Raw genomic sequence first — 121,240 nt, forward strand, 5'->3', positions numbered from 1 at the left:
GTTGCTTCTTTTCGGCCCACGGGAGCCTTCACCCAAATAGCGAGCGAGCGAGATAGAGAGCAAGAGATATGCGGCCAGGTAAGTTTTTTTTTTGGTGAGAGGGATCACAGGTCAGATTTTTTTTTTAATAATAAAAAGCACACGAACCCGCAGCTGGTCCTAACGCAAAGCCGACAACAGTTGCGCCCCTTCGCAGGTCTTACTGTTGGCACTGCTCCGCCCGTCCCTCACCCGCTGCAGATCAGCAACACGGTAACCGTGCCAAACAAGAGGGAAAGAGGAAGCAGAGAGAGGAAGGGTAAGAACCTGGTGCGCAGGAGACAGAGAGTGAGAGAGAGAGAGAGAGAGAGAGAGGAAGGACGGTCCAATTATTTAGGGTATCTATCAATGTTCCAATTAAAACTCAACACGACTGCCACCTACAGGCAAACAGGAACCTTTGGAAGTGTCGACTCCCCAGGTTAGTATTTGTGCTTAACTTGAAGTAGATGTTATTCATTCATATTCTGAAGAGGATGGGGAGAAAAGGGGGGTGGGGGGGAAGCATTAAATATAGACATCCAGCTTGTTGTCTGGCCTCCAGCACGAAGCCACCTTCAGTTCCAGCGTTGGGTCTGCACTGGCTGCGACACGAGGAGCAGGACACACAGATTGCGATCACTGTCCACTCAGCAGCAACCGCCAGTCACGGGCTCGGGTGCATGTCCTCCGCCCACAGTCTGCCTTGCTGCCCGGACCCCCCCCCCACCCGTGGCCTCTGGCCCAGCTCTCTGGAGAGTCAGCGATGAGTGGGTGGGGGGGTTTTCCCCCCCACGGGTGGGCAAACAAGGAGAACGCACGCACTCACGCCGCAATCCCCCCACCCCAACCTCCCTCTTGGCAGAAAGTCAGCATTCCCCACCAGCACGGATTCCCCGCTCCTGTCTGTAACGTACGATCGATCGCCCAGAGCGCTGTGCTCAGTTTGACCCGCTGTTATTAGAGGGGGTCGAGGTCGACGCGATCACCCCCGGGGCGGCTGACACGGACTTCCTGATGTGAGGCATCAAGTAAGGGTCGCTTGCCAACTGCTGCACATCGATCCGATCCTCTTTGCGATAGGCCAGACAGCGACGGATGAACGCCTGCGGGAGAATTATACACCCGTTAAATAATAATAATCCTCGCATTTGATACAGCACATCTTCGAGACGTCTCAAAGTGCTTCACAGGACAGACACACTGTAAAGTGAACTGACTGCATATTGTGGCTGACTGTCCAGCAGCTCAGTTGCACACAGGAACGAGTGTCCCACAAACAGTCATGGATTGAGGGACCAAATCACTAAATTCCTTATCCCATGAAATTGCACCGTCATTTAGGATCTCCGCAGCGGGTAGCGCTTTATGTTTAGACGTCTATAACACGCAAAAGTCTCTCTCTCTCGACACGTCACAGTTGCTGTAGCAGCAAGTTACCGGGTCAGGTTCCGGGGACGTTTGCTTTGGACACCTGGAGAGCGCTTCCGATTTAAGACTGAAATTGTACCTGGCCTTGAGCCTGAAGTCTTGGGAGCACGTAGACCGCTCCCTCCTCCAGCCTTCGCACACGATCCAGACAGGATCACACATGCTCCTCTCCTCCGCCCCCGGCCCAGCCAAGGCCGTGCTAACGGAGCGCTCCACCCTGAACAAGCCCCCTCGCACCACAGTGAGCGCGAGCTCTCATTATCCCAGAGCCGAGCTGGGCCGGTGTCAGAACGGCAGGAAAGCCGTGGCTGAATGGCCTTGCGAAGGGAGCGCAACACTGGGCAAAGGCCCAAGAAAGTGTGCAATTAGCTGATTCAAGCCATCAGCGCACACCAGGACCAGAGTAACAGGCTGCTCTCAGCACAGCTTCAGGCTCGGTCTCACGCGGACTTAGCTTTGAAGTCTCTCTCTCTCCCCCTCCTCGCTAAAACGTCTGAGAGAATTCGGAACAGCACTGAGAGATGCTCAAGCAGTTCGGTGAAGCGTTTTATGTTCTTCATTAGAGAAAGTAAAATCACATCTCAGTCCAAACTTTTGTGGGATTGAATTAAAAGGTGAAATGAAGCACATAGCAGGCAGCAGAAGGACATCACTGGCCTAACTAAACCCTGACTCACGGGGAGATCTCAGCATTCTGAAATACTTAACTACAAACACTTTACCTTTGCCTCCGCGCTATTCACTGGCTTCTGAGGGAACTGCACCTCCGTGGCTTTCAGAATGGTATTTTCCTGGAGGATGTCCTGCTGCGACTGGTTGTGACCAAACGGCTTTGGGGTGGAGACCAGGGGAAAGAGAGGGGAGAAGAGAGGGAGGGAAAAGCGAGTCAAACAAAACCAGTAACACACCCTCTGTGCCCTTTATCATCAGTGCATAAACTGATCACACGATCACATCACTTCAGCTCCACCTCATGTTTTAGACCCTCACCTCATCTCGACTCACCAGCCAACATGTCACAGGATAATAATAATAATCCTTTCATATAGCACCTTATCATTTCTTCAAGACATCTCAAACACTTCACAAGATATACTATAAAGTGAATTGACTGTATATTTTGTGGGTGAAACGCGGCAGCCAATTGCATATAGCAGTGTCCCACAAACAGTCATGGATTGAGCGACCAAATTATTATTTTCTTTCATTTACCTAATGCAGGGTTCACGACACAAAGGGCAGGATTTTACCTTGCGTCCATACAGACACTGGTAGAAAATAACACCCACAGACCACACGTCCACCTTGTTGGAGATCTTCGGAGGCTCTTTGCCAACAACAAAACATTCTGGTGGCAAATACCTGGTGAGGAAAAACATAGCGTTCGTCAGAGAAACAACAGCCCAACTCGCCACTCAAAACAATAGCATGTTATGATAGGTTTATCTTCAAAGACACATTGATTTATAATTATATTAATACTTCCATATGATATAGCACTTTATCATGTCGTCGAGACGTCTCAAAGCGCTTCTCAGAATACACTGTATAGTGTAGTGACTGTGTATTTTGTGGGCGAAACGGGGCAGCCAATTGTGCACAGCAGTGTCCCACAAACAGTCGTGGAATGAGTGACCGAATTATTAATATTAAGTTTTTGTGTAGGGATTATTAAACTTCATTTTTAAATTATTTTCGATAACTTCTAAACTTCCCCTCAACTCTTCCCCTTCACAATCCTGTACTCGTGTCCACTGATCACCGATTTAGCAGCCGGCGAGAGGAAAGCTTTCACTCTTTAAACTCCTTCAGAAGCTCATGGACCTTTACGAAGTAAAGGACACTCTCTCTCTCTCTGTACAGCTAGACCCTAGCTCTTCGATCGTTCTGATTGCTGGTTTAGCAGCCAGGAATCCCACCGCTCTGCCCGAGGACCTCACCAGTACGTGCCCGCTCCCTGTGAGGTCAGCTCCATCCCGTCCACCGAATTGTAACTGTCGTCATCCATGATCTTAGACAATCCGAAGTCCGTGATCTTGATCTCGCCGCAAGCCGTGCCATTCACTAGGAGGATGTTGCCTGAGAGAGAGAGAGAGAGAGGAAGAGAGAGGAGAGAACCAGAGTTGAGTCACGGGCAAGCAGGGCTGTGAAGATCCAATGCCTTACTCCCTGGCTCGGAGTCAAACTACCCCATTGTTCAGCGCTCCGAGATGCGAACCCACGCGAAGAGAGCTGTATAAACCCAAGCTGTTTGTTGTCCAAGAAGTCTGGGTTAAAAACCTCTCGCAGCAACAAAGCATTTAACAAAACCACGAGAGTTAACTTTGCCGTCACGAAACGCGCTCAGAATCCGGTGCCCTTTTATGAGTGCTGCGTCTTGTTAGAAAAGCCGCTGTCGTAGGCCCAAAGAGGTCAACTTGTTCCCCGTTCCGATTATTTAGATGAAACATTGCACAGATGGGAACAGAATACGTTCCGGCACCTCCGACGTCCATCGTTAGTTAAGATTACCGCTTCACCAAAGCACACACCTGGCTTGAGGTCATAGTGGATGATGGGAGGTTTAATCTCGTTCAAATACTTCAGAGCGTTGACGACCTGCATGATGATGGAGCGGCCTTCCTTCTCGGACATCAGCTTGTGCTGCTTCAGGTAGAAGTCCAGGTCGTTGCCCTCACAGTACTCGAGCACCGTGCAGAACCTGGAGATCAACATCAGTTTTTGTTGGCAACCGCTTAAAACACAGCGCCGGACGTCTAACACACATGGAAAACCCGTCACCATTGCTTAAGAGTCTCCAAACCAAACTGAAGAGTTCCACACATTCCACGTACACGTGGAAATCCCAGAGCTAACTTGTTGGAATGAAATTCGCTCTCTCTCTCTTCCTGGAGGGATGCCCCCTGCTTACCTAATTCCCGAAAGTATTAGCGCAGGTTGGCAAGAGCCAAGGTTTGGGGGGAAACCCAGAGTGTGCGTTGGGGTAACTGCTGGATCTAACCAGCTAAACCCACACAGTTTGTCAGTGATATTGCTGTCTGGCAACCCTTCCCACTGGTTGTCCAGCTAGGACCATCCTACCTGTTAGCGCTTTGGCTTGCAGGGTTAACAGGAGCTGAATGGGAGGATTCCCTGCCCCCAGTGACTGGTCTGCCCTTCCGGGTCCTACTAATAGCTCAGATTCCTACAAATACAACGTGTCAGTGTGTATTTACACCACAGACAGGGTAAATAACACACAAGGTTAAAACAATTCAACAGCTGTTTAAAGAACGGGCTTAATATTTTCCACGTGCTCGGGCTGATCAGAGTGATCCGCACAGAAACATGTAAAGTTTCTTTAATCTTCTGCAGCTCGTGCAATCTTCAGGCACAGCACGCAGACAAGAGAGCCATAACTGACAGCACGGCCTGCTGTAGAAACTACAGGATGACAAGTTACTAGTCGGTACTAGTACCTGTACTACCAGGTACAATGGAGCAGGTCGGGTGAGACAGGTTTCAGCAGTTACACGAATCAAATCAAACTGGTAAGTGGTTCAAGTGACAAACTCAATAAGCAAACGTAAGCAGTGAGAGCACCAGCAACTGCCAAGACCTTGTATTATTACGCAAATATTACAAATAAAAGTTCTTACGAATCTGTATCCAGCGAGAAATAGTCGTAGAGCCGGACGATCCTGGGGTGATCGAGCTCCTTGTGAATCCTGTACTCTCGGCAGGCGTGTCTGGGAACAGAACAGTTGTTAGCCAGTGCGGAGGCCAGAGTACAGCAGGCACTCGAGTCAATGTGAGGAACATCCTAACGTGGGAATAACGGGCTCACAGCCGGGAAGGTGATTTACAGAATCTAAATAAGTTAATAATAGTACTTGTATTTGATATAGCAACTTATCACATCTTTGAGACGTTTCAAAGTGCTTCGCGGGATCTACTGTAAAGCGCATTTTGTGGGCAAAACGCAACAGCCAATTGTGCGCAGCGGTGCCCCACAAACACTCGTAGATTGAGTGACCATATTATTATTATTTTTAAGAAAGAAGATCCTTTGTTTTGTCCAGCTCTCCGCTCTAAACCATCAAACCCTGGTTCATTCTTTAACCTTCATCACAAAGCCACCAGTAATGGACCACCAATTGTACATTGCCAGAACCAGATAGTTGAATCCAGTGGCGTTAGAACATAAGAATTTGTTTGGTGAAAGAAGACCAATCCATCTCGTTCCCCTTCCACCATCCTGGCTGTCGCTTGACATGTTGTGTCTCAAACTGTAAACTGCAGCCCCAGATATTATTTTCTAACAGAAATCTATCTCATTTGTTTTTGAAACAAACAAACAAACAACACTTTCTGTTTCCACTGTCCCCCGGTTCCATAAATTTACTAACACAAAAACAGAGAGAGCTGGGAAAACTCAGCAGGTCAGGCAGCATCAATAGAGAAAGGAAAGTGAGTCAACGTTTTGGATCCACGACCCTTCGTCCATAAATTTACAACTCGCTCACTGAAGCAGTGTTTCCATAGATTTGTTCAGAAGTTACCCCCCCCTTTCAAACGCAGGTCGTGTCCTCTGGTTCTACTGTTTAGTACAAGGTAAAAGAACTTATCACAGACCATGCCTCAGTATAGCACTGGGTCTGTTCAAAGAGCAGGGCTTGTGCGAGACAGACAGCACTTACTTGTGGTAATTCTCTTTCTTTTCTTCCCGCCAGGTTTTGTTTAACTGGTGAATCTTTACCGCTACGTACCTCTGTTCTTGTAAATCAAACGCCTATCAAAAACATTGGAAGCAAGAGACGGAAATAATGACTAAAAGCTGACAAACCTTCTCAGGAGGAAAAAAAAAAAGCAGCTCTCCAACAGCCCTCATTTACCAGAAGCGTGTGCGTGCTCCCTCCCAATCCCAGCTCTTCAACTTCTCCCGAAGAGAAAGAAAATGCAGGAATAGCCCAGAATTGTAGTATGGACACATCCCGCAATGGACAGGACACTCAGAAGCACAAGGAGCTGAGATGCCTTGTAGTCTGCAGTACAGAGCTAGACTGTTTGTGCTTGCGGAGACACGACCTCAGAACTACCTCTAGCCTTGGCTATGCTGATCCGGTCCGGGAGAGCTCCTCGGTTACTTGTCTAGCGCAGGAAAATCACGGAACAGAACGCTTTACGACAGGAGTTATCCGAGAGCAACAGTGATCAAAATCCGAAGCAACAGGCTGCAGTTAATAACAGCGTTAGCATCTGCTGAGCCTAGTGATCAGACGATAAAATGTATCACATTTCACTAGGTTTCATTCCTTTCCGATACTCGGGAGAAATTACCCCCCAAAAGGCCGGGTGGGGGTGTGTGAGAGACCCACATTTTAATCTCCGCTCGTGAAGACGTACCTTGTAAACCTCACTGAAGCCGCCTCTTCCCAGTAGGTGCAGCAACAAATACCGGTCGTTCAGCGTAGGGTGGTCTTTAAACCTGCAATAAGAAACTGGGTTTGGGGACATCTCCACATCTTCGTCGGCCTTAACCAACAACAACTCACATTTATATAGCGCCCTTCACGCCGGATGGCGTCTCGGAGCGCTTGATCTCATCCTTTCACCCTCGCGCCCAGTCTCACAGCTCATGTGATGTCCCTCGCATTGCACAGCAACTCCATCTGAACCCGGAGTATCCAGAAGCCGGATTACCCGAAGGCTGTCCCCAAACGTGGAGGTGACCCAACGAGGGGCAGCAAACAGCAGTCGTGGTTGAGGGGGTGGGGTGGCGGGGAGAGGGATTGTCTGAACGACATCAGAATGAACCGGAGCAGCAGCACTGACTCCGAGCTCCACGGAATCCTGTACACCAGGTAAACCCAGGGTACTGCGCTCAACAAAACCAGCCAGTCTCTCTCAGCGGATTCCACTCCTTCCCCGGGATAGTCACGACTATATTTCTTATCTGCTCCATCTTATCCGACTAATTCAGTCAGCGACCCACAGGCAAGCAGCGATTCTGTGACAAACCTAAGCTCACAGCGCTAACTGCTCAACGCGCTCGCTTCGGCCCCTCTCAAACGACTGCAAGAAGCTTCGTGAAAGCTGACTCCCAAATAAAATAACTTTTGAATGAAGGCTTTTTTAACTTCACACAGGCCTAACATTCAGCGGAGTCCTGGCGTGGTGCCAAGTAGCAGCAGAAGCTCCTCAGTTACTGGGCACAGAATGGACTGCGATACGTGCGATTTACCAACTCCCACACGTCAACAAACCAAGACTCCTGAACCTCTCAGGCGTCATTTACACTTGTGATAACACTGCTGGGAAAGCGACACCAGTACAAGTATGCTTGTCTCCTTTGTGAAAAAAAACCCACCGAACATAGTACTAGGAGCCTCCTCGGTTCCCCCGACCACACCCCCCACCCCCCACCACCACCCACCCCTTCACAGTTCTCCTGGATGGGCGTCTTGGTGGATTGTTGTTCTGGGAGGTAATCGAGCTTCTGTTACACTGTGCAGAGGGAAACTTCAGATTTACCCACACCAAATGAAGAGAGTTGGAAATAACAGACCTCTGAAAACGCCTGTGGATTTTAACTAGGCAAGCACTCCACCTACAGGATCTCAGGCATCCTAACACAGGAACATACGAACAGGAAGAGGCCATTCAGCCCCTCGAGCCTGTTCCGCTATTCTAAAACGTCACAGCTGATCTGTACCTCAACTCCAATCACCCGCCTTTGCTCCATATCCGATACCCTGACCTAACGTGTATCTATCCACCTCGGTCTTGAAAATTTTCAATCGATCCAGGAATCCACAGCCTTTTTCGGGGGAGGAGAGAGTTCCAGATTTGCAAACTAAATTAAGTACACTCCTGAAAACACAACCAGCGAGAGGCAGACAATTTTCTGTTCTCCTGCTCGTTGCCAGTTGCCTTTTGGTGCCCACAATATTACTTACTCAGGGGGAAAGAGAGCCCCAGACGCAGCAAGTTTAAAGGTTTCCAAAAGATTTTTTGTTGGAAACAAAAACAACAAGTTGACCCAAGCGAAAACAGGTAACGTCAGTGTTTAGAATTTTCGCATGCGAACTTTAACTCCTTGTCAATCTCATGAAGTGGTAAGAGGGAATGTGACCTTGGGTGCAATCAAAGTGGAGCCAAGGAGGTGGGAAGAGTTGAAATGAGAAAGGAGGTTTGTGTGTACTTGCTGTGTGTGCAGGAGGCAGATATAACAGTAACTACCCCTGCCTCATAGCTGGAAACAATCTGTGCTTTCCATCTTTTAGACAAGACACAGAGGCTAGTGAAAATCTGGAACTCTCTGCCTTCCCCAAACAGCTGTGGATGCCGGATCCAGTCACGTTAAAGAATGAGGTGGAAAGATGTTTGTTAGTTCAGGGTATCAAGGGATATGGGACAAAGGCGGGTAATTGGAGTTCAGTCATGATCCGACAGAATGTTTGAGGCCTGAATGGGATCCTCCCACATGTGATCGCCATAGCCTGGCCTGAGAACATTGACCCTGTTCCCCCGTGGACAAGCCCTCCCCAGTTCAGGGACTCGGGATTGCTGACTTACTGTGAGTTGTCTTCATTGTGGATCCTCTTGAGTTCTCGGATGTGTAAATTGCGAACTCGCTCCAACCTCTCGAGCTCTGCCTGTATCTCAGCCTCCTCCTGCCCCAGACAAGGAAAAGGTCAGTGGTCACGTCCGGAGATTCCAAGCAAAACACTACAGGACACTTTCCCAATGGACAACGATGAGTGACAATCTTTCAGTACAAAAGGCAAAAATAAAAGCAACTTAATGGACATTAGGCGCTTTTACATATTGCTTCTGTGACCTGGAAACAATCCACATTTTACAACTTTCAGACATGTGATGAACGTACGTACGCCTGGCCTGAGAACATTCGCTCAAAAAGCCAAACAGTAAAGAGATGGGAAGGACGTAGGTCGGATGATGAGAATAGTGACAGAATGGCAGAACAGCCTGTGTGCGACGTACAGTGCAACGACAACGGGCATTTATACAGCGCCCTTCACCCGCTGTGTCAGTCCCGCAAAACCTAGTGAATCCACAACATTGCCTATTGTATACACACAGCTCCCTATCCAGCACACGTTCACTGCCTCGCTTAAAGCTCTTAAATGTTTTCGCAAGATCAAGGGTCCCCGAGATGCAGTCAGTGCTTTCTTTGGTCCCGAGTATAACAGCCTAGAGAAGGAGAAAGCCAAGCCAGCCCACCTTTTTTAGATGTCCTAATCTTAGCTTGAAGATTTCCTCCTGTTCGTGGTACTCTGCTAGAGTCAACCTGGGAAGAAAACAAACGTGTCAAATCCCATTCAGAATAGAAGCTAAATCAACAACAGCGACCGGGAGAAAGCAATTTATATCATAACCACTCGTACAGATAATCACCGAGCGACGAACCCGAGCACTGGGAATAGTACGGAGGAACAAACCGCGTCAGCAACTTCCCGTTCACTCCGAAACGCCGGCTCTTTGCCACAGATTCACTCCCCCGCTGACTCACGTTTCATTTTCCGCTCCGTTCGCTTTGTTCTTCCTCTGTTTCTGCTCGTTGTTGGTTGGCAGCATCTGTCCCATGGCCGGGGGCTTGCGTTTTGCTAGCAGCTTTCTCTGTCTCTCGATCTCCTCGCGTTGTGCATTTATTCGCTCTTGCTGTCTGTATTGAAAAAAAACACACACACACACACAGGATGTCAAAGTTTCAGAAAATCTGCTGCTAAAGTGCCTGGTCAGGGACATCACAACACCAGCCACCACAGGAGGAACGGGTGGTGCGGGGGGGGGAAAACCGCACGGAGGAAATGACGTGTGATGGAAAACAGAAGGATGGTTTTTGGCCTCCAAGATACAGTTGGATGTTTGGGCTGTTTTAAGGGAGACGCAATAAGTTCGGAGATGTAAGTTCAAAGAAAACAAAGCTGATTTAACGCTAAAGAGGGAGACAAATCCCAGGACAATTCTCCCCGACTCCCAAAGGCAGTCAAGCCAGAGGGCGGACCCCCTGACCAACACAAAAGCCCACCTCAAACACTGCCCCCAGCCCCACGGCCTGCTCTTACTTGATAAGGTTTTGAAAGGCGTATCCGTCTGTCCACTGCTCTGTGAAGGAGGCTCCGTGCCTCACGGTGGTGAAGTGGCCCAGACGCAGGCGGTCCTGCATACTTTTATCCCGACAGGCGAGCTTCTCCTGTTTCGACTGCACAGAGAGGGAGCGAGGTGGGGTGGAGGGGGGAAACGAGAAAACAAAGCAAGTTGAAAACATCCAGCTCCTCACGGTTTAAACTCCAGCACAAACGATACTCTCACCACCGACGTCGCAAAATAACATAAAGCTCGGGCAACTACAACTTGTATTTATACAGCGCTCCTCACACAGGATCCCAGAGCACTTACCCAGCGTGGGTAGGGGGGGGAGTGGGTTTGGGGGAGAGCAGCGTGAAAGGAGAAAGCTAGTGCAGACCCCTGCCGTCCCTCATTGCTCTGCCATGGCTATGACGAGGCCTGGCCTCTCGAGATGACCGCAGGGAGGGAGGAAGGACCACAACCACACAAGTGGCCACTCCGTCCTGCCTCTCCTTGGTCCTGTCTACAATACAGTAGATTGTAGATACCAGAGCCAGCAGATAACATGGCTTGTGGGGAGCGAGGCAGGGCGTCTTGTCACGGATAATAAATTCAATCGCTTTCACCACACGTGGCCAAACCTGGGCACAGGCCAAGGACACGGGGAGAGAGACCAACTGAAAAGGGTTTAATACGGACCATTCCGTCGTCTCTCGTTTAAAAGCATTACAACCACATCCGCCTCTGGCGTCCTGGCTTACCTTCTCTATTAGCAGCTTTTTGCTCATGCTCACACATTTATTTAACCGTTCTTTGTATTTCTCAAGCATTTTCTGTTGCTCGTCTATTTGCCTTCGTAAATCGCAATTCGCCTGAAATAGAGAGTGAGCGAGCGTGCGAGAGAGAGATCAGTCAGTATCACGCTGTACTGGCAAGACCATGGTAGAGTACAATAGGCACCTGAGCTGCCTTTACAATATGGTTGCTGTGCACTGACTAATATTGATCAGAAGGAGGGGGTGGGGGGTGGGGGGGTGGAGAAAGGAACTGTGTGACACTGTTTTCTTTGTTAAACACAACAAAAACACAACGAGGCACCAATAACAAAGCCTGTTCCAAGAGGTCCCAACGTGGCCCAAAGGCTGGCACAAGGAGCTTATTAAAAGGGAAAATATCCCCAAGCAAAACAAGGTTCACATCCTCCCGACGGTGAGGAGCCTGCGATGATCGGGACCACGGGTGGAAAGGTGGAGTTGAGCAACCTAAAAGCATTCCGCTGTGAATAATTTCTCCTTAGAGAACCCGCTCACACAATGATGCACAGAGCAGACGTTTGTTAGGAAAGGGCTCCTGAAAGAAAATTCCAGTCTGGGTTGCAAAGTTCATTCAACCCACTCCTGTATGTGTGTGTGTGTGTGTGTGTGTGTGTGTGTGTGTGAGAGAGTGCACGTGTGTGGGGCTGGGGGTGTGGGTGTACAGTGGGGGGGGGGTGCGCAGGCTGTTCGCAAAACTGGGGTCGAGGTTTCTGACAATTCTGAGACTAACGACTGAACACGAACACGTCAAAAACAAATATCCCCTTAGGTCTTATTGAAGCAATAGGTCGATATAACAAAATAGTCCCTGCGTTTGACACAATCCCTAAAAACGTCTTCAAGTACTTCACCACATGTAATTGGCATTAAGGTCAGTGACTGTATGTTTCCAGGCAAACGCGGCAGCCAACTTGCAAAGCAAGATTCCAGAAACAGCCAGGAAGTGAATACCAATTTGGAGGACTGTAACTGAATGAACGATCACCGCACACACACACACACACAGTGTGCCCCCCACCCCACCCCACCACTCTCCTGTCAGGCACACCCCTCTGACTTTGGCAGCCACACCTCCTGGCCCAGCCCCAGCCCCAGCCAGGCTCACCGGAACCTGCCGGGTTCAGACAGCGCACAGGCTCCTCAAACAGTCGGGTCATTCACAATTCATGTGCAAATTCATACTCTCAGCTGCAGCTCTCTTCGCAATCCATCCCCCCCCCCCCCCCCCCGCCCCCCACCACACACACACATCCGGCCAAAAGCCAGACAGTATCACTTGCAAACCATTTGTTGGAGAGGGAGCGGACACATTTTGTCGGGCGCTATGGAGGGGCCAATTGGCAGAGGAATGTGCGAGATGGGGGGGGGGGGGGGAGTGGGTCGGATTGATGTGGGAGGGGGTGTAGATGTGGTTGAGGGAGGAGGTTTGCCCATGGGGTCTGGGGCCGGTAGGCCTATTCGCTAGCAGCACCTCCCGTACTACCAAGGGTTCACGAGCCCCCGCCTACATAAAAACACTCAAAGGTTCTGGCCTCCAAACACTTCTTCCTGATCGCCTCTCTTCACAAGAGAGAAAAACGATTCAGGTTTAGTTTTCAGCCAAACTACCAATGTTTCACAGTCTCTAGAGGGTCGCTCACTGCACAAGTGAAGCACAATGGTCACTTGTTCAACTCACTGCTGATTCACAGCAAAAGATACTGTTTAAAATAAGAGTCTAAACCCATAAATTAAAATATAAACGGCAGAACAGCTTAAAAGTTAAAAAAAAAGTGCTTGAATCATGAACTTGTCTCCACATAATTAAAGTGCAGGTTTGACTGACGTTTAAGCCAATCTACTTCGTACTCAACGCACGGACGGGGAAAGGAAAGGTTCTGCAAAGCAAAGTGTCAGTCAGTCTTGAGCAGTCAATAACACAACCACCATCAAAACAGCTCCCAAAGTGAATTGAAGATTGTTGCGAAAGGAACTTGATGAGAATTCACTGAGCAAAAACAAAAGGCTGGGGCATTTGCACGTCGTGGTGGGGACCTCTCACAGTAACGCCAAACCCCACCTCACAACAACTTACAGCATATAGTGCCCTTCATGTGGGGTAGCGTCCCGGAGAGCTTAACAGTGGTGGAGTCTGACTCCAAGTCAGGGGGAGAGGGAGGGGGTTGGTAACCATAAGCACAATCAAAAAAGGAGTGTGTTACACAGGGACACATTAAACGGGGCCCATACACTACGTAACGCGCAGCACAGCTCAGCACGGCATGTGCCAACAGGAACAGGCTGGACATGGAGGTTACTCCTCGGTTGCTAAACCCAGACCCGTGGGTTTGCTTGAAAGAAATGTGTGTTTTACCCGGAGTAAATCGTCTATCCTCCCCTCCTTCTTTTCCAGGTCTGAATTTTTGCTGTTTTCCAGGGCTGTGAGCTTCTCCAGTGTGAAGTCTGTCTGCAGGACAACAAATCCGGTTTGTTAGTGGGTTCCTCTGCTTCATTTTGGGGAGGTTGTTGGGGGAGGGGGGGGGGGGAGATTCTGCTCTCCTCTCTCTCTTACTCTCAGCACTGACTCTGCACATCATTGTAAGTGCGCTCCTTTGTAAGGTGTAAGAGGTAGCTTCCCCTAAAGCACAAGGTCCCAACACAACCATAGGCCATCCCTCTGGGTAACAGTGGCTTGAGGGCTTAAGCCCTCATGAGCTGTCAATGGTAAACTCCAGTGCAGACTATAATATACTGACATCATGTAACGTCCATCAGACTTTGTCATATCAACAACAACAAAATTACATTGGTATAGCGCCTTTCAAGTCGGAGGTTGTCCCAAGGAGCTGGACAGACAAGGACTTGGATACAAGCTGCGTGTGAAGTTCACGATCAGAATCGATAAACTCACACAGCCAGCGAGGTAGACTACAGGCCAGGGCTGACCCAGCCTCGACACTCAATCACAAACGGCGCAACATTCAGTGTACGCAAACGTGTGGTGATGATATACTGGCCTGTGGGACACATTAAACAGGGGCACACGCTGCAACACTGATCTTGAAATAGGAAAACTATTTTTCGAAGGGAAAAATCAGTGCGTGTACATGTGTTAAAGGAGTGAACTGTGTCAACACCCAGCTAGGGAAAGGACAGGAGGATTTAATGACATCAACAGACAGAACTCTCTCTCTCTCTCTCTCTCTGCCCCCAGTGGAGTGGACCCCCATCACCGCAATTCATACCTGGGACAGTTTGTGTTGTAGATTAATCTTTAGTGAAATGCAGGAATGCTCAGTGTTGGCCGAGCCCAGGGATGAAGGGCTGCCTTGTTGAACCTTAAATATAAAAAAAAAACAAAGTCAGCCAGTGCTTTGAATCCGCGAATCTAAATTCACAACATAAAGGATTATTACTATTATTAAATCAAATGGCAAATAGAAGTAAGAAAGGGAGCTTTGGTTTAAAAAATTATTTCACCCTGCCCGGGAATCAAACCCAGGTCCTCCTCACGTGTGAAGCAAGTGCTCTAACCACTAAGCTACAGGACCTGTGTAAAGGTCGCATGCTGTTGAGGGTTTAACCCCAGTACAATCATCGAGTGACAATTCTTTTAAAAAGTGATCAAACCAAAACAAGAGACAGAAACACACAGGGCAGGCGCTTGCATACGACCCCAAAACACAACCCGAGTTTATTTGAACACGTCCGAACTCCAAACGACGGCAGGTCACAGCTGAGCTCCGGATACTCACAGAAGGTGAGGGGTAGGATAAGGAATGTTGTGGGGACGAACGCACTACTGGAGGCACACTCCGCCCGGGACTTGTTCCTGTGCCACTGCCACCAGCAAACTGGGAACAAACAGACGCAGGTTAGAAGGCAAGACAAACTTTTATTTACGCGGAGTAGCCTCCCGGAGCGATTTACAGCGGCGGAGCACCACTCCGAGCCGGGGGTGGGAGGTGTTCGTAGGCACCGTCGAAGAGGAGGGTTTTCAAGTGCGACCTGAGGATGGGGTAGGAAGTGAGGACAGGCGGAGGTATAGAGGAAGAGTGTTCCAGAGTTTCGTGGCGCAGTGGCTGAAAGTGCGGCCGCCGAATGATGGAACGGAGAGCACGAGGGACATGTAGGAGGCCGGAGCCAGTCGAGGAGAGGCAGCGGGTACTGCTCCACCCGCGGAAGATTTGATGCATTTTCATGATTCACGGGAATTCAATTTACAAAAGCGCACGTTGTGTTGTCCTAGTATGCAAACATCAACCTCTTCCCCCACCATTGTGTCGAACTTGACCCTCTACTATTATATGCAATAAATTGAGTAAGTGTGTAAGCGCTCTGGGACGCTACCCTATACGAGAAGCGCTATATGAATGCAATTGTTGTTGTTGTTGTTATGGTAAAATATTGGGTTACAAAGAAAAAGTGCTTTATTTCCCCTCTCTCTATAAAGTGCACCTCCGTGCAACTCATTCAGTTTTCTTCACTTACTATTAATGACTACTTGCCAAGGTACTAAGCAGATGGAATTCATTTAGTGCATTTTTTCTCTTCCACTAAGAGGCCTCCTACAGAGAGAATCCTGACGGGATGTCAATGGCCAAAACTTCCAGAACCTGTGCATTCCTTATGCCACCGCCAGCATTCCCTCCCCACGCCACCAGCCCCCACCCGACCAAAAGCAACCACGCCTGTGATTTCCCCTGTATCAGGAGCTCTGCTATAATAATAATACTTGCATTTGATACAGCGCCGTATCCCGTCTTCGAGACGTCTCAAAGCGCTTCACATAATATAATATGAAGTGAATTGACTGTGTATTGCGTGGGCGAAACATGGCAGCCAATTGCTCACAGCAGCGTCCCACAAAGCGTCACGGATTGAGTAACCCAATTATTATTATTTTTTTTGCAAGGGATTATTACCGCTGGAAAAGTGATCCGCCAATCAACTAACAATCGGTTTCCCACTTACTGTTGGGAGTTAAAATATAGCGGCTTAAGCCCCTTCACTCACCTCAAAGTAATCACTAATTTTATGCCCCCTGGGGGTGCCTTTTCCTACAAGGAAAACACAATTAGCAACAGGGCAAAAAGAAAAAGCAGCTTGTGTGTTATACGAACAAAGGCAGTCATTTCTTTCAATCATCGTGAACTCAAACTGAGAAACCCCTTTGTAAGCACATGTGTAAAGATTCGTTACACTTAGTGAACGATGAGGATAACCTCTAAAGCTCTGAGCGTCGGGCGTACCATAACCCCTTCCATCACCCCCCCCCCCCCCAAATATCCCCAGAGCAGCCTGAACAATCAATCAGTCAATCAGTCAATAGAACCGCAGGACAGAAGGAATAACAGGAAAGCAACCAAACGAGAAAACTTGCCATTACGCGGGAGAGTATCATCGAGGTTTAGCTGAACCTTTTGACTAAAGTTATTTATAAAACAAAACATTATCGTAGACGGACGGCATCAAAGCTCAGGGTTCAGCTAAAGCTGCTCTGGGTGGCCCCTTCCGGTCATTCCCGGAACTGCAGCAGGAGCCCATCCCAAAGCGTCGACGCTATTTATTGGGAGTTGGGCCGCGAACGGCCAGCGCCGACGGGACAGCCTGGACGCGGCCACGAGCTGCGAGCCCAGAGCTCGCTTTCTTTCCTCTGCTGGACGCGAGACTTAACGTTACGAAGGAAGAATTAAATGCTCGTCGCGGGGAGAAGGCATCTCCGGGGCGCGGCTATGAGGGATACCGACATTACGGCAGGACGAGCGAGGTACCTTGATTAGCCTCATTGTACAGGTCCGCCTTCCGCTTCCTCCCCCGCTGCTCTCCCTGCTTCTTCTCCGGTGTCTGAGAACCAAATGGACAATAATGTTACATCAACAACCCGACCCGACACGACCACCAATCTGGAGGGAAGGGGCACGAACGACAACAACAACTTGCATTTACATAGCGCCCTTCTGCGAGGGGTGGCGTCCCGAAGCACTTAACGAGCTGGACGGCAGATGCCTCAGCCTTCCGATAGAGGGAAAACACAGTTACTGACCTCCGACTCCTTGTCACTCAGAGATCCCAAGCTGCATAAACTCTGGTTGGAAGATTCGTTCAATGGCGTCTAAAACAAGAGCAAAATATTGTGGTTGAGTACGTGATGAGAGACTGGATACTTTGCAAGGCTTCCTACAATTACAGTGAGGAGGCCCACACAGTTGTAAGATGATCTCTCGGGTTAACTGTGTGGCCCAGGGATAGAATCGTTCGCTTCAAGGAAAGGGAATTGATCCACCGCAGTGAAGTCTTACATCGATCCATGAGGTTGTCAGGAAAGCACATTTCCTTTGAGGTTTGGCACAAAAGTATACTAGAACTTATTGTTTCGTCCATAAAATATACAGTCAATTCACTATACAGAATATTCTATGAAGCACCCTGAGACGTCTCAAAGATGTAATAAGGCGCTATATAAAATTCAAGGATTATTGTTATAGAACCATTCTTGCTAATTTCTATTCTGAAAACACCATAATAATAATAATCCTTGCATTTGATATAGCGCTTTTCACGTCGGGAGGATGTCCCAAAGCGCTGAACAGAACACACTGTAAGTGAATTGACTGTATATTTGTGGGCGAACGCGGCAGCCAATTGCGCACAGCACTGTCCCACAAACAGTCGTAGATTGAAAATGACCAATTTATTATTGTTTTTGGTTTTTGAAGGGATTATTATTAGGTGTGTGGAGTAAGGAAACTTGCCCAAGGTTTTGCCCTGACCTGCCTGGGATTGAACTCAGGTCTCTCGCTTGCAAAGCGAGTGCTCTAATGCTCTAACCACTGAGCTACAGGACTCATACCATTCTGTGTATTTAAAATTAGCTGAAAAGATATATCGCTGTGATCATAAAGAACAAATGTTACAGGAGTAACAAACACCACTTTTCTTTTACCACTCGATTAGAGACTCTTTTCCTGGGAAACTGTTCCCGAGGCCCCAAGTGGCTTCCCGAGCCCTGCCAAAATGCGTCCCAAGCAACAACAACTTGCGTTACATATCGCTCCCCTCATGGAAAGTAGCCTCCCCGAGCGCTTGAGAGGCACCGAGTGTTGATACTCGCGGTGATGACCTGGCTCACTCTCAGCACAGATCGGAGATCGATCCACAGTGCGACTCAGAAACCCCTCTCACTGAGCCATCCTATTGTTTCACTGTTTGCTATTGTTCTAAAACCAGTGCACGACACACGTGCTGACAAGAGATACAACAGCACTGCCCACAATCGCTAATTTCATGCAGGAAGTCATGGCTAGACATTACGCGGTTGCTAACTGCTGACTGGATAACAAGCTCCTGACCCGGAGTTTCCATTGGCAGGCTGCATCCTGCTTTACTGGTAACATGGAAGGGAAAAAAAAGGTCACAGCAGTAAACCCAACTCCTTCACGAGACGATTTGCCAACAATGCAGCTTCTGCTAATGCAATACCTAAACACTGTTGTTAGTCGATTGGCGGATCGCTTTTCCGGGGATAATAATCCTTTCAAAAATAAAATAAATGTTGTCACTCAATCCACTGCAGTGTACAATTGGCTGCCGCATTTTGCCCAATATACAGTCACTACACTTTACAGTTTATTCCATGCCTAGCGTTGAGAAGCCTCAACGACTTGATAAGGCGCTATATCAAATGCAAGAATTATTATTATTATTATTATGTCTGGAAGTCAGACCAGCTTCCAGTGAAGAGGGCTCTTCCTGGTAAGTTTTGTCATCAAGGTGCTGCGATAGCTTAGCCACCGAAAACTAATCAGTTGGGGTTTATTTTTGTTTAAATCTTCCTTTCCCCTCACACCCCCCCCCACCCACCCCCCCTTCATTCCCAAGGGGTCAGAGAGCGCGAGCGAGCAAGCAACCTGCTGCGAATCCCCCTCCTCACAGTCCCGAGTCAGGAACTGGGAGATACACAAAGTCAGCCCTGGGGAAACCGCACTTCCAGTCTATGTCTCCCCAGGTACAGAGCATCTGGCTGTCACCATCTCCCCCATTAAACACCCCTCGGGTTCCCAATGAGAGAGAGAGAGAGCAAGAGACAAACAGAAAAACAGGAATGCTGCAAATCGGAAACAAAGGACCGAAAAATGATAAACAATTCACAGATTCTTGTTCACAGTTCACTCCCTATTTCTCTTACAGTTGCAACTGACTTGACCGGGTGATTGTCGGACTAAGAACCCGCCTACACAATAAACCTGGCTCCATCAAAGCTCACTCACCATTTTCCCCCAACAGGACAAAGGATCAGCAACAAACAGCGCACTGGGTTATGACAAACAGCAAAACTAGAAACTTCACCTGTTGTCAGTCAGTGACACCATTGTGTGAATTAGACTCTCGTCTGTAACCTCCACTGAGGCAATGGATCCAAACTGTCACGTTGGCTAAAGGCTCTGCACGTCCTGTGAATCCTGCAGGTACACAGACCTGACCCTCGGGAACGCCGCTCAGACCCCAATCTCCGGCTAACCGAGGCTCATGCATCAATCGAGCCGATTGTGGAGTCCTGTAGCATATTGGTTAGAGCACTCGCCTCGCAAGCGAGGAGACACCGCTGTGCGCAGTAGGCCGCTGCGTTTCGCCCACAAAATATACAGTCAATGCACTCTACAGTATATTCTGTGAAGCGCTTTGAGACGTCTCAAAGACGTAAGAAGGCGCTGTATCAGATGCAAGCATTATTACAACAATCACAGTTCTATTCACAGCAGCAATATCAGGACAGTAATGTCGAATGAGAGAAGACTCGAGGTGAGAGAACCACCTTGAGCAGATGATGTTCTGTTTTGTAAAAGTCATTATTGCTCGAAACTCACTGACAATCACCTCTGCACTACATGAAACAGTGCAGGAGAGTGATCGGCAAACAGTTATGCAGCCGGTGACTTGTACAGGAGTGTGAGCTGCAAAGACTCTGTTACCCGTGGTGAATTAGTTACCATTTACTAACAAGATACCACCTACGGTCTAAAGTTCTGTCCTTGACCTTTGAAACCAATCGGTGAACTGGGACCACAGCTCGGCTTATTTTTAGTTACAAAACCAGCGAGAGTGGTGAAAGGCTAACGATTCCAGGGGAGTGCGCAGTGGGGCGGGGAACTGCACATCAGAGTGCTGAGCAGCTCATCTAAACAGTAGATTAAAACATTTCAACACTGCAGTGGGGACTAGCCTGTTTCAGCACGAGGTCCCTACACTGACACAACCTGGGCCCTCAGCAACGCCAATGAGAGACGATTAATGCGAGAGATCAGAGAAGACCAGGTATTTATTGTGGGACAAACGACAGCTCCGAAACCCCACCCAGCACGTGTCCAGCCTGAGCCCTCGGTGGGTTTGTTTGGCTAGTCTGGTGTTTGATACACACAGTACTGTGCTTTACGGTACCCAAACCAGACAGAGCTCCACATGCCAGAGCTTTGCCTTCTCTCCCTCTGTAGTCACCCACAGACGAGCAATGTGTCGGCAGAGGCTGAACGACCGAAGGTTGTGAAGTCTCACCTTGACGACTCCCATGCCAGTGAAGCGTGCCTCCAGCAGCTCCTGCCTCCTGGGGTCCAGGCTGTGCAACTCTTCCATCATTTCCACTGGGAATAGAAAGGACAAGGGTCAGATCTCACACAGCAGCAAACAACTCGCTCGCCCGCCCGACGGCCAGCCCGCAGGCAATCTTCTATGACTGTACCAAATACACAGGCTCCCGTCAACTGAAAGAACACAATCCTCGAGCAGAGATTTACCCCACAGCCCACAGGTATCTCGCGTTATGCTTCACGTAGCACCAGAGAAAACTATTGCAGTACCCAAAGTAAGAAAATAAATGTATCAGACATGTTGCTCTCTCTCATACCCCTTAATCCATCTCTTCCTGAAAATGCTACCCAATTCCCTCTTCCAATTAGTTGAACACAATCTGCCTGCACCTCTTCCATGGGTTATCCTTTTACACACACAAGCACACACCACACACAGAAATGTTCTCTGCTAACAGTAATTAAATCAGTAGTGCCTGTTCACCTTCCCTGTCTAGAACTCGAGTCCACAGTTACCTGACGATAATTCAGAAAGGCCTTGAGTTTTTTTTTAAAAATATACAAAGAACACAAACAGCACAGTGGATAGACAGTGAAACTCACGCGAGTGTGCATGTGATATTACTCCAGCTTTCACACCCCACCCTGGCTTTCTGCAGTTCATGTGGCTCAAATGAATACTGGTTTAATCGTCTACTGGGCTCCCGTCTTGAACTGCAAACCCAGATCATTGGATTCCAGTTTGCTCTCTCTCCACCAGCCCACCCCGCATCACCAGCCTTAGCGTTCAGATCATTTACAAGGGTGGGTGAAGAGTTTAATGAAGCATTAACGATCATCACCATTTTACCCAGAGCTCTTGAGCTCGCGTTTCTAACCCAGGGGAAGTAAATAGTGTAATTAGCGTCCATGAAAAGTGGCACATCCAACCCCCAGAGGAAAGGCAATAGTAAACTAAAGGGCCTGTGTACCTTCAGGAATACCGGCTAATTTAGTTACTGAGTGCAGCCCGAGAGAAGTCTTTTTGGGGGGAGTGATTTTGCACCAATAGATGGTAGGTTTCCCCAACCAACAGGTCAGAGATGGGGAGAAGGGGGAGGACATGAGCCTGAAGTTAGCAACTGAGCAAAAAGAATATTTAAAAAAAAATCATAAAAACAAAACTGACATCAGTTGAGCTCTGGTCAGAATTCCGGGCTGGCAGCGCAATTAAACAAGTCTGTGTCTGGATTAAACAATTACGCAAACGCCCTTAAATAGACGGATTAATGTACAAATTAAAACCATGGTGTGCTCTGGTCAAACTTCAGCGTCCGTGCAATGCCGTTAGAACCCACTGTAAACGATGAATTTGGGATACAACAGTACGAATTTTCAACGTTCACGAGTCCCACCAAAACAGACCTCAAAATTTAGTCAAATACATTAGGACTGAATTCCACGGTTGACATTAACCAATGTATTATATTTGAGACGTGCAGCTCATTAAGTCAGCGCTGTCAGCCACAAGAGTTGCGCACTCTCTCTTCAATTCACAAATCAGGTTTAACGCGTCCTAAATCAGATCAGTTGGGGGGCAGTTCTCCTTCAAACCCCCCCCACCCCACTCTCTCCCTGCTTTGACAAGGACATAGACACAGGTCTCAGGATAGAACGCAAGTTCACGTGGAGGGAGGGGAGAAAGAGAAGGAAAATTAACTGATGGGACAATAAATAAGGCCTGGCGAGATCAAATTTCTATCCCTTATAGTGTCACCGGCCACTGTACATAAAAACTATTTCAGGCGGATGATCTCAACTCTGTACAAGTTTTGGGGCGTGCGAATTTTCCTTTGGAGCGCCCGTCTGCACGTTGCTGGTTGGCGATAGGGATCCCGCGACACTTTTAAAAAGAAAAGGGTGTCCTTGCCAACGTCCCTCCAGATAAACTGATCATTCAACAACCGTCCGCTGATCACAGACCAACTTAACAAACTCATTCACGTCGGTAACAGTGCCTCCGAGCGCCCAACTCTGCATTTGAACAGTACGGCAACGTCAATTCCCACCTCCCCGTAAATCCCAACAGGAACCTTCTACTAATTTGTCGTGGTCACTCACTCCTTACTGTAAAAGGGGACCAACACGACAGCGCCGATTTAGCACATAGATAGTCAACGCAGCCTGAACGCACTAAGTTGCTGGAAACAAGTGAAATTACCTGAAATTGGAGACTGGAGAGAGAGCGAGAGAGAGAGAGAGAGAGAGAGGCAACCAGAGAGAGGATAACTAGTTACTCGGAGCAAACCTTACAACGGCACGACTTCTGCAAACGCAAGGTGATACACAAATCTACTGCGCGTGATTTGCCTGCCGCGTTTTGCCCGCAAAACATGCAGTCGCTACACTTTACGGTATAATAATAATAATAATCCTTGCATTTGATATAGCGCTTTTCACGTCGGGAGGACGTCCCAAAGCGCTTCACAGAACACACTGTAAAGTGAATTGACTGTATATTTGTGGGCGAACGCGGCAGCCAATTGCGCACAGCAATGTCCACAAACAGTCGTTGATTGAAAATGACCAATTTATTATTGTTTTTGTGTTTTTGGAGGGATTATTATTAGGCTCTGTGTGGAGTAAGGAAACTTGCCCGAGATTTCGCCCTCTGCCTGGAATTGAACTCAGGTCTCTCACTTGCAAAGCGAGTGCTCTAACCACTGAGCTACAGGACTCCACAGTATACTCTGTGAGGGGCGCTTTGAGACGTCTCGACAACGCGGTAAGACGTTAGATCAAAGGCAGGGGATTATTATTATTATTATTATTATTATTATTATTACACCCTGAATGCCCCCCGGGCTTACCTCGCAGAAGCGCCGTTACACTGGTCTGCAAAAGAAGTTATATATTTTTTAAAAAGGCCGCACCGCCCACTGGCGCGCGGCTCACGTGGAAGCAATTTGTGGGATCGCAGCTCAAAACGTAAAGAAACCTGTAAAGGGTGTAATTAAAGAGAGCGATTGGGTGGGGGGTGGGGAGTGGGTGGGGGGGTGTGGGGTGTGGGGGGGGTGTGAACAGTCACGTCAATTGCACCCACGACGCCAGGGGACCGGGACAACGCCGCTCGTGCCACGCAGGCGCTGCACCTGTGACCGTGACACCGGGGAGACAGACTGAAGATCACCCGCACCAGTGCTCAGGTTCCTCCCTTACGTTTCCCAACACCCCCCCCCCCCACACCCCCCCCACACCAACCCCCAACCACCCACCCCCACACCAACCCCCCCACACCCAACACCCCCCACAACCCAACACACCCCCCACACCACACCCCCACCCCCCCACACCAACCCCCCCACCCCCACACCCAACACCCCCCCCACCAACCCCCCCCCACACCCACCCCAACACCCCCCCCACACCCAACCCCACAACCAACACCCCACACCCAACACACCCCCCCACACCCAACGCCCACCCCCCACACTCACACCCAACACCCACCCCCAACACCACACCCAACACCCCCCCAACCCCCCCAACACCCCCCCCCCCCCACCCCCCGCCCTCGCCCACCTCCGCTAGTCAGCAGAAGCGGCGGCGGAGTGGTGGTGGTGGTGGTGGGGGGGTTCGCGCCCGCCGACGAAACGCACGAGTCACCGCGGGGGGGGGGGGTGTCACTCGACGGTCGCGCGGAGCGCTCTGCGAGACGTCTCGGGGGGTGGGGATGGGGGGGGGACGGGGACGGGACGAGGATTCCGTTATTATAACCCGAGGATCATTATCATTATTATTATTATTATTACTACTACTACTAATTACCGACTGACCGGCGGGGGGTGTCGTGTCCCAGTGCTGCTGCCCCCCCCCAACCCCCCCAATCCAATCCAAACCAGACACCCACTCCCTCCCCCTCCCACCCCCCCCACTCCTCTCACTGCACTTTTTTGAGGGGTAGAGAGAGAGAGAGAGTGAGAAGAACAGATTGAGGGGGGGGGGGGGGGGAGAAGAAAAAAGTTTTTTTTTGGGGGGGGGGGGGGGGGAGAGAGAGAGAGAGAGAGAGAAAGAGAGTCCTGGGGAGCACTTTAGGCCCCGAGTCAGCGACAGCAGTGATGGGGGGGGGGGGGGGGGGGCGAGGCCGAGGCCCAGTGCTGAACCCTCAGGGCCCGGAGCCTGAGAGGGCTTTACCTCCAGAGGCTGACACCCCCCACACCCTCACACTCCCCCCCCCCCACTCCCCCCCTTTAACACGGCTCACTATCTGGCAGCTCCTCCGGCCGCTCAGTGCGCCTGCGCGGCGCCGCCGGTGGACGGGGGACGGGACGGACGTGCGCCTCGGACACTATTTGGCAACGCGGCGGCGGCGGCGCTTCTCCCCCTTCCCTTCCCCCTCGGGGGGGGGGGGGGGCACACACACCCCACCCCCCCCCCCCTCCCGGAGGGGACGGGGTTCACCCCCTCCGGCCCCTCGGCCTCAGCCGCTCACCCCTCTCCCGCCGACTGTAGGCCTCGAGCCTCGGGCCTCGGGTTCGGGTGACCGCCGCCGCCGCCGCCGGGGGGGGGGGGGGGGGGGGTCCCGGGGGAGGAGCCTTCGCTTCGAGAGTCGTCGCCCGATCCCGACCGCCCGAGGCCTCAAATCGCGCGCGAACCGCGTCACCCGCTCACCTGCTCGCGGGGGAGCGACCCCCACCCACCCCGACCCCCCCCCGAGGCCTCTGACTGGAGCCCGGGGCTCGGGTCAGTGACACGCGCCGACCCTCCTCCCTCCCTCTCTCTCTCTCTCCGCCCACCGCCCCCGACCCTTCACACGGTGTCAGGCGGCTGCAGGGCCGCCCCTCACTCCCCCCTCCTCACTCCCTCACTCCTCACTCCCTCACTCCCTCCCTCACTCACTCACTCACTCGCGCCCGCGTTCGGCGGCTCTTAAAGCGAGGACGTCCCTCCCGTCTTCCCTCCGGGCGCCGCTCCGCTTTAAGAGTCCGGCAACACCCCCCCCCCCCCCCCCTCGCCCCCCCCCCCACAAAAAAAAGAGCCCCATCGCCTCTCGCGAGAGAATGACCGCCCCGGGGGGGGGGGGCGGGGGGGGCTCCTCTCCCCCCCCCCCACCCCCCGCCCTCTCCAGCCCATGGACACTCAGGGCTGTGGCTCTCTCACCAGCGCACTCCTCCATCTGCTCCTCTCTGTCTCTCTCTCTGTCTGTCTCTCTGTGTCCCCCCCACAACCCCCACCCACACACCTTCACACTCTCCTCCTGTAATCATCCTCCACCACCACCAGGGGAGCCAGTGTCCCCCCCCCCCACCACCACCAGGGGAGCCAGTGTCCCCCCCCACCTCCACCCACCACCAGGGGAGCCAGTGTCCCCCCCCCACCACCAGGGGAGCCAGTGTCCCCCCCCCCACCCACCACCAGGGGAGCCAGTGTCCCCCCCCACCTCCACCCACCACCAGGGGAGCCAGTGTCCCCCCAACTCCACCCACCACCAGGGGAGCCAGTGTCCCCCCCCCCCCCCCCCACCACCAGGGGAGCCAGTGTCCCCCCCCCCCCACCACCAGGGGAGCCAGTGTCCCCCCCCCACCACCACCAGGGGAGCCAGTGTCCCCCCCCCACCACCACCAGGGGAGCCAGTGTCCCCCCCCACCCCACCCACCACCAGGGGAGCCAGTGTCCCCCCCCCCACCACCAGGGGAGCCAGTGTCCCCCCCCCCCCCCCCCACCACCAGGGGAGCCAGTGTCCCCCCCCACCTCCACCCACCACCAAGGGAGCCAGTGTCCCCCCCCCCACCACCACCAGGGGAGCCATTGTCCCCCCCCCACCACCAGGGGAGCCAGTGTCCCCCCCCCCCACCACCAGGGGAGCCAGTGTCCCCCCCCCACCATAACCTCCTATTGAATATTATTATTATTATTGTTGATGTTGTTAGGTATCTCCATCACCTCTCCCAACGAGAGGCCACAGCGGAGTGTTGGCGGACATCAATGCCCCACCTTGGAACTGTTGCCCCTGAAGGACCTTACTCTTTAGCCGTTCCCACCCGCCGCCGCCCACCCGCCCACCCCCTACGGGGTCGTGTGCTGCTCCTACACTGTCGAGCTATCTGGGACGCTATCCTGCGTGAGGGGCAGCTGCGTAAGTGCAAGTTGTTGTTCCAGCTCCTCGCTCTGGTCCAGGGGCGCGAAGGCTCACCGATGCGTTTCTGCGCCAAATCACAACCTCCCCGTCTCCCGCTGGCATTCAGGCCCTCCTGCCACCCACCGTCACTCACCGTCACTCACCACCACCCCCAAGGGGATCAAACGCCTCTTTTGCTGGGAGCTGCATGTTCGTCTATCTGACAACATGCGGTATAGGGAGAGAGAGAGATTTGCGCTAAACGGGACCGATCGCATCGCGGCCATCAAAACAATGTGGACATTAGTTCTCCGCGACTGTCTGCATGTTTGTATGTGCAGCTGCCGCTCTCTAATCCTGTCGTTACCTGGATCAGATCTCAGCGCCTTCACGTTGCCCGTTCACAATCCTGGGCGTGTAAATCACAACCCAAGGGACCGGACCGCGTGTGCGCGGGTTTACGGGGTATCTGCGGGTCAGCAGTTATGTGCTGTGCAATCCCCATTAGCAACCTAATGACTATTAATGAATTCCGTCCCAACCTTGCTGTCTCTGTTCGGGGTGGGGGGGTGGGGGGAAATCCCCATGAGTGGTCTCTAGAAACAGATTTTAGTTTTGTCCGATGTTGTAATGACACGTCCGCACTTCAGCGTTTACCTAAAAGTAAAACCGAGTCTTCGAAACCATTTTTTTTTCAAAAAACGTTTCGAAATACTTTATTAGAACGCACGTTTCGCCCACAAAAGCACGCAGTCACTACACTACACTTCCGTGCAGCGCTTTGAGGCGTCTCAGCGACGTGATACGGCCCTATGTCAAATGTAAGGATTATTATTATTATTAGAACAAACCAATGAGGCTGAACAAATGGCATCCAGAGGTACGGAAGAGCCTTGTAGATCATTCTTCCAAACGCTGTAACAAGGTATATTATTATTGCATCCTCTGGGGGTAAGTGGTAGCGTCTGCACCTGCTGCAGCAAAGTCAACGGAGAGCACATACGACAAAGAGGGAGATAATTAAACAAATAACCCATCTCTCGAGGCTTAATTCTGAAGTGTGCAAAAGAATCGCTCCCCCTGTTACGTGCACGTGAGGAGACAAATTAGGGTTTCAAAATAAACAACTGGGGGATGCACATGCTCTGGTAACCTGCAGCTCGTGCTGTTGAGTTCCACCCAATGCACGTTAGGGGTTTCCCAAGGCCCGGGCGGCTGTGTTCTTCAGAGGTACAGACAGTATGGCGGTTGCGGAGGTTCCGGTAACAGCGACTCATTCAGTCACGGGGAAAACTTGCGGTAACCGGCAACGCTGCAGCCGTAATATTGCTTCTGGTGTTTTGGAGCGAGCGATGGCCGTGATGCATTGCAAGACCATGAGACTTTTCTAGGCGAAAGAGGACCAAGGTCCACCCAGTGCTGGCACGGTCCCCTCATAGTGGCTGTTCACTGAATCCCGTTAAAAAACACTTTCTCGACTCGATGAGTCTTCGGTCGAGATGGCACACTCGAGAACTGTCAAACAGAAACTCTGCACCATGAATATGCACAAGCAGATGACTGCGTAACACTGTTGGACTCAGTGATTCATCTCAGGCAGCGCCCCATGTTAATGACTACCTACTGCTGTTAATTCATCTGAACTCAAACTATTTATCTCCTTAACGTGTCCCAGCCAACATCCTGTATTAATGGTGATTGTGTAACACTGGTAAAAATTAAAGAAAAACAACAACTTGCGTTTATACAGCTCTCCTTACGCAGGATAGCATCCGATTCACAGTAGTTATCTCGCTAACACTGCCCTAACTACCAACTGGGTCTTTGACTCTGTTGAAAACATGTTCATCAGCTAAAAAAATATGGTCAACCACGGATTATTCCTGAGCTAATATAATATCACGTTAATAATGACCGTAAATAGCTTTTACAAATAAAACCTAGGATCATCTTTATCAAGGTGTAAAGGACTGAGTGGATCTGTCGGGACTTGAACCCTGAGCCACGTCAAGTCTAGCGTTTAACTGACTGAAGGGGAAATGCTCACTCCACACTCACCTCCAAGACCAAGGATACTACCTGTGTTAATGACTACGTGTCTGCTGCTATTACTCCCTCTCGCTGACACTGTCTGGGTCAGTGATTCAGTTCAGCCACTGCCCTGCCCTAATGACTATCTCCCCCGACATTAATCCAACTGCCTCACGTTGTTTCACTCATTATCTCTCCTCAGCCACACCCTGTGCTAATGATCCATCACCACTGTGTTGGTAAAGTTGCTTTGCACTCTCGGTCTGATTATTGTAATTTCCCAACCAGTGCCCCTGACAACGTGATCATCACCGATCATTTGAATAAAATACATCTGAAAGGAAAACAAAGGACAGAAACTAAAGGAAGTTGAAACTAACTTAAAACTTTTAACTCTTTTTTTGCAACAGCGATAATTACACTAACTAATGATAGTTGAACAAAAAGCAACAAAGGTTTGAGAGGTGAACAGGAATACAGGTTTTTTGGGGGTCAGGCGGGTTCTAACACGTGTGAAATTCCATCACTGTGATTAAGAGTATCAAAACCAAACTGAGTTCCATGCATCCCACCTACACATGGAAATTCCAGAGCTGTTTATTGGAAGTTGGGCTCCAAGGAGACCCCAGTAACCTCCTCTCCAAGGAGCATAGTCATTGCAGGAGTAAACAGCCATGTCTGTTCATCATACACTCTTACTTGTCACCACTACACACGCGCTAATTCAATCCACATGCACCTCACACAGGGCCAAAACCAGAATTCAGTTTCCTCACCACTTGGATTGTATTATAACTATATACGTTACACAAGTTTTACAAATAGGATACCATATGCCAAGCTCTGCTTGTAATGTGTTCTGTTCTTAACACAAGTTTATATTATAAAAAGCACTGACTGCTTCCCGTCAGTACAGCCTAAGACCAAGTGAAAAGTGCTGAACAAGTCAAACACACACACACCAATCACCGCAAACCCCCAAAGAAAAATATTTGGAATTTATTAAATGCATTGTCACTGAAAAATCTATTTAAAATTCAATGAAACCAATAATCATTTGGAAAATAACTCGTCTGTGAGCTGCGAGGGCTGGATCCACACTCACACTGAGACAGTGAAGCCTCACTCCGCACTCAACTCTCTGCCTCGAGGGGTTTGCGATATTTGCACTGGATCCACACGCGGTACATGGTCAGCTGTTTCCCGCGGTTGACTTGCAGCCGACGGTCGACGAGGTTCTGGACTTTCTCCATCCCAGCCGAGGTGAACAGCTCCTCCAAGCCCTCTGTGTGGTGAGTGGTGGGGGGGGGGGGGGGGGAGAGAGAGATAGAGAGAGAGAGTGAAGGGGGGGAGAGAAAGGAAGCCAACAGCAGAGGTTAGTACAGGAGAGGTAGCAGGAAGAGGATCGTTATGGCACAGGAGGCCAGACAATTACTCATTTTGGAGTTTGATAGATGCTTGAAGCAATATTAAAGGGTAATGGAAGTAGGCAACAGGACTCGCCCCAAAAAACACCAGAGCAGATATGTGTCGCACATCACCCCCTTCTGTGCCTGTGACATTCTGTGGCACTCGGCAGCCCAGAGACCAACGTTGTACAATCATTGGTAAATTATGGGAGCGATGGGGGGTAAATTGGAGATTAATAATTGATTCACTTTCGGCTTTGGATTCACAAGTGATTTTAACATGAGGAAATATCACCACTAAACTCCCCACTTCTTTTGATTAAGAAATCAACTGTTATTGTAATATAGCCTGGTGGAAGGCAAGTACCTTGTGTGAAAAAATAGACTCTGGTCCCATCTCCTCGAACGTAGAAATTCTCAGACAAACAGCGACCTGCAAAGAGGAATGAATTACACGGCAGTAATCACTGTGAGTGAAGCTTTACAACGATCACCTATACATTCTATCTTTGTTGCTTTGAAGGGATTAACACCCCCGGAAAGCCATCTGCCAATTGACTAACAACCCAGTTCCTACTTAGTCGCACCTTTTTTAAATCGTAGCTGCGCCAGATCATAACGTCCGTAGTCCCTGAACAGAATCATCCCTCCTGGCTTTAGAAGTCGATTCAATCCACTAATAACAGCTTGCATTCTGCAGAGGAGAGAGAAAAAGGTAAGGGAAAGTTAACAAAGGCACCAGCAAACCTCGGGATTCCTTCGTCAACAATCAGCAAACTGTGCAGGAATCGGTTCAAAATGCTTTCAAACTGTTAATCAGTGAAATTACATTGCAAGACTTTTTTGAACTAAACTCTTTCCTCTTTCCATGATGTTCATTCCACTTTCCGCACTTTCAGCCGCTAAACCCCAAAACTCTGGAACACTCTTCCTCTATTCCTCCGCCTCGCCCCTCCTTCCCCATCTTCGGGTCGTGCCTGAAGACTTTCCTCTTCGACCACTGCCTACGGTTACCCCCCCAACCCCCTGGGTTTGACATCGTGCTCCACCTCTGTCTAGCGTTCTGGGACGCTACCCTGTGTGAGGGGGTGCTGTGTAAATGCAAGTTGTTGCTGTTGAGCTTAACAATAACTGATTAAAACTTGACATTTGCTGCGAAGTCTGTTGGAACACTGTGAATTACAAGTTGCTGTAAAAATAAGTTATCTCTCTCTTACTTGTCTGGATGTATGGCTGACAGCACAAATATAAGGATGATGATGTCCAGGCTGTTGTCTGGCACCGGATACCTGTCTGACTCGTCACACAGATCGTGGACGAAAGCAAAGCAGCGAGAGGGGTTGTAATCAGGGTGCATCTACAGACAGAGGAGAGACAGACCTGAGCACTGATAGAAAGAAGACTCCCACAGTGACGATAAACACAAACACGCGGGCATCTCGGCTGCTGAGTTTCATTTCGCCCAGAGACAGAGCAGTATCACTATCACAGCACTAGACTCACCTTCACGATTTCCACTGCAGTGCTGGAGAAATCGCAGCAGTAAACAAACATGGCAGGGTCACTGCAACGGGCAAACACAAGTCAGTTTTCAGCCGCAAAACAGGTCCCGAATAATACAAAGCGCGTTACAAGACTGTCAGGATCAATCGTGTTAATGTCATCTCAACCCCACATACCGAAACCAGGAATGGAACATCGCCCCTCTCACTGCTCATCCAAATTCCCAAAGCTTTCTTTGATCGATTTATTGAGGTGAACCTCAGCCTGGCTGTTGCCCCAACACTAACCGCATGCTGTTTCTCTGTAATGAACTGTAATATGGCCAACAATAACCAATTGCATTTATATTAGCTTCTCTCATGCCGGGTGTCCGTCCCAAGGTGCTGGACAGTGAACCACAGGTCAAGCTGAATGATAAGCGACTAAACATGCGAACCCTCAGAGCTCCCACACAAACAGCTTCTTACTTGTTAGTTTTCAAAATGGGAAACACGGTATTTCCAGCTCCACAGCCGACCTCATGAGGAGAGAAAACAAAAAATCACAATTAAGGCAAACTACGGAGTTATGAGTACTATTACAGTCAAACCTGTTCAAGCAACCACCTTAATTGAGCAACCATCCCCTGTGAACAAGTTCCTTTAGTGTGCGATTGCACGCCAACGAACCCTTACTCAGAGGCTACCCTTATATAAAGTCCACTTTGTTCCTGTCGCCGAGAGGTTGTTGAAGACAGGTTAGAGTTAGGGTCGACTCTATTTTAAGAATGCTATTGGGAGGACTGGTAGCTTGTTTGTTCAGGCTGTTCCAGTTAATCCCACTTAAGATCAGCAAACATTCATTTCATTTCAATGCAAATCACATTCCACAAATTCTGTCCCCGTTGCTCCGTGTTTTCAGAACCCCAGCTGTGATCCTCCCTTCAACTCACCAAGAGTCGATTCACCAGAAAACGTCACATATAAACACACAAGCAACACGATTTCTGCAGCTCGCTGGCTAGACTCAGCAAACCACTGGGGAGTGCACGGTTTAGCAGGAAACTCTTTGAATGCCGATTTCCTCCAAGTTACCTCAAGTATACGGAACGTTGCAGAGAATCCTGGATAGTTTATGTTTGTCTCACTCGGCTCTGTTTCTTCCAGAGAACTCCTGCTCAAAAAAGCATCTGTGAGTCTGTCTGCTGTACAACCATCTCCCTCACTGTCTGCCTCTGTCTGTAGGTCCTGTTTCTGGAGGGACAAACGGGCTTTTCCCAGGCATGTCTGTGATGGGCAGCGATCATCCTTACAACCCTTGGATTCGGTGTCCTCGCACGAATCTGGAGCCGTTGCTTGAGGTTGGGATTTATCCACCAGCGACTGTTTACAGTTGGGAACGAGCTCAGGAAACTCCGTGAACAGCCAGTGACGGTCCTTGAAAAAGCGGTTGTCGTGGATTTTATAAAAGTCGTTCCAGTAGCTATTCGCTTTGTTCTCGTAGTCCTCTGTGTTCCAAAATGGAAGTCAGATTTTCAAAATTATTTAACTCACCAGTCACTGTGGTTTAACTGTTTTACCACTTTTCATATTAAAGCCAAAAGCAGTAAATTTAACACACTGGATCTGGCAACAGCAACTTGCATTTATAAAGTGCCCTTCACGTGGGGTAGTGTCTCAGAGTGACAACATCCAGGTACGGACAGTACTTAGCCTACGTTTCACAGACAAGTCTACAGTCCCAAGTCTCATGGATGAGCAAAGTGGGCTTGTCGAAACGATCATAATAAAATAACAATGATCCTTGTACGTCTTCGAGACGTCTGAAAGCGCTTCACAGAATTTACTGTAAAGTGAATTGCCTATATATTTTGTGGGCGAAATGCGGCAGCCAATTGCACACAGCAGCGTTCCCACAAAAACAGTCGCGGATTGAGTGACCAATTTATTATTATTATTTTTTTGAAGGAATTATTACCCTGGAAAAGCGATCTGCCAATTGGCTAACAATCGGGTCCTACTTACTGCTGGGTAAACAGAGGCGTGTGGAGTAAGAAAACTTGTCAAAACAATACCCCTTTTCTTACCACCCCCACCCCACCACTCTACACACAGAAAAAAAAATGAAGCTGACCTCGCTTCTCTGACGGTACAAGCTGGCTGCAACTTTCCTCCACCTTCTTCCTTGCGGCAGCTTCCTGTTCCTCAGACCACTCCACGTTATCCCTTCAGTGAGGAGAAATAAAATGCAGATTACTGACCAGGACCAGGCTGAAGGTCAGTCAGCGTCACCCGGCCTGGAGCAGTCAGGCGGCCGCTGGCCTGAGATCAGGATCCTGTGTTTAAGATCCTGGCCCTCACTTTTAAAGCCCTCCACGTTCGTGCCGCTCCCCACCTCCGCGACCCACTCAAACTTCATCAACGCAGCCGCCCCCTCCGCTCGGTGGGCTCCGGCCTGATCCACGCCCCCACCCTGACCGTTCCACCATCGGCGGTCGGACCTTCAGCCTCTCTGCCCCCACCCTCTGGAACTCCATCCCGGGGCCCCTTCGCCTCACACTCCCCCCCACCCCCCCACCTCCTTCGAGGCCCGTCTCAAGAACCTCCTCTTCGACCACTCCTTCGGTCACCCTCCTACCCCCGCGCCGCCCCCCCCCCCCCACCCCACCGCTGCCCTCCACCCCCTGCTGATCCCAACCCCCCCCCCCCACCTCCCCACCTCCCCAGCTCAGGTCCGAATCCCTGAGTTGTCCAACCTCCAATAGAGTTGAGGTACAGGCTCAAGGGGCTGAATGGCCTCCTCCTGTTCCTATGTTCCAGCGCCCTGGACCCTGTGTAAATGTCAGTTGTTGTTGTTGGTGGTGGTGCCGGGGGGGGGGGGGGGGGTGTCGGGGTGGGAGGGGGGAGGGGGATGCCAGTGGGGGGTGGGTGAGGGTGAGGTGGGGGGAGGGGTAGCGGAGCCGGTGCACTGTTGGGAGGGGTTAAAAAAAACAGGCGCTGATCTCGGTTAAAGCGGCGCCTCCGGCTGTCGGGACGATCCCGGTCCCCTCACCAGGCGTTGTGCTGAAAGACTTGTCCCGGTTCGGTCAGGAAGCGGGAGCCGAAGCGCGGTCTGAGCGCGGGCGGCGGCGGCGGCGGCGGCGGCTCCTCCGCCTGACTGGGCGCCGCCATGTTGGAGCGCAGTGAGGGACGCCGGGACGGCGGAGGACCCGACCGGGAGGACCGCACCGCCAGGCGGCGGCTGTCACCAGGGAGACAGTTACCAGGGCAACCGAGCCCCTGACTCTCCATCATCATCCTCCATCCATCCCATCCCATCCCATCCATCCTCTCCTTAGCCCAGTGACACACAGTACAATTAATTGTTATTAATTATTATGATAATAATAATACGACAACCACAAGGTTTCATTCCCGGAGCGCCTTTCACGTCGGGGAGGACGTCCCGAGGCGCCGGAGGGCGGTCGGGTCGGGATGTCGCTCAAGTCTTCCAGACGGCCTCAAAGCGCCCGCTTCCCGGGGATTTTATACCCCGCGAGGCGTAGTGACTGCGCGTTCGGGGCGTCTGACATCTTTCCTCAATCCAACCCTCCCCACCCCCAATCCCTGAGACCTCATCCGAGCGGCCGTCACTCACCGTGCGAGCTGCGACAGTGATGATAATGATAATGATAATGATAATGATAATGATAATGATAATGATAATAATAATAATAATAATAATAATAATAATAATAATCCTTGCATTTGGCACAGCGCCTTTGCCTCATCACGTCTTCGAGACGTCTCAAAGCGCTTCACAGAATTCGCTGTAAAGTGAATTGACCGTATATTTGCGGGCGAGACGCGGCGGCGGCCAAATTGCGCGCAGCAGCGTCCCACACGTGACCAATTTATTATCGTTATTTTTTTGAAGGAGGGACTATTATGAGGCTGTGTGTGTGTGTGTGTGTGTGGAGTAAGGAAACCTGCCCAATGTTTCGCCCTTCCAGGAATCGAACCCGGGAGAGGAGAATAGAAACTCTAACCTCGCCGGGTATCCAGAACCTGTCACCGTTCACGCACAGGTTTTAACTGGAAACGACACCCGTTAACTAACCCGTTATAACTCTAACGGAAACGATCAAATAAGGTTAAGTTATGAACTTGGGGGGGGACAAGTTTGCATTTTTGCACGCACCTTTGTGTCGATGCATTTCCAAGCGAATGCCCGTGGTGACATGTTATCGAGCCGTGCAAAATTGTGCGCTCACGCCTCAGCGGGTACGCGCACACGGTCCACGCCCGAGGTTTTGTCTTGGGACTCACAAGAGGGGAAGGGGAACAGTATCAGTGAGTCAGCGATTTAACCGTTACAATGCCATTTTAGTCCGGTCCAGCGAATTTCAGGCTTCCCAGGCTGGCGGCTTTTTCCTCCCCCGTTTCAGTGTTTGGGAGTAAAATAACGACGCACTTGGCGGCTGAATAACAAAATGAGCATCTTTATTGCGAGCGGAATCGCGGTGTGCATCGGCGGAGGTACATAAAGCGCGAAGCAGTGAGTTAACAGGATCGATCTCTCCCGCTGGAAGCTGACACGGTGTGGGCTCCGGGGATCAGCAAATCGGGTGCAAAATCGACAGCGCGATTGAACCACCGCAGATGACGTTTATCAATATTTTTAAAGAATATAACGAGTTGATGTCAAAAAAAAAAAGCTTTCGCGACCTGATATAGTCAATTTCCAGTCCTGGGTTAACTAACTCAGGTGATGGGAGTTTGCAGCCAGGGGTGGAATCTCAGTGGATTCAGGCGCTCCGAGACGCTACCCTGTGGGAAGGGCGCGATATAAATGCAAGTTGTTGCCGTTAGATACGCTCGCACCTTCATCAAAGTCTGTGTCAGAATACCTGCCCCGTTGTGGGCTACCGTCCTTCAAACCCACCGTTCCTAGCACCGCCAACACTGGCTGGTACCGTGCAACTCAACGCAGACCACGGAAAGATCCCATCGTTCATAAAGCGCCCAATGAAACATTTCAGCCGAGCAAAACCAGGGCGTGATTATCCTGTTGCGGTAACGCGCTGCTCCCAACGGGGGACGCTGTGCACCACAGAAAAAGAATAAACTTGCCACAGTTTGGACCGGTTCCAGATTTTTTGCTCGGTGTTGGTTTCCTGCAAACTTCCTCTTCGGTTTGGGTTTCGCTGCTCCGACAAACTGCTCCACAAGCCTGGCCTGGGGCTGGTAGAGGTGTGCAAAGTGGGGTGGGGAGGCCTGAGGAGGCACAATTCTAATAATAATCATAACAATCATCATAATTATTTGATCCTGCATTCGATACCGCGCCTTGTCATGTCTTCGAGACATTTCAAAGCCCTTCACAGGAATACACTGTATATTTGGTGGGCCAATCGCAGTGGCCAATTGCACAGAACAGAGTTCCACAAACAGTTGTGGATTGAGTAACGACACTTTTTTGGGGGCGGAGGGTTTATTACTGCCTGGAAAAAAACATCCACCGATCGACTGACAACTGGGTTCCTACTTACTGCTCGGTAAACAGAGGCGTCTTGAGTGAGGAAACTTGCCTAAGGTTTCGCCCTGCCCAGTGCCTTGGGACATGAGATGTGAAAGGCGCTTTACAAAGGTAAATTTGTTGTTGTTGTTGCCCGGGAATTGGACCCGGGTCCTCTAACCACTAAACTACAGGATGCTACAGTTTCTCTCCTCAGGGGTAAAGCTAAAAACAACCCCCAGGTTTTAATGCTGATCTTCCCGAGAATAAAAGCTAACCAATGATGCAATAACCATAATGTACATAATCACCTTGTGATGTGCTCTGTACGTGTCAACTCAAGTCCGAGGAATGTTAAAATCCCTGATTAAAAAGTGTGGAATAAATTAACGTAGCAAGCTGTCGCACCAAATCGTCTGGTCATGTAGAGAGGTGTGAGGGTGGATATGCTCCAGTGATTTGTTAAACAAGGAAAGCAAACATTTCATCACACACATAGCTGATGCGGGTGGTTAGTGTGAGGCGCACGGCCTCACAGGGGGAGAATAAACAGGGGAGAAGGCTGGACAGGTAAATAACAATCGGAGGTGAACAAAACCCAGGTCAGAATTTTAAACTTTAAAATGGCCTCTTCGTTCCTGAAGAACAGCTATAATAATAATAATAATCCTTGCATTTGATATAGCGCTTTTCACGTCGGGAGGACGTCCCAAAGCGCTTCACAGAACTCACTGTAAAGTGAATTGACTGTATATTTGTGGGCGAACGCGGCAGCCAATTGCGCACAGCAATGTCCCACAAAGTGTCGTAGATTGAAAATGACCGATTTATTATTGTTTTGGTTTTGGAGGGATTATTATTAGGCTCTGTGTGGAGTAAGGAAACTTGCCCAAGGTTTCGCCCTCTGCCTGGAATTGAACTCAGGTCTCTCACTTGACAAAGCGAGTGCTCTAACCACTGAGCTACAGGACTCCACAAGCTGTCAAGAATGTGCAAAACTGAAACCTTCACATGTACACAGACACACACACACAGACACAAACACAAGTGACACACACACACAGACACTCACACACACACACGGACACAAACACAAGACACACACACAGACACTCACACACACACAGACACAAACACAAGAGACACACACACACACACACAGACACTCACACACACACACAGACACTCACACACACACACACACACAAACACAAGACACACACACACAGACACTCTCACACACACACACAGACACAAACACAAGACACACACACAGACATACATGCAGACACACACGCAAGACACACACAGACACACACACCCACCCACAGACACTCACACACAGACAGACACACAAGACACACACCCACACAGACACTTACACACAGACACTCACACACACAGACACACACACAAGACACACACCCACACAGACACTTACACACACACACTCACACACACACAAGACACATACACAGTTTCACTTTCTAACCCTAATTTCTAATTCCCTGGAGACCTGGTGCTGACGCTGTACAAATGTCAGTCTCTCGGGGAGAAGAACTCATGTGTATTTGCTTCAGAGCTTAGACAACAAATATCGCTGAGCAGGGAGAGCGTGAGCACGATGATGCCGTGCGGTGAGAGAGGGACTACGGCTCAGTCAGACCCTCCCTCACCCCCCCCGCCCACCCCCCCAATAAACCACCAGAGCCATTCCCCGCACAGCAAAGCTCCCCCTCTCTCCCCCCGAGCCACGAGCTTCTCGTTCTCGTTCACTCCGCGTTCCCCTGGTACATGACGTTGGTGAATGTGGACACGGCTCCCTGGTACAGCGGGTTGTTAGCCTGAAACACAATGGAATTTAAAGGGTTAAACTTTATTTCCCACCCCCCCTCCCCTCTCGCTCCCCCGTCTCGCTCCCCCCTCGCGCCCCCTCCCCAAATCCCACCCTCTCTCTCCACTCCTCGCGCCCCCTCCCCAAACCCCAGCCCCTCTCTTCTCCCCCCTCATCCCCCAAACCCCAACCCCTCGTTCTCCCGCCCCTCTCCCCCCCCACTCCCCGTTCACTCACCGTCTCCCACTTGGCCTTGGCTCTCTCGGCCTCGAACTTGGTAAACTCCTTGCGGTCGTGCACGGTGATGAGCAGTTTCCAGATCAGGAGAGCAACAAGGCCTATCAACAAGATGGCTCCCATCCCAGACAGCAATGCCACCAGGATATCAGGCCCCGGGACACACTCTGTCACCACAGGAGGGTGGGGGGGAAAGGGGGAGGTTAGCGTCTCTCGAGGGGAAACGGGAACCTCCCGTCTCAGTCAGCGTTGACACAAGGCTTTGCCACACCCTCAACACCTCCAGTGATCAGATCACGACAGAGAGAGTTTCAGGGGCGGAAAGTTCTTCCGAACCTTCGCATTGCATTAAAAACGCATTAAACACTGCACGTGGGGTGGGCCATTAAACACTGCACGTGGGGTGGGCCATTAAACACTGCACGTGGGGTGGGCCATTAAACACTGCACGTGGGGTGGGCCATTAAACACTGCACGGTTACTTAAACAAGTCCCCAGAGTCCGGACCTCGGTTGAACACGATGCATATAACTATACCAATGATACTCAAATACAATAACAATCCTGGCGTTTGATACCGCGCCCGATCACACCTTCGAGCCGTCTCAAAGCGCTTCACGGGGACACTCTGCCGAAGGAACTGACTGTGTGTTTTTTGGTTGGTGGGAGAAACACGGAAGCCAATCGCCGCCGTTCAAACTGTGCCGACTGCGAGAGACGATTCGGACTCGAGAGAAAACACGAACCTGGCTCATTGACGACAGAGAGAACGGATTTGCCGTTGACCTCCTCGTGGTAACGGAAGCGCACGATGCAGTCGTTCTCGTCCTTGTAGCTGCAGACCACCCCGTCCGTCACCTCAGGGTCTAGAGAGAGCGAGCGAGAGAGAGACAGGGTAACAACACACGACATTTACACAGAGCCGTGCACGTCGGGAGGACGTCACAAGGCGCTTGACAGTTAGGGATTTGGACCCGAGCTGGGGGTTGGGATCGGGAGGGTGGGGGTTGGAGGGCAGGGAGGGTGGGGGCGTGGGGGGGAGGTTGACCGAAGGCGCGGCCGAAGAGGAGGGTCTTGAGACGGGCCTCGAAGGAGGCGAGAGAGGGAGCGAGGCAGAGGGTCTGTGGGATGGAGTTCCAAAGGGTGGGGTCAGAGAGGGTGAAGGACGTCTCAAGCCTCGTTAGCCTCTGCCCACTGTGCGCTGCATTAAAAGGCGCAGGGCCACGGAACTGGCCATTAACGTCAGGGGTGGGGAGGGGACCGGGGGGAGTTGGCGGGTAAACCCGGGGTTACAGACACGGCGACCATTTAGCTCCACGATGACCCCCCCCCCACTCACCGATGCTCTCCACCTTTCTGATCTCGTCTCTGCACACTCGGTCGCACGTGCCGTTGCTGTGAAGCTCCCCCATCTTGTACACTTTACACTCGATACAGCTCCTGCCACAGGGAGAGACCGTCTCACACACACGCGCACACACACGCACGCACGCGCACACACACGCGCGCACACACACACTCGCGCGCGCACACACACACACACGCGCGCACACACATGCACGCGCACACACACATCAGCCTTTGGCCAAGTTTTGTTTGGTTTAACATCTTCCCTTTCCCTCCTCTCCCCGAGAGAGAGAAGAGAGAGAAGAACGAGAGAGACAAACTCACTTCTTAAAGGTGCAGACGTCAGGGCAGGTGGGGCACTTTTCGCAGTGTTGTCCGTAGGCCCCCGGCTGGGTGCACACGCACTGCCCGCACTCGCAGTCACCGCGCCCGGTGCACACTAAGCCCCCGGGAGGGGAGCAGGCCTCTGTGAGGGAGCTGCAGTTACACAGGTCCCCGGTCCAGCCTTGGGCACAGCTACACTCACCGCACTGACACGCTCCGTTCCCTGCAAACACACGGCACAGACACGTCACAGCGCAATGAGGCTCCCTAACAGCCTCTCGCTCGCACGCGCACTCGCGCACGCACACACTCACACACGCACGCACTCACTCACACACGCACTCACGCACGCACTCACACACGCACTCACGCACGCACACACTCACACATGCACTCACACACGCACGCACTCACACACCCACTCACGCACACACACACTCACACATGCACGCACACACGCATGCACTCACACACCCATTCACGCACGCACACACTCACACACGCACTCACGCACGCACTCACTCCCCCCCACCCCCGTTTCTCCCCGTCTCTTCGCAAACCTGGTCTTAATAACAATAATAATAATCCTTGCATTTAATACAGCACTTTATCACGTCGCTTCCCAGCACATACTGTAAAGTGTAGTGACTGTGTATTTCGTGGGCGAAACGGGACAGCCGTGTCGTGGATTGAGTGACCCCCAAATTAGTATTAACGTGACAATGTGACACTACCCTCCCCAGCCCCTGCCACCCACCCCCCACCCCCCCACCCACCACCACACACACACACACACTCACACACTCACTGACTCAGTACATTGTGAAAGGAACAATTTCATAATTAGAGTCAGAGTAAGAGTCAGTTTCCAACAATCCTAACCCTGTGAGTCAGGGTTGGGGTCTCGATGCCCTGATTGTGGTCCCTCCCCACTGTCCTGGTCAGTGTCGTGAGTAAAGGCAGCGTCACACTGGGGTGATCCTTGTGCAATGCCTGTGATGAGCTGTGTGTCTGCCCCGGGCTGATAGTGAGGGTTTGGGTGTGAAGGAATGCGTGGGAGCAAAGCAGCAGCTTCCTCCCCCCCCCCACCCACCCCCACACCACTCATCAGCCTCACTGAGCATCCACAGGTGTCTGCGAACAGCTCGCACATCTAGCGCGTGTGCGTGTGTGTGTGTGTGAGTGTATCAGAGCGTGAGAGAGTGATGGTGTGTGAGTATCGGTGTGCGAGTGAGGGTGAGTTGTGTGTGACTTTGAATGTGTGTATGAGTGTATGTATGAGTGTATGTGTGTGTAGGTGTGAGAGTGTGTCTGCGAGTGTGTGTGAGTCTGAGTGAGTATGTATGAGACTTTGAGTGAGTGTGCGTGTGTATGAGTGTGTAAATGTGAGAGTATGTGTGTGAGGGTATGAGTGTGTAAGTGTGAGTGTGTGTGTGTTTGAGTGTATGAGTGTGTAAGTATGAGTGGGTGTGTTTGAGTGTCTGAGTGTGTGTGTTTGAGTGTATGAGTGTGTAAGTGTGAGTGTGTGTTGAGTGTATGAGTGTGTAAGTGTGAGTGTGTTGAGTGTATGAGTGTGTAAGTGTGAGTGTGTTGAGTGTATGAGGGTGTAAGTGCGTGAGTGAGAGTGTGAGTGAGCGTGAGAGTGAGTTAACCTCCGCAGCGCTGGACCTACCTGAGCACAGTTGGCCCTTGAAGTGGCCGCAGGAGAAGTCGTCGCACTCGCAGAAGGTTCCGGAAATGCGGCCCAAGTCGCTCCTGTGACACACGCACTGGCCGCAGATGCACTCTCCTCGGTCGCTGCAGAAGGGCTCGCCGCGGCTGGGGGCGCAGGTGTCCTCGGGGGTCAGGGAGATGTCGCTCTCGTCACACTCGCAGCGAGGCCCGAGTCTGCCCGGCAAACACCGACACACTCCGCACTCGTACGTGCCGGAGCCCTGGCTGCACCGAGAGCTGTTGGCCTCCGCCGCCCGCTCGCACTCGCACCCGCAGTCCAGGGTCACCGTCACGTGGAGAGTGTCCTTGAACCCCACCGGCTTCAGCGTGAAGCTCCTTTCCCCCCCGCCCGGCGGGCACTCCCTCGCCTCCACCCTCACCGTGAAGTTCACCTGATGATAACAACAACAGCAACAACAATAATAATATGGAACAAGACATAACATAGAATAATGATACACAGAATATTCATAACAACAATAATAATAATCGCAATGGATAATATTTATAATGATCATAAGAATAACGAGCCTTGCATTTGATATGACCTGATCGCTGGTCGCTGAGTGAGTGAGGAGCAGGAATCATAACAGACAAAACAAACAAACAAACAAAAGAACATAAGAATTAGGAGCAGGAGTCGGCCATTCGGCCCCTCGAGCCTGTGCCCCGCCATTCGGTAAGATCATGGCTGATCTCCTGCCCTAACTCTAATTACCTGCCCTATCCCCATATCTCCCAATCCCTCTATATTTTAAACATCTATCAGTCTCAGCCTTGAAGATGTTCGAGGACTGACATCGACAGCCTTCTGGGGGAGTGAATTCCATAAATTCACTGCCCTCTGAGTGAAGAAATGTTCCCTCAACTCTGTTCTAAAAGGCTGACCCTTAATTTTCAGACTGTGACCCCTGGTTATAGATTCTCCCACCGGGGAAACAGACGGTCAGTGTCTACTTTATCAGCCCTTTAAGAATCTTATATGTTTCAATACGATCCCCCTAATTCTTCTGTAAGAAAATTTGAAACATGATGGAGAATGGAATAATAATAATAATCATGAAGCATCCTCTGCGTGAAGATGTTCCTCCCAAACTCCCCACTAGATCTGCCACCAGCCATCCCATTCTAGTAACGGACTGACCAACGATTGGAAACCCATTTGATACCGCGCCTGATCACGCCTTTCAGACGTCTCAAAGCGCTTCACAAAATATACTGTAAAGTGAATTGACTGTATAGTTTGTGAGGTGAAGGGACTGTTGGATGGAGCTCCAGAGGATGGGGGCAGAGAGTCTTAAGGCACCGATGGTAGAGAGGGCGGGGCGGGGGACGTGGAGCAGGCCGGAGCCCGCTGAGCGGAGGGAGCGGGCGGATTAATCACCAAACAACCTCTACGACCCACACCACGGGGGAGAGGGGGGGGGAACGGTGGGATTAACGCTGAGATCACCGGACACGATGGCCAGGAAGCCGGAAGCACCGACAACAAGGCACATGGAGCAACCGTCGGGCTCCGGGGTAAGGCATTACGGTTGGGAAAGGTTAGGATCGGAATGCCTGGGCGTGCGAGGAGATAATGTCAGACGCGCCTCCACTTGTCTCCATCCTGTACCACCGCACTACATGGGTGTTTTTATACCTGTACAGACGCACACACCACTGACCCAGACAGGCACTCACACACACACACACACTTGCGCGCACATCACATACACTCACAACATGCTCATATACACACACACACACAAACACTCACATCAACACATACTCACACGTACACACACGCGCACACACAGCTGGGAAATTCCTGATTAAACCTTGGCTCAAAGACAAGCTGCTGTGTCACACACGTCAGGAAGAGCGACATTGTACAAAAGGGACTGCGTACACGAACTCCGCGGACACCGACCTGCCCCCCCCCCCCTTCCCCCGTGCCCCCCCCACACCGTGTACACCGCACAGCGCCGAGTCTCCCACGCTCTCACCGTGTCCCCGATGTGGAGGCCGGAGCAGAATTTCTGTCCGGGGATGGGGTCCTGGTTCAGACAGGAGGCGCTGAAGCTCAGAGCCAGCTCCGGGGGGAGCTCCCGTGTCTCCAGCTCTATCCTCGAGCGGATTTTCTACCGAAAGGTGCCCCCCACCCCAAAAAAAAGAAACAAGCAATGAGAAGCCAGCAAATGGGTGGATTCCATTCCATCCCTTACCTCACCTCACGCTCACGGCTGTTTATAATAATATAATAATAATAATAATAATGCTTGCATTTGATACAGCGCCTTATCGCATCATCGAGACGTCTCAAAGCCCTTCACAGAACAGACTGTAAAACACACGTTGATTGACTGCGTATTTTGTGGGTGAAATGCGGCCGCAAAGTGTCCCCCCAAACACTCGTCGATTGAGTGACCGCATTGTTAATCTCATTTTTTTTTTTGGAGGGATCGTTACCCCTGGAAAGCCATCCACCGATCGACCAACAACCGGGTTCCTGGGTAAACAGTGGCGCGCGCGTGTGCGTGCGCGCGTGTGTGTGCATGTGCGCGCATATGTGCGTGTGCGCGTGTGTGTGTGCACGTGCGTGTGTGTGGAGTAAGGAAACTTGGTTAAGGTTTCTCCCCGACCCGGGAATCGAACCCGTGTCCTCTGGCTTGCGAAGCGAGCGCGCTAACTGCCTCGTACGTAGCACGCAGGGACAGTCACTACTTCCGGGCAGCGGTCTGCCTGCGAGGAGCCGGGGTGGGGGGGGGGCATGTGGGTGGGACGCTCTGCCAGACTCGGCTCACCCGGTAGGCCTCCACGATCAGCTCCAGGACATTGCTGGAATCCTTGGACAGAACTCCCACTGTGGTGCCTGGTATCAGACTGCTGTAACTCTGTGAGACACACACAAGACCTCCAACGTCAACTAAACACTGAGCCTTCAGCCCTCTCTACCCCCCCACCCCACACCCCCCCACCCTCTGGGAATCCATCCACCTCACCCCTCCACCTTCCCTTGCCTCCTTCAAGGCCCAGCTCAAGACCGTCCTCTTCGACCGCACCTTCGGTCATCTTCCACCCTCCACCACCACCCACCCCCACTCCCAGCCACCCGCCCACCCCTCCCCCTCCCGCCATCCATCCCTCGCGATGCACCGTAATCGAGTCACTCTTCACCTCGTACAGTTTAGACACCCCGTGCGTCACAGCGAAGATCAGGTTAATGTTGTTTTCTGACAGCTTCTCGGACACTTGGGCCAGAGTGGGGTAATCCTGCCCCGGGAACGAGGGAGTGTGTGAGAGGGAGAGAGACAGAGAGAGAGACAGAGATAGAGATTAGGCTCTGCTTCTGAGAAGCACCGAATCCCCTTGAATAGCCTCCCTCCCCCCCCACAACCCACCCCACACAGCAACTCCCCAACCCACCCCGCGCATCGGCCCCCACCCCGTGGCCACGGTACCCACCAGGCGGCCGGTGGCGTTGTACAGGTTGTCGGGCCCCACGTGGCACTGCCCATCGTGAGGCTCTGTCAAGCCGCCCATCTTCCCGTCCATCGCAAAGTGAGAGGTGGCGTCTGTGGTGAACACCAGCAGGTGTGAGGCATCTTTACGCCAACCGATCACCTCCTGGGGACGATAGAGGTTTATTACAATCCTTTATATGTCTTCCTCCCACCCCCTCCTTCCTCCCTCGCTCTTCCCTTCCTCCCACCCTCTCCTTCCTCCCTCGCTCTTCCCTTCCTCCCACCCTCTCCTTCCTTCCTCGCTCTTCCTTTCCTCCCACCCTCTCCTTCCTCCCTCGCTCTTCCCTTCCTCCTACGCCTCAGCACCAACACCACGGTCTCCGGCTGGGACATTCGCACCTCACTCACCTGACACACAGAGGCCTGCAGGATGGCGTCCATCCCTCCCTCAGGAGAGTCGACATTCCTGGAGACGATCTGCTTCTTCACCTCCTCATTGAACCTCTGCACTTCCTTCGTCAGCGTCAACACGTGCTTAAACCCGAACACAGGCAAGCAGGTGCTTTGTAACCTTCAGCAACGACAATCACAAGCACAGCTTGTCTCAAGGGTCTCTCACTCTCTCTCTCGTTCGAGACGTCTCAAAAACGCTTCTCGGGATATACCGTAAAGTGTAGTGACTGTGTATTTTGTGGGCGAAATGCGGCAGACGATTGCGCACAGTAGCGACCCTGCAAACAGTCGAGGATTGTGGCTTTGTTCACACCCAAACTCGGGGGCCCCTGAGTCCTGCAATACTGGGGAACCCCCCCCTCCCCTCCCCCCGCCTCTCCCCGTTACACCCGGGGCTCGCATCACTTACAAGGAGCACGGGTTGCGGATAGCCTCCTCTGACGCCATGTAGATGTAGGGAGAGATGGGCTTGTCCACAAAGGCCCCGAAGCCCAGCTTCAGGTTGCTGGTGATCTTGGCCAACTCGCTGGCCAGGAGGGAGCCCAGGTGTTGGATGTTACTCAAGTCGTCATCCATGGAGAGCGAGAGATCCATCAGGTAATAGATATCCATCGGGTAATCCTCCACCTGCCTGATCTGCACCGTGAAGGACTTGGAATCCCCTGCCAGACATCAACAACAACACAGTTACACAGCACCTTTTGCGTCAGCTGGGGGGGGGGATTAGGGAGAGTAGGGGTAGGAGGGCGAGGTTGAAGAGGAGGGTCTTGAACGAGGTCAGGAGGGGGGGTTGGGGGACGAGGCGGAGGGACTGTGGGACACACTCGCATGGCAAGTGATAGCTTCATTGTGTGAGCGTGTCAGCCTGTGCATATCTCACTTCACCAGACAGTGTTCCCCGCTATCTACTATCTACTTCACTACCAGAAATGTGTATGTGGTTTTCCCGTTTCCTGGACGGCGATATTTATAAAATAAATTTCTGCTTATAGGCGGTTTCTACCCAAACCCACCGAGCGAGGACTGATCAGGGCAGACAGATCGGGAAACTATATTTGAGGGTATACACACAGTGCAGGACACAGAGCTTGGGATAGTGTGTGTTGTCCCTCTGCCTGAGCGGGGGACGTTGTTCTGTATCTTGTACACATTTTCTTGGTGTTTCCTGCTGAAGACAATCTCACTGTGCACGGGTTTACGCAATCAGACACTTTTAGCCCATCGGGCCTGTAATTCTTCAATTCTTGATGCAGCGCCTCATCGCGTCATTAAGACGTCTCAAAGCGCTTCGCAGGATATGCTGTAAAGTGGAGTGACTGTATATTTTGTGGGTGAAATGCCAATAGCACAAATCAGCGTCCCACAAACAGCTGTGGATTGAGTGACCCAAAGTTTTTGTTTGAAGGGATTATTACCCCCGGAAAGCGATCCACCAATCAACTAACAACCGGGTTCCTACTTACTGCTGGTAAACAGAGGCCTGTGTGTGTGTGTGTGGAGTAAGGAAACTTGCCCAATGTTTTGCCCTGACCTGCCCGGGAATCGAACCCGGGTCCTCTCACTTGCAAGGCGAGGGCTCTAACCACTGAGCACATGAGTACATGAGCGGTCACTGAGCTGGCTGGCAGCTGGACGAGGGCTGGGCTGGGGGCTGGGCTGGGGGAGGGCTGGGCTGGGAGCTGGGTGAGACCTGGGTTGGGCTGGGAGCTGGGCAAGGGCTGGGCTGGGGGCTGGGAGCTGGGCTGGGGGCTGGGCAAGGGCTGGGCTGGGGGCTGGGGGCTGGGCGAGGGCTGGGGGCTGGGCGAGGGCTGGGGGCTGGGCGAGGGCTGGGGGCTGTGCGAGGGCTGGGCTGGGGGCTGGGCTGGTTATCCATACCTCTCCGCAGTTTCAGGGCTATCTCCTGGGGCGCGAGCTGCACAAACTGTTGGCCGTCTTGACTCGAGGTCTCTTCGCTGAGAGGGTCGTTGCGCTGAATGGTGATGGAGCTTTGGGGGAATTCAATGAATTCCTTCCCGCAATTCTTTTCCACTAAGTTCTGCTCCAGGTCACAGCGAATGGCCGCAGCTCCGAAATCCTGAAATCCAATCCCAAAACCCCTTCATTCTCCTGAGGGAGGGCGAGTGGGTGTAGTATAATCCTGGCATTCGGCGCAGCGCTCCATCCCGTCATCGAGACGTCTCAAAGCGCCTCACGGGACGCACTGTAAAGTGTAGTGACTGCGGGTTTTGTCGGGCCGAACGTGGCAGCCAATTGCGCACGGCAGCCGTCAATTTTTTTTTCTCGAAGAGGAAAGGCGCAGGATAGCAGCCCGGGGTGAGCGTTCACCATTATCCCACACCCCCGGCTCCCACCCCCCCCCCACCCCACCCCACCCCACCCACACACCCACACACAATCTCTGCTGCCCACGTCCGCTCTTACCTCCTGGGAGCACCAAGCACAGCTCGGCTCGATCTGCAGACACTCGAAGCACGAGCTCGCACCTCGCGCAGCACACATGTTGTCACTTCCTGAGTCAAACAGCGAGAGCTGGTGTTAGAGACTAAATCCCCGGTCAGCAACGCCCCCCCCCCACCCTCCCTCACCCCCCACCCTCCCTCACCGGTGCCGGCCGACGACAGCGACAACAACAACGCTGGCTTTTAATCCAACCCCCCGAGAGCGACTAAGCATCTCAAAGAGCTTGCTTCGCTTCGCATTGGATTTTGCTGTCAAGCGTAGTGACCGTGTAATTGCAGGCAAACCCGCACAGCCTGAAGAGAATGAGCCATTTACGAAGTCCCGCAGGGCAGTGGTTAACACCGCTCGCCTCACAAGCGAGAGGACCCCGGTTCGATTCCCGGGTGGGACGAAACCTTAGGCAAGTTTCCTTACTCCACACACACACACACACACACACACACACACACCCTCCACCGTTTACGTAACAGTCAGTAGGAACCCGGTTACCTGGTTGTTAGTCGATTAGCGGATCGCTTTACGTGAATAATGTTTTTAAAAAATTGATCACTCGATCTACGACTGAGCGGGGACGCTGCTGTGCGCAATTGGCTGCTGCGTTTCACCCACAAATACAGTCACTCCACTCCACTCCACGACGTGATAAGGCACTATATCAAATGCAAGGATAATTACTGGTATTATTGTTATTAGCACCAGACAGGGCTGGTCAATCTTTCGCGATTGTGGATCTGTGGCCAACTGAGTGTAAGCCTGGCTGGATGGAGCTCAGATCAAGCAGACTTTTGTGGAACAAAAGCAGGGGACGAGAGGCTGAGGTTTCGCCTCGTGTTTGACGGCATTTTTTCTGTCCCAACTTCCCTGCAGGGTACTGATTCCTGTTTCCAGACAAGCCACAGCCTGCCTTCGCTCTGAGCCAGCCTCACGCACACGGCTTCTGGCTTCAGAGCTCGGTCACCACTTAGTGTAAACAGAGTAAGTCGTAGCTCCGGAACCACAGCGGGATTAGCACTGACATGAACGTAAGAACATAACATATAAGAACATAAGAAATACAAGACAAAAAAAAGAGACCAAAGTCCATCTTGTTCGCCTTCCACCTTCCTGGCGGTCGGTCGCAGGCACATGTGTCCTGAACTACCTATGTATTGTACAAGGGTCGTTCTGACGAAGGGTCGTGGACCCGAAACGTCGACTGACTTTCCTTTCTCCATAGAGATGCTGCCTGACCCGCTGAGCGCTCACAGCCACGTCTGTTTTTGTTACCTATGTACTACTGTATCCCATCGTGACACGACCTGAAACAAAACCGATCTGATCTGCGTTTGAAGGAATTTCCTGCTTGAACCTATCCGCTCCCCTGTGCACACTCTGCCTCGTCTCCGAATGTAGTGTCACTGAACCCCAGCCCAGCCCTGGAGAGTCAGCCTGGACTGGGAGCTCAAAGCCCTGACGTGGGACTATGAAACCGCAACCTTCTGTCTCAGAAGCGAGACCGGCTACCAAGTGAGCCAGGCTGCCCGCTCGCTTCTCTCGCTCCGTTACTCTACACGCTGCACAGCAACAACAACTTGTATTTGCGCAGTGTGCCTCACCCACGGTTGCGCCCCAGAGGGCTCAACAGTCACGGAGGCACGATGCCGGGCTGGGCGGAGGTGAACGTAGGCACGGGTCAAAGAGGAAGGGCTTCGGGCGCGACCCCCGAAGAAGGAGGCAAGGCGGAGGAGGGAGAGCGGGAGTGTTCCAGGGTTTGGAAGAGTGTCCAGTCCTGGGATAAAGTGAAACTCAGCCCCCAACGCAGACACTGACACTTAACTTACCCCGCACTGCGGCAGCCGACAAGGCAACGAGCAGCACAAGCCGCCCGAGGTCGGGCAGCCTGACAGCTTCCATCACAGAGCAGAGGGCGAGAGAGGGCGAGAGGAGCCAGGAGTCGGACACACACACAGCAACACACCCGAGGAGTCACTGAGACACTGACAGCGTCTGACGCACACACACACCCACACAGTCACTCACAGTGAGAGAGTCCCGACTCCCCAACGCCGCCTGCTGTCCGCAACCGGCAGCACAATCGCTTCCACCCGGTCACTCACAGCCACTTACACACTCACAGATGCTTGCACACTCCCTCACAGCTACTCACACACACTCACTCACACACTCACTCACAGCTACTCACACACACACACACTCATTCACAGCTACACATTTTGCACACCGATTCACAGCTCCTGACACACTCGCACAGCCCACTTGCACAGGAATATGTTGGTGACAGTGAAAGAGTCCTGTAGCTCAGTGGTCAGAGCACTCGCTTTGTAAGTGAGAGACCTGAGTTCAATTCCAGGCAGAGGGCCAAACCTCGGACAAGTTTCCTTACTCCACACAGAGCCTAATAATAATCCCTCCAAAACCCAAAACAATAATAAATTGGTCATTTTTAATCTACGACTGTTTGTGGGACATTGCTGTGCGCAATTGGCCGCCGCGTTCGCCCACAAATATACAGTCAATTCACTTTACAGTGTGTTCTGTGAAGCGCTTTGGGACGTCCTCCCCACGTGAAAAGCGCTATATCAAATGCGAGGATTATTATTATAAAGAGAAAATAGGAACTTGAGGTCAGGAGTGCTTTCAGTGTGTGATAGCAGAGCTCAGGCGGTGCCGGGGGAGCTGACATGAGCAGCAGCTGTGCTTTCAATTGGCCGCGGGGTGGGGCTTGGGTTTGGGCCAGAGAACAGGGCAGAGAGATTCAGACCCTCACCCCGACCCAAGTGGTCCTCTGCCATTACCCGTGAAGTCCACTGGAGGGCGCTGCGGTCCACGAATCTGAGCTGCGGTCCCCAGGTGAACGCTGCAGAGCCCCATCGGGGCGATTACCCTAACCCTGAGCATCCCTTCCCGGTCACACACACACACACACACACACACACACACACACCTGGTGACATTCCGCACCCTCCGCGTGGCCTTCAGGGACTGCTGCTGAGGTCTCAGTAAGCGGTTGAGGCGTTTTAGCATCAGCGTCGAGAAGGTCCGGCTATCGAGGGATACTGGGCAAGGGCGGGTTATTTGGACTGGAGGTACAGATCAGCCATGGCGAATGCATGGCGGAACAGGCTCGAGGGGCTGAATGGCCTCTACATCTCTAATGGCGGCTGAGTGAGACTCTCAAACAGACATCAGGGCTGCCCTACCAACCCTTTCCCTCCACCCACGCGCCCCCAAAACTTCCCCACGTTTAAACGCTCAGCCCAAGCTGATGCTCCATTGCGTTTTCAGATGAGACATTAAACAGAGGTCCTGTCCTGCCTGTTCCCCGAACACTTTAATATCCTGCAACACAAAATATACAGTCAATTCACTTTACAGTATCTTCTGTGAAGCGCTTTGAGACGTCTTGAAGATGTGATCCGGCGCTGTATCAAATGCAAGGATTATTTATTATTAACAACAACAAATTGACATTGATATATATATATATATATATATATAGCGCCTTTCACGTCAAAAGATCTCCCTAAACAGTACAGAAATCTGCTCCAGGGACAATTGAGAAACACCATAACTTGTCTCTGTTTCTGGGCGTCGCCTCTCAGATTTTAATATAATTTTAAGGAGTTTTTTTTGTGTGTATGTTTTTAAAAAATTGCTTTGGAGCATTAATGTATTTTTAATTTGGTGTCCATTCACCCAACAGATGTGAGGTTCTCACTAGTTTACCCCCACCACTAATTTTTTTTTATTGGAAGCATGTTTTGATATGGGAAGAGAAGGGTGAGGACTGAATTTATAACTATTATAATGTCGTGTTATTATGTTACATAAAAGAAAGCATCTATTTGCATTGCTGTGACTGAGTGAAAGTGAGATGAGGAGAGATTAGCTGTTTACACTCCCTGCTCTGTGAGTGTTTCCATGTGATGAGATTGAGGAGAGGAGAGACAGAGAGAGAGAAAGACCAGGGGATGGATATTGGTGATGTGGAAGAATGTATTGTGTGTGTGTGTGAGGGGGTGAGGGGTTGGGGGTGGGGTGGGGGTTGTAAATAAGGTAAATGAATGATATTTTAAAATTAAAACAAATTGAGGGTGTTTTTTTTCCGAGATATTTTAAAAAGAAATTAAAAGATTTAATGATGAAAGTGGTCCATTTTTCTGGTGTGTGATCTTCCTCTCTGTTCTATTGCTGTGTGTGTGTGTGTGTGTGTGTTTCTCTCTCTCTCTCTCTCTTCCTCCTGTTGGTTGGCTCCAGGGGTTTGGTTTATAAGCCACGCAGTGAGTCTCGGCAATGGACAAAAGTCTCGAGGAAGAGAGAGAGAGAAGATTTTCTTTGAGTAGGAGGAGAGAGAGAGGAGAGAGAGAGAGAGGGGGGGGGGGAGGAAGGAGGAGAGAGTGAGTGAGAGAGCAATAAAATAAATCAAGGGAAAAAGAAGGAGACAGAGAAAGAGACAGAGGAAGAAAGAAAAAAAGAAAGAAAGAAAGAAAGAAAGAAAGAAAGAAAGAAAGAAAGAAAGAAAGAAAGAAAGAAAGAAAGAAAGAAAGAAAGAAAGAAAGAAAGAAAGAAAGAAAGAAAGAAAGAAAGAAAGAAAGAAAGACAGAGAGAGAGAGCATCACCTGTTGGGATGTGAGTGCAGATCTCGACTGAATCATGAAATCTTCACCTCTGTGAAGAATGTGACTCCACCAACACTCGAACTGAGAGAAACATCATCCATCGCCTTTTGTTGAATTCTTCCAATTTATCTGAAGGGGTAAAATTCCTTAATACTTCACAGGGGATTTCTGTTCTGTTGGGATTTTTTGTTTGGTTTGTTTGTTTGTTTGTTTGTTGGGGTTGGGACTTTGGGAAGAAGATGAATTCTACTTTCTTCAACCAGACTATGATGGACGAAGGTCTTTACGCCAGCAGGAGCCCCGACCTGGGGATGGTGTTGGGTTGCTGTAACCAAACTGCCTCTGTGGTGTCTGATGGCTCTCTGAACACGAGCCAAGACGAACAGAAACTCTTCATCATGCGGGTGGTGCAGATCGCGGTGCTCTGCGTCCTCTCCCTGACTGTCATCTTTGGCATCTTCTTCTTGGGCTGCAACCTCATGATCAAGTCTGAGAGCATGATCAACTTCCTGGTCAAGGACAGGAGACCCTCTAAGGACGTGGAGGCTGTGATTGTGGGCTTGTATTAGGCGGGGAACACGCTCTCTTCTCCCGACCCACCATTGCCCGTCCACAAGACGCTTTGTACCTTCTCTTGGCGGCATCAGGGGACCCCCCCCACCACCCCCACCTCCCAGCTGCCCAGCCCCTCATCCCCAAGTTGGGAGCCACTCATCTCCAGGGGGCTTTGGGGGCTGTTATTACCGCTTGTCCAACCGCCGAGGAGGAGGAGGAGGAGGAGAAGGAAGAGAGAAACGACTGGAAGAGGGAAGAGAGACAGAGAGAGAGAGAGAGAGGAAGTGTGTGAGAAAAAGTTCCTAGAATTGGGAATGGAATGGGATGGGATGGGAGGCTGTTGGGACGGAGTCTATATTGGCGGGTTGACTTGAACTGAACTTGTTGCCCTTTGCATGCGAGTGAGAGTGAGTGAATGAGTGAGTGAGTGAGTGAGTGAGTGAGTGTGAGTGAGTGAGTGAGTGAGTGAGAGAGAGAGAGAGAGAGAGAGAGAGAGAATGAGGGTAAGGCTGACAATAAAGGCTTTTTTTTTGTTGTCGTTTGCATGAAAACACAAAACACACCCCCAAAAAATGTGTGTGTGTGTGTGTAAAATATATATATATACTGTTGACGACTGGGAACTGGGAGAAGCGTTTGGATTCCTTTTCGGAAGAACCCTAGGAAAGGGAGAGGGGAGGAGTGGGGTGGGGGGAGACACAGGGAAAGAGAGGGGGAGAGATTGGAGAGGTTGGGATGGCGGGTGATAATATAATGCATGTGCAGAAATAACCTGCAAACTAACCAGCTGTGATGTCCATCAAAGCGAGTGTAATGTATAAAGACAGAGAGAGACTTGTTTTTGTAACTTATCTGCTGTAAAGTGTGGTTTCTATGGCATGTGAACCACTCTTGAGCTCCAATACCAGCGTTGGGTTTGTGGTTTGTGTTGTGTTGTTGATAACTGAGCCCCCACCTCGGTGGGAGCTTTCCCTCCATCCCCTCTCCCCACCCACCCACCCACCCCAACCCCAAGTAATGTCATGTCCTGCGTCCCGTCCCTGTACCGACCAACCAACCAACCAACAAACCAACCTACGTGGGTCTTGATTTGAAAGTAAAAATAATGCAAATCTGTCTGCGAGTTTTCGTTATTTTTTTTGTTAAAAATGATGAGTTGTATTTTGGAAGGAAAAAATCAATCAATCAATCAATGAATCAATCAATTAATCAATCGTTTTTACTTGAAATACACCAATGCTCCTTATCCCGGCTATTCCTGTCAGTCACACAGCCCGATTTATTTCTGTTTATTGCATCGTATAAGATTGAATTTGTTTTGTTTTAAAGGAGAAACGCACGCGGCTTTGACAGGAGCGCGGGGAATATTATTATCCTAAAGAGTAATTTAGTTTCTCACTGAAACTCGATTATTCAGCAGTCAGCGTCTCTCTGTCTCTCCCGCAGCCACACAGCACATCAAATGCTCTGTTATATGATTATACACCCCCTTCCTTCCCCCCCAGCCCATTACTGCCTCAGGCATTGATGTGGAACCTGTAATAATAACAACAATAATAATCCTTGCTTTTGATACAGCGCCTTATCACGTCATTGAGACGTCTCAAAGCGCTTCACGGACTTTACTTTAAAGTCGAGTGACTGCGTATTTTGTGGTTTAAATCACTCAAAACTCAAGCCACGACTGTCTGTGGTGGACGCTGCTGTGCGCAATTGGCTGCCGTGTTTTGCCCTACAAAATATACAGTCACTACGCTTCACGGCGTATTCTGTGAAGCGCTTTGAGCCTCCAGTGTCACAGCTTTGACTTCCCTCAGGGCTGTCCCTTCAGCACTCCCAGGGCAAGTCCAGCCGCTGGTCACTGCAAGAGCGTCCCCTACTGCACACACGCCGCGCGCGCGCACACGCGCACACACACGGACACACACACGCACACACACATGCTACATTCCCATTTCCCGCCCCAGCAATTTGCCAGCCCTGGGATTGTGGGGCTGAAGGGTGAACGTGCTGAGCTGCAGTGAGGAGGAGCTATCAGAGAGCACCTGCCCCGGCTGGCCATCAATAGTAATAATCCTTGCCTTTGATACAGCGTCTTATCGCTTTGTTGAGACGTCTCAAAGCGCCTCACAGGATACACTGTAAAGTGAAGTGACTCTATGCTTTGTGGCCGAAACACAAGAGAATAAAAGGCATCAATAAGCGGAGAAGAAGCCAATACCGCTTGTTATCCTGCTTCACCAGGGACTCAGTGTCTCGGGTCTGCACTGCTGTCGACTACAGGTAACGCTTTAATTAGTCCCCACCCCACCCCCACCATACGCTAACCTGTGTGTGTCTCCTCTGAAGCCACCAGTGCCGGTTTGCTTGCAGGACAATGTCCTTTAATAACACGCTCCCTGCTGCTCGCCAAACTTTAATTACATCTCAGACCATGCCACTGTGTTCGGAGATTAGCACGGCTGACGGTGGCATTTTAATTAAAGCGCTAAAAGATATTTCAGGACACGGTAGAGGCTCACAGAGTACGCACCTTGCCTGTTTGCGGGCAGGAAAAAAAACAGACAAACTAGACAATTATTTTATAATTAATAATAATAATAATTGTGTTATTTGAAGGGAGGCGAGGAAGGAACAAAGCACTCGCACACTTTCTATTTGCCCAGCCGGGTGTCTATCACGTGCGGAAACCCGTCACCATTGCTTAAGAGGCTCCAAACCCCCAAAAAAGCTGAAAATTCCATGTATCTCACCTACATGTGGCAATCCCAGAGATAGATTGTTGGAATACAAGGCGCGCTCTCTCTCTCTCTCCCCCTCCCCCCACCCCCCCTCTCTCTTTCGCTCGCTGGAGGGAATCCTCCTGCTCACCTAATTCCGGAGAACACTGCATTAGGCGGGAGTACAAATCCCCAAGGAGGGCTGGAACCTACAGACTTCTGAACCAAACTGTGAGTGTTACCAACTGAGCCAATGCCCGATGGATGGAAGTGTGTTTCCCTCTTTTCCCCAGACTCGGGAACGCTGTCCCGCTGGGGTCCAAGCGCCCTGTTACAGGGCTGCAGTGACACTGGTAGCCAGTAGAGAAAGCTAAATCCAACCAGAAGACAGCAGAGAGCAGAAGGCAGGGATGGAGAAAAGGCCATTTGTCTTATTAAGCTTGTCCAGCCCGGTCACACCCTGTCCTGTCCTGGATCTCACCACTCCATCTCCTGGTGGGGAAAGTTCCATGTAGACTAAAAGGGGTGGGGGGGGGGGGGTGGAAGCAGATATGATAATAGCTTTCAAAAGGGAATTGGATAGGTACCTGAAAAGGAAAAACGTGCAGGGCTATTAGGGTGGGGTAAGAGAGGGGGAGTGGGGACTAGTTGGGGTAAGTGGGGGAGTGGACTAGTTGGGGTAAGAGTGGGGGAGTGGGACTAGTTGGGGTAAGGGGGGAGTGGGCTAGTTGGGGTAAGAGGGGGGGAGTGGGGCTAGTTGGAGTAAGAGAGGGAGAGTGGGACTAGTTGGGATAAGAGTGGGGGAGTGGCATTAGTTGGGGTAAGAGGGGGGGGGGCTAGTTGGGGTAAGAGGGGGGAGTGGGGCTAGCTGGGGTAAGAGTGGGGAAGTGAGGCTAGTTGGGGTAAGAGTGGGGGAGTGGGATTAGTTGGGTAAGAGTGGGGGGAGCGGGGAGAGTGGGACTAGTTGGTAGCTCTTTCAAAGAGCCGGCGCAGACACAATGGGCCGAATGGTCTCCTTCTGTGCTGTGGGAGTCTATGGTTCCATGACTAGATTCGTAGGCTGTTATATTTTAACAAGTGGCTGGACCTGTGCTGAGAGCAGAGATATGATGAATGGGGGAAATTCTCCGCCCGACTTTCTCCGATATTAGAATCCTTTCTGTTAGGCACAGACTCGGGCTTTAATCAGTCAAGTTTCAGGGTGAAAACGGGGTCTCATTAGAGAGATGGAGAGCGAGTGGGTCAGGCAGCAACAGGTCATTAGCCGGTGTTATGACGAATTTTCTTTTGTGAAAAATCCTATCATTAGACATTGACGTATGAAATTGCTAACATCATATGCAAGTGGCAAAGTCCTTCCTTATCTTAATAATATTCCTCGCATTTTAATAGAGCGCCTTCTCATGCCGTTGAGACGTCTCAAAGCGCTTCACGGAATATACTGCGAAGCGAACTGACTGTATATTTTGTGGCTGAAATATATAAGAGTGTTAGCGATCAAAAGGCTTTGAGAAGAACTACTGAATGCCTGTCGTTGCCACAACTAATTTCATAATTCAATTAGCACTTCACAAGTGATGAGAAGCTAATTAATGATCTCCCAGGCTGGTTTACTCTTGTCAGGCTCTGAACAAACTGAACTTGATCCTCGAGTGTTTGTGAGGACCGAGAAGCATAAAACCTGCCGTTTCTGAGACAAGATGCTTAGCTGTTGTTATGCGGTAGGACAGGGATTGGTGCCGGATGTTGAGAGAAGAGAAAGATCGTTTGCAGTCTTATCACATTTCAAATCTGTTCATGTGTAAATGACTGTCAAGTGTAGTGACTGTTTTGTGTAGGCAAACCCAGCAGCCATTTGCTTGTTGTAAAGACCCCCCCGAAAAACAGCCGTGAGGCAACTGATCAATAAGTCCTGAGGATTGTCGGCCAGGACCCCGGGAGAAGCTCCCTTCTCTTTTCTAATAGTGTGACAGCATCTTTAAAGTTCACCTGAAAACAGTCAACAACAACTTTACACGGCGCCCCCTTCACGCAGTGGTGGAGCACGGAGCCAAGCCGAGGGGAGGTGACCCTAAGCACAGTCGAAGGGGAAGGTCTTCAGGTGCGATCTGAAGATGGGGAAGGAGGGGCGAGGCAGAGGGGATAGAGGGAGAGAGTTCCATTCAGTATGATCCGAAATTTAACGTCTCATCCAAAGGACAGGGGCTTCCACAAGGCAATCAATACTGAGCCCGTCTGCACCGTGAGCTCAAACCCCAGAGCTCTCTGACCCAGCCGTGAGTCTGTGACCGACTGACCGACCGGAAGAGAAGTCTCCGAGTTACGGGGAGCGAGGCTGAGCAGAATTGGGCTTCACAGACAGCTCATCTTTAGACCATCTGTCTCTGAGTGTGACACATCCAAGACTCAGTCTGCACAAATTAATTGCAAGCTGTTGTCAAACCTACCGAGAGATTTCCATTTGCTCTTTGAATTTCACTCGAATCTCATTTGAATGGACAGCGTTGAGGGAAACAATCATAAAGTCAGCTTACTGTCGAACACTGGGTCAGTTAATGAAAGCACACACCCGGTCTGCATGTTCAATGGAGGTTAAAGATCCTGTGACACTATTGGGGAAAGAAAAGAGAATTTCTGGACAACAATCCTCCAAATAAATCAACCAGTTGCGTTCTGGCTATTTGTGGGACCAGGTTATCCACGTTTGTCTATAGAAACAGCCACTTCAATTGAAGTATTTTTAGATGTTTCTATGCTTTAAACACTATAAAAATCGACACTGTTTAAGGGGTAGTGATGTAATACTCCTTTCTCTGTCTTTGTCTCTCTCCTTCCCAAATTCTCTCCCTGCTTTTTATTACTGGGAATCCATCAGTAATGCACAGGGATATTCAGCCAGTGAAATATTATTAATAATAATAATCCTTACAAATTAAGCTCTCCAGTGAATTGTGAAAGCTCCTGTGATCCAACGCCTTATCATGTCTTCGAGATGTCTCAAAAGGCTTCACAGAATAGATTGTAAAGCGAATTGACTATACATTTTGTCGGTGGAACGCGGCAGCCAATTGCGCACAGCAGTGTCCCCACAAACAGTGGTGGATTGAAATGACCAAATTATTGTTAATATTATTTATTGATCAAAAACGGTACAGATATAATCAGAATTATTGCAATGAAGATTCCATCAAAGTATCTATCGCACCCCCTCTGTCTCTGTCCTACGTTTTGTGCCTTTTATTCCTCCTTTGCTCCTCTGTCCATCACTAATTATCTGGTTCCAATGGCGCACAGGATAAAGCAGCTCATGACTTTGTACAGAGACTGGCTCTTGCACAAAACAATGTGACATTGAGACTAAGAACAGTCGTTGCACCCACACAGAAATTACCGAAATGATGAAGGTACAAGACAATGGGCAAAGACGTCAAAAAAAAAAACTTGTAATGAATAAAGTTTAACACATTCTTTTGTATAGATTCATACCTGCCTGAATTTGCTGACTATTGTATCATTACAGTGTGCATCTGAGACAGTGACAGGAGCTTTGACAATTTACTGGAGAACTTCATTTGTAAGGTTTAATAACAATCCTTGCATTTGATGTCGCGCCTTATCACATCTTCGAGACATCTCAAAGCGCTTCACACAATACACTACCAAGTGAATTGGCCATATATTTTTTTTGCGGGCGAAACATGGCAGTCAATTACGCGCAGCAGTGTCCCACAAACAGACACGGATTGAGTGACCAAATTACAAGGCACTCGAAGCACTTGAAGACAGAGAGGGAGACAATAAAAAAAAGGGATCCCTCAGCCACCTTGGGCACTGAGTCTCTCTCTAGGACCAAAATGATCGGTGCATTTGATACAGCAAAATTGAGGGAGCTTCACTGGATTTTACTGTGAAGTCTAACCTCTGTGTATTTGTAGGTGATAACATAATCAACGGCAGACTGTGACGGTACGTACCAACACAGTTCCCTTTTAGGAAGTCACCTGAGGCTGATGTTTTGACAGTATCTATAGCAGTTAGTGTTGGCATTTGCACTTCTCCTTTAAGAAGCCATCACACCTAAGGATGGACCAGACAAGGTAACAGCTTGTAAGCTCTGAGCATCCTGATCCTCGCACAGACTCTAATTGGACATGACCCGAGGGGCTGTGAGGAGAGTAATTAGAGGCAGAAATATCAAATTATTCAGCATTAAATGGAGAGAAATCTCGGGAAGACGACAAGTATTTTTACATCTCAATAATCATGTAATGGGATTACACAATTAATGCTTAAGTTATTCAATATTCGAGCAAGTCAATCTCCCTCGCTAACGCAGCAAAGCCGTCCAATCAGCGGGCAGGGAGCTGGCCAGGAATGCACATTGCTTTGTCTCTATGGCAACCCTGAATTCCACCAACGAACTTGTAAAAATGCCCATTTTGTTTTCTCTCTCGGCTGAATTTCTCGGGCAAAAGGTCATTGGGATATGAAGGCGACCGTTCGATGTGGCGGAAGTGGTGAAAGTGGGGCAGAGAGGAGAGGAGGGAGTCGGTCTCCTCTGGGAAAAGATCAGGCTCTTCCTCCTGATCTTAATTGGGACATTCCGACACGTGAAAGTTCAGCCAACACAACTATGGAAAGAATAAGAGGAGCACAGTAGCGTAGTGGTTAGAGCGCTCACCGAGCAAGCGAGAGGACATGGGTTTGATTCCTGAGGTGGGATACAACCTTAGGCAAGTTTCCTCACTCCACATACACATCTCTGTTTACTTAGCAGTAAGTAGGAACCCGTTTGTTAGTTGATTGGTGGATCACTCTTCCAGAGGTAATAAAATAAATAACCTGGTCACGACTATTTGTGGGACGCTGCCGTGCGCAATTGGCTTCCACGTTTCACCCACAAAATATACAGTCAATTCACTTTGCAGTATATTCTGTGAAGCGCTTTGAGACGTCGCCAAGATGTGATCAGGCCCTGTATCAAATGCCAGGATTATTACTATAATAGTATGATAGACGGTTACAGGAACGTGTGCCAAATGCCGCTCACTTCTCGGTCTCGTCGTTAAACACGCCGTCCTTGCAGTTGACGTCGCAAAGAGCAAATGGGCAGGAGAAGCAGAGAAGTTGAGTGAGGGATTTATTGCTGAACTGATGGTTTGCAGTCAATGTACGAATCTATCGTCAACCGCACCAGTCTAACAACAGCTTTCATCTTGAGCAACTTGTGTCACCACATCCGAAAGCATGAAAGTAACACACTGTCAGACTTTTGCGAGGCATCGAGAGTGAGCTCTCCATCTCCGCCTCAGGGCTCCCTGATTCCCGTTCCACAGCCCCTGAAGTCTCATCCCCAAAGCACACTATTCATTCCTCTGTCTAACAATCACCTGCTGTACGTGAGGTTCACGGGGCTGCGCAGCTTTTAATCATTCTCTGCCTCTCTCCGAAGACCCTGAGGAATTGGATGGCTTTAAGTCTTCCCAGCGCTGAATATTAGTGGGATAAATAATTCAATTGAAGGTTACACAAACCAAGGCAAAGCAATAAAGCAGTGGTGATGGGTGAGGTCTTACACTGACCGCGCAGCCTTGTCTCTCGGGCTTTCGGTCGCTCTGGGTTTCTCACCCACTCTTTGTGAAATACATTGCTGAAGCGCGTGACCTGCGATTACTTTCGTTCTTCTCGGCGAGCCGAGTTTGGGAAGTGACGGTGCCTGACACCGAGAAAGGCTGGGATCTAAGACGAGATGATTTCAAACAAGGACCACGGAAACGCTTTGCGTTCAGTGATGTAAGGCGCTGTATCAAATGCAATGATTATTATAATATACAATCTCTGAACCACCGCACTTGTTTGCACTAACTTCAGGGGAAATGAACTGTGGCTGACTGACAATGGACACATTAGTCTCAGGACAGAGGAGATCAAATCAAAAGTACATTGGGATTTCAAGTCATTTAATTATAACTGACAGATACAGCGCCTCCCTGGGCTGTCCGTCCCACACACTCACTACTCTCTGTTCAAAGTAATTAAATGTGAACTGTCTGTTCACCTTCCCTCCCCTGAGCTCGAGTCTGTGTTCACGTGATGAACAGGTTTTGAGCTGTCAGGGGCTTTGACGAGTCTTTGACGCAACTAAGGTTCTCTTTGAAAGAAATGTGAGACTGAAGGTTGCTTGCCCTCATTGCCAAAGGCACAAATCTCAAACTCATCGTCCTCTTACTTTATGTCAGTGGCTTTCCCTGTCAGGAGCCCTTGGCCTCTTATCCTCCCAACCCTACAGTATCCAATGTCTGGTTGAGCAGCAAAGGTGAAAGAAAGGAGGGTTGGATCAGTTTAATAATAATAATAATAATAATAATAATAATCCGTGCATTTGATATCATACCAAAGTTTCATGTCTCAAAGCGCTTCACAGAATATACTGTAAAATGAATTGACTGTATATTTTGTGGGCAAAACATGGCAGCCGATTGCGCACAGCAGCGTCCCCACAAACAGTCATGGATGAAGTGACCAAAATTAATCTTTTGGAGGGATTATTTTCCCCCGGAAAGTGATCCACCAATCAACTAACAACCGGGTTCGTACTTACTGCTTGGTAAACAGAGGCGAGTGGAGTAAGGAAACTTGCCCAACGTTTCGTCCTTCCAGGGAATCTAACCCAGTCCCTCTCGTTTGTGAGACGAGTGCTCTAACCACTGAGCTACAGGACTCCACAGTTTAGCTGATTCCCACTCCAAGTCCAGCAGCAGTTGCTTACACAGTGTATTGTGGTTTCCTCTTTTGGAGATTACCGACGCCTTATTGTACACAGGGTCATGGGCTCAGCTCTACCTCCAGACTACTTTAGCTGAGTGATAGCCTAAATCACCAGGAAGTAGCTTTCTGAGCTGGCTGTTTATGGGAACGGACTTAACATCTTAAAGAAACCATTAAAAGTTTATTATCTTGTCAAAAAGGTTTGGCGATAGGTTTTCTGTTCTGAAGATTAGTCGGGTGGGCAGGACTGTAAACTAAAGCAACGTGAGTTAATGAGCAATGACGAGAATATGCTGGAGCTTTTCAGCCTTCAATAGAAATAAAAGAGATGCTAAATGGGGCTGAGGAAAAAAAAAGCAGAAAGATACTTGCCGATAAGGGAGCAGAACAAGAGGGAGAGCGGATGTGAAGGGCAATTTTAGGATAAGCACCAGGAAGTATTTCTTTACATCGACGGGAAGTAACAGCAGCCACTTGTTATTGTGGAACAAGCTAGAAGTCCGGATAATGGACTTGTTAAAAAAAGATGCACAAAATTCTCATTGGATTAGAGCAGAAAATGCTACCATGTTGATTTGCTATTGTGCACTAAATAATAAATAAACCGTGTGGTAAAAATGCCGCAGGAATTTTGCAGGAATTTCTTATCCATCAGAAACGAAGAAAGGAATTTTGCCTTTGCACTTTGCAGACTTTTTCAGTGGATAAGTATTAATGCAAATCTGACATAAATGCAAGTTGCTGTCGTCCTCGTTGTGGTCGCAGAGCAGCTAAGTGGGAATTCCAATGGACGACAAAGTGACAACCAAAGGCAGAGAAGAGACGTTGGCCAGATCCAGTTAGCCAATGTCACGGTGACTTTATATGAGGCCAGACGGACACGGACAGAGTTCCTCATGCCCGGGATGGCGCCCCGAGTGGAAAAAGGGAGCGGGAGAAATTGCCTTTCAGGCATTCGTGCAGCTGACCCTTTGGGAACTGAGCAGAAACGTTCATCACTAATGTAGGAGAAGGAAAAACATCAGGGATGAGCGGCAGCGATGTCTGCCTCGCGTCTAATTTTAGAAACATTCCATTGAATATTTAAAGGGATTTATCTTCTTGCTGCAGAGCTTTTCAGAGGAACTAAGATTTCAAGAAGCACTATGAGAGAGCTCGCTCCGAAAACTCTGCCTTGAATGCCAGGATAAAATTGGCTTGTTCGTCTTATCGTACTGACAATTTGTGACAGGACATGGTCCAGTATTTACGGCTCACACAACCACAAGGCATCCTGCAGAAGCCAATAGCAAAGTCGGTCTCAGTCGGTCACGCTCTCGCCTCTGGGTTATAAGGTTTAGCGATTGGCTGCCGCGTTTCACCCACAAAATGCGCAGTCAATTCCCTTTACGGTGTATCCTGTGAAGCGCTTTGTGACGTCTCAACGATGCGATATCAAATGCAAGGATTATTATTATTATTATTAAGATTGCGGGTTCAAGCCCCACATCTGGACTCTGAGTTCGTTGACAGTCCGGTGCAGTTCTGGGGCGGGGGGGGAGGGGGGTGTTATTGTCTGAGTTGCCAGTTTTCCAATGACATTTCTCTCTCTTGCGACGCGTGGGCTAACCACTATACTTCAGGACTCCGCTGGAAGCAGCCGTGAGATACATGGGCCGAGGATGCTTGATGCTGCCTCTGGGCTTCTCAAACCAGAGTAGTGTTTCACTCTCCGTTATCCTAAAGTCTCGAATGCTAAAAGCAGCCGCTGAACCATTCTGTAATTTCAATGTCGTCTGTTGAAGAACACGTGAATTCATTTGGTGACTAGTGGTCTGGATATTCCTTGTACTTATTAATATTAAGTCCGTAGAAACCCTAATCAAAGCGTATTATCTCCAGCCCCAACAGCCGCCATTCATAGGAGTTCAACCACACACAGAGGCTAAGAATAGCTTTATCCGGGAGGTTGCGGATTATGCTGATTGCCTTTTATCTGCATTGACGTGATAGCGTTTCAATGGGCTTCAAACACAGCACCAAAACATTGCTCGTTCATACAAATAGGCAGGTAATAATCGGGAGCCGAGGCCTGGGAGCACGTGTCTGCAGGAACGCGGTGCACACAGGGGAAATTTCCGCATGAAAGGCGCTCTGAGGGTTTCTGTCGAAATAGAATGTAATTAGAAGGAAGCGAGCTGCGCTCGGACACAGGAGAGCAGCGTCTCAGCTGTTCAAACACGCCGCTGCCGGCAGCCAGCTCGCTCACGTCGAACTAAAAATTTGGGTTTGTTTGGGAGGAGATTTGCTCGGGTAAAGCTTGTTCCGCGGCTAATTTCGCCGGCTGGTTTGTCGGTGCCTCTGCTGCCCGCTGCAGATTAACATCAACAAGTTACGTTGATACAGCGTCGGGAGGACGTCCCAAGGCCCTGGGGTGGCACTTCAGTCAGGACTTCAGGTTAACATCTCATCCGAAGGACGGTGTCTCCGACCACCCACACACAGTACGCACCCCCCACCTCCCCCCAGTCCGGCGCTGGAGTGTCAGCCCTTGACTGTGAGCTCAAATCCTGGCTGCTACTGGAACGTCCTCTGACCTGGCCGGGCTGGGTCTCAGGCACCTCACACAGTGCATTGTGTGCTGGTCTGGCGTGAGCTCAGGTTGGTTGAAGGCAAGAAACATTTCATCTGCCCATCTGCTACTTGCTTTCTCGGTGTTAATAGAAACATTACTGTCTGCGGGGAGACGGCAGGGAAGTGCCATGAGGAAAGCCGTCTGTGGTGGAGCGGTTCTCAATGGCCCCTCTGTGGTAAAGTCCTTTATAGGGCTCTGTACTCTGGTGGCTCTAACTGTAATAGATCAACAGGGATGTTAGTCAGACACAACAAGGTGAGGTGTTGGGAGATAACACTGACCCCGCGCCACAGTGACTTCGCAGAATTCAATTAAATCATCTTTAATGCGGAACCAAGTAATTGACCACAGCGCTTGTCCTTTTGTGAGCTTTATAAATGGGCTTTGAAACACCTATAAGCGTTTATCTGAGATTAACTGATTACCAGTTTACATCTCTGGGAGCGTAACCTTTGTGAAAGCCCACAGAAGGATTAGCTCGCAAGCAAAGCACAGTATCCTCATCTCAGCTGCAATCAGTAAGATTCTTCCAGCTCCACATTTAACATTAGCTTGTCTCATCCTCATTATATCTACATCGTGGGATGACAAAGCTCAGATCAAGCTGTGCCTTTAGCACAGTACAAATTAACTTGTTTATTCGATGGTTCAATGCAGGCTGCCAGTCTAAGGGAGAGGTGTGGGGGGTGGGGAAGGGGGGGGTGAGGGTGGGGGGGAAGAGAGGACAACCCTTCATGGCTGTGAATTCACAACACTCCAGGATCACACCACCAACACATAATTACTGTTCGCTAAAGAGCAATAATGTGGCAGAGCTTCACAGATCTGAGTCCTGCAATTAACGCTCACATTCAGTAATTGATTGGAGGGAGGAAGAGAAGGAGAAGTGAGACAGGGCTGGGAGTCGTGGGTGTTGGAAGAAGGTAACATCTGAGTCAACAACAACAACAACAGATTACATTTACACAGCGCCTTTCATGTCTGAGAGGCGACCCAAGGCGCTGGACAGTCAAAAGGTTTGCGCCCGAGCTGGGGCTTGGAACCAAGAAGGGGGTGGAGGGCAGGGGGAAGAGGGGATTTGGAGTGAGGCCAACGGCTTGGTCAAAGAGGAGGGCCTAGAAACAGGCCTTGAGACGGAGGCGAGGGAATCAGTGCCAGCCCAGCTTCACACCACACCTTTAGCCAAGCTGGTTATGGTAGAAATGAACGCAAACTAGAGGTTACGCTTGGTTCCGCTCACACGGAGATTTCACCTCGATAGATAGTGTGAAGTCGAGAGATTTTTGGCGTCAGTGTGAAATGCTGTTAGCAGCATTGCCGGCTGTAGGGTGTTACTAACCTTCTAAGAGATTGATAAGACTGCGCCCACTTTCTATCCATAATTTTCTTCAAGCTTAGAAATTGGATTTAAATTCTTATTTTTCTATTAAAAATAGAATTCTGTGGCTCGTGCCTTCAAAATAACTGCAATTTCCACGTATATAAATAGGGAAGCAATTCAGCATGTTCGTAAAACCTCACTGCAGGGCATGTCCTTAACCTTTCGGCAACTTTCTTCTAATCCTTCACACACCGTTCGACCATTTACAGTGGAGCCAGTTCAATGGAAGAGCTTTACTCACACACAAGCTTGAGGTGCACTGTGTGACCCTCTCTCTCTCTCTCCTGGAGTAAGGAAGCCTTCTGCTGTCTATCTGTGACATTTATTCAAAGTCAGATGAAGCTGTGAATGATTTTTAACGTTAGTTTCACCTACGCTTTTGCCCACAAATCACAATATCTGCATTTTATAGTAGTAATAATAATAATAATAATAGCCCTTGCATTTGATCCTGCGCCTTATCACTTTGCTGAGATGCCTCAAAGCGCTTTACAGGATACACTGTGAAGTGAATTGACTGTATATTTTTGCGGGCGAAAGGGCAGCAGCCAATTGGGCACAGCAATGGGTATATAATTGCGTGCAGCAGTAGTATATCCTGTGAAGTGTCTTGAAAGGCACCGTATCAAATGCATGGATATTCTTCTTTTCGACCATTATAAAGTGGGAGAGACTGATCACCGGCACAGATTAGCGGAGCTGCAGGGGTGAGGAGCCTGGAAGAGGGAGAATGCTGGAGATTGGCTGGAAGAAAATAAACGAGATTTGCTTAGGCGGAAAGGGTTAAGGAAGGAATACATAAAGGAAGGAAGCAGTAGGTTTAGAGATCAGTAAACAAGCAGCTCAAACAGATGGAGTTTCCAATAAAAACAGCCTGTACACATTAACCCGTGTGTTCACTATCTCTCTGTAATAGTACAGGCGAGAGAGAGATTCTGAAGCTCCTGAGTGTTATCTGGCCTGACACTCAGTAAGTAGAAATGATATAAATTTGTTGAATGCTTCAGTGTTGTCATCCTCGCATGCCACCGAGAAGTGAGAGTCCGCTATTCACATTATGGGAAATAGAAAAATTGCTCCTTTACAATAACAGCCCTTTTCTGGCTTGCGATGGAACTCACAGGATGAAAAAAAATCTCACAAAGGAATTCGCTAAAAATATCAGGGAGGAGCTCGATCAAAAAACTTCCAGAGAGAGAGAGAGAAAAAAGAAACGTGAAAATAAATACAAACTAAAATACTGACAAAAGACTTGACAGAATAAAGAGAAGCCTCACTGAATGCTTCACTTGAATAATTACTGACTTGTGGGAGACTTTGAAAGTAATTATTGTGAAAGTGCTGTAAAGTTCTGAAAATTCCCCACATTGGCTGAGAAATCTCTGCAAATAGAGTAAATGTAGAACAATAACATATTGCTGATGACAGGATACAAGTGGGGCCAGGAACAGTGAATCTGCCTCCAACCTGCACGCAGTGCCAGCGTCTATTTAGGTTTGAATATGTTAGCAGGGTGTCAGGAGCTAATAATAATAATAATAATCCTGGCATTTGATATCGTGCCTTATCACGTCTTCGAGACGTCTCAAAGCACTTCACAGAATATACAGTAAAGTGAATTGACTGTGTATTTTGTGGGCGAGCAGTGTCCCATATCACATGCAAGGATTATTTTTATTATTATTATTATTACTATTCAGATACAGAAGGTCCAGATGGTGCAAATTCAGAGAGAAAGGGTAGTTTAGGGCAGAGACCAGGAAGTATTTCCTTACACTCATGGAAATTAGCAGTTGGTAATTGGGCGGCTGTCAGATCGCTGCACTATAAATAGAGGATTAAAGACAACACACAGAGAAAGCAAATGTACAGAGAAATGATAGGTCTTAAAAGATTTTCCTCTCCGCAGAGCATCGAGGAGAAAACTCAGAGCTTGTGGAATGATTCATCTGCATTGGTTAAGGACCAGAGATCTCCAGGTTAGCATTTGAAACCTCTCTACCACTGACAGCCCTGGTGTAAAACAATCATCGCACATACACACAGAGGTTTCATTAGATTAAATAACAACTTCTCCAAAAAAATGAGTCATGCAAACAACTTACAGTTTGCTCCCAGACCATCGTACAATTTTCTCTCTCTGTTATTAACTATAAATCATCTAATAAAATACAACGGGGTGAAAATCCGGGGTCATTTCATAACGGATTCCTTCTGATAATGATTAAATTCCACCCCCAGTTTAGAGCGCTGGTTCCTTCCTTTGTGAGTTTGTTTCCTTTTGATTCTCCTCTCTCATCTCCTCTCCTGAAGGTGGAGACTCTATTGCTTAGACAGGGATGACCTAAATTACCTCATCCATATCTGACACTGTCCAGGGCATGAGATGTGGACAATGGAGAAAGGAGGATTATTATTATTTATTATTATTATTCATATTATTATTATTATAACAGCTCAGCCTGTTCTGGCATTCATTATTGCACCTGATCACGTCTTCAAGAGATCTCAAAGCGCTTCACAAAATGTAAAGTGTATTTTTTGGACAGAACGTGGCAGCCAATGGCGAGCGGCAGTGTCCCACAAACTGCCGTGGATTGAGTGACCAAATTTTTATATTTTTTTTTAAGTGGGATTATTAGCCCCGGAGAAGCAATCCGCCAATCTACTAACAACCAAGTTCCTACTTACTGCTGGGTAAACAGAGGCGTGTGGAGTAGGGAAACTTGCCCAACGTTTCGTCCTGACCGGGAATCAAATCCAGGTCCTTTCACTTGTGAGCCTCGTGCCCTAATCACTAAGCAACTGGACTCCATTAACAGCTTCAGCAACTAAAGCATTGGGAGTTAATGCTAGGGTTTGTAATGGGATCCTGCTTGGTTGATGCCATCTGAATATTAACGCAGAGAATTATGCAGAGAAATTAAATTAAGGAGGTGAATTCTACCGAGTGTTTGAAAAACATTAGATCTGAGCATGTTTTTCTCAGCATGAAGTTTGCTGTGTTCCAGGAGGCTAACACATCACAAAAGCAAATCAAAATAGAAAGACTAATTCAAGAGAGATTAAGATAATAATCTTCAAAGGACTGAGCAATTACAACTTCTTTGAGTTTTAATTTAAATGCAATTTAGTAAAGCAATGTAATTAAAGTTTCCCTACATTGAACTGGGTGTCAGTTTTTATGAGAAGATTGTTGAGTCCTACAAAGCCACATTTGAGAAGTCTCAATGACATGATAAGGTGTTGTATCAAATGCAAGGATTATTTATATTGTTATTATTATTATTATTATTATTATTTGGGAGCACTCACATCCCTGTGTCAGAAGACTGTGAGTTTTATGATTGTATAAGGTATAGGTCAGGACTTCAGCCTCTCAGCCCCCAATCTTTGGAACTCCATCCCACAGTCCCTTCGCCGCTCTCCCTCCCTTGCCTCCTTCGAGGCACATCTCAAGACCCTCCTCTTCGACCTCGCCTTTGGTGACCCTCCTATTCCTGCCCTCCACCCCCTCCTGATCTCAACTCCACCGCTCAGGTCCAAATCCCAGTTGGGACATCCTCCGATGTGAACAACAACAACTTGGATTTATATAGCGCCCTCCACACAGGACGGCATCTCAGAGTGTTTCACAGTAATGGATCCCGGGGCCAAGCCAGGGGGAGTGGGGGGGTGGGGTGGAGGGTGACCAAAGACACGGTCGAAAAGAAAGGTCTTCAGCAGAGACCTGATAATGGGAAGGCAGGAAGCGAGACGAAGGGAGTGAGGAAGGCAGTTCCAGAGCCTCGGAGCATAGTGGCTGAAGGCACGGCCGCCGAGGGTGGAGCGGAGGACTCAGGGGACGAGGAGGAGGACAGACCCGGAGGAACGGAAAGGCGCAATACAAACGTATTTTGTTGTTGTTTTTGTTGTTGTGTCAGGAAGATCCAAGATTTGATCCCTGGTGGGTGCTGAGTAAATTATCTCAGTTGCGGCGACATTTGGAAGCACTACAAGTGGTCCCAGCTGGCCAGGCACCGAGCTGCACAGTCACCGGTTTACTTGTTATTTCACTCCTTCCGGTCTCTCACTTTCTGCTTCTCATGAATTTGAACCTCAAAGTGAACTGAAGCTGCGTTTTAAGCCTTTGCGAAATAAACTCCTTGGCTTAGCCTCGTAATCTTTCATTATTCTGCATCGCTGTGACTTCCGTTAGGTTGCTAGGATCAGCACTTTCGAGGGAAAATATTAAAAAATATTTAATAAAAATCTCATAGACCCATAATCTAAAGTCAATATTTAATTTGAGGCGTCCTTCTCGTGTTTCTGCGCGTTCATTTATTTTTCCCTGCTTGCTTTTGCCTCCCGACAGACGTGTGGAGAGAGGGAGGGGGCCGTGCTTTGTTCCCTGACCCTGCAGTTTGGCATTTAGTCCATTCCCTAAACAGCAAAGCTTCAGAATATGGAACCAGTGTGGAAAACGTACAGTCACTCCACTTTATAATGCACTCTTTGGGACGCCCCCCTGACATGAAAAGCAGGAGCTGTTAACAAATGTGAAAATTATTATGATTATTATCTCAGGACCCTCCTCTTTGACCACGCCTTCAGCCACCCCCCACCCCCCCAACCCTCCCTGCCCTCCACCCCTCCTGATCCCAACCCCCTGCTTGGGTCCAAATCCCTGACTGACTATCCATCCATCCATCCATCCATCCATCCAGTGCCTTGGGACATCCTCCCGATGTGAAAGGTTCTGTGTAAGCGTAACTTTAAGCGCTCCGGGGGCACTACCCCACAAGAAGGGCGCGATATAAATGCAAGTTGTTGTTGTTATTGTTGTAAATGTCACTCGTTGTTGCTGCTCTTTTTATTATTGCATTATATCCCAAGAAGCGCTTTGAGATGTCCGCCCGACATGAAATGCGCTTCTATATCAAACGCAAGGATTTTATCACGATTATTTATCGAGCCTCGATACTGATACTGATGACTCTAACCCCAATTCCCTGCTCTTCGCCCACGAACCATTTCTATTTTCCATCTCGCTTGTGGTGTGAGACGGGGAGCCTGGCTCTCCCAGAAACCAGCGGCTGCCATTCGCGGGCGAAGCGGAACTAATAGGCACATTGATACGCAGTGGCTGCTGAGCTTGAGTGACAGTAATGGTCTGGCTGTGTGATGGCTGGGATCTCCCCAGGCGTATCAATCCAGGCACTTAAGTACAGTATTAATGAGCTGCTCACTGGATGGCAGTACGTTTTTCTCTGTGTGGCTCTGAGGAACACCAGCGCCTGACAACATCTGCTTAATTTGAGCCGACTGCAAGACAAAGTTAGCAACCGCCACACCCCCACCAAACCCCCACCCTCCCCAACACCCCCCGAAACGGTGACAAGCAGATCTGAATGTGAAACTGGCCAAAGGCGGGTTGGACACAGGTCCTGGAGGCAAACACTCAAACACTCAATACTAATTGGAAATAAATTGTCAAGTCTTCCTTGAGAGAAGCCATAAAGTGGATAATGTGGGAAGTGGACAGGCCACATCCTTAACTGACAAAGAGAGGCTTTCCATTGTTTACAGTACCTGCAATGTTAAACCATTGCAAAGTGTAGTCAAGTGTAGTGACTGTTGTTTTTATGTGGTCATAGACGGCGGGGATGGGGGGGGTGTGGGGATCAAGGTACACTGAAAGGGATGGTGCAGGGGGAAGAGAGGGGAAAATGCAACGTGTGATGTTTTAATTTCATCACGTCACACAGCCCATTTTCTCTCACTATTTAGGTTGACCGCACGACAAATTCAACCACTTGGTGTTTCGACCGTCTCAGGAGCAGGTCTGTCTCTGCCCGACTCAACCCAGAGGTTGGCAAAACTTGACAAGAATTAATAATAATAATTCTTGCATATGATATAGCGCCTTATCACGTCTTCGAGACGTCTCAAAGCGCTTCACAGGATATACAGTGAAGTGCAGAGACTGCATGTTTTGTGGGCGAAACCAAAAGCATCGGACGTGTACTCGAAAGGAGGATGGTGAGGGACAAAATTACCGCTGACATTTGAGATGCTTTGATGTGAAAGATGGAAGTAATCTCCTGGGAAGATTTTAAGAGAAAGAACTGACATGAAGAATGACAGGGTATGTCCAGGGCACTATCCTCTCCTCTCTCCTCAGCAGATACAATGCATCCCTTACTCAGTCTTATTATATGTGAGAGAAATGTGCTGAATGGCCTTTCGTGTCACTCATCATTTGTGATGACTCCTTTCCCTTGCACATAAGACATAACCCTTCAATAAACCTAATTTGTTATTGCAGAGCTGTCCCCGTCCTTTATGTAAGACAGCAATAACGGGCTTTTGGGATAATGTCTAATGCAGGAATCTTACAAAAACACTCAACTCTACCCAGTCTGAATCCGCTGTTCCTGCTTTCATGCCTCGGCTACATAAATGTTGTTTGTTCTTGTCCTTGTTGTTGTTGTTTCAAAACATAGCTCTTGGTGTTTGGTTGGTGGTGGGCTGGGGGTGGTGTATGGGATAGGTGGGGTGGCGGATATGCCCAGTGAGCATCTGGTTCTCTGAAGAGGTCCTGGTCTGGTGAAAATCAGCCCTAATAACAAAGCTCCTTACCTTCCTGGAGAGGCCAAACAGCAAGACCCTGTAACTTGCTTTCCTGCTCAGGTGTACCATTGAGTTGTCCCCATCGGCCACCAGTGAGTGAGGTGCCCACCATGTGCTGGTGGATTCGGGGCTGGCTTTTGCTTGTTCTTGTGCTTGTGATGTGCCCACGCGGAGCTGAACACAGGGGGTGTGTTTGCTTACACCCATCCGAGTGAGAGAGAGAACTTTCATCTCCTCCTCGAGCACTGACATCGAGCTAATATCCCCGGGGTAAAGAGATGGCTGTCATCATCAACGGCTTTCTAGCAAAACAGAATCGGCTGTTTTCTACACTTTCTCTGAAATGAACCAACCCACGTTTTCGGTTTTTGAAGTTTCCATGGCAACGTAACTGCGGAGTTCTGCTAAAGAGGTCGGGAGAAGCTAACTTAGTGGCATTCGTTATCTGTGTTCTCCATCACAATCACAAATAAGAAAGCTGAGGTCAGCGCAGAGAGCTTCGTCTCGTCCTGGAATACTCTCTGTCCACTTGTGTTTCCACACGTTCAGCCCAAGCCTCAAACTACACCCCAACGGTGACTTCCAACAAGGAGCAGCTTCCGGGGTCTCAGTGAGACTGGACAGCACACAATCATTCAGATAGAGAAGGTCCTGAGTAAAAAAACGGACCACTATCTCCAGCCCCTAGTAAATCGCCCACAAAATACACAGTCACGACACTTTACACTTTACTGTGAAGCGCTTTGAGAGGTCTCGAAGACATGATAAGGTGCTACATCAAACGCAAGGATTATTATTATTGTTGTTATTATGATCAGAGGTAGAGGGAAGTGGTGGGGTGGGGTGTGGGGAGGAGGTGAGGGAGAAAATTATCTCAATATCAATGATTTAACAATAAAAGAAACAAAAATAAAAGGACACAGAGCGATGTCTGACACTGTCACTGAGTGAGGATTGTTCAGACAGCGTCCCAGTCGGATGAGATTGCCAGTGTCAGGATCGAGTCGCTGGCTTTCTATGTATAGTTAGCTCTGTGTAATGATAGGCTTTTGGTGGAACAGTGAGCGCCCACTCACTGCTGAATTATTCATGCAGCCCCCACACTCCGCAGTTTGAAGCGTTCAGAGACCTGACAGGCGTGGGTGGGCCAGGGCTCCTCAGCTGTTCGCTCGGAATCAAATCACGGCTTACCGAGGAGGTGAACTGGCGTTTGGCCGATCAGAAACCAGTGCGTTCTCTTCGCTCCTGCCTGGCTTCGGAGGTCGGCCAATCGAGGGAGCGGATCATGAAGAGCAGAGGCCAAATTCGACCAATTTGAGTGTGTCTCTGCCCAGAGAAGGTCGGGGTCAGGGTTTGAGCTCAGAAGCCAGGCTGATGTTTCAGCGCAGCCCTGGGAGAGACCCCTATTAACAGATGTTAATCTGACGTCTCGTCTATCTGCTCAGGCGGACGTTAAAGATCTTGTGCTGTTGTTCAGATAGAGCAGGCAGTCTCTATACCGATGGCCTGCACAACAGAACCTCAAATCAATTCTTTGTCCATTTCACAGCTTTCTTTCTGGGTCTTTGCTGAGTGGGTTGCATTAGCCTACAAGTACGCAGTCACTACACTTGACAGCAGTTACCTGTGAACGCTGCGTGATGGTTATCGACATGATGGGTCCTGGTATCAAATGCGAGGAATATTATCATTGGGAATTGAGCTCCCAGAGAGTAGACCTCAGCAACAGAAAGTTATCCCCCCACACCCGCATTCCCCCCACCCCACAAACCACCACAACACTCGTGCCGTGTACAAGCTGTTCACTTACTTTACTTAATTTTAATCGCCCACATTAGTTCACAAAATAATTTAATCTGTTTTTCTTCATTTAAAATAGAAAAGACCGTGGGTTTTGTTCCCCATTTGGTGGTTGGTGAGTGGGAGTCTTGTGAGATATTGTCCTTATCATGACGTAAGGAACTGTAAGCTTCACAAACATAGCCAATAAAGGAACAGGCTTTATTATAAACCACAGAGGGCTGTGAATGTGAGAATGTCAGGCCTCAAGTTGGTTGTTGACAGCAGTTTTGTTGCAGCATTTGAAAGGGATTTGGATAAATACACGAGGAGAAATAACATTAAAGGCGGCGGGGAAAAAAGGCAAGGGAATGGGTTCGAAATGGGGACATTAAACCTCGTTTAAACCCGTTGAGACGTCTCAAAGCTGTTCACAGAATAACAATAACAACAACAAATTTGTATAGCTCCTCTCCCATCAGGAGGACGGATATACTGTAAAGTGGATTGACTCTATTTGTATTTGTGGATCGAGTGACTTTTTTTTTTCCTACTCACTGCTAGGTAAACAGAGGTGTGTGGAGTAAGGAAACTTGCCTAAGGTTTCGCCCGCTCGAGAATGAAACCCAGGTCCTCCCACTTGCGAGGCGAGTGTTTCTTTTCTACCAAAATAATTTGAAGTCATCAAATGTCAAGAGCACAGTACAAGCTTGATCTTTTTTTTTGTGGTTAGCCGGAAGTCTGACCCACGTGAAAACCCATCAACCTGCTTAAGAGCATCCAAACCAAAGTGAGACCAACCATGATACTAAATCAATATTTCATTTAAGAGTTTTCAGCGTGATACATAATTAATGCAATGAAATGCATCAGAGCTTTTACATACACTTGTTCGCTTAATTGGTTAAGACAGCCCTGGTACCATTCCTACCCTGTTATATCTAATTAATGGAACTACACGAGACATTAATTATTATAGCTTGTTTCTGCAATTTATTGGCATGTAATTGTCTTTATGCGCCGGGTGTGGAGATACTGTGAGTGAGATCAATCAGTTTCAACACACGCCACTGTGTGCTATAGTCCTCACTGAAGGAAGAAGGGAGTCCTGCAGTGTAGTGGTCAGCACACACGCCTCACAAGCGAGAGGACCCGGGTTCGATTCCCGGGAAGGGCGAAACATTAGGCAAGTTTCCTTACTCCACACACACGCCTCTGTTTGCCCAGCAGTAAGTAGGAACCCGGTTGTTAGTCGATTGACAGCTCGCTTTTCAGGGGTAATAACCCCTTCAAATTTTTTTCTTTAAATTTGTTCACTCAATCCACGACTGTTTGTGGGGACGCTCCTGTGCGCAATTGGCTGCCGGGTTTCGCCCACAAAATACACCGTCAATTCACTTTACAGTGTATTCTGTGAAGCGCTTTGAGACGTAACAAGGCGCTACAACGAATACAAAGATTATTTGTTATTATTATTCTCACCACACCCTTGCTGAAGCAAAATGTCCGACACACAGTCACCACAGGAATTGCTGTAAAAAGCTCCGACAGAATCATTTTGAGATGCTTTTAAAATTCAGGTTCGTTCCTTCCAATTAAACCCCAGTGTTCAGTAGCCCTAATTTGCTCTCTCTCTCTCTCTGCCCCGCTCTAGGGAGCTTGTTAACGCCATTCCCAAGGTGAAAGGTGAGTTGTACAAATGACTAATTGTGAAAGTCTCGGGGTTATAACAGTGAGCGATCTCAGCGATATCTCCAACAGATGGAACAAAAAGTGCTTAATTAATGCGGTATTTGGGATCTCAGTTGAATCATTAATTTCTGCTAATAAGGCTTGATATGAAGGTTACACATTGGCACAAACTTCACAGTGTAATTAACAGGCGAGTTTGAACTGTTGTGAATTAGCCTGCCAACCTGGGAAGCCTGCACTGTCTTTAGGATTCGTTTCTGAGAGCCATCGTAATCCCTCCATTTGATCCACGCTTACAATTTCAGCACATCTCCCAAGAGCTTCATTGTAAATACCGTCAAGTGCAGTGATCGTAGCAAAACATAGTAGACATTTTGCACCAGCAAGAATACACAGAGAAAGCAGCGAGTTCACCCGGATGAACTTCTCTTTTCTAACAGCTTTGTGAGGGGAATCATCAACCTCCATCTGAAGAACAGACTGACGGGACCTCGGTTTAGCGTCTCATTCTCCTTACCAACTCCAGTGTTTGGAGTCACAGACCTTAACATTGCAGTCGATTTGACAGGTTGATTGTGGGGTCTCCTGGGTGATTCCAGATCCAACTGCTCCGAACAGTCAACGCTTCCTCTTCCTCTATCCCGCCACCTTGCCCCCTTCCTATCCAATCTTCAAGTCGCGCCTAAGGTCACCTGTTTCTGTTGGAAAAAGCTGAACTGAGGCAGAGCGGCTAATATCCCGTTTGTTATCTCTCCATGACTATCTCTGTGCGTCTTGTGTGAGTAGTTAATGATCACAGGAGGCCGGTGGGCCCAGCTCCCCTCCTGTTGTTAAAATTAAGCAGCTTTGTTCAGCTTTGTTCTCTCCCAGCGTTGGGGATATTGACAGGTGGATTTCTCTGTGTGCTTTTTGTCGAGACCAAATTAGTATGAATGTAGCGACGTCTCATTACTGCTATGATTCAGGCCCCATGGGGGAGCTCAATGGGATGAGGAAGAGATCTTAACTCAGTAAAATATGCCCGAGACATTGATTTTGAAGTAAATACCAACATGCATGTAGGATGAAGGGAGGGAGCCATCAAGGCAGACTTTATTGACTGCATTTGGAGAGATTTGTTCTGGGCGACGAAACTGTGCTTCACTGCGGTGTAACAGCCATAAACTTAATGTTCCAACATTTCCTTTACGTTGACAGGCTTAGGGGAGGTAAAATAATATAAAACGATATCACTGGAATCCTCCTCAAATACATTCACAGGATAACCAGAGGTTCATCGGCTCATTTATAATCATATATTAATAATAATCCTTGCATTTGATACAGCCTTGCCTTATCACATCATTGAGACATCTCAAAGCGCTTCACAGGATATATTGTAAAGGGAATTGACGTAATTCACTTTAGTAAAGGGCCTAACGCCAAGTGAAGGGAGCAAAAAGGATAGGATTTCACTTTGTAAAAGGGAACTCGATTCCACGATCGGGGTGGGGGCTGGGGGTGGATTATTAAAAGGCAGACTTTGGGCAGGATTGACCATTTTTAATGACTCATCCATCTATAGTGATGTTAATTCAGCTGCCTCGTATCGACAGCTTCAGTAACTGACTGACTGATTGACCTGGACTGGCCTGTCACGTACATATTATTTACTGATCAAACACTGACCGAATAAAAAAGAGACAAAACTAAATGGACGGATTTTCAAATCGGTTGTTGTCCTGCAGCTGATTTTGTTACAAGTGTCTCGCTGGTTGGCGAGAGCTCCTCACGCTCTCCTGTCAGGGGAAAGGCTCTGAGCTGCAGTCACGCAGCTCGTATGTACCACCATTTTAATGCCCAAATGTCCCTTTGTGTCAATTACCCTCCGTGCCAGCTCGCTCGACCCCAAAGTGATCAAGACAAAGAAAACGTGTTGCTCTCCAAATGCTCAATTAAATCATTTTGGGAACTACTGAAGACAATTAGAATAAACCTTCTGAAGCATTGCTAACAGGCGGCAGCAAAGTCTGTGCTGCTCCCAGGCACAGAGGGAGGGAGCGGAGTTGTATCTGTAAGCGAGGGAGATTGATTTTTGTTGCCTGCCCCATATTGTGTGGGGGTTGGCTGTGTGTGTTTGGGGCGAAGGGGGTAACAGAGATCAGCCGTGATCTTAGAGAATGGCAGAACAGACTCGAAGGGCTGAATGGCTTCCTCCTGTTCCTACGCTACGATGTCTTGCCTGTCGCTGTCCCTAATCCGCTTCCACCTCTCCTCGGCTCCAGAACTGCGGACAGCGGCAGCAACAGGGCCCTTCCCCCACAAACTCCATTAACTGACTTTCCCTCAGCCTTAATCAAGCTTTTGTTTGTTCCGTTCTGGAGCTCTGTAACTCTCAGCAGCTGTCAAGCTGTGTGCTTTAACTTCATGTTACTGACGGGTGACATTTAGAAGCTTAAAATATCTCTCTCTCTCTGTTTCTCTTTCTCTCTCTCTCTCTGGAGCGCACAGTGCAGCAGGAACCACATCAAAAGCTAGTCGCTTTTGCAGAGAGAAAATTACTGCCAGTCCTGATTGTCTCTGCGCCTTGATGGCGAGCTTGTTACCAAGATCCAGCCGAGTCCCTAAAATGAAAGGCGGAGTGGGGGAAATAGAGGGGAAAAGGGGGCAGGAGCGAGGCAGGAATGAAAATGCCGAGCTCAGTCGCAGATGCAGTGCTGCACGTGCCCCTTGGCTCACGATTTGGGCTGTTATTGTGTCGGGCTTCCCGCTGCAGCTGGAAACGCTGCTCGTAAAGATCAGTCACAGACATGTCCCGCGCAGCGCCCAGGTTAAAGCAATTAACGTTGAGCCGATTTGACATTTTTAATAACAACTGAGCCCCGCAGACTGCGAAGCCGCCGGTTCGAATCCCGGTCTGCGCTGAGATACTTACACAAGATACACAAGATCATAATAATAATAATAATCCTTGCATTTGATACAGCGCTTTATCATATCGTTGAGACCTCTCAAAGGGTTTCACGGGATACACTGTAATGTGAATTCGCTGCATATTTTGTGGGCGAAACGGGGGAAGCCAATGGCACACACCAGTGTCCCACAAACAGTTGTAGATTGAGTGACCGCATTTTTTTTGAAGGGAAAAACAATTATTACCCAAGAAAGCAATCCTCCAATCGACTAACAACCGGGTTCCTACTCACTGCAAGGTAAACAGAGGCACATTGTGTGTGGAGTAAGGAAACCTGCCTTCGGTTTCGCCCTATAAAAAAGGAGTCAACTACAGGGGTGCGGGAAATGGGCAGGTAAATGAAACTGACAGGATTGCTCTGGAGGGAGTCAAGTGGCACAGACACGATGGGCCGAATGGCCTTTTTTGTAAACGTTTTTGGTTCTAACACGCTGGTTTACGGCCTGTTTCTCGCCCGTCTCTTTCATTCAAAACCCTCAGTTTCGCTTCCGATTTGCTCCCAGTACTGAAAGCCAAAGGAGGCTAAGTGTATATATATTTTTAAAAACAATCAGTTGTGACCCAGTGTGATCATGAAATGCTTTGATGTTCACCAGCCACGATGGTTATGTTGGGGCACAAGCAACATCTTGATAGCAATTACCACAGTGTCGCATCGGAGATTCGTGCTGTGCTGTTGAGGTCGCCGTCAGCGCAGTTCGATGCTGGTGCTCGATATTCCAATACACCGCGCTCTCTACTCGCGCAGGAATACACACGCCCGGCCACGCAGAAAAGTTATCTCTCACAGTCACGAAGCTTACTGATTCCGAGTCTGGTGGGCTGACATTCACAGCTTAAAGGAAGAGTACAATTCATTGGGAGCATAAATAAGAGGTGACGAGTAGGCAGCAATGCGCGCGCACACACACACACATGCACTCACACAACGAGCAAGTCTGCATTCTCTCACTTACTTTCTTTTTCTCTCTCTCCCTCCCACACTCTCCCTTCCCGCCCCCCCTTTCTCTCTCCCTCCCCGCCTCCCCTCTCTCTCCCTCCTCTTTTTCTCCCTCTCCCATAAGAGACTGGGCAACTCTTACACATGCTGCCAGCCCATCAAACCCATTTGCTTACCACGTTGTCAGCAAGATGAGTCCATTTGAAATAAACCTCCCAATAAAAACCACATTAAGTGGCTCAGCCAGGATCCTGCTAATTATCACCAGGCTGCAGTCCTCACACACTGAATGTAATTACTGTGGTCCTTTGCTTGACATAATAGTATAATCTGCTCCGCTCTGAAATGCCACAGATTTAAGTTCTGGCAAGTGTTGCATTATTACAAAAGTAGCTATTAACAAATTTCCTAAATGATTAATTATTGTAGTGGATGTTCTCTCTTTCTGCTTTGCCCTCATCTTTACAAAGGGAATTTCCTTTACTGTACTGTTTCGTCTACAGAATATACAGTCAATTCACTTCACAATATCTTCTGTGAAGCGCTTTGAGGCTACATATCAAATGCTATATCAAATTAAAGCACTGTATCAAATGCAAGGATTATTATTGATATTATAATAAAGTTATTAAAGTGATTTCAGTTACCCTGAGGTGTGGACTTCAGCTCCAGAGATGAGAGAGCTATTGTACCAACCGAGCCAATCTCACACAAAGAAGGAAAGTGAATAAGGAAAAGAGGTTGTGTCAGTCTGAATGATGCAACGAGATAAATGTTTGTTACGATGGAAATCTAACCTGGGACCCCTGTGCGTGATACAAACATTCATTCATCTAAAGTCGCCCGGCTGCCTGCTCCCTGATGTGTCAGACCATGTTATGTCCTTTATTTGATGATCAGCACAAATTGATGCCACTTTTCATTTCGTGGCTAATCTGACTGTCTTCTCTGGAGAGGGACAGAACTTTCCATTAGTCATTGCGTAAAATCAATGCGGTGTTTGGAATAATGCCTGCAGGGGATCTGTGGCTCTCTCCTCCCTAATTCTGTGCTGTTACAAACGGATGGAGTTCCATGATTAACGGTTACCGAATGACTGGTTGCCTTTGGGAGGGAGGAAGTGAGGGAGGGAGGGAGAGAGCGAGCGAGAGAGGGAGAGAGGTACTGTCAGCAGATGTGCCCATGTGTTCAAGCCTCCGGTGTTGTCCATCACTGAGTGAACTTTCCAATCAGAAAGAACAAATAATAATAATAATCCTTGCATTTGATATAACGCCTTATCGTGTTGTTGAGATGTCTCAAAGCGCTTCACCAAGTATTCTGTCAAGTGAATTATGTATTATATTATCTGGACGAAAAGTGACTGCCAATTGCACACAGCAGTGTCCCACAAACAGTCGTGGAGTGACGTGATAATCTGAAATGATCTTTGTGAGCTGTGGTCAAAACACTATTTACTTTTTTGTCTGTGTGTTTATTGATGTGCGAGATGCCAGTCCTGAGGAATGTGTTTTATATATATATATATGTGTGTGTGTGTGTGCCAGTGTTCTTCAAGGGCACTAAGGCATGAGTTAAAAACAGTGCCAGCACCTCCTTATCTACAGGGCAACACTGAGCCAAAGCTTTGAAGAGTACGCAGTGCTGCACACAAGTGCAATACAATATTAAAAACACACAAGGGCATGAGCTGAGCACAGGCTGATCAAGCCCAAACATTACACACAGCAGCAAGAATGCCCTGCCATGGTCCCTTGCCTTATCTATTTAATTTCCTGAGGGAGAGCTGTGTAGAAACACTCCCCAGTGTTGGTCACACAAACCTGCCCTGTAGTTTGTCCAAAGTTAAAGCTCCACTAGTCCATCCTTCGCAGATGCTAACCTCGTGGCCTCAATAAGTACAGAAAGGAATGCGTCCCACAGAAGGTGACACTCACTGCGTCTCTGGTCAACTCTAGTTTGTAAAGCTTTTGAGACATTTGGTTTTACGGTAAAGGTGCTATAAAATTGCAATTGATCACCATTTATTATTTGTTTTGCCCACAAAATCAATCCACTTTACAGTATATCCAATGAAGCGCTTTGAGACATCTCGGAGACGTGATAAGGCTCTGTATCAAAGGCAAGGATTATCATTATTATATTATGCTGGAGACTTAGAGACACAGCCGACCACAAATAGTCTCCAAGCCTCCAGCGTTGCTTTGCACCAAGTGCATTTATCAGCTTGATATTTCTCCCCGTGACAATATTCAACCTGGATTTAAACCAGCGGTGACTGAAGAGTTACTGCCCTTTATGATTCGCCATCAGCTAGTCAGCAACACGTACACCACAGTAAAAATAGAACGATCATTAAACCCAGTCCTTTGACATCAATTTAGTCACTGGCTGACCTTTGTGAAATTATTTGCGTAAGGATTTATTTTGTAATACAGTAATATTTTTTCCTTCTTCTTCAACAGCTCGACGTGTTGAATCAACTAAGTAGCCACATCCGGAACCATTAGAGGGGATGGAGTCTGAGCGATTGCCATTGTCCAGTCAATTAATGATATTAATAATCCTTGCACTTGATATAGCGCATTCTAACAGACTAACCATCTCACTTAAAAAAACACAAATGTGTTTAAGATTGTTCTTCTGTAGGATCCTCAAATCCCTCTAAATTCTTACCCAGCTTACTTAGCAAGCCTCCGCCTCCCCCCAAACCACCACCTCCCTCCCTTTATCTTCCAGTCTATTGCTTGCTTCTCCATTCCCCCTCACTCCACCATCAATGGTCAAACCTCCAGCTTTCACTATCCTCTATGAACTTCGCCTCCCAAAGACAATCTGTGTTGCCATCTCCTTCCTCGCCTTCAAAACCTCCCGAAACATATCCCTTTGATCGTGCCTTTGGCCAACACCTTTCACAATTTTTCTGCACACGAGTATTGAGTGCGAAATGCTAACGATTCCCCTTCTTACTCCGAACTTGCTTGTGTGTTAGGTTTTGTTCCCTTCCTGGAATATGTCGCCTTCAATAGGGAGTGAAGATCCTGGACACTGCCCCTCACAATCCTGTAAAGTTCCAGCAGAATAGCAAGACCTTTCGTGGTCTTGTTAACAACCCTATCAGTTCTCACACACACTGCGTAGAAACAATCTTTGTTCGTGGGGCTGCTTTGATTCCTACCTTTCCCTGGAGTGAATGATTCTGGTGTCTTGCCTCTTTCCTGTCCCTGGGTGTTCTGATGCCTTTGGCGGTCTTATTCTCTGAAGAGATTGCTCTGGTGACCACTATTTTAGTCTGTGAACTTTACTGGGGGGGGAAATAATTGAAGCAGAGAGTTAGTCTCAGTCTTTCATGTTCTCTGACTTTCTAATCATCAATCTGCCCTCATTTCGCCTCAAAAATAGTCAATTCACTTTATGGTCTATTCTGTGAAGCACTTTGAGATGACTCGAAGACGTGATGGCACTGAAGGCGCTGTGTCAAATGCAAGGAACATTATAATTATTGTTATTTCAAATCCTCAGCAGTAAAACCACTGTTTTTATTACCGTTACGGTTATCTATTAAAGAGTCAACATTGACAACCTGTAAGAATTGGATGTCTCAACACACTACAGCTGAGAGGCTTACTGAACCGACTACTGTAGCTGTGTTTTTCTGTCTGGTCTGTGCTGTCATTTTCTTGCTGAGAGCGCTATAAGCTCAACAGCCCCTTTCGCAGTGTAGAACATCAGGAACATTCAGCGGTGCATTAGCAGGGAGTACTATAGCGTTTAACAAGGCATTAGGGTCTCCTCACTCTCTGGCGGATGTGAGAGAAGAGACCGTGCAGAGAAGTGATCTTGTTGCAGTTTTATTTGGTCCTTAATGGAACCCGGCTACAAAGCACAAAACTCTCAATCATCAGCAAAAATAGTACTGAGATGGTGAGCTCACACAGAGAGCCGCGGGGAAAGCAAATGTGGAAGAAAGCGTTCTGGAACATTACCCAGAGTGAGGGGCGCTAGATAAATGCAAGCTGTTTTTGTTGTTGTGCTGGTTATGTAGTGGGGGGAGGGGGGGGGCAGGGGCGCTATTTTGAATTAAGGCACTTTATTGCTTTCTTCTGTGTATAATTGTGGAGTCCTGTAGCTCAGTGGCTAGAGCGCACTCGCTTTGCAAGTGAGAGACCTGAGTTCAATTCCAGGCAGAGGGCCAAACCTTGGGCAAGTTTCCTTACTCCACACAGAGCCTAATAATAATCCCTCCAAAACCAACAATAATAAAAATTGGTCTTTTTCAATCTATGACTGTTTGTGGGACATTGCTGTGCGTAATTGGCTGCCGCGTTCGCCCACAAATATACAGTCAATTCACTTTACAGTGTGTTCTGTGAAGCGCTTTGGGACGTCCTCCCGACGTGAAAAGCGCTATATCAAATGCAAGGATTATTATTATTATTATTATAATGCTAGATGTCAGCTTGGCTCAGTCACTGTTAGCATTCCTGCCTCTGAGTCAGAAAGTTGTAAGTTCAAGATCTTATATAGTCCAGGCTGACAGTGTGAGTGCTGGTGGATGGGGGGGAAAGAGTTGCACTGTTGGGAGTGTTGTCCTTCAGATGAAACGTTAAACCTGTTTACGTGTTGAGGTGAATGTTAGTTTCTGTGGCACTACTTGAAAAGAGAAGGGAATTCTCCCGGTATCCTGGCCAACAATCCTCCAGATAAAACCAGTCATTCACGACACGGGACATTGCTGTACGGACAAAATACACATTCTCTACACTTTACAGGAAAGCCTGGAAAGAGCTTTGAGACGCCCCCCCCCCCCCCCCTCCCGATGTGAAAGGTGCACTATCGAATGCAATGATTATTATTTTTGTTGTATGATCTTATTCGCACGTTCATAGGAACCGAGTATTTCGATCAAACTCGGGTGAGAATCTTTTTAACCGATTGACGTTCACCACAAAACGTGTGTTGGACTGTCAACCACATGAGACAGATGGGAATTGTGTCCTGAATTCCAGAGCAAATCCAGTCAATTATAATCTCTAGCGAAGGGTTCCCTCCTGTGGATTGTGGTGGAACAGCCATACCTCAAGCCCTACGTTCAGAGGCATGACAATAGGCTTAAAGCTTAAAGCTAATCTCGTTCGAAGTACAAGTTCCATATAATTTACCAACCAGTGGGATTTCACCCTCCTCCCATCACCCCAGGTTTGTTTGGACAAAATAGCCAGGGAAGAAAGTTAATTCTTAAAAAAATTGCAATATTAAAAACCTAAAATGTGCATTGCAAAAGTAATAAATAATCCTGGCCTTTGCAACTATAATAACATTGCTTTTAACTCGCCTGATAAGTTTCAGATGTTACGGAGAGCCAGGTACTGGCTCCCTCTCTGCTCGTCCCACTCTGGTGTACTGACACTCATCACTTGTAGGTGAGCCGTTAGCCACCCTGCCCTCTTAAACTCTCTTTCAAAATGTTCCTATCCGGCTTCCTCTGCCTTAAAACCCTCTTAATAAGAGACCTCTTCAACCATGCTCTCAATCAATACTACAAATCTCCCTGCTTGATGCTCTTATAAATAGATTGTTAGCTACTTTGAGATGTTCATTACCACAATATAGGTGCCATACAAGACAAAGTTGTTGTTGCTATGACTGAGATATTCCAAAGGAAGACGGGAAGGTCACTGAACACATTTGAGGTCTGTTGTAGGTCTCTGAATTGTCCCCCCACCCTCCCCTCAATCTTTAACCTTTAGATAGTTGAGAGCCAGGGTTTGCCATAGATAAACAGACATCAGAAACATGTTTGGATTACAAAATACATCCAACATTGATGAAAGGCTCTCAAATGCTATTCTCAGTTGGGCTGGGCTTGTGTGTGTGTGTGTTTCAGGATTTTGCAGCGAACAAATTGACGTTGGCTCAGACACAGGGCTTGGCTCCGCGTATGCCCTCTTCTGCGTAAATCGGCTGCTAATTAATCATCGACAAACTTTCTCAAAACAAGAAGAGTTCGGGAGAGAGAGATTCTCAAAACAAAAACGGGACAAACAGGAAGGCCCGGGTATAGTCACTCAGGCTTCCATTTCCTGCCAGTTTCGAAGGCATTGTACTTCCGTTGAACCTACTGTATAAAATTATTATACAGTTTGTGGATTTTTATTGCAAGCTGTGAAGCAAATCGAGACAAACAAGCATCTTATAACAGCAGTTTGGAAATGAATCACAGAGGATATTATAGGAGAGACTATTCCCCAGATCCGGTCTCCATCCCTGAGCTACCCTGTGTTGTTGATATGCGTTGACTAAGAAAGTTAGTGACAGCCAACAATAAAGGCACGTTGTGTGGGCTGAGGCCACGTCATCTCCTCTCCAACCAGGGTTCAACACCCAGACCCTCTCCCAAGACTCTCTCCCCTCCCACCCCATTCTGCTCAAACTTCTCAACATGACAGGAAAGAATAGATGTATCTGTTGCACACAATCCTTCCAGCAACGTGCAGGTAATTGTTCAGCGAGGACCACCCTACACTGGAGCTTTGGCTGGCAGGGTTGAGAACATGACTTGACCTTCTAACTGATTGCTAACCAGGCAGATGGTTAACGGTGCCTTGGGTATCTGGAGCTGCTCAACTATCCTGCTAGCCCGGCCTCAAATAAATTGACCAACTTCTTAACAATAATCCCTGCTTGGTGTGTTGGGCGGTCTGGAGGCTACAAATCCAAGCATCTGATTAATTCGACAACAACAACAAAATTACACTTGTCTAGCGCCTTCCACATCGGGAGAACGTCCCCAGGCGCTGGACAGACAAGTTACGGACCCTGAGGGTCGGGCTGGAGGAGGGGCGAGGGCAGGGGGAGGGGGGGAGGGGGGGGTCAGCCAGTGAATCCTTATTTTACAACACTGAACGCTACCTCTTGTATTGTATTGTATTCATATCCATCAATCGTTGGGAGAGGAGACACAGGAATAAGAAGCAACACTGGCTGGTTTGTGATCAGCTTCAGCTACGAAATGCCTTAATATATGCACATTTCACAAACCGGAGCTGGCTGAGTGACTCAAAGGCATTCCCCCTCCTAACAGCTTAGTGGCCGAGAGACCACTGAGTATTGACCCTATGAACTGCCCAATTCAGAAAAGCAGCAGCGTGTTTGTTGGATGAAGGACAGTGGCTAACTCTACAATCCTCGGTAATTGATGTTTTTAATCCCCAAAATAAAGACAAATTCCTCTCCAGTCAGGACTTGGCTAGCCGGAGCTTTCATCTAAGCGGGTGGCAACAAACACGCCAGAGGACCCCTCAGGCTGGGGAGATGCTAATGCAATTGGAAAGATTTTTTTTTGGGAGGTGTGGTGGTGGGGGGGGTGGGAGCTGCTCCGAATCCCGAGGACACTCACCTCAAAGATAAATGTACGTCTCTCTCTCTCTGGAGAAGAATGTGAAAGTATCTGCTTCCTGCAGACTGAAGTTCAATTTGTTCCCACTCTTAAGTGTCAGTTCAGCTCAGTGGCTGGATCGCACTCTTACCTCGGAGACAGGAAGGTTGCGGGTTCAAGTCCCACGTTGGTTACCTTGACCTCACAGGCCAGACTGACATACTGTCTCGTCGAACCTGTTGCCTTTCAGCTGAGACATTAAACCAAAGTCCTGTCTGCCTGTTCAAATGGGCGACCCTGGTCTCCTTCGAGACCCGTCTCAAGACCCTCCTCTTCGACTGAGTCTTCGGTCACCCTCCTGTCCTCTCCACTCCCTGCTCCTGACGCCCCCAGCTCGGGTCCAAATCCCTGACTGTCCAGCGCCTTGGGACGTCCTCCCGACATGAAAGGCACTGTACAAGTGTAATTTTGTATTGTATTGTACTGTACTGGAGAAAGGGAGGACACTGTCTCAATAGAGTCCAACTAGAACTCTGGCAGAATACAAGCGAAGATTGTCTCAGGTGAAAGAAGAGGCAGGAAATGGGCCATTCCGATCGGGATTTGCAATGTCTGGCCAAAGCTTCCCAAGCCCACATTTCTGCCGGAATCGTTTTCAGCCTCTTGGAAACTAACAATTTTCCATTTTATCTTTTTTTCCCCAAACAAAATTCTGCCAAATTGCTGGCAGGTGTCTAAGGTCACGCAGTGAAAACACCCCATCGGTCACTGTTTATTTATAGCCCACCCCACACTTTGGAAAATTCCTGGGCTGAGGGCCGGATGCCCTATCTGTGGGCCGCATGAGCAATATTTTTGTGTTTCCCTTTCCAAAAACATAACACATTTATGGGTTATGGGAGGGAACGGGTCGGCCAGATGAAATGGAGGGAAAGTGGGAGAGGGGGATGACGACCGAAGGGATCACTGTCACAGTCTCGTAAATCAGATGGGTAATTTCTTCCCATCCGTGGATCATGACATCGCAGACCTTTATTGGGTAAGTTTAGGAAGGTAAAAATAGAGGAGACTCTCCTCGGGAGATCCACAACAAATGAAAACGTGAACATTCAGAGCGATTCCGATGGTGTCAGAATTTGGATCATGAAGTGTCACGGACCCACTCAAGAACTTTTAAGGGGCCGTTTGGAGAGGAGCCAATGTCAGCGCTGTTTGGACTTACTGAACCAATGTCCGAGCCGGGCAGATCTTTAGGACACTCCAGGGCACAACTAAGCAGTCTGCCTGGCTCAACACCGGAGCATGGTTGCACAATTGGAGCGAACATTTTAAATAAAACGATCTGAAATATGTTGTAAAGCGAGTTAATGGAAGATCTACAAAGTGTGGCTAGTTCAGCAGTTTAAACATGAGTCATCAAACCAAAGGGTCCAACGTTGTTCTGTAAACCAAACCAACTCAGCCAAGTGACAGCAAGAGCCTTATGGAGTGAAGATTTAACCTAGGTTTTAATCCGATTGAAAGACAACAAGCAAGCAATCTTTTAGGTGAATAAATACATCCAGATACAGTTTCTAACTCAACTGATGACGGGAATCAGGCGGCAGACCCAGTCCTTCATCTAGTTTAGCAACAGTCCATTAAAACAATTTGTATTTATTGGTTTGACAAGAGTTCCAAGTACAGCAATGTTAACACACAGCTCATCATGCTGATGGATCCTAGCAGGTTCCAGTTATAGAAGCAGCCCAGAGGATGAGGAGAGGAAGTCATTGGAACGTTGAACAAACATAACATTTTTAACTCACTGAGGAGACTGGTGCTCAAATGGAACACCCGCTTGGTTCAGTTCGAAGCAGAGGTAACTGCCCCGACTGCCAAACGGAAATCTTAGAACACGTGGCCACGGTATGCATGCTGCGTTCACACGTGGCTGCGCGTTTCAGTAAGAGGGAAGAGTGACTTGCTCGATAATCATGATCTTAGCACAGAGTAAGGGAATCAGGTTTCGAAACATGCACCTCCTCGCTGTTAAGTCTGGGGCTAGCCTATTGCACTCTTATTTACTGAGGTGCCCATTTACTGCAGATTTTACACACGTATCTTGTTCCAACAGAGAGAGATTCGCAACGTCAATTTCCTCTCAACTCATTCTCTCCGGCTAACTGACTCAGCACCTATGATCTTCTGACTTCTTCCCAGGATCAGAAACTGTAAGCGAGACATCTTACACCAGCAAGTGCATCACAAGCAACAAGGCAATGGCTCCGGCTTAAATACACTCAGGCTCAAACAGCAACAGTTGAAAATTTCCACGAGTAATTTATTTACGTTTTTTACATTTGTAAAGTGAAAGGTTATTATTTAATCAAGAGGAAAGGCAGGATGTTCGGGCTAACTTGGGGGGGGGGGGATGTCCCCTGAATTTACCTCCCATGAGGAGGGTAAGAAACAGATCCCCTCCTCTCCATCCTCCACTCTCAGGGTGGCCGGGATCAGCAAATCAAGGATTGAAGGAATGAGCTACCACCTTACCATGTCAGTGATGACTAGTCCTCGCCACTGGCTGTTGGTCTGAGGGACAGACTGCGACAGGGAATGTACTAATGCACCACATTTGGATTCAAAAGAAATGATTCTGATTTCAGTCACCTGGAATAACCGTGTTTCAGGGGCTGGAGAAGGAGATAAAGAAAGCAAGCTTACTTAAGGTGGCTTTTTCTCTCTCTCGTGCAGCTGAATTTACCGCAATTAAAGTCAACTTTACCACAATGTTGAAGGAACCATCTCCACCAGCACTAAGAGATGGGTAAGAGACAATAGAAATAATTAGTACCTAGCACTTTACTACCATTGGGAGTGTTAGGTTTTTAATCAAAGCGACTGACGTTTGATCCACAATATCTTGACCATGTGAAAAAGGTTCACATGTCCAGACCAACCGCCTGTATTTCATCCCAAAATTGGGGGTAGGCCGTCTGAAAGAAAACTTCCGAAAGAAAAGGAAAAACAGTCTCTTCCCGGAAATACTGACTGGTTTCTGAAGGGCGAACGCTATTCAGGTTAAATACTTGATCACCAAGATCATGACGAGGCAGGTAACAACCATCCCACTGATCATGATAAACTTGTCTTGGAAAGCCCGCTTCTCAATGAGCCGCATGACCGTATTAGACATTCCCAGCATGTTGGCCACATCCAACACCTTCTTCTGGGCTCCCTGTAATGGAAGGAGACGCACGTTTTAGAGAAGCCTGGACTGAAATCGAGAAGAAAGCATCGACAGAGCCAGAGAACTGAAATGATCACGACCTCCCAGGAACATTCTTATGAAGGATAATCTTGGTCAAAGACAAGTGAACAAGTGGAACTACTCAACACAAAGCTGTTGTTTTCAGCCCATGGATCTCTAAAGAGAAACAGCCTTTTAAGCATTTAAGATCTTTTGTCTTTGAATTTAAGATGCAGAAGTTGGGGAAAAATCCTATTAAACTCAAGTCTTAAATCGGAAAACTTGAACTAAAAATAATAATAGTCCTTGCATTTGATATGGCGCCTTATCATGTCTTTGAGACGTCTCAAAGTGCTTCACAAAATATACTGTAAATTGTAGTGAGTAGAGAGAATAGAGCAACCAGTCTCCCCTCAGCGCTCTATTCCTTGAAGTGTGGAATTAATCCAGTGGTTCTCTCTGCCTCCAACAGCTGTGTATCCTGAACGTGGTGCAGAACCGACTCGGTAACGCTGCTCGCTCTCTGCCTCATCTGCTCAATTGCTTCAGTCATCAGCAGAATGAGGTCATTAAGTAAATCAATTTGCCGACTTCCTGCTGTTGAAACGAATTTTGCCAAATCTTTCATTCTTGCTTGAAATTCAATTACGGAACTCGATATACCCTCAACATAAAAGTTATCTACGGATCTGCATGTGCTTAAAGAATAAAATAACTTCCAATTCTTTGTAGAGGAATCCAACCCTCCCCCCACCCCCCGCTGACACCGTTATTGCTCTGAGAAATTCTAATCTGCAACACTCAAGTGCTCAGATAACAGTAGCGCAGCACAGGGCAAGCAAACGACAATCAAACGCACAATTATACAAGTCAGAAACTTCATCTAAAATAAAAGACACAATCTTCATTCCTCTACCTCCTGCTCAACGTTTAAAATACACGCTTAAGAGGAACTATGAAATAAAACGGGTGTCTTGTTGTGAAGATATATGTCACACTCATTCTAAGCACAAAATGGCCGAATTTGGGGTCGCCGCTGACACCACGCAGGAAGTGATCGAGCGACGACCTGACGGCTCGGTCATTTTTCAGCGCGCAGGAAGCCGGCCCATCCACGCCGGAAACTAACTGGATTTATAAACAAACCCGTCTTACAACATGGTCGCCCTGTATCCACCGGTAAATTTTGTTTCTTAAGAGCTGACCAAAATCTACATTTGTCAAAAGTTATTTGGGGATTTCAGATTTGGACTGTTGGGGCTGGAGGGAGGGCAAATAGACAGCAGTAGCTCCAGCTTGATGGGTCTCCACAATAAGACAGGGAAAAAAAGAAAGAAGAAGTGAAGAAAAGTTGGGTCTTTCACACCTCCTGGTGGTGGGTGACAAAGAGATACTGATATACACCAAGAATGTGGACACCTGCATGTCTGTGGGCTACAATGGGGGACCTTAATATAAATAAAGGGGTGGGAGGGGGGTGGGGGCAGCGAGAGAAAGAAAGAGAGAGGTGGTGGTGGGGGGGGGGGGAGAAAAAAAATTCTATTTGCTAACAAGACTACTTTTGATACACAATGAAAGAACAGTGGAGATCAGAGGGGTAAGTCGGAGCATTCTGGGACACTACCCTGTGTGAAGGTCACTATATAAACGCAAACTGCTGCTGCTGCTGTAAATGAACACCCTCAAACCCAACAGAAAACTAAGTCTGTGCACCAGCAGTTCACGGTTAATTAGCAAACTTTTACTTTAAAGACACCAAGCCATCATGCAATCTCTCTCTCTCTCGCTTAGACGGACGGTTATGAACTTGGGTCACTTCTGAGGCTGTGAAAACACTTCAAGGACACACAGATGCCTGGCTGCGTGGGCAGCCATGTTGGGGTTGACGGCAGGAGTCTGACAGCTTGGGAACCCGAAATCCAGCTCTGTGACTGGCGAGAAAGGATCCCAAATAACCAATCTCACAGCTGCAAGTAAGTCCAGTCAACTGGATGGGATGAATGTTAAAGAAAAACCCAGACAAGCCGCAGTTCCCACACTGTCAAGTTAAAACAACTAAAGTGTACACACCAGTGCTATTCCTATGACATGTGGACGTTTTACAGCAGAGGGGAGATTTTAGATCGTGCTGACTGATTGAATTCTGCACGCCCTGATAGAATAAGCCTGCCTTGCGATTCTCTTAGCTCTGTCGTCGTCGGTTCCCCAGTTCCCAGGGACCACACCTCTGATAAAAAAACACACACACACACGTTTCTCACTGACTGTCGGCACAGATAGAGGAAAAGGCCACAGAGGGAGAGGGAGGAAGAAATGAACTGAACACGGTGAACAAACACGCGCAGCCGGCCGAGCAAATGAAACCAGATTCTCACAGGCGCTTCAGGGAACTGGGAAGACTTTTTCCAGTCCACAATCATGAACTGATTAACCTCTGGAAACACCTCTTTTTCCTCCTTCAACAGCAAGCAAAATCCACATTTTTTTTTAAATGCTCCATTTGCACCATTTCCACACTATAATAATAATAATCCTTGCATTTGATATAGCGCCTTATACATTTGAGACGTCTCAAAGCGCTTCACAGAATAGACTGTAAATTGATTGTATATTTTGTGGGCGAAACACAGTAGCCAATTGTGCACAGCAGCGTCCCACAAACAGTGGTAGATTGAATGACCAAATTATTATTATTACTATTTTTTTTAAAGGATTATCCCCAGAAAAGAGATCCACCAATCAACTAACAGCTGGGTTCCTATTGACTGCTAAATCAACAGAGTCGTAGAGGCGTCTGGAGTAAGGAAACTTGTCCAATGTTTCGCCCTGCCTGGGAATCGACCCCAGGTCCTCTCGCTTGCGAGGCGACGGTTCCAACCACTGAGCTACAGGATTCCCTCATTAGATAGAAATACCCAGCGTTAGACATTCAGCTGGAATATTCCTGTCGAAGGAAATTCAGAAGCACGAGGCTTACAAAGAACAAGCCTCTTTAGAGATCCTGCACGTTTTGTATTGTCCCACCTTAAGTGTCATCCTCTGCTCCCGCAGTCCATTCAGTACAGAGGACCCGCTCCCCAGAAGATCGTCCATCCCTCTGTGTGCATTGTGTAAAGAAGTGTTAAACTGCAAGGTCTCGTCTATTGCTATTGAGGTATCGGCGTCCTGCATAAAAAATAGGGAGGTCCTCATTATCCAAACCGGATTCTTCAGCGAATCAAATCGGCCGTTGAGCATTTCCCTTTGTAAGTAACCACTTCTTTTGGCAAAGGTGCCAGGTTATTTGGTCAAAGGTTATTCGGGCTGCTCCCCAATTTTTATCAGGTAGCATTTGTTTGTGTGTATGTACGTCTGAGTGTTGTGTGTTGGGGGAGGAGTGTGGGGAGAGGGAGCGAGGGCATGGCTATTATCAGACAAGAGCGAAACTCCACACACGGGCACATTACGGCTACACTATGTCTCACAGTAGAATACTCTTGCCAACACTCGCTGCCAAAGGCAGGCGTACGTACTATTGGCTATTTGTGAAGTGCCGACTGAATTGAGGCCTGGTGGATGGGAAAGTGTCCAATTGCTCGGAGCCCCTCGTGAAAGTTGTGGTGTAGGGAGTGAGCTGGAGATGGGTGTCGTTGCTCTGACCTGCCCTCCAGGTGTATACCTCACCATGTGGGGATGCTGTCCTACCGCAGCTTACACACAGTACTGGCTTCTCCAGTGCTTGAAGCACTCCACCAGCCACCCTACATCCAGCATCAACCAGACCGAGCAGTGAGTGAAAGCTCTTACGTTGGTTGTGAATGTACGTGACAGTAGCTCCTCTCGCTCCCTGTCCTGTTGCTCACGGGTATATCGTCGATGCTGGAAGTTCTTCAGAGCTGTCTGCAGGTGCTGGCAGTCGTATTTCAGTTGGTCCACACGACTATGGAGAAGAGAGTTTAACACAGCGTTTTTGTTTGAATCAATTAGAAATATTCCACTCAAGCACTAAAATAAGAACAGCCGGCTCTGGGAAACATCTGCCCAAAAGAGAGGTTCTGAAAACCATCAAAACAACAGCAGCAGCAGCAGCAATAACAACAAGATTAAATTTGTATAGGGCCTTTCACGTCAGGAGGACGTCTCAAGGCGCTGGACAGTGAACAGCATTTCAGACCCAAGCTGGGATCAGGTTCAATTTCAACTACAGTGAACAACAATAATAATAATCCTTGCATTTGATATACTCGCTTTTCATGTCTTCTAGACGTCTCAAAGCGCTTCACTATAAAGTGAATTGATCGTATATCTGTGGGCGAAACGCGGCGATTGGAATTACAATGTGAGGTGGTTAGAAAACAGGTGGAATTCTGAATTCCCTGCAATTCATAATACTGCTACTAATAATCCTTTCATTTGATATAGCGCTTTGCACGTCTTCTAGATCTTCACAGGATATACTGTCAAGTGGATTGACTGTATATTTTTGGCCAAAACAAAAATATTGATTTGGTTTAATACACGTTTGTACAGCAATCAAAATGTAAGTTGCGTGTAGGGCGATTGCAGTATTTTTTGTTAAAAATAAACTTGACCTTTCATAGCACGGACTGGCTAGCTATACCAAGAGAACTTTTCCGACATTTCTTATTCATTTTAACCTTCAAGCTATAAATGCTTCAAACGCTTACAGCTTGGCGTTCTGTCGTCTGTTGGGAGGCTCTTTGCTGGTCAGTATTTCAAGTCGCTCCAAGTTGCTGAAAATCTGATCGATTCTTGCTTGGATCTCGTTTTCCACCACTGCAGCCTCAACGCAATCGCCAGGTCAATCGTCATCGTCGATGAGACAAAGAAAAAGAAACGCGAGAAATGGTCAAGGTTTAATACGCTAAACTCACTGATATCACAGTACTGCTGTTAACCATTCGTCTGGTGATTTCACATAGGAACATAGGAACAGGAGAAGGCCATTCAGGCCCTCGAGCCTGTTCCACCATTCTATAAGATCATGGCTGATCTGTACCTCAAATCTAATTACCCACTCTTGCCCCGTATCCCTCGATACCCTGACCTAACAGATATCTACGCACCTCGGTCTTGGACAGATAGTTTGTGTTTGCTGTTCACACCGTCATAAGAGAGGTTCAGATGAAGAAGGTCCCTTTGGCCCATTTGCGTTCATCTTCCCCAACAAATCTGTCCTACCGTCCTCTCATTGTGGCATCAAGCCGTTTCTTAAATCATTGCGCTGGCGTCTTGTGACAGGACGAACAGCTGATTTGTTTGTGTGACCGGACAGTTTAAAATACACGACCGAACCCACGTGGGAGAAAGCGGTTCTGAAAGGTGCTGACTGACCACTACACGTTTATCACCATTTACAGATTCCCCCTTTTATCTCTTGAGAGTTTAGGAACTATTATCCCAGCGGAATCACAAATCTTTTAGGGTAGGGGGTGGTGGAGGAGTGGTGGAGGAAGGGGGGAAAGACGTCTTCAAACATTTGTATGGAATGTTTTTGTTGAATAAAACGAAAATAAAAAGGCCGACAGGATCCTGTTCCTGCAGGCAGACATATCCTGAGAAACCACCCAGTGACTTGTGACGTCAGGAACCCATCGCTATTATAAAAACAAGGACATTCTTTCCCTTGGCACGGCCTCTCCCCGCCCCGTCGCCTCCGCCACTTGGCACCAGCCTGGCTCTGTTTAGATACTCACAGTGAACAGACTGTTGGTCTGCCTTCTCCAGCCGCCCCATGTGAGTCTGCACCTCGTGAATCTGCCTATGTACGGAGGGGGGGTGGGGGGGGGAAGAGGGAGAGGAAATGGGTGGTTAGCATCTCATCTACAGTATCTGTAAACCGACTCAGGCTGGGCCTGCGAGAGGAAAGATTATTTTTCCTGTTACTGCCCCCGAGTAGCCCAGGCCCAGCCTGAACAACAGCAAAGGGCACCAGGAGAGGCTGAGCTCTCACAGTGAGAGATAGCAGGCAGCGAGTGGAAAGAACGATGCAAATCTGCAATGTGAGGCAGAGCAAGGAGGGTCCATTGGAGCTTCCTGTATGGAACATCTTTTCCATCAGCTGCTGCAGATCGTGGGATGTTATAACAGACTCACTATTAACATTAGGAAAAGGAGTGCCCCCCCCACCCCACCCCCTCCCTTCACAAGACACCTGCTGAAGTCAGAGCACAGAAATCCAGCCGTGCAATCCTTCATTAACACCCATCACCGAGCACCTTGAGATGCGAGGCACTGATATTGTCGAGGATGTACAAGTCAGCTCTGCTTTGAACAGCTCGTATTGCTCCAACTCTCCTAAACACGTAGCCTGCAACGGTATCAAGGACAGGCAACACCTGATTGGGGCAAGCGATTGCTTTCTGGTCCCAGCCAAGAATCGCTTTAAAAATCACCGCCGTCCTCACCGTTCAGCACAAGAAGTGCTTGTTTCGCTTATCGCTTCACCCGCTTGATTTACAGCTCGCGAGGAATGAAAGCAATTAAAAGTGAATCGAATCTCTGTAAATGAAGACAAGTCGCAGCAGCCTCAGGCGGGCAATAAAAATACCTGCTTCAGATAGCTGAGGTGAGCACAAACTACAAGGGGGCAAAGGGCCCGAGGGATAAGCCAGGTACTGGCAGGATCCAGGCCGAACCTCTCTGAAGATTAAAGGTAACACAGGCAACTCGAGGTTGGCAGCGAGTTGTATTGGAACGTGTTTCAATCAAACAGTTCCAAGAGCAAAAATGAGAACAAAGTAAAGTGATTTATGAAAGTCCAAACCCGGAGATTGAATTTCTGGCTAATAATAATAATAATAATAATCCTTACATTTGATAAAGAGGCTCATCACATCTTTAAGACGTCTCAAAGCCTTTCGCAGAATATGTTGTAAAGTGAATCGACTGTGTATGTTGCGTAGGAGAAACGCGGCAGCCAACTGTGCACAGTCGTGGATTGAGTGACCACATTATTTTTGAAAATACTTTTTTCGTGTGGAAGGATTTATTACCCCCGGAAAAGTGATCTGCCAATCAACTGACCACCAGGTTCCTACTCACTGCCAGGTAAACAGAGGCATGTGGAGTAAGGAAACTTGCTTAAAGTGCTCTAACCAATACTTTACAGGACTCCACTTGTCCTTTGGCAGGCTCCCAAAAACAGCTTTGCCTTGCCACCTCTCTCCCTGCCTCCTAAAACTGCAACTCTTCAACTGTGCCTTTGGCAAACTAACATCTTTAATTATCTTCTTTCCCTGATGTGCATCCAGCGTGCACATTTGGTCAAATGCTTTGAGATGCTCGTTCCCATGAAGCCCCCTATATGATCACCAGTTGCTGCTGTTCGAATGGCCAGGCCGCTGGGCGAGGTGCGAAGTCAGTGTTACCCTTCAGTGGAAATTCAGTTCCTCGCCCTGTGTGACCCACTCATTTCCCATCCCCGTCAGTTTCCTGGTGAGGTCACCAACCAGTGCTTCTTTAAACAAAAGAATCCCACACCAAATAAAGTAAACGATTATTTGATTACTATTTGATTACAGAAGCCCAAACTCTCCGCTTTAACAGCGGTCGTAGTATCTTTTGTCTCAAACCCAGACAATTGCTGATGAACTGGTTGAAAAAATCAGGGAGTTGTTCACGCTGTCGAGACGTCTCAAAGCGCTTCACAGTAAAGTGAATTGACCGTGCGTTGTGTGGGCGAAACGTGGGGGCCAATTGTTCCCAGCTGTGCCCCACAAACAGTCGTGGATTGAGTGACCATTAATCTTTTTTGAAGATGGTGAATAAACTGAGCGTTAGCCTAGTTATTCCAGGCTAAATCTGTGACTATAATAAGCAGTGAGCCTGATACCAAATGCAAGGATTATTATTATATTGGCACTGATTAAAACATATGCATCCACACCGCAGTCCAGTTGAGACGTGGATTACCGGTTTCCTGTTTTTTTAACAGAGGGGGAGGGGGGGGGGGGCGGAGAATAGTTCAATAATTTTGATTCTAGAATAACGACTTGTATTTTGGGAGTTTTTTTTCCCCCGGTATCCTGGTCGACAATCCTCCAGATAAATTGGTCGTTTACCTCATAGGCTGCTCGAGGGACCGACAAATACACATCACTTGGCAGCATTTACCCGTGTGAAGTGAGTTCAGTCATTTCGTGCCAGAAAACACACAGTCAATTCACTCCGCAGTAAATCCTGTGAAGCGCTTTGAGACGTCTCGAAGACAATAAGGCGCTATATCAAATGCAGGGATTATTATTATTATTATTATTAATATTATGGGCACTGGATCAAATGCAAGGATTATTATTTATACGGCGCTTTTCACGTAAAGGAAACATCTCAAACCACTTTAGAAAATAAGGCTAAAGAACTTTATGAATAAGATTAACTCGAACTGAAGTGAGCGTTGGTTACAGTGCACAGATGTGGCAGCCGATTTGTACCAGACAGAAATTTGGTGCAGACACAAGACAGACAGACAGACAGAGAGAGGTAGAGGGAGACACACACCCACAGACAGTGAGAGAGAGAGACACAGAGACGCTCACGGACAGAGAGCCCCCTCCCCCATACACGCACACACCCACAGAGGTACAGAGACACACACCCACACAGATATAGTCATACACAGAGACACGCACACACACAGATATGGACCGACACAGACACACTCGCATGGAGATACATACAGACACACACAGACACAGACACACACACAGAGATACAGACACACACAGACACAGACATACACACACATACACACAGACAGAGACACAGAGACAGACACACACACACGGAGACACAGACACACACAGACACAGACACAGACACAGAGACACAGAGACAGACACACACAGACACACACACAGAGATACAGACACACACAGACACAGATAGAGACATACACACACATACACACAGACAGAGACACAGAGACAGACACATACAGATACAGACAGATACACACACACACACGTACAGACACACACAGACACAGATACAGAGAGACACACACAGAGACACAGACACATACACACAGACACACACAGACAGAGACACAGAGAGAGATACAGACACACACACACACACGTACAGACACACACAGATACAGAGAGACACACACAGAGACACAGACACACACACAGAGACACACAGACACAGATATAGACCGACACTGAGAAACACTCACACAAACACAGTCAGAGACACACACACACACACACACAGAGACACAGACAGTGACAGAGAGGGGGTGAGGGGGTCGGGGCTGAGCTGATGTCCCGGTTGGTCCTGACCTCAGTGACCCCCCACTCCCCCCCCGGACACTTACTTGTTGGTCTGATGATAAAGGGCGTCCATCCCGGCGGCCGTCAGAGGGCCAGAGCTCGGGGCCCGGGGCCTGGGCAGGGGGTCCGGGGGAGGCCGGAGCTCGGGGCCTGGGGAGGCCGGGGCTCGGGGCTCGGGGCCTGGGCAGCGGGTCCCGGGGAGGCCGGGGCCTGGGGCCTGGGGTCCGGGGAAGGCCGGGGCTCGGGGCCCGGGGCCTGGGGAGGGGGTCCCGGGGAGGCCGGGGCTCGGGGCCTGGTGCTCGGGCTGAGCCGCGGCCTCTCTCTCGCTCGGTGTCTCTCTCAGCAACACGTCAGCACCGGCGGCCTGAGGACCCCCCCCGGCCCCCCCCGGCCTGTCCTGTCCTGTCCTGTCCCGGCTCCGGGGTCTCGGCCTCGGTGTCACCCCCTCCGCCCTCTCCCCTCTCACCCCCCGCGCGGCGCCGCCGGTACCCGTAGCAGCGGCTTCAGTCCCGGCAGCGGCCCCGGCATTCACCGCGGCCACCTCAGGGGGGGGGGAGGGGGCCTTCACCTGACCCCCGTATCCGCATCCAACACGTCTCCATATCCGCACCTTCCTCCTCCCCTCCGTATCCGCACCCTCCCGCTCCCCCCCCTCCTCCCCTCCGTATCCGCACCCTCCCGCGCCCCCTCCTCCTCCCCTCCGTATCCGCACTCCCGCACCCCCCCCCCCTCCTCCCCTCCGTATCCGCACCCTCCCGCCCCCCTCCCCTCCGTATCCGCACCCTCCCGCGCCCCCTCCTCCTCCCCTCCGTATCCGCACCCTCCCGTGCCCCCCCTCCTCCCCTCCGTATCCGCACCCTCGCCGCCCCCCTTCCCTCCGTCCCCCCTCCTCCCCTCCGTATCCGCACCCTCCCGTATTCCAATATCTTTCCATATCCACATCTCCCGTATAATCCGAGTATCCGCACTGCCAGCCTCCTAGATCCTCCCTCTTCCCACCCGCCCCTCCACCCTCCTGTACCCTCACACCTGTCGTCCTGTGTCCATTCCCCTCCGCGTACCTGCGGCAACCCCTCCCCCACTCTGCCCAGGTACACGGAGAACTCCCGGAAGCCCAGGATCCCTCTCCGGCCTTTTCCCGCTGCACTTGTTCAAATAATTCCATATCAGTTCCTCCTCTTTCCTCCCAACCGCTCTTCCGTTCTTCCCGATTCCTCATTCCCTCCCTCTGTGTCGCCGATTCTCGCCCCAAACCGACTCAGAAACCCCGTCTTTTGATGATCCCGTGTGGTGATGGTCCCAAATCCGCCAGATCCCAGGATTGCCATCCCAACTCGGGACAGTAGTAAAGGCACATTTGCCCCCCCACTGAAATCTGGTCCAATGTTGGACGCCGTCACACAGATATTTTTATTTATTATTGTTATCGTTATTATTAAGTTAACTCTTGGTTTGATGCACTTTTTTTCCCCGATCTTTTTGGGTAGAGAGTAGATATGGGGATGGAAGGGGTGGGGTGGGGGGTGGGAAGAGGAGGTGGATAGATTGTTGGTCAGGGTATCAAGAGATACGGGGCAAGGGCTGGTAAATTGGAGTTGAGGTACAGATCAGCCATGATCTTATCGCATGGCGGAACAGGCTCGAGGGGCTGAATGGCCTGTTCCTATGTTCAATTCTCAATGGACAACGAAAGGGAGGAAGATGAATTCTGGAAGGATGAGATCTAATCCCTCCCCGACCTTCCTCATTCCAATTCCCTCGTGATTCCTTCCCAGTCAATTACAGCACAGGGTGGATAAAATCCCACCCTGCAATAATTCTCTCTCCTGCCCGCCCATGTAATGACGGCCCTCCCTTTTCCTGATGCACTCGTTCGAATAATTCCGTCTAAATTCCTCCTCTTTCCCGGCTGGTCTTTAGCGAATCCCATTTATTCATTTCCTTCCTTTGTGTCACCGATTCCCACCCAAACTGACTCAGATACCCCATTATCCAACGCTAAACATCCTCTTTTGATAAGGTTCAGACCCTCCCCTTGTGGTGTAGCTCCTGAGTTAATTTGATCCAACTCTTCTAAAACATTTTACACTTGGTTCGAATTTATAATAAGGATCCTTGCGTTTGATATAGTGCCTCTGCACGTCTTTGAGACGTCTCAAAGCGACCGTCTCTCTTGAGTGACCCAAAACCTTTACATTATCACCTCTGACGCAACATGAGGGAGACATATCATTTGTTCCAATTCATAACGGTAATCTGTTATGTTCACGTAGACTCTCTGAACGAGCTTTATCTGTAAAATCGCCCTGTGACGGTTTCTGAAACAAAAAAACACGGGTGGAACATTCATAAGGAAACATAGTAAGTACTGTATATTTCAAAATGATTTTTAAGAGCTTTAATGCTGGGAAATAGACCAATTTTGTGAAAAAAAATGCATGTCAATCCTCATCGAGACTTGAGGTCTCTGATAAATAGCGAACTCAATTCAAATGGTAGTTTGGCTCAATATTTTCCTCTCGTCGTGTCAACTGATAATTCTCTCACCTGCAGTTCTGTGTAGTCTGGCCACACCGAGGCAGACAGTAACATGGCGTTTTATCGATGCTGTATGGAGGCTTTATTTCAGAGCTTCGCCAGTGTTCATTTCAATCCTTTTTCAGCAATAATACCAGCTGGGTTCGAATCATAGAATAGTACACTGCAGAAAGAAGCCACTTGCCCATCATGCCAGATTTATCTCTCTTTGAAAAAGATCACCGTCTTCATTGGCCTGAAATTTATGGCCTCTGGTTCGAAATGATACACATTCAGTCCAGGCTGAGACTCTTGTGTGGTGCTGGGGGAAGCCCTGCTATGTCAGAGATAAGATGTTAACTAACCCGAGGTCCCGTCAGCCTGTCGTACTAATTCTGGCGTTTGATATAGCGCTTTTCACGTCTAGACGTCTCAAAGCGCTTCACGGAATATACTTTAAAGTATTTGTGGACGAAACGCGGCAGCCAATTGCGCGCAAACAGTCATGGATTGAAGTGACCAATTTTAATATTGCGTTGCTTTCTTGAGGGATTATTATCAGGCGAGTGGAGTAAGTATACTTGCCCAAGGTTTCTCCCTGCCCGGAATTGAACCCAGGTCTCTCACTTGCGAGGCGAGCGCTCTCACTTGCGAGACGAGGCGCTCTAACCACTGAGAGCTGCAGGACTCCACTTGCTTTCAACATGATCACCTAGCAACTACGAAGACTTGTGTGTAAGTGGGGAATTTGGGCAGAAAGATGAGTGCCTTAGCTTGTTACGTTAGACTCAGGAATATTTACGTAACCTTCATTGTCCTCTGACACAAACCCATCGCCCTGGGACTTGACTATTTCTAACGTTCTCTTGGTAAGTTACACAAACCACAAGCGAGCGAGTGAAATATAGCTTCGAGGTTGTCATTTTTTTTTCTTCCGAGCAGATTTGTGATAAATTTCTGGGCAGGCATGTGGGGGTAGGAACACACCAAATCCATCACGGGATCAATCAGTCTCTTCTCACTTACTTACGGCAGCGGTGGTGGTGGTGGTAGGGGGGGGAAGCGACATTCTGCAGGAGTAACCCCACTCACATAGCCACAACAGCCAGCAGCAATGGCCAACTGAGGCATGTCAGATAAAGCCAATGTATTGTAAATAGGATTAGAATATTGGAGGATCCAATCAGCCGTTGTCTGCGTGTCTGTCCCCAGGTGATTCTCTCACTGTTGCTCTGCCAGCTTCACCCAGGAAGGAGGACAAATGAAGAGTTTTTATCAGGAGGTGCTCTTGTATCCTGGGGCAGGTGGTGGGATGGGGTGGGGAGGTGAGGAGGGGGGGGAGAGGGGGAGTGAATAGCAACGAGCTGATGAGCACATTAAGTTAAGCACCTGGAGCCATGGGCTGACACATCCCAGCCTCAGTTACACAAAACAGATCCCAGCTCACCTTGACAAGGGTATAACAAGCTCATCCATCAAACCTTCCACAAGGAACTCTAGCTGCAGAGCGTTAACCCTCTAAACCACTGCGTTGTCTTCTCGGTCACTCACTCACTCACTCACATCAACAGGGTTCAGGTACAGTTATGGCCGTCTACATTGGTTCACTTCCATCAGTTTCCCTTTGAAACTAGATGGCCAATATGTCTGCCTACTGCAAGGCAGGTCTTTGAGGTGGCTTTGGGGCTAATAATAATAGTACTTGTATTTGATACATCACCTTATCATGTCTTCGAGACGTCTCAAAGGGCTTCAAAGAATTATACTGTAAAGTGAATTGACTGTATTTTGCAACAAGTGAGTCTGTGACGGTGACTGTTGCCAAATAACAACAACAACTTGCATTTACATCACGCCCCTCATGCAGGGTAGCACCCCAGAACACTTGACCCGAGGAACAGTTCAGTGCAATAACATGTTATATTCAGTTGCAAATGTGGTCGTGGATTTGCACCCGACAACCTTCTTAAGCATTGTTGAAATGAAGACTGAATTTCAGAACCTTCCACAATTCTCGAGTTTTTAAGAGGAAATTAGCCCTCCAGGCCAAGACTAAGTGGAATTTCAGGCCTCAGGAGTTTCACAATATCCTACTGATGTCTAAATATTCTGAAACCGTTTAGGTCGAAATTATCTTCCCTTTCTTACTGTTAGAATACACAGTCGAGATAATGTTTAAGCTGCAAGGGAGAATTCAACTTTCCCAAAGAATTGTAACATGTTTTCTCTGTCGCGGAGGCAAAATATTGTACTTGCTTATTGTTGTTACAGAGATTTGTACAGTCTGAGAGGAGCTCGCTTCACATTGCAGCTCATTCCCCTCCCTCTATCTCACGCACAGATGTCCCAATCAAGGCCAAACGGCCAGGCTACGCAGCAATGGGCAAAGTGTTCACTAAGATACAAAGACCGAATTGCCTTAAGCTCCAGTGCGAACAAAAAAAAATCGCTATCTGGTTTGTGTGGCTCAGTACCTCAACAGGTGATGGATTAATCCCCCTGACACATTGGGGCAGTTTCTCTTTCTTATTTTACCACCCCTTTAACGTGCTGGAAGATAAGTACAGCTCCAAGTCCACCTCCCCTGAGGTCTAATGTGTGGATTGTATTGAGTTAAATAATAATAATCCTTGCATTTGATACAGGGCCTCATCACGTCTTGCGACGTCTCAAAGCACTTCACGGGGATATAGTGTAAAATGAATTTACTGTATATTTTGTGGGTGAAACGCGACAGCCAATTGCGCAGAGCAGTGTCCCACACACAGTCGTGGATTGAGTGACCACATTTTTTTTTAGTTTAAAGGATAATTTATTACTCCCGGGAAAGCCTTCCACCAATCAACTAACAACCGGGTTCCTACTTACTGCTAGGAGTTTACAATAAAATCCAATAAAAATTCAAAGCTATAAATAAACAAGTCATACTTTGTTCTTTGACAGTTTAGAACGTTAAGCAACGAGTGAGCTAGTACTGAATTTATTAGGCTGACTGAGTGCAGAAGGGCACAAACACCCAGCCATGGCAGCATTGAGCCTGTATGAACTGACTGGAAAGTGGACGATGGAATCTACACCCTCCAGCAGAGATGCTGAAAAGCCCACCAGCACTGCAAACCCTATTGTCATCACTTGACAAGGTAAGGAGAGGATGAAGAAATAATTATAACCCGAAAATAAAATCACCCTTTAATGTCCCGAAAGATTAGTACAGTTGTGAGTAATTTGGTCCACTGAAATTACTGTGAATTCCTAACACTAGGCAGCATGTTCGAACATGGGCATCAACCCAGGGATAAACTCATTTCATCACCTGCAACTGGGAAACCAGACCTTCATTGTTTGTGGAGAGATTAGAACTTGTTCATCTATCCTGAGGACAGTCACTATTGGAACAATATGACTCTTATGCTTGGCAGTCATCACATATTAAATGTGCCCGGCAATGTTAGTCTGGCTGAGAAGATTAAGGCTTGGAATCTCTGTTGTAGGTTGTTAGTGTACCTTTAAGGGGAATGAGTTGGTGTAACCTTAAAGGGCTAATTATTAGTAAATGAGCCTTAAACTCCCCCTGATTGACTAGTCCAGGCAATATAACTAACAGGCAGCAGCTGAGGGCACATTATTTAAGGGAACTTCCTCCCTCGAGAGATTTAGGGAGGGAATTTGTTGTAGGTAGTTATGAATGTGGCTAGACCAAAAAGTGACTCACTTTGAGGAGTTTATCAAAGTCGGTATTAGGTAACAAGATGAGAAGAGAAAATGGTTTCTCAAGTTTATGTTTATAGGAAAAAGGCAGTGGCCTACATTAATTTATATTCAGGGCTCAGGGAGAGAACTCAGTGCTTTACAATTTCCATTTCTGGTGACTAACTGATCAGAATGGGTTGTTTGTTTCTAAAAACAACTCAAGTCTCCAGGCTCTTTGCTTGATTGTCTCAGTTCCACACCAACACTTCAGGTCCTACTCTGGGCAGGAATACCAGAGCAGGACTGAGGGAACGCTGTTGTGTTGAAAGAGCCTGTTCTGGTTGTTCGGGGGATATTAAAAATCCCATAATTTGATAGAAATGGAGTGCGGCCAAGCCAAAGTTTCTCCCTCATCCAACTTTGCCCACAAAAGGGTGATTTTTAGTGCGAGTGTGTCCGACGTTACTGGTGCAGATTAGCTGCTACCTTTAAAACATTTGCTCCACTTTGAAGCATGTCCCTCTGTTTGCTAATCCCTAATCATCTTTACGAAGCGCTTCAAAATATTCAAGCTACATGAAAGGTGCTGTTTGCCTGGACTCCTTGGGCTACCTTTCATCTGCTCAATGAGGGTTACTTGGAAAAGATACTCTACTCCTCTGTTCTGCCTGAATGTGGTGTGTTAGCAGCACGGTGAGGCAATCACACTGACCAAAACATCACTGAGGCAAATGGAGTGAACCCCAAGCAGCCGATCAGCCCGACTGCATTAGTGGCTACCAGATTGGAGGGCTGCGGAGCCAGTAGAGCATCGTGAAGACAGTGAGGCTGTGAAAGAGTTAATGCCCGAGCTCTGTCCCTCTTGCACTGAGCCTGGGGTAGCTGGAAGCATCTTGGATTCCAGACCTATTTGTTTGTTGTTCCTCCTGACTTCCATTCAGCTGAGGGCAGCCACTGAAACCTGATTAATCTGTGTGGCACCTGCAGAGAGTTAGATCAATATCCATCCAGTCACAAAGTGCTCGTGAGAAAGGGCAGTGCCAATTTGTGTATTTAATAGTAATATTAATAATATGTGAAGTGATGAAATAAAAGTGTTTTCCTAAGATTTGGAACAGTTTTGTCCTCCAAAGAACTCTTAATGTTTTGCCCACAATGTATACAGTCAATTCATTTTACAGTATATTCTGTGAAGTGCTTGGAGACTTCTCGAAGATGTGATGAGGTGCTATATCAAATGAAAGTTTATTATTATTATTATTAACCAGTTCACCATTCAATGCTGACTATCCAATCCACTGTCTGTGATTACGGGCTGGGTGTAGAGATTCATGTAAAACTTGGGATGCTCCTACTTATTGTAGAGTATTTTTCTGAGTTCTTTGGGGAGAGATTGTACTTGCTTTCTCTGAATGCTCTTTCATACGCCTTTCCCAGTCAAAATCCTCATTATTCCAATTCCAACGAAACGCGGCAGCCAATTGCGCACAGCAGTGTCCGATAAACAGTGGTGATTGAGTGACCTAATTATTATTTTCGTATGAGGACTTATTACCCTCTGGTAAACGATCCGCCAATCGAATGCGCCTTAATATTTTCTGTTGGGGGAGGGGGGAATTTAGTTGTGCTATGATGTGATTGCTTTGACCTGGGGGTGCTTAGTGCTAACACTGTGTGCAAAGATTGGAGGAGAGGGGGGACATATTGGCCCTTTTGAAGAGCATTAAATGTCTTATGAACTGCTCGTGACCAAGAAGTAAAACGATATCCTCCGTTCACAATCAATCTGGAGCTTGTTTGCTGTTTCCTTTATGTTATGTAAATGCTGATAGAGCTGCCTGTGCCCTTGGGAACGGCAGTGTTTATCTGCCTGAGTGCTGCGTGCTCCAGAATGTGCCTTCCCTCAGGTGCAATACTGGGTTTGATGTTTCCCTTTGCCGGAAACCAACAGAACGCTAGTGGAACAAAAGGGACATTTTTTTGTTTTTCTTTTGTTCGTTGCTTATCGAGCTGATTTTTGTTGCCTCCTGGGTCCGAGCGGAACTCAGGAGCTGATTTTCTGTACGTTAGTTACAATACGACCATCTCATTGCCACCTTGTGGGGAGTGTAGAACGCAGGGCGGCCCTTCGCAAGGCGGGTGATGCCTTTAATTCGAAATGGTATTTGTTCCTCCATATGCGATGACTCTCTGAGATGTTGCAACGGAGGGCAAATATATTCCCAACCTCTGCCCTGGCTGGTATTGGTTAACTCAGCACACAGCACACACCATGGCCTTTGGACTTAGTGCTGTACCCAGGTGTGGCCTGCACCCATGAGGCACCAGGGTACTTTGCTTAGTTTCTCTCTCTCTCTCTCACATGTCCACCCTTCCTTCTCCTCTCCCACAAGAACGAGCTGCAGTAAGCCCAGTGGCTGTGCTGGGGTTAAACAGCCTTGCCTTGATGGCTGGTTGACTATCCTATGAGGTGCATCTAGATGTTAACACTAAGTGTAGACGTAAACTTCCTGACAAACAGCAACTTTAATTGTCACAAAATGTTCAGACAATTGATGTTCTCAGTCCCTCCTTCCTACTCCGCTTCCTGCATGTGATTTTTTTTTGTCCCTCTCCCTCCCTCCCTCTCTCCCCAAGAGTGGGCTGTTATCTGCAGATCCTCAATCTAACCCAACAACCCCCTAGGCAAGTGTGAGGTCTGAGGTTATACCGCCAAGCTAGCCTGACCCCATTCACCCACAATTATCCACCTGCCATCGAACAAAGCACCACTCGATTGAGATAACTTCATTAGCCGGAACAAGGCACTGCTCCTGCCTGTGTGGTAACATTCTTATCACAGCATCCAGTTTCCATTTACTTTTGAGCACGATACATATCTCTTACCATCACTTAAGAAAGCAATGCTATATAGCCTTCCCGAGCTGCCGGAGAGGCACGGATACACGCACACTCACTCACACACACACACACACATACACATACCCTCAGCACTGCCAAACAATGGCGCATCTTGTGTGCGGAGAATATTATTATTGATAATAATAAGTTATCCTCGATTTGATATAGCGCTTTATCACGTTGTCATGTCGCCTCAAAGCATTTCACGGAATATGCTGTAAAGTGAATTAACTGTGAATTTTCTGGATGAAACGTGGCAGCCAATTGCGCACAGCAGCGTCCCACAAACTGTCGTGTGTTCAGTGACTATTATTATTTTTTAAATTTGATTTTTGGAGGGAGTATAACCGCCGGAAAGTACCCGCCAATCGACTAACAACCGGGTTCCTACTTACTGCTATGTAAGCAGAGGTGTGTGTGTGTGGAATAAGTAAACTTGCTTAAGGTTTCGCCCTGCCCGGGTCCTCTCCTTGCGAAGCGAGCGCTCTAACCACTGAGCTACAGGACTGTTGGGGGAGAGAGGAGCTGGAGGACAACCTGAGCTGAGCCAAGTGAGGTTCCTCGTAGCCGCCTGTACACACACAGCAAAATATTGCTCTCGGCTGGAACTTGCTATCTCCCAATCTCGTATTTTAAATAAATCGCACATTTATAATCGGGTAGCAGTTTAGACAAAGGCGTATTTGTTTCGTCTGCTCTGTGTACATCACACCGGAGTGTTTGTTGTAAAACCTTCCGAATTGTTGTTCGGACGATAAGTCAATGTCCCGCTCCAACCGAGTGCTTCGAGTAGAAGCAGCTGCTGATAGCTTGTGGTTATTGAAACACAATCTTTCCCTTTTGATATAGCACCTTATCACATCTTCAAGACATCTCAAAGCACTTCACAGACTGTACTGTATATTTTATGGGCAAAACGTGGCAGCCTATTGCGCACAGCAGAGTCCCACAAACAGTCGTAAATTGAGTGACCAAATTATTATTATTGTTTTTTTTTGAAGGGATTATTACCCCCGGAAAGCGATCCGCCAATCGACTAACAACCAGGTTCCTGCTTACTGCTGGGTAATCAGAGGTGTGTGGAGTGAGGAAACTTGCCTAAGGTTTCGCCCTACAAGGAGTCCAACCCAGGTCCTCTCACTTGCGAGGCGAGTGCTGTAACCACAGGACTCCACATTATTATTGAAGCACAGTCTTTCTCTTTTGATTACAGCGATTTATCACATCACGTGTAATGACTTCTGTTTTCAGCCTGTTTGAGGAGGTGACTGAGGATGCAGTGTTCATGTCTCTCAGTGCTCAGATCTGTCACTCTCCCTCCCACATGTCCAGGAGGAAGAACATCTTACAGAGGATGGGAAGAGAATCCGTTAATAGAAAGATTGTGTTTTTTGTTAGTGATTCTCTCTTTAGTTCATTCTGCCCTTTGAGAGCAGACCAAATAAGGTCGGGCTCACTGACTGCACGGGATTAGTCTCATTCCTCCAGCCCTTGATTTACCTCCTGGCCATTAGCAGCCTGAGAGATGATGACCTCTCTAGCCATCTTGCCCTGGGCTGGTTTTGAACCTGTCCTTTTCTGAGAGGCTTAAGAATGCCACGGCATGAAGTGCTGTGCAGACATTCATTCCTCCGATGAGCGGCCGTAGTTTTGTCAACAGCAACAAAATCTCCCTGAAAACGTTCCTCGGCCTCTCCCATTCTGGCTCGCTTGACGCACTAAATGGTCTGTGAGATACATGGCTCACGTAAACCAAGATGAAGTCTACTCACTTCATGGCTGTTTTGTGGCAACTTGCCGTACGCAAGTTGTTCTATTGCGTTTGCCCTCAAGTGCAGTCACTGTGCTTGATAGCAATTTTACTGCAGCACTTCAAGATGTCGATATTGTAGGAGCTGTATCAAATCCAGGGATTTGTAGACTTGGCAATCTGAAGGGTCAGTTCTCACAAGGAAAGCTGTTCAATAAGAGCAATACTTGTGCCTAATGCTTTCTGTGTTTCTCTGCAAACCTGCAAACATTTTAGACAAGGACGGATCTCGGGTCACAAGACAAGGCATGAATCCAATTTGTAAGATACACGTGTCAAAGTGGGCCTCTGATGTCAAGCGACCTTCTATCTGGTTTTATCTGCTCCAGAGAAGATTGCATTGGGTGATAAGCAGAGGCGGCAAAATGCAAACCCCGAGTGCAGCCAATTCTGAAAATGTTCGAGAAGGAAAATGATGTGACACTAATTTGTGTGACCGGGAGCACTGAGGCACGTCACAGGTCATGAGAGAGCTAAGACAGCAAGACCTGGCCTGGAGCGAGCTGCCGATCAGTGATTACAGTGATCTTGGGTTTTAAAAAGTCACACTGTGCGGTTTTTAATCCAGCCACAGCCACTTTTCCCTTAAACCGCATAAATACAGTCACTCCACTTTATAGTATATTCTGTGAAGCGCTTTGAGACGTTTTGAAGATGTGATAAGGCACTGTATCAAATGCAAGGATTATTATTATTATTATAATCCCCTTTGTTAGAATCTTAGAGTGTACAGCACAGGAATACTTTTGTGGGAACTTGCCATACAGGTCATTCAGGGCTGTCATGTTGTCCCCTGCGTCCTCGCCACATCCCTTTATAGTATTTATTTTCAAAATCTTTGCCCGTAATTAGCGTATGGATTGCAATTGTTATATACTGTATACTTTCTGTGCTTTTGTGGGTGTTTCACCCATAAAATACACAGTCAATTCACTTTACAGTAATATTCTGTGAAGCACTTTGAGACATCTCGAAAACATGATAAGGCTCTGTATCAAACGCAAGATTTATTATTATATTCCCTCTGATAGCTTCTGATAATCTTCTCAGGGCTGTGTGCATGTCCACACCAGCATCAATTGGCTCTTGCACCTGAGCTAACCCCAGACAGCGCTCTATTGAACACTGCAGCTAAATTAGCTGCGTTTGATCAAAAAAAAAGGGATTTTCCAGGTTCGTTTTCAGACCCTGTGGCTAAAAGGAACAGAACAAAGACATTTCTGACTTCAGTTCTCTCCGTCTCTCGTGTAGATCACTCATCTTGTAAAGAGCAGGGTCGAATAGGAACCTGGTGGTTTTTGGTCACTCAATCCACGATTGTTTGTGGGGACGCTGCTGTGTTTCGCCCACAAAATACACAGTCAGTTCACTTTACAGTATATCCTGTACAGAGCTTTGTGACGTCTCGAAGACGTGATAAGGTGCTATATTAAATGCAAGGGTTATTAGTATTATTATTTGAGGACAACTTGTATAGCTGCCAGTTTTGCTATAATGTAGAAAGTGGGGTGATGATGATGAGGGGTGTGTTGAGTTGCTGCACTAGACTGGAAAGCGCAAACATGTTCTTATTTCACTGTGGCTTGATGGGGACCGAAGCACATTTTTTTTCCCCCCCAAAAAGCTTTAGACTTAAATTTGGTGTTTAAATACTTTGAATGGCCTTTGACCTCTTGGCCTTCTGTCAGTGTTACACTGACCAAAGCCACGGAGCTTTAATCATTGAGTGTGTGAAGCTTATCCTCGTATCTCATGGTGCAACGCACTAGCTTAACTCTTCGCAGCTGCTGTCTCAGCAGCAATGGACATCTCAGGGCCTTCTCCGATGTTGGGTAGCTGTGTCGATCCCTCTGTGATCGAACAGTAATCCTGATGAGTATTACACCCAGTGCTGGGTGTATAAAACACAGGTCATCATAAGACCAAACAGGAGTAGAGTTAGGATTTGGAAGAAGGTCCCAGTTCCTAAAATGGTTGCTAACCTGTGCTGTGCTCACTGAGTGAGTATTCAATAAGCCTTTAGTGATGGACTTGTCCTCATCAAAGTGAATGTGTGATCACGTCCTTCCCCTGTCAGATTGAAGAGTGGTTAACCTCGTTCCCACTGTTGTACGGAAATCTGCCTTAAACATAAAATAACCCAACAGTTGAATTGGCGAAAGTATTCCTCAAGATGAAAGGTCGGTTACTGGCTCTCAAGCCTTTTGTATGATTTGAGAAAATGTAAGAATTCATCAGGTTGCATTAATCCATTAATTGATACCTTCCACCTCCTGAGTTCTTTCACTTCGCTGGCTACATTTTGATTTAGGCGTCTGAAACCCTTGTGAAAATTTTACAAGTTTACAAAGAAATGCTCAAGTAACAAAGGCTGATCATAGGAAGTGGTGCGTGTGTGCGCGCGTAGGTGTGTGTTTTGTTGGTGTCCAAGACAAATTCTGAATGGAGTTGTGTAACTTCAAGAAAACAAAGGCAAATACTTATTGTTTTAATGCTCTACTTTCTGCCCTTGTGTGGGACATGGTTAAGAGGTCACAGCCCTGAGCCCCCAAGGCAGCTGAAACCCACTTTAGCAAAACGTAGAGATAAGCTGGGTCATGCACTTTGCTTATTTTTTTTTCCTTTTTCTTGGTATGGTGGGGGCGGGGATGGGAGTAAGGGTCGGGGTGGGGGGGAGGGAGAATGTCGCATAACTGAAGCATTTTCCCTACATTATTGCAAGATTGCCCATTTATAAAGCGCCCTGTCTTAGCACCGAGCACTTATATCATAGGTGTGTTATTTGGTAAGCACAGTAAACCTGGCTCCCTACATTGACTTGGCAGCTAAAGAACAATAGAGCATTTCACATCCTGATAACCTTCTGGGTGTGTAAAAAAACAATCTCTCAGCCTTTCTTTTGGCAATGATCTTAAATTTCCGGTTTCTCTGATTTAACAGTGAGACTTGTATTTGATGCGGTGCCTGATGACACCAAAACCACTTCACACACAGGGTTAGTGTGAAGTGACTGTTGTGTAAGGCGATTGTGGCAAGTAATGTGTGCCTGAAACATCCTGCGCACAGCAATGAGGTGGAAGAACATAATTCGGCTGAATTGTGGGTGAGGAAGGAAATTGGCTCTTGGGAACAGTACAATACATTTGGGCTAAACCTAAGTAAGATCTGCTTATCCTTAAGGTGATAGAGAGAGGGAGAAAGAGAGTTAATTTACTATTGCCTATCATTAGTGCCGTGTGTGCAGATGTGTGTGTGCCTTGTCACATTGTTCCAAGTCTCTGACGGTCTAACTTCAACACCAGTTGCTGTTAATTCACTGAGTCTCATTATAAACAGAGTGAAATTGCCTACAAAGTACACAGTGAAGCGCTTTTTTTGAGACATTTTGCTGGACTGATAAGAGCGCTGAATCAAATGCCAGGATTGTTAGTTATAACACCAAAGTCAGCCACCCTTTCGAGGGCAGAATTGTGAATTGTGGAGCGCAAATTGGTCGGCAAAGAAAAGAAGCCTTTAACCGCGTCCTCAATGTTTCCCGGAGCTGCCTTTTTTTTGCTCTTGAAAGTACTACTTCCTGTGTGCTGCAGTGACTTTCCATCTGGCTCTCAGTGCAGTGTTGGTGGTACGGCTAATTCCTTTGAGGTTAGGAAGCGGAATTTTGCCGAGGGCTGCTGTAGCTCAGGTAGATGCAGATTAGGGGAATGTTCACTACTGTGGGCCCATGACGTCCCATCACTCAAGAAGCCGGTTCAAATATTTTTTCATGTTATGTCACTTTGTGTTTAATCTTTAATGTGCCTCTGGCTGCCCCAGGTCTGAGACTTCACCCCGGCGGCTATGATAAAATGAGCAATTTACATTTTTTCATTCTGAAATTCGGGACTAATTGTCTGACCTGACTGCAAATGGTGAAATTCCACAGAGTAGCGCAGCCATTATCTCAACTAGGGGCAGACGTAGGAGCTTGGTTGAGGGTTTTTTTTTTCTCTCTCTCTCTCCACCCCAAAAGGATTTGACATTGACACTGTTCAAGATAGAAACACACCTGTGATGGCTCAAAATGGCGGCTGCCCTTTTTCTCTCTTTCCCTTTCCCCCCCCCATCCCAGTGCTAACCATCACCTCAATAACATGCCCAAACGCTATCAACTGAGCCTAGTGGGAGTCTATGAAGCCACCAATACCAATCGCTGACATTCTAGGATTAACCGTTCAACAACAACAAAGATTTGTCACTTTAAGGGAACCAGCGGCTAAATATATTTAACAACAACAACTTGCATTTACATAGCACCCTTCACACGGGGCAGTGTCTCAGAACAAGGGTGATCGAGCCATCTATTTTTGATAGGGACACGATTAAGTAAGTGGGACTAGTTTGCGATGTTTCTTGATAGATGCTATCATAAGGAATTGGTTCCTGTAACTTGATGTGGGTCGCACCGCCACACGTGGACCCTGATCTAACTGGAACGAAGGACCCAGAGGGTTTGGAGAGAAACCCGTACGCCACAATCGGGTCCCTCATTCCAAGCTACAAGCAAACCTCTAGTCATTTTATTTCTTGGTGTCTTCACTTTCATTATTTTTTTTTAAAACATGAAATTAGGGAAAAAGAGAGAGCAATTTGCACATCGGTGCGACCAAAATAATGCATAGGGTGGGGGGACAGGGGGGTGATGGGGGTGCGGAGTAAAAGATAAAAGTTTTTTAAAAAAAGGGACAGAGAGCACAGACGATATGCAATCTTTGTTTTTTTCAGTTTCAATGTCACGCGTGTGTTTAGCAACCCAGCAAATGTGTTTAGTAAAACTTGTGCAGAGAAGTGGAGTTGGGGGTGAGGGTTAGGGGTGAGGGTTGGGGTGGGGAGGGGAGATAACCTGAGTCCCTGGTTATCACCCAACAATTAAACCGTAATGCTGCCAATCCTGACTTCCTGTCGGCTGCTGATGTCCAGTCACGCGGACACAATAGGCTTTCTTTCCCACGTGTGGGATGGCTGTGGCACTCCACGGACTTGGGCTCAGGAATGTGGAGGCAGAGAAATCTCTGCCACTTGTGAGGTCAGCCACCCATCACCGCCTGACGTGGCTTCATCCACCGATGTAACTGTTTGTCCATAAGCTTTAAGCTGTAAGGAACCTATGTCTGTCTCTCCATTATCGTTGTTACTTCTCTTGTTCACTCTCTCTCTCTCTCTCTCTCGTTGCTTTCTTTTTGTACCTCATATTGCCTCTGAGTCGGAAGGTGGTGGGTTGAACCCCGCCCACCCACCCCACGTCAGGATTTTGAGCTTGTTAGCCTGTGCTGACAATCCAGCCCTGTACTGGGGGGAGTTGCATTGTCAGGGGCTGCTGTGCTTGAAATTAGACATTAAGCCAAGGTTAAAGATAATAATCCTTGCATTTGATACAGCGCCTTATCACGTCTTTGAGACGTCTCAAAGCGCCTCACGGGATATTCTGTAAAGTGAATTGACTGTGTATTTTGTGGGCGGAACGCGGCAGCCAATTGTGCACAGCAGCGTCCCCGCAAACAGTCGTGGATTGATCGAGTGACCAAATTTTGTTATATTTTGTTTTTAAGAATTTTGAAAGGATTATTACCCCCGGAAAAGCGATCCGCCAACCAACTAACAAACGGCTTCCTACTTACTGCTAGGTAAACAGAGGCGTGTGGAGTAAGGAAATTTGAGCAACATTTCGCCCTGCCCGGGAATCAGACCCAGGTTCTCTCGTTTGTAAGGCAAGTGCTCTAACCACTGAGCTACAGGAAGATCCCATGGAAAAGAGAAGGGAGTGTCTCCTGGTATTTTTGGCCAACTCCAAATCCTCAGATATATAAAAATTTGGATATCCACCCACTCACACAAAAAGACTTTGGTCATTTTCCCAACAGCCAGAGAGAGTCATTTCCTTTTTAATTTGCTTGACTTCCAGAGTGTGTTCACAATGGGCTACAGCAGTGTGAAATATAACCTGAACCAACTTTAATAATCAGTTTTTAAGCCTAATCCTTATCCAAACTCAAACACAACTGGCAATGTTTATACCAGGATTTTGAGTATTACAGGGCTGACTTGTTAATCCATCCTTCAGCTGAAAATCCTCATCCGCAATCTGTATCTTTTTCAGTCTGAATGTAACGCGGGTGTTTAGTAACGCAGCAACTGTGTTGAGCAAAAGGACGGTTACTAGCGTCAGTCCCAGGAGGTGACTTCAGTGTCTGTGATTTATCATCTCCAAGGGTGGAGTCATCTCATCCCATTCACGAGGTGTCCCAGGCTCCTCGTTACTTGTTTCGCCCACAAAATATAGTCAATTCACTTTACAGTATAGGAGACGTAATAAGGCTCTATATCAAATGCAAGGATTATTATTATTATTGGTTTGTGTTTGTGAAATCCTGGTGTCCAGCAGGAAGCCACCAAACCCCATCTTCACAGCTGCTCCTCCTTTAGGTGTGTTTGCGGAAAACGCCAAATGTCTCCAGTGTTGAAAAGGTTAAGGATAGGTTTGGACCCAGAGCTTTTCCACCCATCCCATTAGCATTGCTCTCCTATTAATAACAAAGGCAGAAGTGTACATGGCCCAGGTGATGTGCAGAGAATTGCATTGCCCTGGGTTAAACACCTGCAACTGTGTACACTTTAGCTCCTTCCAGTAAATTGTGAAACTCAAAAGAATTAAAATAAAAAGCCCTTCTATATTAAGAGGAAAAATAGCAGGTTGCTGACAAGCCCATGTGGTATGTGCTGTCTCCGAAGGACATGCACGGACTGGGTGTAGGAATCGAGCAATAGCTAAAAATGCTTTTTGTCTAGATCTGGTTTACACCCCATCTGTTTACTCCACCATTGCTGCGCTCTCTCACAGCCGGAAGGTGAGACAGTCTGAGCTCAAACCTCGCTGTAGTCCCCGCTGATGGCGCTCAGTGCTCACCAAACATACCTAATAATTATCTCCTTTATCGTTGCCAATAGTGTTACGGGATCTTTAATGCCCACTTGAATAACAAATAGACAGGACCTTGGTATAATGTCTTATTTAAAAAAGATAACAACAATTTAGTCGCTCAATCCAGGACTCTTTGCGGGACACTGCTGTGTGCAATTGGTTGCTGCGTTTCGCTCACAAAACATACAGTCACTACACTTTACTGTTTATTCTTTCAGACGTCTCAAAGATGTGATAAGGCACTATATCAAATGCAAGGATTATTATTATTATGTCTTGTCTGAAAGCAGTCATCATGATTAACTGCGGACGGAAGATGTCTTCAGATGGGATGATGAAGAAAGGGTTAAGTCTCATCCGTCTAATGACTGCCCTCAATCATGGCTTTAATCTGCTATTCTGAGAGGAACTGTACACATTCTCTGACAAGCTTACTGCTCAGATTGTTATTGTCTGAGCAAAATTAATCCATGCTTCTGGCAGGGAGTTCCCCCCACTCTGCCTGATCCGGCCTCTGCTCAGCTTTAAATGTCATGGGAAAGAGATTTTCACAAATTAGCCCAAATTTCTGTTTGACGTTCCTGATCGGCTTCTTATCCGGGCAGTCATGCTGCAAGTATCTGCATTGTACAAGACTGACCAATGCTCAAGTTAGCTAATAATAATGTGGTCCCTCAATCTACGACTGTTTGTGGGGACGTTGCTGTGCGCAATTGGCTGCCGCGTTTCGCCCCAAAAATATACAGTCGATTAACTTTACAGTCTATTCTGTGAAGCGCTTTGAGACGTCTGGAAGACGTGATAAGGCGCTATATTCAAAGGCAAGGATTATTATTACTAAAACCCGACTAAGTTCTTGCTAAGAATCCCTCTCAAACTGTGGATGGAAGCTTCCTGCAGCTGTTCCCAAGCACACGGCCACTAAGTTGTCCTCTTTTATTTAGAAACTTTGCACTTTTTGATCATAGGTCTGACAGAATTGGGAAAGCAAGATATTTGAGAGGGAGAGATACCACATTTAAGGAGGAGAGCATCTATTAGAATAAAATTTCATTTATTATATCACATTGAAAGCTCTCAAAGTGCTAATCAGTTATTTACTGTCAGGGGTAGTGACTGTTTGTCGGAAAAATGCAGCAGCATCCCACATTGAACCATGAGGTGAATGAGTAAATAATCTCTTCTCTTTCCCAATAGTACCTTGGGATCTTTAAGGTTCAGCTGAACACCTGAATCGTGGCACTAGTGGTGATATAAGTATTGAATGTGGAACACAGCCTGAGAAGAGCGAACTAGTAAAATAGAGCACTTGTGTGGTCACCACTTTCGTCAGAGGGTGATGGACTGATTGGGAGTCACAGAACAATGAGGTAACAATATTAATAATAATAATAATCGTTGCATTTGACATAGAGCCTGAACGTGTCGTTGAGACGTCTCAAAGCGCTTTACACGTTATACTGAAAAGTGAATTGACTGCGTATTTTGTGGGCGAAACGTGGCAGCCAATTGCACACAGCAACGTCCCACAAACAGTCGCGGTTGAGTGACAAAATAATTTTTTTTGATGGGATTATTACACCTGGAAAGTGATCCGCCAATCGACTAGCAACCCGAT

General features: G+C 48.3%; 5 protein-coding genes across 14 annotated transcripts; 1 reads left to right on the forward strand and 4 right to left on the reverse strand.

Annotated features, from left to right (window-relative positions):
- Positions 1 to 311: 311 nt before the first annotated feature.
- Positions 312 to 26,168, reverse strand: tlk2 (tousled-like kinase 2). 9 transcript variants are annotated; one of them, XM_042343196.1, is made up of 21 exons: positions 26,124 to 26,168; positions 20,871 to 20,956; positions 17,365 to 17,433; positions 17,093 to 17,165; positions 16,335 to 16,378; positions 15,074 to 15,172; positions 14,564 to 14,656; positions 13,693 to 13,785; positions 11,286 to 11,396; positions 10,521 to 10,657; positions 9,965 to 10,117; positions 9,676 to 9,742; positions 9,007 to 9,104; positions 6,835 to 6,916; positions 6,129 to 6,220; positions 5,088 to 5,177; positions 3,981 to 4,150; positions 3,390 to 3,528; positions 2,700 to 2,811; positions 2,172 to 2,279; positions 312 to 1,124 (listed from the first exon to the last, which is right to left on the reverse strand). In XM_042343196.1, the coding sequence occupies exons 1-21, from the start codon at positions 26,146 to 26,148 to the stop codon at positions 960 to 962; spliced, it is 2,106 nt and encodes a 701-aa protein (XP_042199130.1). In that variant the 5' UTR covers positions 26,149 to 26,168; the 3' UTR covers positions 312 to 959. The 9 variants fall into 9 exon arrangements, with proteins under 9 accessions (XP_042199130.1, XP_042199131.1, XP_042199133.1 ...); XM_042343197.1 differs by lacking the exon at positions 26,124 to 26,168 and adding an exon at positions 26,042 to 26,073; XM_042343199.1 differs by lacking the exon at positions 26,124 to 26,168 and adding an exon at positions 25,789 to 25,886.
- Positions 26,169 to 30,043: 3,875 nt separating this feature from the next.
- Positions 30,044 to 35,217, reverse strand: LOC103187733 (tRNA N(3)-methylcytidine methyltransferase METTL2). The gene is made up of 9 exons (XM_042343459.1): positions 34,973 to 35,217; positions 34,055 to 34,146; positions 33,016 to 33,428; positions 32,410 to 32,459; positions 31,943 to 32,003; positions 31,657 to 31,796; positions 31,027 to 31,133; positions 30,807 to 30,872; positions 30,044 to 30,315 (listed from the first exon to the last, which is right to left on the reverse strand). Exons 1-9 carry the CDS (start codon positions 35,215 to 35,217, stop codon positions 30,164 to 30,166), a joined length of 1,326 nt encoding a protein of 441 aa, XP_042199393.1. The 3' UTR covers positions 30,044 to 30,163.
- A 3,948-nt stretch (positions 35,218 to 39,165) lies between these two features.
- On the reverse strand, positions 39,166 to 51,188 carry LOC103187732 (integrin beta-3). Its single transcript, XM_042343220.1, has 15 exons — positions 51,052 to 51,188; positions 49,193 to 49,281; positions 48,647 to 48,845; positions 47,181 to 47,433; positions 46,727 to 46,889; positions 46,320 to 46,481; positions 46,032 to 46,127; positions 45,659 to 45,748; positions 44,861 to 44,995; positions 42,832 to 43,264; positions 41,160 to 41,382; positions 40,828 to 40,928; positions 40,235 to 40,354; positions 39,489 to 39,655; positions 39,166 to 39,261 (listed from the first exon to the last, which is right to left on the reverse strand). The coding sequence occupies exons 1-15, from the start codon at positions 51,122 to 51,124 to the stop codon at positions 39,190 to 39,192; spliced, it is 2,376 nt and encodes a 791-aa protein (XP_042199154.1). The 5' UTR covers positions 51,125 to 51,188; the 3' UTR covers positions 39,166 to 39,189.
- A 2,645-nt stretch (positions 51,189 to 53,833) lies between these two features.
- On the forward strand, positions 53,834 to 54,813 carry LOC103187731 (reprimo-like protein). Its single transcript, XM_007907364.2, has one exon. It carries the CDS (start codon positions 54,090 to 54,092, stop codon positions 54,417 to 54,419), a length of 330 nt encoding a protein of 109 aa, XP_007905555.1. The 5' UTR covers positions 53,834 to 54,089; the 3' UTR covers positions 54,420 to 54,813.
- A 35,918-nt stretch (positions 54,814 to 90,731) lies between these two features.
- On the reverse strand, positions 90,732 to 101,874 carry gosr2 (golgi SNAP receptor complex member 2). 2 transcript variants are annotated; one of them, XM_042343339.1, is made up of 6 exons: positions 101,794 to 101,873; positions 98,171 to 98,235; positions 97,142 to 97,250; positions 96,261 to 96,393; positions 95,499 to 95,639; positions 90,732 to 92,462 (listed from the first exon to the last, which is right to left on the reverse strand). In XM_042343339.1, exons 1-6 carry the CDS (start codon positions 101,820 to 101,822, stop codon positions 92,301 to 92,303), a joined length of 639 nt encoding a protein of 212 aa, XP_042199273.1. In that variant the 5' UTR covers positions 101,823 to 101,873; the 3' UTR covers positions 90,732 to 92,300. The 2 variants fall into 2 exon arrangements, with proteins under 2 accessions (XP_042199273.1, XP_042199274.1); XM_042343340.1 differs by lacking the exon at positions 95,499 to 95,639 and having other exon boundaries at positions 101,794 to 101,874.
- Between the last annotated feature and the right edge of the window lie 19,366 nt (positions 101,875 to 121,240).

The sequence above is a fragment of the Callorhinchus milii genome, unplaced genomic scaffold (assembly GCF_018977255.1).
Source record: "Callorhinchus milii isolate IMCB2004 unplaced genomic scaffold, IMCB_Cmil_1.0 Scaffold23, whole genome shotgun sequence".
In the NCBI taxonomy this organism is placed as follows: domain Eukaryota; kingdom Metazoa; phylum Chordata; class Chondrichthyes; order Chimaeriformes; family Callorhinchidae; genus Callorhinchus; species Callorhinchus milii.

What these genes read in the sequence shown, in the direction of transcription:
- LOC103187731 (XM_007907364.2), top strand. Translation starts at nt 54,090, where the DNA reads ATGAATTCTACTTTCTTCAACCAGACTATGATGGACGAAGGTCTTTAC.
- tlk2 (XM_042343196.1), bottom strand. Translation starts at nt 26,148, where the DNA reads ATGATTACAGGAGGAGAGTGTGAAG. An exon ending in AAATTAGTGATTACTTTGAG is followed by an intron (nt 15,173 to 16,334) that starts GTGAGTGAAGGG and finishes GTTTGTTCCCAG; the next exon opens with TTTGCTGGTGGCAGTGGCAC. An exon ending in GCTTCAGTGAGGTTTACAAG is followed by an intron (nt 6,221 to 6,834) that starts GTACGTCTTCAC and finishes TGTTTTTGATAG; the next exon opens with GCGTTTGATTTACAAGAACA.
- gosr2 (XM_042343339.1), bottom strand. Translation starts at nt 101,822, where the DNA reads ATGGACGCCCTTTATCATCAGACCAACAA. An exon ending in CTTTATCATCAGACCAACAA is followed by an intron (nt 98,236 to 101,793) that starts GTAAGTGTCCGG and finishes CTCCGTACATAG; the next exon opens with GCAGATTCACGAGGTGCAGA. An exon ending in CACGTACATTCACAACCAAC is followed by an intron (nt 95,640 to 96,260) that starts GTAAGAGCTTTC and finishes TTTTTTATGCAG; the next exon opens with GACGCCGATACCTCAATAGC.
- LOC103187733 (XM_042343459.1), bottom strand. Translation starts at nt 35,217, where the DNA reads ATGATGATGGAGAGTCAGGGGCTCGGTTGCCCTGGTAACTGTCTCCCT. An exon ending in GTCTTTCAGCACAACGCCTG is followed by an intron (nt 34,147 to 34,972) that starts GTGAGGGGACCG and finishes TCCTCACTGAAG; the next exon opens with GGATAACGTGGAGTGGTCTG. An exon ending in TCAGCCATACATCCAGACAA is followed by an intron (nt 31,134 to 31,656) that starts GTAAGAGAGAGA and finishes TCTCCTCTGCAG; the next exon opens with AATGCAAGCTGTTATTAGTG.
- LOC103187732 (XM_042343220.1), bottom strand. Translation starts at nt 51,124, where the DNA reads ATGGAAGCTGTCAGGCTGCCCGACCTCGGGCGGCTTGTGCTGCTCGTT. An exon ending in AGCCCTGAAACTGCGGAGAG is followed by an intron (nt 47,434 to 48,646) that starts GTATGGATAACC and finishes GATGTCTGGCAG; the next exon opens with GGGATTCCAAGTCCTTCACG. An exon ending in CAGAAAGGTGGAGAGCATCG is followed by an intron (nt 40,355 to 40,827) that starts GTGAGTGGGGGG and finishes CGCTCTCTCTAG; the next exon opens with ACCCTGAGGTGACGGACGGG.